Source organism: Trifolium pratense, linkage group LG4 (genome assembly GCF_020283565.1).
Source record: "Trifolium pratense cultivar HEN17-A07 linkage group LG4, ARS_RC_1.1, whole genome shotgun sequence".
Classification (NCBI taxonomy): Eukaryota; Viridiplantae; Streptophyta; class Magnoliopsida; order Fabales; family Fabaceae; genus Trifolium; species Trifolium pratense.
In genome coordinates this window covers 45,800,996-45,945,174 of record NC_060062.1, presented here as the reverse complement: position 1 = coordinate 45,945,174, position 144,179 = coordinate 45,800,996, and the positions used below count along the sequence as shown (strand labels likewise).

Below are 144,179 nucleotides of genomic sequence, written 5' to 3'. Positions count from 1 at the left end.
TTAAATCAAAGCTAAAACCATTTTGAGTAAAATCGGTAGTCAAAATGTGTTTGCACGATTTAACTCCCTATAAAATCAACAAAATCATAAACTCTCATGTTTTCACCTAACCATTCAAAAACTTAATTTTTTTCTTAATCAATTTAAAAGTTCAATTTTATCATATAACTAGTAAAAAATACAATATCATATTTAAAGAGACGCTGTACTTTTTACAATAGTATATGTTATTAATTATAGGAGTATCAATTATTTACACTTGTGATAATTATGTTTTATAAGCAAAAATAAATGGTTGAATAATTGATTATCTGGTCTATATTATAGACAAGTACATCAATTATTCAAAGACACTTATAAGAGAATTTATGCTTATAATGAGGCGGAGGAACGGAGGGAGTACATCAAAAGTTAGACATATAATAATTTTTGGTACCCGTATGTTCCCAACGATGTCTCCTATTTTTATACATGCGAGCGAAAAGAAAAAAAAACAATGAAAAACAATAGATGAAAACAAGTGAGATAAAAAAATAAGTAATTATATTTTGATAAAATATTATAATATTACAAAATTTTATATGATTATTTAAATATAATAAATTTTTTTGGTATATAGATGGAATGACGTCCGACCTAACAATTTCGACAATTCTGTCAGTTGAGCTAAGATTTGCGGACATTTAAATATAATAACTTATTTGATAAATAATAGATACATAAATGTTGTAAAAAAAGATACATAATATAAAAGGGGTTTCATAAAAATAAAATGAATCAATAGCGGTTTAAATATACAACCACTTTATATTTCAATCATATATAATATTCAATCTCACATGACATGCATGATTCAAAAAGTTGTATTTAATACGTGAAAAAATGATGTGCATATAGTTGTTGTGTTATTTGTCATTAAAATGCATGCTATAATTATATTTAATTAATGCAAATGAGAGAAAATCTATTAAGTGTGAATTATCTAATATCTAAAATTTATTTTTATCCGTATAAAAAGAATTATTTTTAATTTAAAATTAATAATATATTAATTTTATTATATTTTCTTTAATTAATATTCATAAAACTTAAATTTCTAAATTAAAAATATAATTATTAATTTTGGATTACGCTCGAAACTAAATAAATTAAATTATTAAAAAAAAAAAGAAGTTAAAATAAATATTATATATGTTTATTTTAATGAGGTAAACTCTACGAGTTTATGAGTTGAAACAACGTTTCGATTTCACTTAGCCAAAACGAGTTGATGTAAAAACTAGATTCCGACAATCTCGCCACACTAAAAAATAATTGATATTCTTGTATCATGTAATCAGTGGGGAAGCAAGTCAAAAAGCTTTGGTCATCAAGTTGGGCTTTAAAATTTAAATGTCTTGGATGAATCAAGATAATAGTTTCTGGATTTTTTTTTAAAAGCTTTTGATGTTTATATCAAATAATGATCCAAAAATCTAATTAAGGGTCTAAAGTCTCGGTGATGTTATTGTTTTATACTGCATTTTCTTTTCTTGTTTTGCAATTTTATATTTTTTTCTCACCATTTGTATGTCCTATATACTTATGGTTAAGTATTATAATGTATTTGTTTATTAAAGTAGAAATTTATTAATAAAGTTTAGTTAGTTACAAGCTAACGAACTGAAGTTAGTTTTTTCAGTTTTATCTAGTTAATGAATTACTTGATTAGCAAGTCATTAAACTAGAAATAGAATAAAATATATCAAGAGTGCAATTGTTAAGACAAATTAGTAGTATTAATTAGTGTTATATTTGAAAAAAAAAAATATACATCTAAAAAATTGAAGAGGGCTTGTATGGTGTTGAAATTTGTCTGTATTGGTTTTGCGGTAGTAGTTTGGTGTGGTTTATAGGTGTGTGGAGGCTTATGGGTCTGGTGGCCGGTAGGGAGGGCCGGACTAAGACAAAGTGAGGCATGAAGTGAATTCTAAAATAAAGTTAAAAGTAATTGTTTAAATTTTTGAAGAGTTGGATAGTTGTTGTTTCATTTTAAAAATTTGTTTTTTTTAGGCTTATATTTTTTTCTCCAAAACCTTCTTAATTAGTTTTTTTTTTTCCTTTTGAAAACCTAAAATGTTTACTTAAGTTGTCTTACCCTCAAACTGGACCTGATGAGCGACCTTTCGTGTTCCTCAGCTGCTAGTAGAGCTGTCAAAGGGGTCGGCCCGGTCCAGCCCGACCCGGCCCGAGGGGGCCCGTTCATATAAAGGGGCTGGCCCGGCCTGGCCCGTTAACTTCGTGGCCCAGCCCGCCTAGCCCGGCCCAATAAGTAAAAGCCTATATGGTCCGATGGACCGGCCCACTAATTTTCAGTTTTTTTTTTGAAAAAAAAAACAGATTCTACTACTAAATTTATTTTATATCTAAATATCCCTATATTTTCTCACATAATCTCCCAAACAATAATATCATCCTCTTTATCCTCATCAAACAAACAAACAAATCTCTAACAAATAATCTCATCATAATCCAAAAAGTTTTTTGTCATATTATTATTATTATTATTATTAGCGGCCAGTGTCAGTTTGTGTGATCCACATTTTCTATTTTGCCTTATGTTTTGGTGAGTTTGTTAATAAAAGATTTTTACAGCTAAAAAAAAAGACGCGTCTTATGTTATGGTGAGTTTGTTAATAAAAATTTTTTGCTGCCCAAAAAAAAAAGTAAGGGTATTGTTGTTATTATGAAAAGTTCACACCAAATTTTTTTGTATCCTCTTTATTAATAGGTATAGATTTCCACCTCGTATCTCAGTATTTTATATCTACTTCTAATATAATCAAATTAATTACTACCAAAGTTACTAATTTATCCTTAGTAGTTTTAACTATATTCCAAGTTTTATATCCTTCATTGTAATTTCACAACAAAAAAATATAGAAAGAATATAAGATAAATACAATAAAAACATGATATGCTTAGAAATATGAATAAAACAGATTATAGATAGGAACAAAACACAAATAATAACAATAAAACGATAATTTGTTTTAAAAAAAATAATAAAACGACAAAACTAATAAAAAAGATTATATATAATTTATGCGTAAAAATAGGATCAAAATATAACAATAAAAAAATTATAGAATTTTTTAAAATATTTTTTAAATTTTTTAAGGGGCCGGCCCAGAAGCCCGTGGGCCGGCCCATGACGGCCCATGAAAAAGCCTGGCCCGATAAGGTCTGGCCCGATAAGGCCCGGCCCGCTAAAGTCTGGCCCGATAAGGTCTGGCCCGATAGGCCTAATAGGCCGGCCCAATAGCCCGACCTATTTTGACAGCTCTAGCTGCTAGTGCAGCCTTTGTATAACTTTGTTCTCTTTCTAGTACTACTTGTGTTATGGAAGAGCTTTAATAAAATTTTGTAGTTAAAAAAAAAAAAATCACATTCAATGACAAAAAACACGTGATTTGAACACTATATTGAAATCATAGTGTGGTTTATTGCAAGATTTGCATTGTTTTTCACATCATCAAATTAACTTGTAACTGAGATTATAGTATTTGCTACTTTAACTTAACTTTTAATATATTTCAATATTTTATAACTATGCTCTCTAATTCATTACTAGCTTCTTTAGTGTATAAAACAATCAAATATATCATATCGTAACAATCAAATGGATGAATGTGGATTTCATCTCTTTTGATGACGGGTGGAAACATTTTTCTTCTTTTGGAGCTTTATTGAAAAATAAGAAATATGAAAAAGCTCGTCACGTTATTTGGTTGGCCACCACTTGGTGTATATGGCGTGCGCGTAACAATGTAGTTTTTAGAGGAGAAACTATTAATTGGAAAGCCTTAGAAGACAAAATTATTTATATTTCATGGTTTTGGTTTATAGGTAAAATACCTAGGAAGTCTTCTTGTGTTTTTTCAGATTGGTGTAAGGATCCTTTAAAATGCATTATTAACATGTAATGGTTGCTATAAGAATTGTAAGGGTTGGGTACCCCTTATACTCCTTATAATTCAATTTTCGCTTATCAAAATATATATATATATATATATATATATATATCGTAACAAAATTCAAGTTTTATCTAAAGAGATAAAAGAGAAGGTGTATAGAATTCGTTTGGTGGACTGATATCTAAAGAGATAAAAGAGAAGGTCTATAGAACTCGTTTGGTGGATCGATAAAAGAATTACTTCGAGCTGATGGTCGAAATTCTTGCATTGGAGGTGACCGACGATTGGAAAGGAGGGTAAAATTCAACTGTAGCATATCTATTTCCATCTTGAAATATAAGTAGAAGTTAGAATAGGGCGGCCATAAAATAGTGGATACCTTATGACTTGTGAGGTTGTGAAAAATTAGTTTTATAAGTCAATCAAGATGATATTGAGCTAATAGATTGGATTTGAAATTTGGCTTGAACTAGCCCAAAATATTTATTGTGGAATTAATGTATCTAGACAATAATATAGTCTAAATACATTCATTTTACAATGTATCTAAAAAGTGAAATATTTCTTATATATATATAGGTCTTGTTAACATGTGCCATTAGGGCACATGTTAAGATATACCAAAATAGAAATTCAACATTTAATGATACAAGAAATTTAATGCTTCAAAAGTCAAAATGCACAAATTAGCATTTAATAATTTCTATTTTTGTTTTCTTAACATGTGTATTAAGGACACAAGTTAACATTCTCCTATATATATCGGAGGGAGTAATAAGTAGGTTTAATTACACTTTTAGTCCCTTATCTTTATTTTATGTTTCAAGTTGGTCTCTTATCTTTTAAAAGTTTCAAGTTGATCCCTTATCTTTTCTGCAGGTTTCAAGTTGGTCTCTTCCGTCAAATTTTTTACTATTACCGTTAAATTTGGACACGTGTCATCTTTCCAAGTGTTGTTTCTGTTTACCACGTGTCCAAATTTAACGGTAATAGTAAAAATTTTGACGGAATGGACCATCATGAAACCTGAAAAAATCATAATGAACCAACTTAAAACTTTTAAAAAATAAATGACTAACTTAAAATATAAAATAAAGATAAGAGATTAAAAGTGCAGTTATTCATAATAAGGAATAACAATACAACACACAAACTAAAAAGAAATCTCCTCCCATCAGATCTAAAAAGATATCTTCACAGAACAAGTAGTACAAATATTAGCAGTGATTAGACAGGGTAGTGGTTTCACCACGCTGTGATATTTGTAGCACATGTTCACATGTATTACACCAGTCTCAACATAGATACGAAAACTCACACTTTGCGCTTTGATTTAACAGTTTCATAATTATCCTATAGTCATCCACCCGCAAATTATGCACGGTATGGTCATAGTAACGTTTGCAAGATGTACTCGCAGTTAACCGAAGGTGTAATTCCAGAGTCAGATCTTCTTTTTCCTTTTCTATTAATTAATATTATCATAGTTGATTTAGCGGTGATTGATGTTGGAGGACCACGATTCAATCCTCTGCCCCTGCAATGGGGAGTGAACTGAAACTACTCGATGCCAAAACTGACTTCCAAATCAGATTAAACTTGTGGTGAAACAAAAAAAATTAATACAGTTAACTGAACTAAATAACATATTTTGGTACTCCAGTAGTACTGTATAATTATAATAAAAAATATTTTTATAAATATTTATAAATAAAAATTTAAAATATTTTATACTCTCTCTAGTATATATCATACCACTAAAAATAGTTTGTTTTTTCAAAACAATGCAAAAACTCTCTATGCTATCAATTATCAACTAGTACTATATATGTAAGCCAAATCTACAATAAAAAAAAATAAAAAAAAAAAAAATTATAAAAAAATATATCTATCTACAATAAGAAAATACTATTCCTAAAGTTACAAGACTAAAAGAGTTACTGCAAAAGAGTCAAAATTCATTAAGAAATATTTTAAAAATAATTACAATACATATAATATAATATTTATTAGTTAAATTTCTGTTTTGAATTACTAACTTTTTTGTTTTGACTAATAGATGTTTGTGATTTTTTTCATTCATTACTTTTTGACTAATTGAAATTCAAAGTAGTGAAAATTTTCTTTTTTAATTTTTTTTGACTAATAAATGTTTGTAATTTTTTTTTATTCTTTACTTTTGACTATTTGATTTTAAAAAAATGATTTAAATAAGCACCGGTATAATACTTATGTGTATAATTTTTTTTATAGGTTTACAAATAATATTTAACTATTTATTAATTTTTTATATTAAATATTATTTGTGGACCTATTAAAATTATCCACATCAGCGGTGCATCAATACATATTCAAATAAGATATGTATTGAAATGTTCATCTTAAAAAATGTAGTTATTCATTTAAATATTTTATTAACAAACTCACCATAACATAAGACACATTTTTTTGAAAGGTTGGCACCAAGCTCACGTTCAGAATTTGCCTATGTAGTTAACGTTTCACCATAACATAAGACACATTTTGTTAATAAAATATTTAAATGAATAACTACATTTTCAAATGAATAACCTTTCACCATAACATAAGACACATTTTTTTTAGCAACAAAAATATTTTATTAACAAACTCACCATAACATAACTCTTTTTTTTTTTGATATAAATTAGACATAGGCAATATTTATTACATAGGCAATATTTTTATTCCACGTGCCTATGACATAAAATGTGTCAGCCAAAAATTCACCTCAAAGACCTTTTTAAAAGTTTCAGAATTTGCCTATGTAGTTAACGTTTGAAAATGTCTTATGTTGAGGGCGTGGGAAGAGGACATGTTGAGGGAGTGTCAGTTTTTACTTGCTAACATCTCTTTACAGGCACAACACTCAGATAGGTGGCAGTGGCAGCCAGATCCTGACACATGTTATACTGTTCGAGGAGTTTATCAGCTTTTGACCACTCGTGATTCGGTTCCTATGGATGAAGCAACTCATCTTATTTGGCATCCTCAGATTCCGTTAAAGGTATCCATCTTTGCGTGGCGTCTACTTCGGGACAGGCTACCTACAAAGACAAACCTGGTTATTCGAGGCATCATATCTTCTTCAGCACAGGTGTGCGTAGCTGGTTGTGGGGAGGCAGAGTCGGCTCATCATTTATTCATCTCTTGTAGTTTCTTTGGTTCTCTTTGGGCTTTGGTAGGCACGTGGATTGACATTTCTGTGACGGACTCCAGTACTATCCGGGAACACTTTGTTCATTTCACATCATCATTGGGTGGTTCTCGGGCTCGCCGGTCTTTTTTGCAACTTATTTGGCTTGTCAGTGTATGGGTCATATGGACGGAAAGAAATCATAGATTGTTCAGAGGCTCAACTAGCACTTCTATTCAGTTATTGGACAAGATCAAGTTATTTTCGTTTAGGTGGTTGAAGTCAAAGAATGTTTTTTTTGAACAAGCCAAAATGAAATATATATATATATACTAACGCAAATAGTCTACACAGCACAAGACGTGCCACGAGACTAAGAAATGCTACAATAGAGTCAAAACACAAGAACCAAAAGAAACTAAACAAGGCCCAAACAAGTCATAGGACTAGACCACCAACTATGGCAGTTCAAAGCTAGCGTACTACTCGTCGCTTTCAACTACCTATAAGAAAAAATCTTGATCTTGTCCAACATATGATGCACCGAACATGTTGAGCCTCTGAACAATCTGTGGTTTCTTTCGGTCCACACAACCCACACACAAGCTGTAACATCCCAAACTGCTTTCAGGTTGACCGACTGACCCCACAAACCAACACGAGTCTTTTCAGCGTGCTTTGTCCTCACTCGCACGCTTTCCGGGAAAACTTCCCAGAAGGTCACCCATCCAAAGACTACTCCAAGTCAAGCACGCTTAACTGTGGAGTTCTTATCGAATGAGCTACCGAAAAGAAGATGCATCTTGTTGGTATAGGTAGTACCCATCAATCCTTATAAACCTTCCTTCCACCATGCAGTCTCAAACCCGCACAGCCTAAGGATCCCTCTCATTCCGATGTGATTCGTTTTTTGCCTAGAAGCTGCCAGGAGCCGCTAATTGTCATGTCTCATGCACCGACAACCACTCCCCGCCCTCGTCAGACCCGGGCGTTACACAAGCAAGCCATATGAGCTGCATAAAAGAACGTCGTGCTCGAAGACCACCTGCTGAAGCTGTAAACTGAACAAAATGATCTGCAAGAGTCTGAGCAGTCACCAAAGAAGAGCCAATCCATGAGCTGATAAGAGACCATAGAGCACCAAAAGTACTGCACGAAAGGAATAAGTGCTGAACCGTCTCAGCCTCACCACAACCAGAAACACAATGATGGGCCGCTACAGGTAAAATCCCTCGAGTAACCAGGTTTGCTTTGGTAGGTAACCTGTCCCGCAAAAGTCGCCAGGCACAGATGGAAACCTTCAAAGGAACCTGACGATGCCAAATAAGACCCGACGCATCATCCAAAGTAACTGCATCCTGTGACGTCAAAAGCTGATATGCACCACGAACCGTGTAATCGTCGTCCATGTCAGACTGCCACAACCATCTATCTGAGACATGATCCTGCAAAGAAAGAGTAAGTAGTAAAGACTGACACTCCCCCAACATCTCCTCCTCCCACGCCCTCAACTGACGCCTCCACACCCACGCCTCCCCTCCAGCCCCCCAACCTTGCATAAACATCTCAGCCACTGAAGCCGATTTGTTTTGTGCCAGGTCAAACAGCCGGCCAAACCGCTCCTGCAACGAGGTCCCATCCACCCAGGGATCCGTCCAGAAAAAAGTGTCGGACCCATCCCCCACACGTCTCGAAACATGCTCCCTGAACCACCCTCCCCCTATCTCACCTCCACCATCCCTAATACGCGCCAACTCCCTCCACCACGTAGACACATGTGCTCCACCCTCACACAACCTGCCCCTCTCAACCCCATAACGTCCTGCCAAAACTCGAAACCACATACCCTCCCTATCCACTAACATCCTCCAACACCACTTCCCTAACAGGGCCAAGTTAAACTCCCTCAACTACCTAACCCCCAAACCCCCGTACTCCTTACGCAAACATACAGTTTTCCAGTTAATCCAAGATATTTTCCTAAAATCCTCACTACCACCCCAAAAAAAATTAATCAAAATAGATTCAATAGAAGAGATAGTACCTGAGGGAGCTTTAAAGAAGGAAAGAGCATAGACAGGCAGAGAGGTCAACACGGATTTAAGCAGAACTAGACGACCACCAAAAGAAAGAAAGCGACTCCTCCAACCCGATAAACGATTCTTTAAACGATTTAAAACCGGTTCCCAAAAACTTAAGCGCCTCGGATCACCCCCAATAGGAAGGCCCAAATAAAGGAAAGGGATCTTTCCCACTTTACAACACAAAGCCGACGCCGCCTCACCTAACCAAGAATCATGGATATTAACCCCAACCAGCATGCTCTTGTGAAAATTAACCCGCAGACCAGACATAGACTCAAACAACACAAAGACAGCACGCAGCGCACGGACATTCGCCCAACTCTTAGTCCCTAAAAGTAATGTATCATCGGCAAACTGAAGGTGCGACACTGATACCGGGGCAAGCTCACCAACTTTGTAACCCGTGAACAGGTTGTGCTCCACCATCGCTTCCATCAACACATGTAAACCCTCCGTAGCCAACAAGAAGAGAAAGGGAGATAACGGATCCCCCTGTCTTAGGCCCCTCTCAAGAGGGAACTCATCAGTCGGACTACCGTTGACTAATACAGATGTTGTAACCGTACACACACATTCTTTAATCCACTTCCTCCAAAGAGTTGGGAAACTCATTCGCCCCATAACAGCATCCAAATAACCCCAGTCAACAGAATCATAAGCCTTTTCTAAGTCAACTTTAAAGAGAAGCAACTCTTTCTTAGACTTGCGAGCCTCATCCACCACCTCGTTCGCAATAAGGATGCCGTCGAGAATCTGCCGACCCTTCACGAACGCCGTCTGGGATGCAGAGATTACGCTCCCCAAAACAAGACGCAAACGGTTCGCTAACACCTTAGCCAAAATTTTATAAAGGCTGCCCACAAGCGATATAGGTCGGAAGTCATTCAACCTTTGGGGACTTTCAACTTTTGGGATCAAAGCTATGAAAGTGGCATTCAAACCCTTAGTCAACCTACCATTACGGTGAAACTCCGAGATAAAGCGCATAATGTCAACATGCATCTCAGGCCAAAAGTCCTTAATGAAACCAAAATTGATACCGTCAGGACCCGGACTTTTAAAACTGTCACAGTCCCAAACAGCTGCCCTTACCTCTTCTAAAGAGAAAGGCTTGATCAAACTGCTCGCCTCCGTTGCCTGTAATCGTTTAAAAGAAAGATTCTCAACCCCAGGCCGTTCCACATTAACAGCCTTGAAGTGAGACGCAAAGTGTGATACGACTGCATGCCTAATAGAAGCCACACCCTCCACCGCGGTACCATCCACCTGCAAAGACGAGATAGCGTTGACCCTCCGTCTACTCGCGAGGATCGAGTGAAAATATTTAGTATTAGCATCCCCTTCATTGAGCCACCGAGATCGAGACTGTTGCCAACAGATACTGGCATTCAACCGAGAAAGAGAATGAAAATCCGACGAAACCCCATGAAACTCCGCTAACTCAGACTCAGATAAAGCCTCTTCACCCCCCTTCTCATCGAGCATAGCCAACCGGTCCTTTAGAGACTCAATCCGACTAGGCAAATTCTGGGTGTGAGTCGTATGCCAATCTTTCAAAGCCGTCTTAATCCATTTAAATTTTTCTTTAAGCACAAAACCTCCCCATCCATCAATCTGAAAAGAATTCCACTTTTCGCGCACAAATATATTATACCCAGGGACATCTTTCCAACATTTCAGCATCCTTAAGGGACGGGGTCCCCAGTCCTCCTCATCAGTAGCCAGAACCAAGGGACAATGATCAGATAGCCCTCTCATACGGGCTACCTGTGTACAATTAGGCCAAGTCAAACACCACTCGCTAGAAAGCAAGAATCTATCCAAACGACTCATAGAACGTCCACCCCCTTTAAACCAAGTGTACTTTCGTCCACACAGCGGTAAATCAATCAAAGTGTTATCATCAATAAAGCGATTAAAAGGAATATGGTCCGAGGAGCGATACCCGTCTCTAACCGAAAGACGTTCGTCTACACTCCTAACAACATTAAAGTCCCCGCAAACACACACCCTTGACCTCCGCAACGCCTGGATTTTCACTGAAAGTGAGTCCCACAAAGCCTTCTTCGCCCAAGAATCACAAGGCGCGTAAACATTAGCCAAATAAAACTCTTCCCCAGACCTAACGAAACGACCATGGCACCACAACACATATTCAGAACTCTCAGAAGACCACACCTCCACCTCAGCTGAATCCGATAAAGTTAACAATCCCCCAGACGCACCTACCGATGGACGATAGGAGAACGCGTAAGAAGAGTTTCCCCACAGCGTCGAACAAATGAAATCATCACAAGATTGCAGCTTAGTTTCCTGGAGGCACAACAAGAGAGGATTTTGATGCCCCACCATCTTACGAACTTCCTGCCTCTTCGCTAAACCCCCCAAGCCCCTAATATTCCAAGAAACGATCTTCATCGACCACTACTCACTCCCTGAGTCTTCCCCGACGTCGTTTGCTTTGTTTTACCCTTCCTAGAGAGCGCACTAAACATATTCACATCGTCGCTTTTGAGGTGCACACCCATTGCTTCCCCTACCGCTCTGACATCGTCCGCAGCCACCTGCTCACTACCCCGCATAACCAACCAGTGCTGCCAATCGTTAGTGCCAGAAGTCGTCGATGAAGACATGGTAGAAGAAACTTGACGAGTCACACCGGTCACCCTAGGTGCCATGGCCCCGACTCTACGGCTTCTCTCATTCTTTTTCATAACTTTTAACACCTCGGCACGATCCTTACTAGGCATTCTGGCTATTTTCTTAACGCTAGAAACCGTGTGCCGAAAAACACCTCCTTTTCTCCTATTAGGGTCCTCCTGACCACTCTTCTTCAGACATCTGCCATTACGATCTCCTCTAAGGGAACGTTTCCTAGCAGAGAAAATCACACCTGCATCCCCCTAATTAAGATCGTGCAACCATTCCAGACTCCAAGGCCCCGATAACATAGAACGATTCGCACCTGGTGGGCATGATTTTGCACGGTCACCCCTTTTTAGGGTCGGGGATGACCCTACACACCCTTCATCACCGGTACAGCGCCCCCGATCATTAGTTGGCGAGCAAATAGAAGCACTACCTTGTCCTCCCGTCGAAAGAGGAGAACCTCCTACCTCGGAACCGAAACCGGTGCTCCGAACAAAATGCTTCACCCCTGAAGCAGAAGCATGCGCACCAGCCTCTCCATCATCCTCATTCCCACCCTCCACGCCACCACGCGTATGAAAAGTCCACACCAAAAACTTATGTAATCTCTTTAGGACCAAACTTATCTACAGTTTCATATACACAGTTCTTACTGTGCTAGATACATGGGGGGAGTTATTTTTATTTAAAAACAATTTTCTTTTTCCTTTTTTAATTAAAAAAATATAAATAACTATATTTTTGTTAGAGGAACAAAAAAAACTGCATCTAAAGAAATGCATATAAGTTTTGTACATCTCTTTATATGGCTAATAGTATAGATATAGATAGTATAGATATTATTAAAATATAAGTGAAACTATTATTATTTTTTTGTAAAAATTGTTAATAATTAAACCAATAAATTTGTTTTAGTATGTTTCAATAAAAAAAATGTTTTAGTAAAACTATTGTCCAATGTATATTTTTAAATAAATTATAATTATGTTCTAATTATTCAATTTTTTTATAGAATAATTTATTTGATATTATCATATTGATAGAAAAGTAGATGTTAAAATCTTATATGTAGCAACAACAACAAAAAAGATGTAAAATCTTATAATTACATTTACTAATATATATATAGATTGTTATGTTTTGTTTCTATCTATAAATGTTTTTGAAACATATCTATAATCTATTTTATTCTTATTTTTAAACATTTTTTTTTGTCAAAAAAAAACATATCATTTTTTATTGTATTTATCTTATATTCTTTCTATATTTTTTGTATTTATCTTATATTCTCTCAATATTTTTTTAAATATTTTTTTATTGAAATTACAATGAAGGATACAAAACTTGAAATATGGTTAATCCTACTAAGGATAAATTAGTAAATTTGTTTTTAATTAATTTTATTATATTAGTAGTAGATTAAATAATATATTTTTTTAAATAATAAAATATTAATAAAAATGTTTATTTACTCGGTAAACACGAAATAAAGTCATGGTCAAACTGAAAATAAATTATTATTTTAAATTTTTTTAATTAATTTATCTCTCTTTAATATAGACTAAATACATAATTTTGTAAAATACTAGATTTTTGTGTATTTTATTTTAAAGAGTCTTGATAACGAGTGCTCTCAGAGCACTCTTTAAACCTTCTATTAAAAAGTAAAGTATATCAATTTTTAATTTTTTGACTTCACACATTTCAATAAAAAATTTACAAAATTTTACTCCTCTGGATTCATTTAGAATTTAATTTATCTTATCTATATTATGGACCACATACATTATATTCTCAACGAATGTAAAAAACAATTTTTTTTTTTTTATATTTACTACTAGAGGGAGTAAATACTCCATCCGACCATAAATGTAAGCAAAATTGCATTTTTCAGATTCATTGAACAACTGATGTATTTGATCTGTATTATAGTCCAGATACATCAGTTATCTAATTAATGAATATGAAAAGTGCAATTGTGCTTATAATTGTGGTAGGAGAGAGTACTTAAAAAGTGTCTTAAAAACATATTCCCTCCGGTCCTTATTATAATAAAAAATTTGTATTTTAGATTCATTGAATGTTTGATGTATCTAGATCATATTATGAACTAGATACATCAATTTCTATGAATCTAAAAGCACACTTTTTCTTAATATTCGGGTTACTGAGCTGTCTAATCATATTTGGAAGTCAGTTTTAATATCAGATGATTTCAACCTCATGTCAATCACGGTTATGAATATCAAACTTATGAATTTTTCCTACTTAGTCCAACGTCAATCACTGAACTAAATTTTTTTCTTAAAAAGACTTTTGCTTAAATAAGATGATAAATGAGGCGTTTGATTGATGTGATGATTATCCCATTCCCACATGAAAGTATGCGTGTGCATGCCATCGCACATGATTATAGTGGATGCACTATACACTAGTGACCATATTAGGCATAGACTAGTGTGTTAAAAGCTAATGATTATGATCAACTCATGGAAGATGGCAGGCCTTTACCAGTAATCATTAAATTAAATTGCATTAAACATCTTCACACAACCGCGCAGCCATATAGCCGCCATTTCCTCTTTCCTTTACTTTATTGTTTTTAATTTTCATAATTATTATTGCTCTTTCATGTTTTATATTTCCATCATCATCATTATTAGATCAACAAAAAAAATAAAAAACTTTAGAAGCGGTATAGTGAGGGAAAGCAAAAAAGTGAATGAACCAAATAAAGGAAAGGAGAACAGATAAAGACATATTCTATCAAACGATTTATAATTAAAATACGGGAATTTAAATTAAATACCGGAAGTGCTATGGATTCTTCTCATCTTCTGCATAAAGACTAGAGAGAGAAAGAGAAACTTTTTTTTTTTTTTTTTTTTATAAAAAAACAAAATTAAAAAACGGCAAAAGATGAAAAAGCTGAAAAGATCAGGGTATTTAAAGCTTCTTGTCACAAGAGGATTTTGATGTATACCTCACACAATCTATGAAATGCAATGATGAACTCACTCACTCAACTCTCTATAAAACTTTTCCATTATCTTTTCTTTTTTCTTTAAATTTTGTTTTTTAATTCATATTTTTTCCTTATAAATCGGTTGATACATTTGATCACATTCAAAACTCTCCTTTTAGTCGAAGCCTCTTTCTACTTTTCTAATTCCATTAAGTATAATTTATAAATCTAGGTTTCTTTCTCAATATTGCAAAATCTCGAAAAGCTGCGTTTTCTTTTTCCTCACTTTGATATTAATTTTTGGCTTTGCTCATTGGTCCCCTCTCTATATAAACCCAACCCCTCCCTCATTTCTCTCACTTCTTCCCTTTTCAGTTTCCCCTTCTTATAGAGAGAGAGTGAGTTTGTTAGAGAAAAAAACATGGCTGTAGAAGATTTGAGTAGTGCTATTGTTGTTAATGTGAGAGAGTTTGATCCAAATAAAGATAAAGAAAGTGTTGAAGCTGTTGAAAAAATATGTGAAGTTGGTCCCAGCGGAAAACTTTCTCTCTTCACCGACCTTCACGGTGACCCTATTTGCAGGGTCCGCAACTCACCAACTTTCCTCATGCTGGTATGTTACACTAAAAACATCTTACTCAGATCAACAAAAATTATTGTATCTGATTCAAATACTCGACGAGATACATTAACTTTCAAATACTCGACGAGATACATTAACTTTTGTCAATCATAATGTACAATTCTAATATTCATAGTTTGATCTTAGTCGGGTCAATAAAAGTTAATGTATCTGACTCAAATACCCGACCAGATACATCAACTTTTGTCGACCTCACTTGCCGGTACTAATAGTACTTGTCAATCATAATGTACAAATATTCATAGTTTGATCTTTATTTATTTTTCAGGTAGCAGAGATAGGCAATGAGATAGTTGGAATGATAAGAGGCTGCATCAAAACCGTTACATGCGGCAAAAAAGTATCAAGACCAACAAAAAACATAACCGAACCAAATTCCAATAATGTCCCTGTCTTCACAAAACTAGCCTACATACTAGGTCTACGAGTTTCACCAAATCACAGAAGAATGAGAATTGGCTTAAAACTTGTTCAAAAAATGGAACAATGGTTCAGAGAAAATGGTGCTGAGTATTCATACATGGCAACTGAAAACGACAACGTTGCATCCGTTAATCTTTTCACCGACAAATGCGGTTACTCAAAATTCCGTACACCGTCAATCCTAGTTAACCCTGTTTTCGCTCACTCTGTCAAAACGTCGTCGTCTAAAGTAACCATCATTAAACTAAACCCAAACGACGCCGAATTGATTTACCGTAACAAATTCTCCACCACTGAGTTTTTTCCTCGTGACATTGATTCCGTTTTGAAAAACAAACTCACTCTCGGAACTTTTCTCGCTGTTCCAAAAAATGGGCCTGGATTTCGGCCCAATAACTGGAAATGGACTGGCCCAGTATCTTTTTTATTGGACCCACCGAGTTCTTGGGCTTTAATTAGTGTTTGGAACTGTAAAGATTTGTTCACTCTTGAAGTTAAAGGCGCGTCGCGCGTGAGACGGTTATTGGCGAAAACAACGCGCGTGATAGATAAAACTTTTCCTTGGTTACGGTTACCGTCGATTCCGAATTTTTTTGAACCGTTTGGATTTCATTTAATGTATGGAATTGGAGGGGAAGGACCGGAGGTGTTGAAAATGGTGAAAGCTTTGTGTGGTTTTGCTCATAATCTTGCTATGGAAAATGGTTGTAGTGCTGTTGCTACTGAGGTTTCGAGCTGTGATCCTCTACGGTTCGCTATTCCTCATTGGAAAGCTTTGTCTTGTGAAGAGGATTTGTGGTGTATTAAGAGATTAGGTGAAGATTATAGTGATGGTTCTGTTGGTGATTGGACTAAATCTAAACCTGGATTCTCCATTTTTGTTGATCCTAGAGAGTTTTAAGTAACTCAGTTAAAAATTAGAAGGAAAAAATTAGAGTTTATTTTTATTAATTTTAGTTTTTATTTATATTATATAGTTGTAAGGAGGGAAATGTCATGTCATATCAGTTACAAGATATGAATTTTGATTGTAAAGGAACAATGAATAGAATATCCATCTTTTTTATTTTATTTTAGTTGCTTTTCTTTATTTTTGATTAATTGTTTAGATGGTGTCGTCACTGGTTCGCCTCCCCCACAACTGTCATGGGAAGGGGAGTAGAACATGTCCGAACTAACTTTTGAATTAGATTAGGCGTTCAGTAAACTGAATGTTGTTGAGAAACAAAAATGAACTAGTCCACTTAATGGTAAGAGTCTTGGTCGTTTTAAGTATGTGGTCGGAGTTTGATTTTTGGTTATATAGGGGAAAAATGTTTAAATGGTAAAATTGAATTTTGTTTTTGGATCCGGTTGTGACCAAAGAGAAGGTTGTTTTATGGGTGGTTAATATTCTGGTAAATCTGAATATTGAGAATGAGATATATATGTTTTGTGAGTAATGCGTGAATCGGAATATCCGTTTGGATTTGTTAGAAGAAGACTGAATGAATATTTGTTTATGTTGGATGGTGGGACCAAAGGGACAACTTTTTTGTTTTATACTACTTTAATTGGGTTCCTAGTATCTTACTTATTGAAGGTAGTGGGAATCAAATGGTGCCCATTAAGTTTTTGTGGAATTCTCCTGATATAGGTTAATTACAATGATCATTAGAGGGAGGAATTACATTATGTTAATGATATATGATTTGAATTGATTGAACTAACTGCATTCCTTAAACATGTTAAGGTAATAATACTTATATGAACTTAGTAGTCACATACAAATCTTGTACAGAAGAGGGAAAAAAGAGAATTTAGAACATCCTCTTATGCTATATTTGTAAGGGCTAATATTTGTAAGATATAAGTATGTTTCAATGAAATTTTCATCAAGTACATATACATAATAAAACAAATATCTTTTATTTCATACAATGCAGTTTTTCTCGGATATGAATTTTCTGCTATAAGTTTTTCACGCAATATTAGATTTTTGTCATTTATTTGCAATCAGACAATTGTAGTGTTACACAATTTCTGCATTAAAATGATTTCAATTATCGATTTTAGATCGGAAAGCTCACATCAGATACAACATCGCGTAATAACAAGAAATTTTACTCCATTCCTTTCACTATTAGATTAGCTTGAATTTCTATTATAGATGCAAAAGCATAAGCATATTAATGCGGGGATTATAGATTAAAATAAAAATGTTATTCTTAAAAATTATTAGAAATAAGTATGTGCATAACTCATCCTCATAAAACCAGCTTGTAAGGTAAGAATTGCCCTCACTGATAAACATTCAGATCATCTCACAACCGATGTGAGACTTCTTAACACCCTTCACGCCCAGCACTATTGAGTTTGGTGCGTGGATATAATCGGTGGGTGGTCCGATAACGGAAACCTGATAACAAGTGGTCAAACAAATCATGGAGAGGCTTTGATACCATCTTAAAAATAAGTATGGGCCTAACTCATCCTCACAAAACCAGTTTATAAGCTGAGAATTGCCCTCACTTATAAACATTCAAGCATCGATCTCACAACCGATGTGAGACTTCTTAACAATTATGTGAACAATTACACCCGACAACTACACCGTGTATAATGTTAGGTGAACTAAAAGCATAATGACATTAAAGGGAATAGAAGACGCGTCAAGGATGACACATCTCCTAAGCCATACAATCCTTTGTCAATTTTACAAGATACATAAGGTGTATTCTACACTTATGATAAAAAAATCTTTCCGTTATATCCGTTAATTTTTTTTGTTTACAATGAATCGATGATCGAACCTATGACCTCTAACATACTACTCAAACTCTTCACCGATAAATCAAATGATCTTTTCAATTTTTTCTTCGTTTTGATGGACCTACGTACCTTGTTTCTCAATAACGGGGTTAAAGATATTTTTAATATTTACTTTTCATTTTTTGATTCACTATTTCATTTTTGGTCCTAATGTTTTAGTTTTTTTTTTGTCCTAATGTAATTGTTCATTGTTAAGATAGGCCACTTCTAACATGAAAGAGTGAGACAAGTGGTGCACGGTGCACCACTTGTCAATATCTCGATAACGGAAATAAATTTTATAAAATCTACCGTTGGATTGAAACTTTATATCATATAGATCATTCATATAAATTTTTAGAAAAATTGAACATCATTTGATGTGTTATTGAGACCCACCAAAATTAACGGTATTCAGTAAAAATTCATAAACCGTTAATCTTGATGAGTCTCAATAACACATCAAATGATGTTCAATTTTTCTAAAAATTTATATGAATGATCTATATGATATAAACTTTCAATCCAACGGTGAATTTTATAAAATTTGCTTTCGTTATCGAGATATTGACAAGTGGTGCATGGTGCACCACTTGTCTCACTCTTTCATTTTAGAAAAAGCCGTTAAGATAATGTATTGATTTCTTTAAGTTGACCTTTATATGTTCTCTCCCTCTCAGTATGATTCCTGTTCCTGTGATTGTAGCTTGGGACTTTTTGCGAACGCACGTTTTGGGATAGAGACATAAAAAAACAAGCTAAGGATAAAATATACAACATATCTAAAACAAAATAAGTTAGGATCCGTTTTGTAACAAAAAAAGTTAGAATCCGTTCACACTAATGATGTGTTTGGTTTGAGAAGAGAGAGAATTACGGATAAATGGATTTGGACTAATAAGTGTTAAAGTTTTGTTAAACACGAACTTATCCAAATTGTTTATTTCTGTTGGGGAGTTTGGGAGAGCTCGGGGAAACAATGAGCCAATGCTCCAAAATCACAAGAGAGGGAGACATCACATCCCAACCCAAAACCTTAAGGTGTTAGGTTAATGAGTCACCTCTCTTATAAATTCAACATTCTTCCCACACATAGTCGATGTGGGACTTAAACACTCACACTTGAAACCCAACATTCTCCCCCAAGTGTGAGTTCCCCCATATACTATAGTTGATTCAAACCAAGATCCCCTCCTACTCCCCCACCAAGCCGAACCTAGGCTCGAATACCACTATTGGGGAGTCTAGGGGAGCTCGGGAGAAACAATGTGTCAATGCTCTGAAACCACCTTCAGGCCATTGTTAGGCTCCAACAATTCCAGTTTAGTTACATCACCTAGTAAACATTGTTTCAGTAATCCAACTAAACTCATGTCACTAACAAGTACCCACCCGAAGATCCACGACTTAACCAAAACATGAGAATCACCACTAGTAGCCGATGCATAACCAATAACAGTAGAACTATCTAATAAGTATCTACCTACTATCTATGCATCCACAGTTCAAGAAAATACCTCGAAATCCTATTGAAGACTATACTCACGAAATTTCACATCAACTTAAATATATCTACTTTCTAGTATAAATTGTAAAGCTTCTTGATTGTAATCAAAATTAAAGTTTTCCTTAAAGTAGGATACACAATGAAGTCGATATATTTTTTTTTTCTAAAGTTTTGCAATAGTTTTTTTTTTTTTTTTAAAAAACGTAAAAATATTATATATAAAGTGAAGGAGGAACATAAATTTAGTGTATAAGAGGTAATCTATCCATCCTCGTAGGTAGGAAAAGTACATGAAATACTCGACCCAAAGCCCAAACATGAGGCGCAACTCCAAACAAAACTAAAAACCAAGAGAAAACTATGGCAAGGAGAAGGAGATCCCTGTTAGAATATATTTTGTGGGCTGCAATCAATTGTGGCTTTTGATTTTAATAAAAACGGGTTGATGTTGTTGTGATCCATTTGATGATGCTTAAGCCCGATAATTGTGATCAATAATAATGAGCTTGAACACTAATTCCGATTTGTGTAGAAACAAAGTGTAGGCCCAACTCTAGAGTCCATGATGGGTGGTACTAGGGTTGTGATCTTATATAAGATTGGCTAAGTCCCCTTTGCCGTCACGTACAAACACAGTAAGCTCATTTGTGGTTTTACCATCAAAGACCTCAAAGACCGGAGCAAGTGATAGGCAAAGGAAGACCTTGTCTAATATATCGATGTTTTCGATATTGGCGCGCTTCCGGTAACGATGGTTTGTGATTATGATTATCAAGTAAGTGTGTTCTAATTTCATATAATATTATCGATCTAAATTGTTAATTATTACAATCCCAACAACTACCTAACTATACGATCAAAGGGATTAACATGTTACATGTCATTCATAATACATACAATGAGAACTAGCTTTCTTAACCAACAACCATTTTTAGGAAATGCATTTAATCCTATCGAAGAAATCATCTAACACAAGTTCTTAATTAGAAAATTTTTCTCATTTCTAGTACGCCAAAACACACAGACTACTTAGCTTATTTCTTACCACACTTGAGTGAAGATAAAAATCTATCCAAGAGAATTCCAATATTACCCCGAAAGAACTTCAATGACTCTAAACCACTTATACACCTCAACCCAAATCTCCCAAAGAAAAGGACAATCAAGGAATAAGTGATTCACCGGTTCAACACAACCCCGACACAAAACACAATTGGAAGATCCATCCGTGAGGGGATTCTTCTAGCTAACAAATTAGACTTTGTTGGAATATATATATATATATATATATATATATATATATATATATATATATATATATATATATACACGCATATTTTTTTTTAAATAAATACACACACACTTCTAAAGACTAAAATAATTATTTATTTGATTTTGGTTACAAAGAGAGCCTAAGCTTGAAAAGAAAAAACTACATATATAGTAACTAAACGAGTTGAATAATGTGCATATACTTTCTTAATTGTTGTGTTTTTTTTTATAAACTAACATTTTTCGTGCAAGGTAATTGAGATCTATTTAAATAATTGATGTGTTTTAGTAAAAAAAAAATCATACATATCGGCCAGACGTTAAATTTCAAACCAAATAATTGAGAGACTCAAATATCTACAACTTATGTTATATATCGTTGGTATTGAAATTTTCCTAAAAGAATTATTGGTATTGAATTTGAATCATACTAGCGATATGGTACACATTATTTTTTACAAATACTTAAAATTTATACTCCCTCACCGTCAGTATCTAAATATAAATATAAGTCACTTTTAAAAAAAATAACTGTATCAAATTATTATAATTTATTTTACATTATCAATAAAATATTTAAGGTTATTTTTCCTATTATACTATTAACTATGGTGAATAATCCGGTGTTTTTGGTAACCTTTGCTCGTGGGGCTCGGCTTCGTTGACAGATCATCCCTTGATCTGACTCTCAATTGGTTCTAGGTTGCTTTGGCAAGATTTGATTCGTCGACGGTTGGTACAACACTTGTTGCTTACTGCAGGGAGTAGTAGGTACGTGGGTCGATCTGTGTCTTCGTTTTTTTAGAGCACTAGGCAATCTTTTTACAATTATATTGGGCATGTCCTTTTGTGAGAAAGATAAGCACAAAGAAAAGTGATATTGTACTTGTTTTGCTTTACTTTAATTTTTTGTAATCATTATCAATTCACATGCTTCGTGAGATAGGTATATGAGGGTGGGATAGGTGGAGCAACAAATAAAATGTGAACCTAAAAAATGATAAATGAGGGATGGATAGTTGGAGCAACAAATAAGTTGGCCTCACCTTTCTTTTTCATTTTGTTATCATTTGAGATGATTAATTGCTCATTTCTTCTTTGTTTTCTTTCATTAAGAAGTCAGATTGTGAGATGGTCTAAATATGTATTTATAAGTAAGAGGTAAACTCCATCTTATAAACCGGTTTTTTAGGAATGAGTTAAGCCTAACACTCATTTCTAAGATAGTATCAAAATTTCTCCATGCTTCGTTGGACCACCTGTTATCTGATTTCCGCTATCGGGTCACCCACCGTAGGCCCCAATCCATTTAGCCAATATAAAACTTGGGATAGACCGGGCTAGTCCACCGGTTTTAGACCAACTCACTGTTAATATCTTTATATGATTTTTTGAAAAAAATTTATATTGGTAAAACTTTAAAAATATCATTTAATTTAAAATTTATTAATAAAAATATATTTAAATATGTAAAGTTAATATAGAGATATAATTGTATGCTAAATCAAATTTTTATCAAGAGACCTGAGCCAAAAAATTATCTTTTATAATATACTTTGTTATATATTTTGAATTGTTAGGCTAATTGTTATATTTAATTATGTAAAACTATACATTGGAGTGTGAAATCTACTCTGAATTTTTGCATGATGTTTATGTGGTCTATAGTTTTATGAATATTAATAATTGGATTTTTCTATCTTGTGCAACTTTGCACATGTTAAAAAATTCAAAATAGTAAGTTTATATTGGAAATTGTGCATTTCATATTAAATGTTTGATTTTTAAAAAATAATTGTTATTTTTCATTAAATAATTACTATTTTTTGTTACTTTAACATGTGTAATATTGCACATGTTAGACAAATCTTTAATACTCCCTTCGGTCCTATATATAAGAGAAATTTCATTTTTTAGATTCATTAAAAATCTAATGTATCTAGACCATATTGTGGATCAAATATATTAGATTTTTAATGAATCTAAAAAGTAAACTTTTTCTTATATATAAGACAGGAGGAATAATTTGATGATGTTTGAAATACAATTTTACTAAGTTTATTTGATGGATGCTAATTTAATTGGTAAGTATGGACATAATTAATGTTGGAGCATTTGTTAATCAAAATTTCACATGAAAGACATTTTTGTTAGTAAATAGTTTTGGAAAACAAAATTTGTGTCATTTACTCTTTTCGGTGTGAAAAAGGACAATAAATTTGTTCTACTATGCAAAATATGTATCATTTGTGCAGTGGCGTTTAAGATACACAAATGACAAAGTTTGTGTATCATACCCAAATCTATCTCTTAGCCATTGATTTAATATTTAAAATTCCAATGGCAATGATTTTAGATGGGTAGCATGGCGTTAGAACTTAGAAGGTTGGAATCTCGACCTCTAGATAAGCATGATGTCACTTTAGCTTTTCTTTTTTGCTGTAATTTTTTACTAACATTTACTTTTTGTGTCATGCTAACCGGTGCCCTCTGGGCACTAGTTAAGAAAACCAAAAAAGAAAATTTTAAAATTAAAAATAACACTGTTTACACTTTCTAGGCGTTGACTGCACAAACTTCAATGTGATATTACTATTCCTTACCTTTTTTTTTTCTTACAACACTTTTGTTTTTTAATGAAACACTCTAAGTTGTATATAATCCGACATTTAAAATTGGCCAAATGCATTATAGTTTTTTTTTTTTTTTTTTTGACATTTTGGTTGTTTTAAGTTTAATGTTTATAATAAATTCTTCTTTGAGTTTTTTAAGAATTCATTTGAATTAATTTATTTTTGAGCTTATACAACATAATTTATGCAATGTAAATAAATAAATTTTTATGTATTGTAGTAAACTTGTTAAGTAAAAACTTATGAATTAACATAAAAATTTATTTATTTGCATAAGTTAAAAAATAAGTCAATTCAAACGGGACCTAAGCTATTTTGCAAGGACTAATTTCAGTGTGCTACGTGATGTAGCCAAGAGCCAAAGTAATCAAAGTTAATGTGTTTTGAGAAAAACTAATAAAAATGATCAATATGACAAACATAATTAAAGTTAAGGAATCAATTTGCAGCGTTAATTAGTTAAGGTGCCAATTGTTTAATTTAGCTTATTTTTTGTTTTGAGTTTTTGTATATTGGCTACATTTTGCAAAAACATCATTTAGCCAAGTGTTGAGACATATGTGCATACATGTCCTTTTAGCCAAGTGTTGAGACAAATGTGCATAATGTGGAACAACACCTGTGTAGTCTGATTTCGCGCCAACTAGCGTTATATTTTTATATGCAATCTTTCAAAGATTTGATTGAAGAATACTATCAACCTAACTTGTGCGCCAAGTAGCACCTTGTACTTGAAGCTTCTGAAGGAAGACGACCTATAGTTCTATTTTCTAAAGGAATGAAATAACTTTAGAAAATATATTATTTGTTTCAAAAATATATCTGTTGCAGCCGCAATTCTTGAAGACCTGATTCTGACTTGAAGCCCAAGCTATTTCACAACTATAAATACGAAGACAAACATATTGTTCTGAGTATCTAAAACCGAGTTATTACAAAGTGTGTGTCTTAGGGTTTTAACGTGTTAATTGTGAGCCTTTCTTGTATCTCATTGATGCAATCTTAGGACTAAGTTTATTGAGTTCTAATTGTGAACTTCTCCTAAGCTTTGAAGTACGAAGTTAGTTCTTAGTTTGTGTTCGATTTGCTCATAAGCTTTTAAGCAAGAGTGAATCCTAGTTTCATAGGAGGGTGTCTCCATCATTGATTCTTATTGTATTGATAACAACGTTGTCTGTGTTGTTAGAGGGAATTGAGACGGAGTCTCATATATAGGAGTTCCTAGGTAGGATTAACACGGGTAGTGTCTAGGTGATAAGTCATAAACCGGGGTGTTTGCTGAGGGCTTTGAACTATATATAACTATTATAATGGATTCACTCCTGGATTGGTATCCCCAGAGTAGATGATGTTGGACTGAACTGGGTTAACAACTCTCTTGTGTTATTTATTTTCTTGTCATATTTATTTGTGTTCTGCGTGCAGACAAGTGTTGACATACTTTGCTCAACACATGTCCACTGTGTGCCAGAAACTTCATTTTGTTATAAAGAAAAATAAAATAACGATGCAATGGAGGGATTCAAATGCATGACTGTGGAGAATGGATCCTCTCAAATTATTTTTCCTCAATTTCCACATCTCAACCCTCAATTAACTTTTCTCAAATTTTTTTAAAATTTAAATATTATTCTTTATTTATAACTCAATGGTCTAGATATCATATTGTTTTCTCAAGTTTTTTTTCCACTTGAGAGGATCCATTGTCAATGACTGAGCACATGCAAAAGATCACACTCCACCACTAAATTCGTACAACATATGCGTAGATATTTCGTATTGACGATAGTTTTTATTCGTCAAGCTAATGGGTTTGTTAGTTTTTTTTTGTGATTCTTGTGCTTATGGTACTCGGTCCCGTTTATTGATCATTCCTCGATCTGTCTTTTGATTGATTCTGGGTCGCTTTCTCAACAAAACTTGATTTATTAGAGGTCGATAGAAATGTCTCCTGATGTCTAAATTTTTGTGCTTTATAAAAAAAATAAAATATAAGTTTAATTATTAATTAAAGTGTTTGACAAATTTATCTGTTGTAAATATAAAATGACATAAAAGTACATGGTTAGTGGGTAGTTATTATATTTTTTAAAAAAATAAAGAAATAATAAATAAAAATAAAAAGGGTAAAAATGGAATAAATTAAATATAAAAAGTTATAAGCTCATACCTTATCGGGCAAATATCATATCAAAAAACGCTATAAGCTAATTAGATAAACTCATTACCAAACACGTCTATTTTTATCAAACAAGCTTATAAGCTAGTCCAATAAGCTATAAACTAACTTAATGGACTTCAGGGCCGGTTTTGGGTCTGGGCTTCCAGGCCTCCAGCCCAGGGCCACAAAAAAAAGGGGCCACAAAAAAAATGGTAATAGGTAGTAATATTGGGGGGTTTAAATAGCAACAATAGTGGCCCAGCAACATTTATGGCCCAACAAAACATAATTAGACAAAAAAAAAATCATAATTAGATAAAAAAAAAAAACAAAAATATATTTCATAATTAGATAAAAAAAACAAAAATATATTTCATAATTAGATAAAAAAAAAACAAAAATATATTTCCAAAAAAAAAAAAACATAATTAGAAAAGTGGTATATTACGTCTAAACACTTTCTCTTTCACCCCTTCTTCACCCTTGATCAACTTCAGCGATTTCACTTTCTCATCCTCCGATTCCTCTCTTCACCGAATCACCAATTTCGTCACCGCACCGTGAAACTAAAAGGGAATTTTTCGTCCTCCCTTCTCCTCTCTTTCTCGAAGCAATTGAGAATGACTTGTTGGAGAATATACAATATGAAGATTTGGTTGATGAATTTGCTTCAAAAAATGCTAGAAGGAGGGCTTTTTTTAAGTAGCTAAAATGTATTTTGATAATATTAATTCCAATATGACTTTTTTTTTATTAGTCACAACAATGAATGATTATTTTTGATGTTATTGAAATTGTTTACAATTTAGATATATTATATTTTTATAAGGGGTCCATTTTTATTTTTTGCGCTGGACCTCTAAATACTCGGAGACGGCCCTGATGGACTTACTTTCATCGACTTACCAAACACTCACTATAAACTATTAACCATCAGTCATCAATTATAATCTATAAACTACCTTATCAGGCATCCGCTATTTTTACTAAACATACTCTTATTATAAAAAAAAAGAAAAAGAAATTAGCTATATTTTATTTTTTGAATGAGAGTTTGGTCACCGTTCTAATACAATACTCCATCCGTCCCAGAATATAAGTAAAAGTTGGTCAATAAAAGTGAATGTATTTAGTTCAAATCTTTAATCAAATATATCAAGTTTTGACTCATTTTTACTAATATTTTGGGACGGGGTAACACTAGGTGTTCCTAAAAAGGAGAGGCACATCGTCTAGAGTCATAGAGCAATGGCTAGTCCGTACTTCTTGTCATCATAAAAAAGTAATTTTATACTTCTCACACCATGTTATCCATTTTAAATCATTGCCATTAAAAATAATCAATGGGTAGATTTAAATTTGGGCATGTTACACAAATTTTATCGTTTGTGTATGTTAAACGCCACCCATTTGTGCATGTTAGAAGCCTTCAATGTTGAAATATGGGTGAGGCTACTCTATTAGGTTATATAGCCCATTAATGTTTGAGTTAAGCTCAATTCTGGTAACCCATGAAGTAAGTAGGTCACTTGAATCCAAGGCAGCTAATTTATACAGTATGTGTTAGTCTATCTAGTTGAACCGACCCAATTGACAACTCTAATTTGAAGAGGTTACATTTTCACACTGTAACAAATTAATGATTTAAATATAAATTACAATCCTCTCGAATGCAATTTTCATCTAAAGCAGTTCAGTAAAAATCTCCACCTTCAATTTTTTTTTTAATGATTTAAACATTAACTACAGAATAAGAAATGAATGAGAGATCACACTGAATGAAGATTGCATAATTTGCATTGGTGCGCATCTCCTTCCGAGCCAAACACTAAGTACTTTGACAGCAGAAATTTCTCCAAAAAATCCAATTAAATTGTTCCATTGTTAATTGGGTTCAAACTTCAAAGGTTCCTATCTGGAAATTTAGCAGCTTAATCTCACTTTCATTTGACATTTACTGATCTAGTTTAAAATAAAATGCACAAAAAACAACTATTGTTTCTCCACGTCTTGTTGCTAAAGAAATTAAAGTGAAGGGAATGCATTGGCCAACTTATCTTTGCATTTACATCATGTATTCTCATTTGGCAGATACAATTATCAAAAGTTTGATTATTACTACTAGTACTCCTAAAATTCTTTATATCAATTATTAAAGTAATCATCCACATTATTATTAATATTATATAATTAATTGGGATTAGAGGCAATTATACGTGGAAGTGTTAGGCAAGGTTCTTCACGCGCACGTGCTATCTTTGCATAGTGAAATTTATATAAATATTGTTTAAATGTGGAAACACTTAGGCCACATATAGCTTAGAGACAAGAAACAAAAAATAAAGCCATGAAGAGGAAAGTGACCGCCAATTTTATTAATTTATTAATTACCATAAAATTAATGGGGACACAAAAGATTTAAAAAGTGATTAATTATTGTCATTGATATTATTACATTCCAATAAAACAACTTAAGGTTTGTGTTGTGGAGTATATCCAACTAGTTCACTATTATTTTAAGATACTATACTAGTAGTTAGTTTACAAGTTGATATATTAGTTATACCTTTTCTTTTACTAAATATTTATTTATACCTTTTTTTTTGACACTCTGACATTCAAGTCAATATGAAAATGTGAAGTGAAGTTACATACATGTTGAATGTGAATAACTTATATAGAGTGAGGAATAATGAACCATTGGATAGTATTAAGGCGTGGCTGATGACATCCTTCAATATTATGCTCTAAGTATTCATTAAAGTCACAAAGGTGTTGCGATTTTCAGAGATATTACGTTAGTTGTTGTTGATATGAAGACATCTTAAAATGAAAACATGATAGGCCTTGTTTCTTCTAGCACCGGGCGAGTCAGGCGAGCATGAGCCTTAGCCCGGTACAAAACATTTCTTAATTCGATAATTTACTTTTTCTTATTTTTTTTCCATATATGTACAGATTTCCACTTGTTTTAATTTTAAGTACATCCACAAGTGGCTAATTAAAGTCAAATTTGGCTAGCAAAAAAAAATTAATTTTCTTTAGTTTTTGTTTTCAACTTAACAGTTAAAATAGCAAACAGTACACTTGTGGAGGACAAACATCTCTTTCCTAGCTTCTTCTATATTAGGGTCATGTGACCACACTTGCCGGGTTTTAATGTGACAACTATGTTATAATTAATATTATCCTTAAGAGGTCTATGGAAGTTTAAATCCAAATTCTTGTTAGACAATTGAAAGGGAAAGCTATATGAGGAAAAAACCTACTACACTACTGAGTGTATAGTTTAATTTGTTTGTCTTAATCATGCATTTACTGTGACTATTAAATTTCTCAGTGAATTACCTTGATATTTCAGTCCAGTCTACCATTAGCAATGGTCAGGATCAATTGACTTTGAAGTTTGAATCACAATGACAAAGGTGAATAGTGGGAAGGGAAGGCTTGAGCATTGAGCACATAAGTTGCTTACTTTTATTTATTTAATTATTACTACCTCCTGTCAATCCGTGTATTTTTCATGTTCGAATTCTAAAGTTTGAGTAATGAAAATATGCTTCAAATTCTAATGTTCTATAACTCGAGTGAGGTATTTATAAAAAATTGGAAGCGCAAGAGAGAAAGGGAGGGAAGAGATTCTCTTTTATTGTAAACGGTAACATATGTAATTGTTGGATTCTTTCTCTTAATATATAGGATTTAGCGTTTTATATTTTGTAAAACCGTTTTTGACATAAATAATTTGAAGATTATTCTTTAAAGAATTAAATTCATGGAACTAAACTCATGGAGATCATACCAAGTGTATATGTTTGGGTTGGAGGAGACAAAAATTGTATTATTTTTTAAGGTACATATTTGTATGACACAAAAATTGTATATTTTCAGAACATTTTAAGTGATTTTTGTGTGGAACAAATGTAATGAAACTAATACTGTATTTACTTAGCCACAAAATCATCATATATGGTGTCTGCAAGTTGTTGTATAGGAAATTCATTTCAATTATATTTTTTTTTAAAATGAAAGTTGTTGTATGGAATAATATGGGTCTGCAAATAGCAAAACCCTTTAATTTTTGTCATGGACCAGACAGAACATTTGCGGAGCCCATATTAATTGCAGGACCTGGGAGGCCATGATATTAGAAAATTTCTCATCCCACCTACCCACTTTCTCACACACTCCCTGGAAATTTTATTTTTGCCCTTGGTCAAAAAATTCGGAACGCGTTTTCCGAATTTTTTTAGTTCAAATTTGGAAAAAATTCGGAAAACACATTCCGAAGTTATTTTTAAAGGCAAAAAAAATTCGGAAAACGCGTTCCGAATTTTTTGACCAAGGGCAAAAATGGAAAAACAGGGAGTGTGTGAGAAAGTGGGTAGGTGGGATGAGAAATTTTCATGATATTACGGAGCCTAATACATACAATATTCTCATGAAAAATACTTCATACCTCCACACCTAGACACATACACCCCACGATTTCTCTAAATTCCAAAAAAATAAAAATTTAAAGGACTAAATTTCAATTTTGTATCTCACATTTTTTACAAAATAAAAAATCTCTCAAAATTTCAGGACATTTATCTCTGCCACTATAAATTTTCTGAAACAAAAGTGAGTATTAAAAATATTCTAAACAGAAAAATATATTTCATCAATTTTAAAATGCCATAACATTAACTCATTAAGACACACAATTCTTTTATTTTACTTTTTTATATGTGGAAAATTTGTGCTACAAAATGTGAAAAACACCGGAAATCCAAAATTTAAAATTATAGGAATGATTTTCTTTAAGTACTGGAATTCCTTTTATACTCAGTTTTTATTGAAATGTTTGAAGGATTCATTTTGAATTTTGCATGGTTTGTTGGGGTGTGAGAACAAGGTGTGGTGGTTGTATGGTGTAGATTTTTCTATTCACATATGATTTGCTCGTCTGGCTTATTCTGTTGACAATTTAACATTCTTCATAATTGTTGCAGGCATATTTAGGTACCGTTTGACCTAACTTTTTTCCTCTTCTTTTGAGCTTATGCAAACAGCTTATGCAATTTTTATGTATTATTATAAGTTTTTCAAGGTAGTTTATGATAAAATAGCTTATAAAAATACAATTTTGACTAGTATGAACTTATAAAATAACATAAAACCTAATTTATATTGCATAAGCTGTTTGCATAAGCTCAAAAGAAGAGGAAAAAAAGCTAGGCCAAACGGTACCTTAACACTTTATAAAATGTTCATTCATTAAAAAAATTTAAAATTACGTTCATTCATTGGAATTTTTTAACATTGGATAAATTAAATATGAATTTTTTAAAAACCAAAATTCAAGATAAAAGTTGGAACATGGTTGAACAAGTTAGCAACTTAGCTAGTTGTATGAGGAACTTGGCATAGATGTAAAGACAAGTGAAAGAACTAAAGTTGTGAATTTGAAAAAGTTCACATTTAAGTCCCACATTGGATGGGTCACTACCTTTAGTAGTGTTTATATACCACAAAGTGGCAACCAAGGGTGTGCCCTTGGGGTACCCACTTTTGTAAGAAAGGGAGACCGCACACAATGTCAAATATCACACGCGCGCGCCGCCGCCGTTCGGGCCGGGCTTGGTGATATCTTAATTTTTAATACTCAGAAGTGAAAAAATTAATTAATAATTAATTTTCACTAAGTGTGACCGGTTCAAAAACGCACATGTTTTTTGTGCTTAATGTCAAGTTAAACGGAATTATTACCGTTATTAATTTTTGAACTCAGTCATAACTGAGATTCCTGAAATCGTGGCCACGTTTTTGATGTGCTGGCCCTGATTCTCTCCCACTTCTTGCTCCACATCAGTTGCATTCTTTCCCTATAAATACACATCAGTTCTCACAATTATTTTTCACGTTAAAACTGCAACTCTCTTCTCTCTCTCTCTCTCTCAATATTCTTACTTCTAAATTTATTTTCTTGTTGGTTCAGAGAAAGTGGTTTACCACTTCGAATTGATATTCGTATATCAATCTAGACTGGTTCGTAGTAACCATCGGAGGTGTTTTTCTGACCGTTTTCTACAGTGCAGTAGTTAACGATATTTTCGCTTGAATTGGCTGTTTTATCCTGGGGACTTCACGGTTGATAGTCTACCTTGCACAATTTGGGTAGTGCCGTGAAACGTCTTAAAGAGAGCGTATCGAACCGCGACTCGGCCGATAAATTCACAGTTGCTATTATTTTCAAAACGATTTTTAAAACCGAAAAATAACAAGTAACATAAATATGAATTAGAAATCATATTTTGAGCTCAATTTTTTGTGATTAATTCAATTAATTAATTTGCTTGTGTGTAGATTTTTATTAATTCATAAATTTCCTCATAAATCACTGTCACCAGGAAAATTGGTTAATTTAGTTTAAAATATGAGATTTGTCTTAAATTTGTATTATTTTGCCTAACCTACTTTTTTTTAACAGCAAAAAATAAAGTATATATAAATAATTGAAATCAGTACAAAAGATATTTAACCCATAATCGAAGGATAAGTACAAGTAATACATCATCCATCACTACAATGAAAAATCAATACAACAATGAAGATACAAATACTTTCCCACCCCAATGTACCCTTCATATATTAGCTCACTATACAATTAAAAGGGTAAACACATCACTCATAACATTTGCGGATCTATAGTCCGACCAACTCGGACAAAAAATTGGTATTTTAAGGGTTAGTGTGGGGCAAAATTGAAATTTTTATGGATTAGTTTAGAGTAAAACTAAGATTTTTTTTTGTTAAAAACTGAAAGAAAAAAAAATTGTGCAAAACTGAGATTTTTGTTTAAAATTGAAATTTTGCTCAGACTTTATACATTTTCTGGCTCCGTCACTGGCTCATAAAATAAATATGGTGAATTAGCCTTTTTTGATAACAGTCATTTTCATGAGACTAGTTGTATCTTTTCAAAAATCTCCTTTGACTCTCTAACCTTTGACGCAATTTTTTATTTATTCCGTGACCGCCAAAGCAAACAAATGACTGAGATGCCTTTGAGACTATTATTGCATTCCCTATAAATGCAAAAAAAAGCTCTCAAACAAATAGGAAATAGACTCCGGCATTACCGTAGTCATACCAAACAACTTATGGACCATTGCCCACACCGCCCAAGCCGAAGAACACACCAAACAAGTGATTTTCCGATTAACTAACTTCCCTATAAGCCACTTACAACGCCGCCTCGAGACTTTAAATTATCCTTCTAATTAATAAATTAGTTTTTGCTGATAGTCATCCATGTAGTGCTTGCCAAGAGAAAATTATACAATTCTTGCTCCTAACTAAGAAGTTTTTTCTCCATGTAAGTCATCAATACCAATTATCACGTTCCTAAACACTGATTTCTTTAATTGTAAGTTCCGGTTGAAGAAATGCTTTAAACAATCGCGAAAAAATGTCACAAAGAGGAGCCGATCCAACCCATTTATGTTGCCAAATTTTGGTAGTCCCACCACTACCCAATTTTTCAGAAAAAATCTCTTGTGTCCAATCTCCCGCCACACCTCCACCCCCACTACCAATTCTTTCCACCATAGCGAGTATTTTTTTCCATTCCCCGATATTAATTTTAGATTTCCAATACTGCCATATTTTGCCTCCAACACCTTCCACCACTAACAACCTCTAATGCCATTTAGCTAGCAAATAATCATTGAACCATTTAAAATCATTCACCCCAAGGCCCCCTTCACAAAATTGACACATTAAATACCCCTTAATGCCCCTTCATATACAAATTAAGGGGTATTTTATAAAGGTCCATACACAAAATTGACACATTAAATACATTGCATCCTTTTCTTAATATATGTAAGAAAATATGCAAAAGGAACTTATAAATATAAAGAACAAATTTAGTATTTGTCGACAAAAATATGTGAATTAAATAAGATTTTTTTTTGAATAATCTAAATTAGTCCATCCAAATTGGTACCGAAAAGAATCAAACAAGAGACTTTAAGGAAGAGCACACTTCCATGTCTCAAGTCAATACCACCAAAACAACTAAAATGAGTTGTAACTTAAATAAAATTATGGTGCATGTATTTTAGCTCAGGGATTAAAACTTAGTTTTTTTACCTCGAGGTACTAAGTTCAAATTCTCCGAAGAATATTTGTATTGAAAGTTAATTACACAAGTTTTAAGATTATTTTATTATCTTTGATTTCTTAACTAGTACTTCAAAAATACTAGCTACTATTTTTCTTATTATAATGAGATGATTTCTAAGGATTATTTATGCTGTATGATTTTAAATATAAACAATTAACACACAGACAAAAATTCCATACAATTTTCATATTACATGGATTGCGAGATGACATGAATATTGAAAATAAGTAAAAATCTGCATTTAATTTCATGAAAATAAATAAAAATAAATATTGAAAATAATAAAAATTAATTTTTTTCTCTTATAATTTGGGACATTAAAAAATAATCTTTTTTAATTATAATATGGAACGGGAGGGAGTATATAGCTTATTATTACAAACCATCCATGTGGAATGTATACGTGAAAACATTTTTTATTTGATTGATCCCATGAAATTTGCAGCAGCAAATATACCTTTCCATAGGCACTTGTCTAGAGCGAAAAAGACGAAAGAGGCATGCAACCCCAGGCTTATCGTATATTGTCTAAAGCGTGATCACATGCTTCTCAAAGTTCTTAGAAAGATTAATAATGTTATTTTTTTTAATTATTTTTAAGATAGTTTAGTTGTTAAAATTTCACATGATTCGAATTTTAAATAATGCCTATAAAATATGATGACATGGTGTTTTTAAGTTCACAGAAATTTAACGATAATAAAATAAATTATAAGAATTTAATTAAATATGAATATTTCAGCTCATAACGTCGTAAAAACATTATTCTTTTTGGTCAGCCATAAAAATATTTTTTTTGGCAACTTGTTTCAATGCCTACTAGCTCTAGCTAATTCAGATTTAACTACGTAGTTTACAACCAAACAAAAATTAGTGGGACCAAATGAAAAATCAATTGAGAGCAAGAAGAATATTTTTCCCAAAATTCAGCAAAAAAAACAATGAAAATATAGACTAAATCCCAATGAACAAGTAGCTTAATATAGTAAGCAAAAATTAAAATATAATTTCACAAAGTAACAAAAGAGAAGAAAAGAGAATCAATCACAAGCTGGAATGTCAAGGTGAAGACACATTGTGATTGTCCAGTTAAGTAAAGCATCAAACTTTTGATCAAGACACATAAGCATATGAGTACATCGTTAAACCGTTACTTCCTTTTCATGCTTTTCTATCTTTTCTTTTGTTATGTTTCTCCCACATACTTTTGTCTCAAGGGTTGGCACGTTCTTGTAAGTTTTACATTATTGTGTCATGCTCAATTTAGTTCAGATATACAAATAATATTATATTATGGTAAGAGCTAAGAAATAGTTAATATGGTGGACCACTATATCAAAGTTGAGTGAGGAAAAGCGATGAACTTCTTTATATCAACTATATATATTACAGTTTACGAAATGTATTCAACAAATCAGAGTGGCGCAGCGGAAGCGTGGTGGGCCCATAACCCACAGGTCCCTGGATCGAAACCAGGCTCTGATAGAAAACATGTTTTTTTTTTCGATTTTTTACTGTTCACGCGCACAGTATTTTTTTTAAAATTGTTTGGACGAAAACGCGCACGGTATCTTATTGCCTCTGGACATTGCAAAAGAATATTCGTTCAACAGGACAAAATTTATAAACTAAGATGTATATTTAGTGAAAATTAACAATACTTTTATGGCATAAAAAAAAAAATTTATAAGCACAAAACCAAAAAGTGAAAATTAATCATTTTTTTTGTTACATGAGAAACAAAAAAGTAAAATTAAAAACTAGGTCTTAATAAAGGATATTCAGTGGCTCTTTGTTTTCTGGCTAGCGTGTCATTGCAGGTTGGCAACCAAAGCTAGGCTTCAGAAATTTGGTGTGATAGTCAATTTGAAGTGTTGTTTCTGTCACAATGATGAAACTATTAACCACCTTTTTTTTGGCTGTACTGAGTTGAAAAATATTTGGCATAAGGTTCTCATGTGGTTGAAAGTCGATCATATCCCCATGGAGTGGAATGAGGAATTAAGATGGATCACTAGATCTAGCAAAGGAAAAGGGTGGAAGGCCCAACTGCTCAAAAGTGCGGCTGCTGAAACAGTTTACACATTGTGGAAATATAGAAATGATGTTTGCTTTGGTAATCAAGTATATAATACAAACATAGATGAAGATATTATCAACACTATAGTTTATAGAGGTTGGAGAAGTCCTAAACTTAGGGAGCATATTGCTCACTTGCTTATTTAGTTTAGCTTTCTCTTTTGTTTTCCTTGTCCGTTTGATGGTTGGATCCTGACTGATCACCTTGTACAAAACTGTTTTTGTTTGAATCTATCATATATTTGCTTAAAAAAAAAAAAGGATATTCAGTGGCGGCTTGCACACATGTGCGAGAGTGCGACGACATCAGGCCTCAAAATTTTGAGGTCTTATAATATTACTTATATATTATTTATACCTATAAAATATCAATATTAATAGATTAATTTTTAGACCCTAAAATAATATATATATATATATATATATTGTTAATGTTCATAAAATATCATTTTAGTATCAATAGATTAGTTATATATACTTGTAAAATTTAACATTAGATTAGGAGGTTCCTCTTCTTTTTTTTTTTTTTTGAAAAAGTTGATGGTTTATAAGTACCACCAACTTATTTACAAAGAAAATACTACAATTGCTGCTGCCAAGGATCGAACCCCTGACCAACAGCCTACACCCGCTCAGTCAGCAAGTGCCAACTGAGCTACCCCACCCACCCAGGAGGTTCCTCTTTGACGTTATATACAAAGATAATTATTTTGTATTTCTTGTTCCATTTGATTTAATGCAATTGATTTAATATTGATAATTTATATGTTTACAAGAATAAAAATAGTTTTTTTTATATTATATGCAATTTAAATCGACAATATTTAAAAAAAAATATTTTTTTTATTAAGGAGCCACTTTTATATTTTGCACAGAGCCTCCTAAAACTCAGAGACGCCCCTGATATTCCTACAATATCAACTAGTAAAGGTTGAAGAGAGACGATGTAATGGTTCATGCACCATCACAAAAAGACTCTTAATGATTAGCACCTAGGTTAATTAATAAGCATATCCATGCAATAGTTTTCTTCCCAAATATGATGAATTGAAATATCTCAATCCTTAATCAAATAAGTCTAAATGAGCTCCAAGAGGTTGGCATAATGATGGAGCCTCGACACTTCCTTCGACACCAAATGCACTACATGAAGAGAGTCCAAAAAACAAACCAGTTTCTTATAACCAGCATCCCAACAAAACTTAATCCAAACTATAAGAGCATCATGAATTTCTCCATGCAAAATATTGGACAAACCCATAGTATCGATTGAACACATCAAACACTAATTTGTTACAAGTGCACCAGAGGTTTCACATTATGAGAGGAGAGACATTCACAATCTCATGGATTAACATTTTTAAAATATCTTTCATATTACTTAATAGAATATTATCGCACAACGAGGACACATTTGACAAAATATGAGACATTATTAATGGATAATAGATTCATCTTCTCCATTACAACACAAAATTATTAATGGATAAGATGGATAATAGATTCATTTTACCCTTGGTGGACATGTTAACATTACCCTAAAAACATTTACCCCCTCGATGTTGCAAGACATTTTTTTTTTATTTGGTCTTAAATGAAGTCGTAATCCACTAAAATTAAACCCACATATAATTGTGAGATTCCAGGTTTAAATCTGGGTCACGATGCATGTCTGGCCTAACGATTTCGGCATTTATTGCAAGACATATTTAGTTGGAAGAGAAATTATGACAAACTTGCAAAATAAAAAATGCACACTTGCTGAAAATGATCATTTTCAAATTGAAATTTGGAAATCCGCATATCTAGAGATAAATTGAAAAACATCTTTTATTAAGTGTTTGTTATCATCAAAACACTAAATGAATAAGATATTGTTTAGAATACATTTTGCACTAACAGTTACAAGCAGTAAAAAATCTCGACCGCAGAATTTTTATCGTATAGTTCTTGTACAAACAATTAGATTAGGATTCGAACATATAACCTTTTAGTTATATTTCTTTATAAACTTAGCACTAAGCCATATCAATTATGTTGAAATAATTTTCTAACCAACAAGTAATCAACATAATTTAAATGCACACTTTTAAAACTTAACACGTTTTATTTTTCTTTCTACAAACAAAAACCACTTTTTTCTTCCATCTACAAAATCAAATATGTTACTGCGTTTTTTTAACTTTTTTTATACAAAACCCGATTTTTTTCCCGTTTCGTACATATTCATTTTTTTATTAAATAAAAATCATTAATTAAAAACACATCAATATATAGTCTTATATCATCTACCTTTCATCTATATATAGATGAGTTTCACATGTTTTCTTTTTTCATTGACAAATATGGATCATCAAAATAGAGAAACTCAACTTGCGCTACGTTGTTTAAAAGGTTTTTATTGCTTTCATCTCTATTTTATACGTTCTAACTAATCATTCTCACCCCATTTTATATTTATTGATTTTTTTTGTTATTAAACACATAGCACTATTAGATCCAAAATCCAATAACTGACATAGAGAAGTACGTTAATTATTGTCGGATCAAGTATCGAACTTATTGTGTTGAATTTCATCTTGATGAAGCAAGTATTCCTATCATAGCATATGATTGTATGCGTTGTAATAAGTCATTTAACATTGATAAAAATTTAACAATTTTATTGTTTTTATTTTAGGGCGCCGCCATGTTGCCAAAAATGTTTTCATCGGATTTTGGTGACACCGTGAATCGTTATGCTACACTAATTGATCCAAAAGGAAACAATATTGGTGAGAAAGTTTTTATTCATAGATTATCATTGACTCCTTCAGATAAAAGAATACCGTTTAAGTTTAAACGTCGACATTTTCCAATGGTTGTTTCATTTGTTATGACTATCAATAAGAGTCATGTCAGTCACTTAAACATGTTGGTGTGTATCTTCCACAATCGATTTTCTCTCATGGCCAACTATATGTTGCAGTGTCAAGAGTAATTTTAAGGAAAGTTTTGAAAATATTGATAACCGATGAAAAAGGGAAGACACAGACGAAACTGGAAATATGATTTACAAAGAAATTTTCCATAATGTTTAGTAGTTAATTTGTAAACTATTTATCTATATCTATCGTTGTACTGAATATTATTATTTTTATCAATACTATATTTTGATTTGTTTTTATTTATTATTTTTGAAATTATTATATATATATATATATATATATATATATATATGGGGGCTGCTAATTTAGACCCAGTTGGGTCTAAATTAGCAAGGTGCACCTTTTGAGTTGGACAAAAATACCCTTTCTTTTTTTAAAAAAAAAAAAAACATATTGGCGCTGATCCAGTGTCGCGCGCCTACCGCAGGACCACCGTTACAGACCGTTGATTTCCATCAGACGGCCAAGAGATGATCTCATCATGGCTGTCGGATCAATCAGACAGTCTAGATCATCCATCTCCATGATAAGCCAGCGCGTGCACCACACTAGATCTGCGCCTGGAGAGAGAAAATTTCATTTTAAAAAAGCAGGACACGTGTCAACTGCTGGGTGGTTGGCGTGTTTTTTTTTTCATTTAATACTTTAAACTCAATTATTTCGTTGTAAATTAATTTTTTATTTTTTTATTTTTATACCAAAATTCATAATTTTTTTTTGTCTACAAATAGAGACTTGGTTCGTTTGATTTGGACACAAAAAAAAAAACTCAATTTTTCACTACCTTTAATTATCTTTATATAATACTGTGAAACCATTTAGCTGGTAGAATGGTTTCACAGTATAACTCTCTGAAACCATTTTACTGGTAGAATGGTTTCAGTGAGTAATTTCTTAATTGTTTGCTTCTGAAACCATTCTGAAACCATTTAGCTGGTACAATGGTTTCAGAGCGTTGTACTTTGAAACCATTTCACTGATAGAATGGTTTCAGGGGAGTTGATTTTTAATTGTTTGCTTCTGAAACCATTTTACTGCTAGAATGGTTTCACAGTATAACTCTCTGAAACCATTCTTCCAGCTAAATGGTTTCAGAAGCAAACAATAGTTTTTAATTACCGTTTTATCTCATTTAATTAACGAAAAATAGTTTCAGGTCTTAAAAAATTTCATAAAATATACCAAAAGTTCCAGAATATTATCTAATATTTTATTAGAAACAAATAAAAAAACAATTGGTTTCAGAGTACAAATCTATGAAATTATTATTATTATTTGTTAAATGGTTTTAAATAATCAGCGGAATTTGTGAAAATAATTTCATGACTTGAACTAGGAAGAGTGAGGTACACAAGAGGGTTCTAAATAATTCATAGTACTTTACATAAAATTTTGGAAATTTTTTATGGAATTATAATATTTTTAATTACCTTTTTACTCATTTAATTAACTAAAAATAGTTTCAGGTCTCCAAAAATTTCATACAATATACCAAAATTTCCAGAATATTATATACTATTTTATTATGAAAAAATAAAAAAAAATAGAGCCTCCCTGAGGCCGCACGCGCCCCCACGCGCCGCCGGTGAGAGTGGGCGTGGGCGACGCGCACTGTTCATCGTCCCTCCCACCCGTTTTATGCAGAAACGGGTCGTGCGACCCGGTTTTTGACCCGGTTCGATCTCCCTCAATACTCAACGAAACTCGACGTTCCTTATATGGATTTTGATCGTTTTTCAATTTTACAAAGGTTTCCGGTATTAGTTTTTGAAATCGGCGTTCGATTCGCACGTAAAATGAGGTCGAAATTTGGAAGAAATTTAAAAAATGTAATAGTTGTTCTATTGTTTCAAAAAAAAAAAAAGGGTATTTTTATGATGCAAATTACATACATGCCCCAGTTGCTCTATTGTTTCAAAAAAAAAAAAAAAGGGTATTTTTGTCCAACTCAAAAGGTGCACCTTGCTAACTTAGACCTAACTAGGGTCTAAGTTAGAAAACCCCCTATATATATATATATATATATATATATAGGTGGCTTCTAAGCTGAGGGAGCAACTAAGTCCCTCATCGGTGTACCACACCATTTCACCATTGGATTAAATGGTCCATCTTTTAATTACGACACCATATAAAACCTTCTTTTTATAGAAATAAATAATTAAATAAAATCATATATTTCCTCACTGTAAAACTACAAATCTTTTCTTTGATCCACCCAGGATTCCCATATCTCTCTCTTTCTTTGTCGCTGCACCAGAATCATACCATCACTAAATTTGTTTTAATTACTAATCTCTCTCTCTTTTAATTACTAATTTGTTTGAAAAAAAGGGAAGACCAAAATTAACCCTAAAGTAACGATTTCCATGGATTTGGATTGGAAATAGAAAACAAAAACACAATTGAGGAAAATAATTGGACTTTTTGGCAATGGAGATTAGACATTTATGATGAATTTTTAGATTTTAAACTTACTTTTGATGGTTGTATGTTGAAAAGGGTGAGAAGGTTCAACATTCTTTCTTTTTCATAAACTTGTTTTTTCCTTGTTTTAATTTTTCTCTAGTTAAAGTCACTGGTAGATGTTTTAAAGGGTGGGAGATGGTGGTGGAGAATCAAATTGAGTTTGATGTTTGGGGAGATGACTACAAACGATGAACAATGAGATTAAGTTAGAATGATTAGTGATTATGTGTGAGAGTGAGAAGTGTTATCATGTAACCTAATTTAATCTAATGGTAAATTTTAATGGTACACCGGTGAGGGACTTAGTTGCTCCCTCACCTTAGAAGTCACCATATATATATATATATGCTGGTGTACAAAACTCGTGCAATAGTGACTAGTTTAATCTAAATCATCTATTTTGATAAAACAATCACCAACCGTTACCATTGCATTCACGCAGTAATTGTATCAAATTCAAATGTGATAAACTAACTCTTTAACAACATGTTGATGTTGATTTTTTCCGAACCTTCTTGCAATTCACCACAATCACACCCTTTTACACTAAGTAGGTAAGGCGTTGTAATGGTGTGATTAAGGATCAACATCAATCATCACACCGTCCACTTGACTAAATCTCAGTAGTCAGTACAAAACATAAAACTCAATTCACAATTATTGGGCACACATTTTGCATATGCTTCTAACCAATTGCAATAATATCCCAAGTTTATTCTTTTTCCCTATTTATTATTATTTATTATTAATATTATTTTTATTATTTTACTTTTTTTTATTTCCCTGAAAGTGCAAACACAATATATTCAAACTTGGAGGTGGAAACAAGTACTGAGCTGAAGAAAAAGAAAAAAGTTGAAAAAATGGGCAGTGGACTTGAAGGCATCATAAAAGATAGAGTTTGTGCTTTGCCCTCGTTACCAGCCAAAGAGAATATTGTTTTTCTCTAATAAAAAACACACGATGAAAAGTCATTATCTAAAATGAAAATAACCAATTTTTTCTTCTTCTTCTTCTTTTGATAATGCGAATAATCAATTTTCACAGCATATAAAAGATGAGAAATGTATTACAAATTTGTAATTGTAATAATAATAATAATGTGATGAGAATTGACTAAAAAATTTGTTGTAAATAACAATAAGTTAACTTATATTCTATTATAAGGGCGTGAACTCAACTTCAGCTGCGATGACTTATGTCGATGTTCTTTGAATCGTGAATCAGTGAAAACTGTGACATGACAAAAAAATGTGATTTAGTTTAGTTGAGCCGGTTCATAAAACGCATATAGTTACTTACATATATCCATCAACAAAATTCTTAATAGCATAAGTTGAACTCAATAAATCAACTCTTTATCAATTAAACCAACTATGATATAGAATATACAATTTTGATTTTGGTTGTCAATTATAGATACATTTACACTACATTATTATAGTATGAGCTGAAAAATGATGCAGAAAAGGTGTGACTGACCCCATCCATCCATATGCTTATTATTACTATTGTGTGTCTCATTCATTTTTTACCCCATGCACATTAGTATCATATGATATACACATCTAAACAAATTAATTTGCCATGAAAGAAATGACGAATAAATAAATAAATAAGAAAGAAAAAAGATAAACCAATGGCTTACTTGTGCACAGAAAAGTTATCTCTAGGAAGTTTCCTCCATCTTTTTTGGACTCTCCTGCAACAAAACCAAGAAATGCACCATTGGCTAAAACAATTCAACTAAATTTCACCATGAAATCTCATCAACATTTTCATTATCATTTCTTTTTTATCATATTCATATCATTATTCTCTCTAACTTCACTCACTCCAATTCCCAACAGAAGAATCTTACACCAACCGTTACTAATTCCGGTCAATTCTGCTCCACCGCCGGAATTCTCTCCACCACAACCAGACATCACTCCTCCGTCACCTGACATTCCGTTTTTCAATGAATTCCCAACCGGACCACCGCCTCCGGTGGCGGCCAACAATAATCCGAATCTACCTTCACCGTCAGTTTTCAACTCCACAATTGCAAATCCAACGGCGACGAAACCTACTAAACCTGCTAAGAAAATTGCAATTGCGGTTACAGTGGCATTTTCGATATGTGTCATGTTTTGCATTGTAGCTTTCTTATTGTTTAAGCATAATAGAATGAAGAAGAAACACTCGTCGGAATCAGATAAACGGAAACTCGTCGGTGAGAATTTGAATTCATTTCTAGAAGATTCCACGCGGGTCCCACCACAAGCGCAATCATCATCATCAACAAGTTTTCTCTACATTGGAACTGTTGTAGAGCCTAACGGAACGCCGGTAGGTGTAACTAACCCTCACAAGGTTAACCGTTACCGTCAGAGTCCTGAGTTACATCCATTGCCGCCGCTTACGAAGTCTCTCGTCGTTGATTCTCACTCTCCACCGGCGGTTTCTTCGTCGTCGTCGTCAGATAACGATGATAGTCACGAGACGGTGTTTCATTCGCCGCGGGAGACTTCTTCACTAAATCTCAGCCGTGAAGATAGTTTTTACACGACGGTTTCTCGTCAAAGCTCTCTCGCAAACGGAAGTCCAACTGCGCCGGTTGCGGTAACTCCGGTGGTTCCTTTTTCAAAGAGAACTTCACCGAAATCTCGATTTTCTAGTTCTCCGCCGGTGATGATACCATCGATAGGTAGTGGTGGTTCTTCTAGAAGGCCGAAATTCTCATCGCCGCCACCGGCGCCGAATTTGACGCATCTTCATTCAAATGACTCCATAGGTTTACTTAACCTTCCTCCTCCTCCTCCTCCACCTCCGCCGCCGCCGAGAACTGGTTGGTCACCGTCACCGGTTATTGCACCATCTTCCTCTGTTTCAAGGAAGCATCATCAACGGTCTCAGTCTTCAATTCATGAAACAGATTCTGCATCTGGTAACAGTTTGAATGTGAAGAAAGCTTTGAAAGAAGATGATGAAATTGAATTTGATGAAGCAAATGGAAAACCTAAATTGAAAGCTCTGCATTGGGATAAAGTTCGTGCTACTTCAGATCGTGCTACTGTGTGGGACCAATTAAAATCAAGCTCATTTAAGTAAGTTAATTAATTAAGTACTAATCCTAATTAATACTATCAGGTTTGTGGATATTTAGTTAGGACTGTGAATTATTGAAGTAATTGATTATTATTTGTTTATGGTAATGAAGGTTAAATGAGGATATGATGGAGACACTGTTTGGTTGTAATTCATCAAATACTGCTCCTAAAGCTAAAGAGATGTCTGTAACCAGGAAACCAGTTTTTTCTACTGTTGAAAATGAGAATAGGGTGTTAGATCCTAAGAAATCACAGAATATAGCTATATTACTCAGGGCATTGAATGTCACAAGAGATGAGGTTTCTGAAGCTCTTTTAGATGGTATGTTTATTTGTTAATTCTTTCTTATTTCTGAATGTTAATTAGATTTTAGACTTTAATTGCAGCAAGAACATAGGAGAATTTTTTACTGCATATATGGGGGCAGTACTGCAGTAGATGTTGCTTTGATGCATTTCTCAAATTTCTATTGCCCTTGATCACATATGTTTGGGATTATTTTTCCATCTTATCTTTTGTTTTATTTTTCAATCTTTGTATTTCTGTTATATTGTTTGATGTCAACTTCGAATTCAAAACAAAATTTTGAAGTTAGACGGGCATATAACTTGTTTGTAGAAGTTTATTAGGCTGCAAATTTTGAAGTTAGACGGCCATATAATTTGTTTGTAGAAGTTTGAAGCTAACAGTTTAAACATGATGAATCATTTTGAAAATGAGTGCTTAGCTTACTTAAGATCAAAGTTATCATATTACATTTTTTAAAAAAAAAACTATTGGGGAAGGGAGAAATTTTTAAGTTACCATATTACATTGATATGACTAAGTGTATTAATCATGATCACGATGACAACGTAGTTTGTGTCAAAATTGCAGTGGCTCAACGATTCCACCAAAGAGCACCATGACGTGTCTATCATTAGATTGATACCGGGGTGTCACTTTTTATGAACTTTTTTCGGGCCTTATTTTTTAAAATTTGGTACTTGAGTTTTTTTTTCCAATAGTCTGGTAATTGGCATCGTCGAGAAGTATTGAACAATGACCAAACATCCACCATGGTATATATGTTCATTAATCATTATCACACTCTATTTTTCTTCTTTTAACTCTTAATTTTATTAAACTTGATACTTTCCTTGCCATCATAATGAATTACCCTATTACCTTAAAAGTTCTCATCAACAACATAGCTTTGCCTTTATAGCTGTAACGTTCAAGCTTGCCCTGATAGCAGTGCATCCTTTTTATGAATCATCACTGGCACGTGCTTAAGACAGATCATTTTACTATTTTTGCTACTACTTTTAACCGTTTAACCCTCATATATTCCTTCTTTTAGTATTCCTTAAGCATATGATTATTCCTTGTTATCTTTCTCTTTCTTCTGTGTCAGTGTTCCTTTATCCTTTCTTTCTCAGCAAATTGGCCATCCAACTTGTAAATTGGATAACAATATAATATAATATAATATAATATAGATGTACAATAATTTATGATCTTTTTATGCATGACACAGGGAATCCTGAAGGTTTAGGCACTGAGTTATTTGAAACTCTAGTGAAGATGGCTCCTACAAAGGAGGAGGAGATAAAACTAAAAAATTATGATGGTGACCTTTCAAAACTTGGGCCTGCAGAAAGATTTCTTAAGCAAGTGCTCGATATCCCTTTAGCTTTTAAAAGAGTTGAAGCCATGTTGTACAGAGCTAATTTTGAAACAGAAGTTAACTATCTTAAGAAATCTTTCCAATCCCTCGAGGTTTGTGCTTTCAAATTTTCAATTACATTTTCTTCCCCCTCTTGATAATTAAACTAATCAACTAGTTGTTAATATATCTCAGGCAGCAAGTGAGGAATTAAAGAATAGCCGCTTATTCCTCAAACTCCTTGAAGCTGTTCTCAGGACAGGAAACAGAATGAATGTTGGAACCAATCGCGGCGGTGCTAAATCTTTCAAACTGGACACACTCTTGAAACTTGCAGATATAAAGGGAACAGATGGAAAGACAACATTGCTCCATTTTGTTGTGCAAGAGATCATTAGATCTGAAGGTACAGGTGCTGAATCCACAAATGAGAATGTTCAAAACCAAACAAATCCCCAGTTCAATGAGGACGAGTTCAGAAAGAAAGGATTGCAGGTTGTGGCTGGATTGAGTAGAGACTTTGGTAATGTAAAAAAGGCGGCAGGAATGGACTCGGATGTCTTAAGCAGCTATGTCAGAAAGCTTGATATGGGGCTTGAGAAAGTGAGATTGGTTTTACAACATGTAAAACCAGATATGCAAGGAAACTTCTTTAACTCAACAGAGATATTTTTGAAAGATGCCGAAGAGAAAATACTAGAGATCAAAGCTGATGAGATAAGGGCCTTATACCTTGTGAAAGAAGTTACAGAATACTTTCATGGGGATACAACAAAGGAAGAAGCTCACCCTTTTAGAGTTTTTATGATTGTAAGAGACTTTCTAAATATTTTGGATCAAGTATGCAAAGAAGTGGGAAGAATGCAGGATAGAACTTCGATCGCTTCATCCAGATCGTTCAGGATAGCTGCAAATGCATCGTTACCTGTTCTCAACAGGTACCGTGCAAGACAAGATACAAGTTCAGATGACGACAGTTTATCACCCTAGTATATTGTGAATATGAAACAAAAATAGTCTATCAAAGTAAATCAGTGACAATAATGTTTTCCCAACTTTAATTTAGTTGCCCCTTTTCATCATTAGTCCCATAGCTTTTGTTGAGTTTGAACATTAAATACTTACAGTTACACAGATGGGGGGAAGAGAACAAGCTCTGACACATTTTTTATTTACATTAAAGGCATATGTTAAATATCACAGACTCTCATTAGATTAAAATCCCACACATTTTCATATCACAGAATGTTATTATTTTAATTTTTTTTTTCTCTCACTACTAAATTACAGTTTTTCTGCAATATTCCTTTACGTGTGTGTGTTGATTTTAGGAGTATAGATAATAAATAATAAGAAATTTGACAGTCAATTAATAAATATTTGGATTAATCGTGTAATAATATTGGATTAGTGGAATTAGTTAACCTCCCTCCACTTCCTACTCATGTAATTAGCGGTTATATATTATACAGTTTATGCAAAGCAAAGAACCCACTTCTTGCTCTTGGTTAGATTTTCTCCTCCACAAATTACAGAGAATCAATCAAAGAAAAGGGAAGAAAACCAATGGACACATCTTTCCTTTTATGTGATGATGAAGACCACGCATTCCTCTTCATGCAAAACAATGATTACAATGAAAATATTACCATCAACTCATTGAACCAAAATCTCAATTCCAAATATGAAAAGGAATACATTGAGTATTTGTTTACACTTGAAAACAGAAAGTTCCCATCCTTCAGTTATTGCTTCAAGTCCACCATAGGCCATGTTGATTTCAACAACATACTACGTATTAATGCCCTCGACCACATTTTTAAAGTAAGTATTTTCTTTTCTTTTGTGTACAGTTCTTTATTTTTAGTTTTTGATAATTGATGAAAAGTTTGTAACGTTTATATCAGATACAGGAAAAACTTGGATTCAAGCTCTGTACAGCTTATTTGTCAGTGACATACTTTGATCAGTTTCTTTTGAAGCAACACAAACACATCCATGTAACTAAGTCCTTTTAACTCAGTGGCACTGACACATATTTTCATCTTTTTCATTTTTCGTTTTTCGCTTTTTACGTTCATTCTAATTTTATTTCTTGGAATGGTGTATAGGAAGAGAGGTATGTTCAGCTATTATCTGTGGCATGCTCGTCTCTTGCTGCAAAGATGATGGAAGAGCGTGATCTACCGCTTCTATTTAAATACATAACGGAAACATACGAAGAGCAAGGTTTTGTTGACATGCCGTGTATTGTGGAGATGGAGGTAGAAGTTTTTAGTACATTGGAATGGGAATTGCCAACTGTCACGCCTTTTGATTTTCTGCGTTACTTTGTTTACTTGTTTTGCACTGAATATCCACAAGAACCATTGATCTCACAAGCTGTAGAACATGTTTTGGCTATCTTGAAAGGTGACGATGTTATGGATAAATTAATAAAGATTCCTATTATTCATTTTATTCAAAACTCTAACTCTCTCTTTACTTTATGTAGATGTTAATTTGATGGATCATAGACCATCGACTATCGCCTTGGCTGCCACATTGATGGTGGCTTTTGATGCTGCATTAACAAGAGAAATCATGGATCTGCACATAGGTGAAATCTTATTGCAGCTAAATTTAGACAGTGTGAGTTTTATTAGTTCTTTATCTGGTTTTTGTTTCTTGTGTAATCATAAATAAGCACAATTTAATTATGCTTGCCATTTTGTATTCAACAGGAAGGTGTGTTTTTCTGCTACCATCTAATGCAGGAAAAAAGTACTGAGAGAGTAAAGTTAAACAACCCTGCTTTAACTTTGACAGCCCAATGGAGCTACACATCTGTTCTTGACCATTCCTCTGTTACTTCGAATAGAAAATATTATAATATTATTTGTTGAGAAAATATCTCGATTTGGTTTATTTATTCTTAGCCCTATAATAAAGGGATTTAGTTTAGATTTAAATTTATTCACTTGGTTATAAATACCAAGGTAGTATCATACTATTTGATTAATGTAAATAATGTAAATATTGTAATTAGGGTTATTGACATCATTATCAATAATATTTTATTGTTCCTTATTATTTTCTCCTATTCTTTTGCCTGAATCCCCAAATTTCAACATGGTATCAGAGCCATGGTATCCACCTTAAAACATAATTCCGCTGCAATTTTCCCCGAGATTTAACTCTCGATTATTCTTCGTTTTACTTACCTTTTTGTTCATATATGCTTTACTTAACCTTTTTTTCATATAAACCCTAGCCGTCATTGAAATTTCTTTTTATTTTGTTACCCATTTGTGATTCTTTAATCCGCGGGTCCAGTTACCTTTAATCCCGTTACCCGTTTGTGATTCTTTAATCCGCGGGTCCCAGTTACCTTTAATCCTGTTACCCGTTTGTGATTCTTTAATCTGCGGGTCCCCGTTACCTTTAATCCTGTTACCCGTTTGTGATTCTTTAATCCGCGAGTCCCGTTACCTTTAACCACAGTTACCCGTTTGTGATTCTTTAATCCGCGGGCCCTCGTTTGTGATATTTCAATCCGCGGGTATTTTTACTTAATTTGATATGGATTCATCTCTTCAGCCGCTCCTCTACTGCTTCTTTGGTTGCTGCTCTTCGTTGGCTTGCTATCAATGGATTTAATTTATTTTCAGGGTTAATTTTGTAACAAGCTTAAAGCTTAGTAAGCTTTAGCTTGAGGGGGAGTGTTAGAATAGAAAATATTATAATATTATTTGTTGAGAAAATATCTCGATTTGGTTTGTTTATTCTTAGCCCTATAATAAAGGGATTTAGTTTAGATTTAAATTTATTCACTTGGTTATAAATACCAAGGTAGTATCATACTATTTGATTAATGTAAATAATATAAATATTGTAATTAGGGTTATTGACATCATTATCAATAATATTTTATTGTTCCTTATTATTTTCTCCTATTCTTTCGCCTGAATCCCCAAATTTCAACACTTCCTTTACAGTTAGGAGAAAACTTGGTTTTGAAAATAAAGAAAATTGTCCTAGGCAAAGATCACATTGTCCTTAGCTTGTAGAGTTTGTGATCTCTAAATGTAGGGAAATATTAATTGGTGTTTTCTAATGAATTCAACTGCGGGAAAATTCAAGTGAATATCTTCCACTACAAAATGTAAAGGAAATAGATTTACAAGATTAATAATGGTGAATACATGGCTTGTTTTGTATTGGACGAAAAAATTTTGTTTGTAGGAAATGAACTCGGTACTCCAGAGTTTACAACACTCACACACTCTGCGCACAAACTATTTACGCTAGACCCCGGTTGTTGAGTTTGTCAAATCAGCACTAAATAAATGGAGATTGACAACGAAGATTAAAAGGAATCCTTCTAAAAAAGTTAAAGATAAAAAAAAGTAAGAAAGTTTTGCAGATAGCCGGATACTAAAAGCAGGAGTATCTATTTTTCGGCTAAGAAAATCATATTTGAATCAGAAATAACATTTTATCACACAAATTTGATTTTCTATTTCATGACAAAAAAAATTGTTACATTTCTGCTTCTCAATGAAAAATGCTACAAATACAATACTTGGAATCATACTAGTACAAACTCATTGAATCTAACAATGACAAGAGACAACAATAACATTATCCACTACAAAAGTCCTGGTTTAAAAATTTTTTTTCTTACCTTTTTTCAAACTACTATTCTGCTGGTCTTTAAAAGTAAACAAATGTATTAAATATAAATTGGTTTATGTGGTGATTTGATAGTATAACTTATATATTTGGCTAACCATAATGTCTATGAGACTCCAGATTTCTATTTTCTGCTCAATTTCTGGTTCCAACCCAAGAAAGCTTCTGTCAGTGAATGTACAAAGAATAATATGGAACTTTAAAGCACTGTAACCACAGGTAACCTTAAACTTCTTTTTAAAAAAATAGATACATGGATGCTACCGCCTACCAGGGTTCATACTGGTATCTGCTTTAAGTGAACTGCAATTGGCAGGCCCATATATCCAACCCCTAAGCAAAAGATCCATTGTACCAGAGATAGAGGTGTTGTATTTGCAAAGGTTCCGAGGTACTCAACTATTATGATTTGGAAGACTACAGTTACACTGATGACAGTCACAAACACATGATTATCCCATATACCTTTAAAAACGTCTATTTCCTCCATCTCGCGAGAGTTTATCTCATTGAACACCTGCAGAAACAAAATGGTAAAGCAAATTTGTCTTGTAAGTAATGATATGATCATGGTTATCGTAAGATACATGATTAATAAATGAATTGAGATATGACTTGACTTATATGTATATTGAAATACTAATAACTACGGTTATAAGTTATAATACAATAGAATTTGATATTTACTCATTTGCATATTCATTTTTTTCATACATGGTAAATTGGTTATGTGGACCTTTGCTTGTTCAGAAAAAGAGAGTGAAGAGGAGTTTATTCAGAAGGTTTTTTGTTTACCTGACAGAAGACAAATGTGTTGAAAATGAGTGTGTTTAAGACTACATCAGCATTAGGTCCCCGGAGGAAAAAAACCCATTTTCCTACTGTTTGAAGAAACCATATTACCACAAACTGATACAATGCTTGTCCTAAGATATTCCTCCACATGACATTGCTGATGAAATCACCTTTCCTTCCCACCGGTTCACGCTTCATCAAATCATCTGTTGGAGGTTCCGTTGCAAGTGCAAGCGCTCCCAGAGTGTCCATTATCATGTTCACCCATAAAAGTTGAACAGCTGTGAGGGGTGCACTGCCTGAAAAGAGCAAATACACATGATAAAATCATTTACGTGAAGAAAAAACAACCATTTTTTAATCTATATAAACACATCTCTGCATCTTATGAAGGCTAATTTTCTAACCTGTCATGCAGGCTGATGAGAAGTTCACTAGTAATGCAACCACATTTACGGTCAGCTGGAACTGTACAAATTTCTGGATATTGATGTAAACTGAACGTCCCCATCTCGCCACTGTCACTATTGTGGAGAAATTATCATCCAGAATTATAACATCTGCACTTTCTTTAGCAACCTGCATATAAATTATAAAATTAGCAGATAATTCTGTGTTCCACGGTTCATACTTTTCAAGAGTTCTATATGGACAAAGCTAAGTGATTTGTATGAGTATATATTGCATTTATCTCACCTCAGTTCCAGCAATTCCCATTGCAAGTCCGATGTCGGCTTCATGAAGGGCTGGAGCATCATTTGTTCCATCACCAGTTACAGCTACAACTTCTCCGAATGTTGTACGCAGCTGTTTAACTAATGTATGTTTGTCTAAAGGCGATGATCTAGCCATAACCTAAACCAAAATAAACACCGCGTTCTAAAGTCTAAAAGCATCAACAGATCAACCATTTCCATCATTACCTATTGTATCGGTTACGACAGAAAACAAACAAACAAAATCATAGCAGCATGCAGACACAGAAAATATGAATCACCTGAATTTTGGGAATAAGTTCAAACATTTCCTCCTGAGTCTTCTCTCTGAAGTCAGGACCTTCAATAGCTATGCCATCATCTGTTAAAATTCCACATTCCCTAGCTATAGCCTTTGCAGTATTAATATTGTCTCCTGTAACCATTCTCACCACAATTCCAGCTGAACGACACACGGCAACCGACTCCTTAACACCAGGACGAACAGGATCTTTGATACCGACAATTCCAATACAAGTGTATCCAGAAGAAGGAATCGGATCATTGGCAGAAAATCCGTTTTCCATTTCCATATAGGCAAGGCAAAGAGTTCTAAGTGCTTCATTAGCAAACTGGTTAATAATACTGTTAAGGTAATTAATCGATTCTCCATCAAGAGCAACAATATCGCCGTTTGAGCCAATAACTTTGTCACAAGCAGCAAGAATAATTTCAGAAGCACCTTTGCAATGAGCTCTTAAACCTCCATCAGGTAGCTCCACAACTACTCCCATTCTTTTCTTCTCAGAGTTGAACGGCTCAACTTTAACAATTTTGCAAGCTTTTCTCTCAGCCTTAGAATCACCACCTAGTGACAAACCAAATTCCAATATTGCTGATTCAGTCGGCGTCCCTAATATCTCGCGTTTACCTTTTCTGTTATGCACAACCTCTCCTCCCGTGTTATTAAATATCGACTGTAGCAACAGTTTTGTAGCAGATTCTGGTATTTCGGACGACAAACTTGAATCATTATTGTTCACTTCTTTGCTATTCATACAAATGCATGTTTTCACAACCGTCATTCGGTTGGTTGTTAGTGTACCGGTCTTGTCACTACATATAGTGGTGGCTGATCCCATAGTTTCACAAGCTGCTAAATGTCTAACCAAGGCTTTATCATTCATCATCTTCTTCATTGCGAATGCAAGACTCAATGTCACAGCTAATGGTAACCCCTCCGGAACTGCAACGACAACAATAGTAACCGCAATAGCGAAGTATTCCAACATCTCCATTGCATCATCACCAGCCCATCTCCAGAATCTTCCTTCACGGATTTTGCGGCCCAAGTGTCCTTTAACCAAAACTGTAAAAGTAATAATTGCAAAGACTAGTCCTATTTTCCCAATAATCGTTGCAACTCCGTTTAGTTTCACCTGCAACGGAGTTTCATCATCTCCACCTTCACTAAGAGTTGCCATCAATTTACCCCATTGAGTCCTCATCCCAACAGTGGTAATCAACATGGTGCATGATCCATCTTGGACTTTTGTTCCTGAGAGAAGAAATGGATTTTGTGCAGTCACCATTATTGGCTCACTCTCACCTGTTAAACTCGACTCATCGATCAATACCGAAAATCCTGAAACAAATAATCCATCTGCAGGCACTTGGTCTCCAATGTTAAGATGGACAATATCACCAGGAAGTAAATTGTATATCGACATTTTCTGCCTATAACCGTTTCTCGTAACTTGAATGGAAATCTTTTTCTTTTCCTTATCTAAATCCTTAAACTGTAACGATTGTCGATAATCACTTGTTGCTGTCACAAAGACAACAAGTAAGATACTTGCAACTATTCCAAGACCATCATGAGCTCCTTTCGGCCATCCTTCGGTTAACACGCCTACTATCAGTGACACAATAGCACACACTCCAAGGATCATCAGTGTCATGTCTTGAAGAGCTTCAAAAACATAAATCCAGAAACTTCGAATTTCAGTTTCGGCAAATTTATTTATGCCAAAAAGCTCTTCTCTCCTATGCCGTGATTCAGAATCACCACTTAATCCATCTGTGGTTGATGTCGAAAGCTTTCCTGCAATGCCATCAACTCCACCATGAAATTTGAGCTTCTTTACATCATGACCTTCGACAATAGACCCTAATTCATCAGCACAGATTTGGAAACCTGCAGCTTTAACATCCTCAGGTACAACGTAGTCGCTTGGTTGAACACCTGCAGGGTGTAAAATCAATTAGAGTAAACAAATTGATTCTTATAGTAAACTTATCAGAACAATTCTGATGAAACTTGCCTTGTATAAATTGAAATGCGGCTTTGGAAACCAAAACAGCAACCCTTAGCTTCTCCTGCATTAAGGATAATAAGCCTTTGAGAATCCATATTCCATAAATGATAAGGTCACAACCTCAAATTCAATGAGGTATTGTTCTAAGGACACAATAGAGAAATTACATTTTTTTACAAGTATTGTCTAAAGAAAAATAGTCCTTTTCATACTTCGAAAGTAATACTCTAAGTGTTGCGCATGACCCCCTAAGTACACTTCAAAGATAATCTTATAAATTGGACCGTAGTATTTAAACACAAGCTATAATTTGTAACCTTAAGCTTGAATAATAGACGACACTGCAGTCACTTTGCAATCATAGAAGAAGGCAAAATTGGCCAAATTCAGTGATCAAATCATGTGTATTCTCTGCTTGCGATTTTTCTTTTGAACCAAGGTTGCTGTTCTAACACGAAACAGCCATTTGCTATGCTAAAAAATCTCTAGAGAACCATGATTTAAGCTATCTGGAAGTAGGCTTTGAAATTCACCAACAGATCATGAAATCAATGAAACAAGAGAGGTAATGCCACATGATCAAGTATCAGCATTTTGCATAATTAAATATTTTTTTTGAAAATATATTGTCCTAATGTCTTAATTATACTCCCTTTCATATCCAATTATTAGGAAGTAAATTAATTGTATATCAATCTGAGTTTAATACTGATCTGAGTCTAATACATCCGAGATAAAAATAATTACGAAACAAAGAAACCTGACTTAGTGCATGTTTGGATTAACGGTGAGTTTGACAGAATTAGAGGATAACATAATTTTGACAAAAGCTAATCTTTTGGAGCTTCCACAAAATCACGATATCACCATAATTTCATTAGATAGAATGTATATTTCGATGTGAGCGTTGAAATTGGCAAATTCACAATAATAACGTGATTTTGTTGAAGCTCCAAAATATAACATTTGCTAAAATTTTGTCATTCTATCATTTTCACCGCAAATCCAAACATGCATCGATCATGATTCAAAACATATATCGGTGACCTGATTGGTGCGACGCATAGCAGCAGCTTCGTAACGTTTGGAGATATTGGCAGTAAAACGAAACCGCCTTTTGGGATTCTTTACAACCCCACATAGTTTCCTCCATTTTCCAAGAGATTCTTCGGTTGAATTCTTGGACTTTACACCTCCAAAATTCTCATTTAAATAACTCTCCATCACACTTTTGATAAATGTCCCTTTCTCAAATCTCTTATTACTATTTTTGTTTTATCAATTCAACTCAGAGGCTCCTACGAACCGCGCGCAGGTTCATGTTAAAAAACGACAGTGTAACAGAAATCAGTAGTAACATTGTTAGAAATTTTGAAGGTTTGATGATTAGAAAGGGAAAAGAGTGAGTGAGGTGTTGAAAGAATTGATTAGTTAGTTAGAAAGAAAGAAAGGAAAAGATGAAGAAGCATAATAGGAGAGATGGGAAAATGAGTGTTTGAGAATAAATAACGGTCATTTATTCCGGGAGAAAGTGGGGATGAACGAATTGAGCGGGGTCAACTAACAACGCTTAAACCTTTTTTAATTTTAATTAATAAAAAAGTGTGAAATGCTTAGGGTGAGAAATAGAATGACTGATACACTTTGCAAGATCTTCTGGTTTGTTAAAAAAATCAAGATCAAAATATGAAATGTAATCTGATCTTTTGAAGTCTGTTTGGCTTAATTGTACTTTATAAAAAAATAAAAAATTGGCTTAATTGAACTTTTATTTTCCTATTTTAATCAAATATTTTGATCTTCAATAGACTTGTTTCACTTTTAGTCCCAACTCATATTTTTGGTCTAACAAGGCATGATGTTGCTTTTTTTTTTTTTAATTTAATTAGTTTTTTTAAAAAATAATTAATAAATTTAATTCTTCTGAATGAGTTTAATTATAAATATATCATTAATATAAAAAAAAAACACCGTTAAAAAATACTAACAATAATCGTAAATGAAACCTCTAATAGTAAATGAAACCTCTGATATGGTCCTCAATTCAAAGGAATCACCGGTAGTTCTCTTTAGTTTATCTCATGCATCCGGTTTAGTGTGGTATTTTTTCTTGTTGTGAATAACACCATTTTTTTGTTTATAACTCTCTGGTTCCTAGGGAAAAGGGGCCCTAGTAGTCCAAATTTCGGCTGCGAGGTAAGTAAAGTCTGGCCAAGAAATTGTTTCATCCAGAAATCGAATTCAGGTTCTCCCAAAATCCGTCATTTTTAGTGAAGCTCATTAACCACTTGAGCCCAATAATTTGATTAAATAACACCATATTTTAGTTGCATTGCATAACTTATCGTGACTAAAATTTTGTCAAAATTCTTTTATAAATTTTTTTTATTGTGACTAAAATTACCACTTGAACCGTCATCCTCTACACACATTTCATTCTTTTATTTTCTTTTTCTCCCTCATAAAAGAATAGTATTATTCCTTCTTATCATCACCTCCACCACCATCAACATGCTTAACAAAATCACCACCACCAATTTTTTACTCTATGTCATGAGATCCGTAAACAAAGCTATCATTTACGGACTTAATGAAGTCTTTCATATTTTTTTTTCTTTTCATATTAGATAAAACCTAAATTAAGGATCTTATTAAGAGCTTCTATCTATACTTGCTATAGCGCATACAAATTAATCCTAATTTAATTCTACGTACAGATGCAACTTTTTTCTTACAATAAACTTGGTACAATGCTGCTATCTCTAATTCTACTTTCTTTTCTATTATATACTTACTTATTAGTGTATATAAAATGCCCTTGACCAACATAGCGTGGCACAAGTGGTAGATACTTTTGTCCCTTAACCATTTGGTCCTGGGTTCGAACTCCGACCGGTGCGTATGGAGAAGCATTTGTTGGGAGAGGTCAACCCCTTAAATGGATCTCAGTTACCTCGATGGGATTAGTCTCCGCAGTTGCGCGCGGAGGATACATTTGGCTTAAAAAAAAAATACCCTTTGTAATATAATAGATTAGCATTAGTTAATCAATCTGTCTTAGTCCAACTAAACATTAGTTAGGACCTTCTTAGGCTAAGTACAGTATTGCCTATATAAACGTGTAATCACTCTTGTACACAATAGAATGAAAAATAGAAAGATTGAAAGAAAAAGTTTGTTACGATTCCGTTATTGTTTCTCAGAAAATTAACATGGTATCAGTTAGTCCTTGATCCATGGATGAAACTTCCACACCACCGCTTTCACCGGTGGTTGACACCACCGCAAACGTTGTCAATCCTCCACCGATAACAGCGTTTCGCGAAGATAATTCATCGAATCAGACAAATCTCACCTTCACTCTCAAGATCTCCGAGAAACTCAATGAGAAAAACATCCACACGTGGCGACAACAAGTCGAGCCGTTCATCAACGCACACAATCTTGATGATTTCCTCGTTTCGCCGGTGATTCCGCCGCGTTTTCTCACTGCCGACGATCACGTCACCGCCACGTTGAATCTTGAATATCGCAAATGGCGACAAAAAGATCAGATGCTGATGTCGTGGATTCAAACGACGCTCTCTAGCGAAATCCTTGCTCGCGTTCTTGGTAGCACACACACGTTCGAGCTATGGAACAAGATCCTATCCTACTTTCAGAAACAGATGCGAGCAAAAGCGCGTCAACTTCGTGTTGAGTTACGCTCCACAAAGCTTGAAGATCGTTCTGTCAAAGAGTAGTTACTTCGGATTCGTCTCCTCATTGATAATCTTGTTGTAATTGGCGATCCAGTACCTCTTAATCATCATCTCGATATTATCTTTGAAGGATTAACCTCGGATTTCAATTCTGTGATTTCTGTTATAGAAAGTAATTTTGACTCCATGGATATGGATGAGGCTGAAGCATTGCTTCTTGCTCATGAGACTCATTTAGAAAAGTCCAAGAAGAAGACTCTTGATGAAGTAGCTTCTCTCAATTTGGCTCAAGCTTCGACTTCGAAATCTATTCAAAACACTGATTTTGAATCCACTTAAGCCTCTATCAATTCCACCACTGGTCTAGATCCATCGAGTTTCAACTCCTATTGTGGTGGAGGAGGCATAAACAGTTGTGGCCGTAGCATATGAGGTGGAGGACGCTACTCAAATACTCAATGTCAGATCTGTTTCAAAACTGGTCACCCTGCTTCTGAGTGTTGGCACAAGAGTAACTTGCAGTATCAACCACAAATTCATCCAAATTATCATGCTGGCTATGGTCAAAATCCACCTAGTTATGGATTCATGCACTATCCTGCTTACAATGGATATGACAATGGATTTGGTGCTTCTTCATCTAGTTTCAATCCATATTTGCCTCGTCTTCCCTCTCCAATGCGTCCCTCCACATCTCAGGTAGCTCCACCTAATGCCCTTATTGCTAATGCACCTTTTGTAAGTGGTTCAGGTACTTGGTATCCAGACTCTAGGGCCTCCTATCATGTCACTGATGATGCAAGGAATATCCAAGAGCCTTCCTTCTTTGATGGTGCAGACCAAGTCTACATTGGAAGCAGCCAAGGTTTGCCCATACACTCTACTGGTTCTAGTGTGTTTCCCTCACCTTTATACCCTAACATTAGTTTAAGCCTTAATAATTTGCTTCATGTCCCCATAATAACCAAAAACCTAATAATTGTGAGTCAATTTGCTAAAGACAATAGTGTTTATTTTGAATTTCATGCTGATCAATGTGTTGTCAAATCTCACGCCGCTAATGAAGTCTTGCTTAAAGGCAATGTGGGCTCAGATGGCTTATACCAATTCCCAAGTCTCACTATTCAACCTGCTCCTCTCATCACTACTTTACCTTTATCCAATAAAGCATCTGTTTGTACTGTTAATAATACAACTAGTACTACTAATAGCATACATCCTTTATCTTTCAGTTCTCAATACCTATGGCACCTAAGGTTAGGCCACCCAAATGAGAATGTTTTGAAACTTGTTTTAAAGCATTGTAATCTTTCCTTTAGCAATAAAAATAAAGATTCTTCATAATTTTGTACTGCTTGTTGCATGGGCAAAGCTCATAGACTACACTCTCCCTCATCACATACCACTTATACTCAACCTCTTGAACTTGTTTTCAGTGATCTTTGGGGTCCTTCCCCTACTGTTTCCTCCTTAGGTCTACCACTATTACATTACCTTTGTTGATGCATATTTTAGGTTCACTTGGATTTACCTTCTTAAATCTAAGTCTGATGTCTTAACCATTTTCAAATAGTTTAAAACAATGGTTGAACTTCAATTGGGTCACTCTCTTAAATCTTCAAACTGTCTGGGGATGAATTTAGGCCTTTCACCTAATACCTTACTAATCTTGGTGTCACACATCGTCTCATTTGTCCTCACACTCATCATCAAAATGGTGTCATAGAAAGAAAACATAGGCATATTGTTGATTTAGGCCTCACACTATTAAGTCAAGCGTCTTTACCCCTCAAATATTGGGACCATGCCTTTTTAGCCTCTGTTTATCTCTTAAATAGATTACCATCATCAACACTTCAGTTTCAGTTTCCCTACACTGTGTTGTTTAATAAAGTTTCTGACTATCATTCCTTTAAAGTTTTCGGTTGTGCTTGTTTTCCACTTTTAAGACCCTATATGCACATAAATTTGATTTTAGGTCCTATGAGTGTATATTTTTGGGATATTCCTCAACTCACAAAGGTTATAAATGTCTTTCACCTTCTGGTCGTATATATGTGTCTAAAGATGTTTTCTTTAATGAGTCCAAGTTCCCATACACCTCTATGTTTTGTCAGCATTCATCTCCCTTAATATCAAGTATCAGAGATATACCTACCTCTCTATTACCCCTTGAACCTTCATCTCTCCCTAACCTCAATATTACTCCTATCAGTCCTGATAAGCCAATCCCTACCACATCTACCATACTATCCTCTTCTGACAGTTTACCCACCACTGTTGAAACCATTAATCATGCTACCAATCCACCACCTTCCCCAACCATTTCAAACAGCTTTAATAACCCTCCTTTACATCCTAACAAAACCATTGTCCCATTTGACTCTCACAACATGCAAACCAGATCTAAATTTGGTATTTTTCTCCCTAAACATCCTACCCTTCTCCTTACACACACTGAACCTAAGAGTGTCAAGCAAGCTTTGCTGGATCCTAAGTGGCTTACTGCAATGCAGAGTGAGTTTGATGCTTTACAACAGAACAAAACCTGGTCTCTAGTTCCTTTTCCAGTCAACAGAAGAGCCATTGGTTGCAAGTGGATTTTTAGAATAAAAGAAAATTCAGATGGCTCAATTAATAAGTACAAAGCTAGGCTTGTTGCAAAAGGATTCCATCAACTTCAAGGATTTGCCTTCACTGAGACTTTTTCTCTAGTGGTAAAACCCCTCACTATCAGATTGATACTCACTCTTGCTATCTCTTATAAGTGGTATTTGCAGCAACTGGATTTAAACAATGTGTTTCTCAATGGTGTGCTTGAGGAAGAGGTTTATATGGAGCAGCCTCAAGGATTTGAGAACCGTAACCCCTTCATGGTTTGCAAACTTCACAAGGCTTTATATGGGCTGAAGCAAGCCCCAAGATAGTGGTTTGATAAGTTAACAACTACTTTAGTTCGTTTTGGTTTTCAAATAAGTAAATGTGATCCTTCTCTATTCATTTTCAACAAAGACAATCACATTGTATATCTGCTAGTCTATGTTGATGATATAATCATCACTGGCAGCTCATCACAGTTGGTTACCTCTTTGGTTCACAAGCTTAACTCTACCTTCAGTCTAAAGTAGGCTTAACTATACATTTGGTCCCTTACGTTTATTTTAGGTTTCAATTTGGTCCCTTATGTTTAAAAAGTATCAATTTGGTCCCTTACGTTTATTTTAGGTTTCAAGTTAGTCCTTTCCGTCAATTTTGTCACATGTGGCAGTCAATTTGCATATGTGGACTGACACGTGGCACTTGGACACGCTGACACGTGTACTGTTCAAACGGTGTTAGTGACAAAACTAACGGAAAGGACTAACTTGAAACATAAAATAAACGTAAGGGACCAAATTGATACTTTTTAAACGTAAGGGACCAAATTGAAACCTAAAATAAACGTAAGGGACCAAATGTGTAGTTAAGCCTCTAAAGTAATTAGGCCTTTTGGATTATTTTTTGGGTATAGAAGTCAAGCATTTGCCCAACTCTACTCTGGTGCTTACTCAAAGCAAATATCTCAGAGACCTCCTAACTAAGACAAATATGCTTGAAAGTTATCTCATCTCTACTCCTATGATGTCCACTTGTAAACTTTCAAAAGTTGGTTCTGATAAATTTCATGATCCCTCATTATATAGATCTGTAGTTGGTTCTCTTCAATATACAACAATCACAAGACCAGAAATAGCTTATGCAGTCAATAAAGTTTGCTAATTTATGTCTAATCCTCTTGACTCTCACTGGACTGCTGTAAAGAGAATACTTCGATATCTCAAAGAAACCCTACATATGGGTCTAGTACTGTATCCCTTTGATGTTCACAAACCTATTTCTCTCAAAGTATTTTGTGATGCTGATTGGGCATCAGACCCTGATGACAGAAGATCTACTTCTGGTGCTGCCATCTTCTTTGGTACTTCCTTAGTCTCTTGGTGGTCTCGAAAGCAGCAAGTTGTTGCAAGATCCAGCACTGAAGCTGAATACAGGAGCCGAGCTCAGGCCACTGCATATGTTCTATGGATTCAAACATTACTCAAGGAGCTCACTATTCCATTCTCTCAACCCATCATTTACTGCGATAATCAGTCTGCTGTACTTTTGGCTCATAATCCCATTCTTCACACTAGGACCAAGCATATGGAAATCGATTTGTTCTTTGTCAGAGAAAAAGTTGTAGCCAAACAGCTTACCATTGTGCACATTCCTGGGATTGAACAATGTGCAGATATCCTCACCAAACCAGTGTCTACAACAAAGTTTCTGCTTATGATGGACAAACTCAATGTGCAACCTTGTCAATCACATTGAGCTTGAGGCGTGAATATTAGTGTATATAAAATACCCTTTGTAATATAATACTCCCTCCGGTCCTTATTATAAGGAACAATTTGGAAAAAACACACATACCAAGAAACCTTATCTTTCTTAATAAAAATTCTAAAATTTTACAATCTATTCCAAAACTAACCTTGGTGTATTAATTTATCCTTAGGGAATATATCACTCTAATTAATGCATAACTTTGGAATGAATACAATTTAATAAGGGTGAAAATGGAATTGTAAGAATAAATTTAATGATTGTTTCTTATAAAAAGGACCAATTTTTTTTTCCAAATTGTTCCTTATAAAAAGGACCGGAGGGAGTAGATTAGCATTAGTTAATCTGTCTTAGTCCAACTAAACATTAGTTAGGACTTTCTTAGGCTAAGTACAGTATTGCCTATATAAACGTGTAATCACTCTTGTACACAATAGAATGAAAAATAGAAAGATTGAAAGGAAAAGTTTGTTACGATTCCGTTATTGTTTCTCTGAAAATTAACATTGCTATATAGTGTATAAAAAAAAATTGGTACAATGCTAATTTTAGTAGTTATACTCACACACATGTTAAAAAGTGAAGAAGCAAGAATTCAAACTTCAATCTATCTAATAATTTTTATTTCTATTTTTTTTTACGGTAAAATTTTTATTATTATTTTTTAAATTAAAGATATCCTCCGCGCACAACTGTAGAGATTAATTTTCTCGCAATAATCGAGATTCATTTAAGGGGTTGACATCCCGACAAATACCTCTAATAATATTCTTAATAGGCTACCAATTGAACTTATTTTTATAGGATTAATAATGCTAACTTTTTATTTTACAATATAAAAGTATTTGTTAAAAAAAAAACTTTGAAAAATATTTAGAGCATTACTCAAATTATGTTTTCCTCGTGTGGGATAATCAGAATCACAAGACGGAAAACACCGTCGTACATTTCTCTCGTGTTATTAATCCGTCACTACTTCTATAACATCCACCAATGACAATTCAAATTCCCAAAAAAAAAACTTACTATAAATATTTAATTTCCACGAAAATGTTATTAGCCATAACCGAAAACGGTTACAGAATAACCCTCTCTGTATAGTCAATCAAATCTTCCTCTCTATTTCCTTCCAACATTTTTTTTGCCGCCTTATTTTTCTTCCTCCGCCGTCAATGACCACCGTCAAATCATTTCCACCGTCATGTAGCACCACCATGTTCAAATGCCGACAATCGCCAACGTCTCCGGAGAACCTAGGGTTTTCTATGCTATGTGGAATCAATGCCGCTAGATCGTGCCGTAGTCGCAAAAGCTTGGCACTCGTCTATGATGGTGCGAAATCGAAGCAATACACCGGTGCTTCTTTGATCGACGATTCCGTCCGCAATTGCTCGAGGAAATCGTTGAAGCCGATTAAGGCTAAGAACGATTCTGAATCGTCTTGCACGGATAACACTGCTGCGTTTTCTGGTACTATTCAAGATCTGGAATCTGAAATATTGAATCTCGAATGCTTTTTTTTTTTTGCTATGTATTTGTATGCATTGTTATTACTTATTTGAATTTTGTAGTCATTAGGAAATTCAATTTCAACGAGTTTTCATTATGATTATGATTTATACGTGTTAGGTGGAATGGAATTATTCGGAAAGAATCTAGAACATTTTGATTATTTTATTTTAATTAAATAAATTCCATTTGTATATATCTATTTATAAATTGGTAACATGTTGCTCAAGTTCAAAGATATAATAATTAGTATTAGGAAAGAAAGATTGAGAAGTAAGAGATTCCTATTGAACCAAAATATGTACAGCTCAGCCACGTGGTAGCAAGTAGCTACAGAGATTTATGTCATTTATACTGTGCCAAATTGGCTAAAAAGTCAACTTAAAATCGATGCATCTGTTTTCAGATTGAAAGAACAGATTCTCTATTAGGTCTCAGGAGTTAATAAGGATTAAGGGCTACCCAAGTGATTTTTCAGGTAAGAGAAGTGAATCATGATCACAAATAATAGGATGAGTGATTGGTGTTGTATACTTGTTTCTATTTTGTTGCTTATCTTGTTTTCTCTTTCCTATGTTTTCGTCCTCATCTATTAAGATAAGGTTTGAGTGTTCTGAGTCCTCTGATGTAAATTAAAAAGGATTTCTTTATGAAATTCAGTGTTTTAGTGAAACTGGATATCTCGTCAACATGGTTGAATTGTAGAGAAAACATTGAAATTTCATACACGAACGTACAGATAGTTGACTTTTTTATGTCATTTGATGTCTAGCTTAGAAGCTATTGAGCATACAATTGTGATTGCCAGAATGCAAATTGTTAACTGATTTATCATCTAACTAGGTAAAAATCTCCGCCAGATGTCAAACATTGGGAACTCGACAAACATTTTGTGGCATGACTGTCCTATTCAAAAACGCGATAGACAGCAGCTGCTTCAGCAAAGAGGTTGTGTTATATGGCTGACTGGTCTCAGTGGTTCAGGTTTGTGATATTTTACATAGTTACTGTCCATGAATGTCTGCTTTAGTTCATGAAATCAAGCTAAAATACAGCACAATTGTGTGTAAGAATAGGATTCTGATGGTGATTTTGTTTTGAGCTCTTTATGGCTTTTTAGGATGTCTTTTTAAGCAGTCTTACATTCTCGGCATGGGCAGATACAATGAGCATTCATTTTTAACTGAACTTGACATATATGCATGTGAAACTGTGTAAAACAGTAGATGGTCAAGAGTAAGTACTAATATAGACCTATAATAGGCACTTTCATCACAGAAAACACACTTCTCGTTTTCCATCAAATGAATAATTATATCCACTATATAGAGTATGTATCGGCACTTAAAACGTCCCTTGGCAAGTTATGCTGTTGAAATCACTATAATTCAAATTACTGATTTTTGGTTGTATTCCTTGGTAATATTCCTTTGCAAATTGTTGTATCTGCTCAGGCTCTTGCATTTATCATGACCAAGTGGTCAAGTGAAAACTCATCTAAACATTTCAGATTACAACTATTCACTATACTGTACTCTCAATTCTCTCAACTTTATCTGTGCAACTTAACTCTATTGCATCGGAATTCATTCTCAATTATGAGTTCCCTGCCTCAGTATTGGGTTTTATAAGAACCCTCCCTAAAATCCAAATTCTCATCTTGATTGGTATTTGACCATCAAGCTGGTGCTTACCCATGGATAAGGCTACACACAATCAGTTGAACCTGCTAGAATGATGGGAGCAGTTTATATAAAATAGAGTGACGAGTCCAAACTAATGAAGCAATTGTGTTTTGATTAACTCATGGAAAGCTTATTCGCAATCAACGCAATGCACAGAACTCGCTTAGGACCACTTTTAGGAATTTTCAGCGTCCACTGCACTGTACTCAGAGGATCTCGATCTCAACCTAGAACCGCTATTCATCAAGGTGTTCAAAAAATGACTTCTCCAGATTTGATAGATCAAACCTGCTTCATCTGGAAGGAACAAGCAAATTGGGAAACCCACAGGCCAAATATTGAAACGTGGGTCTGAGAATTACTGGAAATGCAGGGGGGAACTATAATTCGACCAAAAGCCTTAATTATATGAGGACTAGGTTTAATATCATCCCAAACTGGCTAAAGTATGCCTCTGATGTTATGTTGCGTTTTGGAGACACAGGTAGTGTGTGCAACTTCCCTAATAGCAGCAACACACCCAATTGTCTTGTACTCGGGTCCAGCAAATCTATGATGAATAGCAATGTTAATGTGCAAGTGTTCATAAATGCCTTGATTAGAGTCTCAAATTATCAAACATAGATGGCAAGTTCCCTTATAGCAAAGATTTGCTACCATTCGTAGATAACAGTGGCATTACAAATACTCTCTTAGACCTTCATCTATTTAAGTCATTAAGTTGTAAATTAGAGGCCATATTGACAGTCCCTGTGATTGATGAAATGTTGGCAGATGGCCCATATAGCTGTAGAAAGTTTTCTTGGCAGCTTCAACAACCTAAATTTACCTGAGGGGATGGTGTTTCCTTGAGGCCTAGTTAGTTGGTTTTTGGAGCACAATGGTTGCCCAATCATATGGAATATTTCAAAGCCCCAATTGAACTTTTTTTGGGAAGGAACTAAATCCGTTTTGAAGATTTCCAAACCTTGCAGCAGCAATTTGAATATTTGATCAATAACACAAGCCTTAGTCAAGCCGTTAGCTGTGCAACATTGGGTTCAATTGCCTTCCATTAATGGACAATAATTTCCACTTCATATGATGCAGCTTATGATAATTTTGATACACTGGAATTTCAATAAACTATTGTGAGAGGCACACATGCTTATGGTATTCTTCTTTTTTGCAAGGGTTTGGATGTGATGAGGCACCAACGTTATGTTTAGAAATTTTGCAGCAAGCTCAAAACAATTGAATAACTGGTGAAAGGTTGTTCTTACTAATCATCTATTCTACTTCAGATGTCGCAGAGTTAGTGGCAACTCAAATCGCATGGTTGTAGACCAAATTGTTTTGGATCACAACAAAATGCAACGGTTGCCTAGTACAGATACTAGTGATATGGATCAAGACTTTAGATTTAAATATATTTTAGTCCCTATAAAGTTATCAACTTTAGTTTTTAGCCCATTAAAAAAAATGTCTACTTTTAATCTTCAAAATATTTCCCGTCAACACTTTTGGCCCATAAATTCCACATTCATGTGTTCAGGCTTTTTTTTATCTTAGCTCTAAGGGGGCCTCATTGATCAATTCCGCTACATCGCCTCCTAATTCAGATGTTCTCAGCTTGTTCCTAGTGCCCCAGCTGAAGCTATTTCAAAAGCCACACTCTGATGTTGTCTGCCTGTCACAGTTCTGAACTCCCTGCCTCAGAGTATTGTGTTTTACCGGAATACTCCCTAAAATTCAAATTTCTGTCTCATACTTAGCCCTGACATGTTAAAGTAAATAAAACAATTGTAAAATGGATTGCCTGTTTCTAAATTTTGCTCTTGGTGACTGACATTGTATGAAAGTTAAAATCCATGCAAGCTAAAAATAAGTGATACCATGAATATTGTAATTTTATCTTGGTGTTGGCTGGAACCTGGGGCAAATCTAGCCCATTTGAGGGGGTTCAATTGAACCCCGTGAACTTAAAATAAAAAGCAAATATAGCCCTATATATTTTGCATTTTGAACCCCCCTGATTTTTTTTGGGACCACTAGCCCAAGAAATCCAAGAATTCAAAAATTTGAACCCCTGAGCCAAGGTCCTAGTTATAGCTGATGGAGCTTGTGATTTTTAATTTATTGAGATATCAGGCTATATCTGCTATATTATTACTCTTAATTCTTCTAGATACCATATGTGCACGCTTCAATTCTGGACTCACTAGTCATTATTGATTTTTAGGGAAAAGTACTCTTGCGTGTGCTTTGAGTCAAAGCTTGCACTCCAGAGGAAAACTGACTTACATCCTTGATGGTGACAATCTTCGGCATGGTCTAAACCGTGATCTTAGTTTTAGAGCAGAAGATCGATCAGAAAACATAAGAAGAATAGGTGAGGTTCTACTCTCTACAATAAATATACGCCCACTAGATTTTTTTGGCTTCATAAATGTTTTCCTCTACATGTTCCATTTATACTGTATTAATATTATTCAATAGTCGGGCATCATGATTTTGAAAATTTCAGGTGAGGTGGCAAAACTGTTTGCCGATGCTGGTGTTATTTGCATCACTAGTTTAATATCACCCTATCAAAAGGATAGAGATGCTTGTAGAGCACTACTGCCAGAAGGGGATTTCATTGAGGTATATTATTGTTATTGCGCTGATCAAAATAGTGCAGTTAGTTTGGCATGTACTGTACAATTATAAAACATGAGGTTCTTCATAACTAATACAATGCTCACATATTGCAGGTTTTCATAGATGTGCCGCTACATGTGTGCGAAGCTAGAGACCCAAAGGGCCTTTACAAGCTTGCTCGTGCAGGGAAGATCAAAGGTATCTTGGTAAAACTTTACATATCGCTGCTTGCAAAATAATTTGGTATCATCAGTTCAGCTATTTATGCCATGCTTGATTTTTTTTTTCCTTCTAATCAACAATGTGGAGTATCAGTTCTTGTATTGGGGTTGAATTGTGTATTTGTATGCTGCAGGTTTCACCGGTATAGATGATCCATATGAACCACCCTGTGGCTGTGAGGTTTGTATTTATATTTTTTGTCTTAGGAATGTTAAAGAGGATGATAATAGCAATAGAAAATAAATCTTACTCTAATTTTTTTCATACCATATTTACAAGTGTAACTTTTTTCCATTTACTATCCTCCATTGTTTGTCCATTTATGAGAGGGATAGACAAACACAAAAGATAGATTAATGATATTCATTTAATAAATGGGTCCCACTAATGGGTTCCATAAGTCTTTTATTCGTGTCTATCTCTCTCATAAATGGACAACAAATAGAGGATAGAAAATGGAGCAAAGTCAAACTCCATATTTACACGGTGCCTCAATTGTTGGCCGGCAAGGTATAGGTTAAACAAAGAGGAATCTGTTAACTAGTAAGCTAGTAACACTGTAATAGGTTATTAGTCTGTTAACTAATCTATACAACTTTTTAACCAATAATTGAGGTATTATTAACTGGTATAAAAATGGTTATCGAAACTTTGGTTTGTAAATAATATTATTAACTGGTTTATAAATTGAAATATTTTAGTTCTCTTTTCTTTGATCCAAATTTGAAGGGGAAACTATTGTCTTATGGCCAGAGACTATTGTCTTTTCTTGATTTCACTTTTCGTTTTCATTTCTAAAGACTTCCTTATCTTGCAGATAGTATTACAGCTGAAAGGAAGTGAGTGTAAGTCTCCTAAAGATATGGCAGAGATAGTGATATCCTATTTGGAGAAGAGTGGACACCTGAAGGCCTGACTTTGCTTTAGAGGGTCATTTCTTTTTTTGTTTGCTTTAATGGGGTTTTAAAGGTCCTTTCTTGTAGCCTGTAGTTAAATCGAGTGTTGTATATTTTAGCACATAAAAAGTTGTTCCTTCCAGTTGCTGCAAGGAAATCATCGTTTCCTGCATATCTGCTTCAGGACTAAATCAATAAGGTGAAGCCATAAGGAAGGGCTTAGAAGTTGGTGCTGATTGTTATATGACATAGTGAGAAAGGATTTAGTGTATGTGATTTTGTATTTTTTAGTCAATATTGGTCTATTTTGAATGTATAGCACCATGTAGGTGTAATATGCAACTAGGGAGTTCTTACTCTTAAGATTTCTGTGTGGTACCGATTGCTGGTAGTACTGCAAGGGGATTCAGAATTCAGTTTATATTGAGATACATGAAATGACCCAGTAAATTATTCTTCAAAGTTAATTGCCTTTGGTTGTCTTTTGCACCTTTTATATCGAGATACATGAAATGACCAAGTAAATCATATACATACTTTGGAAACTTGTCTAGCTATTAATTCAAAATGCATATGTTGTTTAGATGGGAAGTTACTTTTAACAAAAAAAAAATATATTGTTGGAGATACGACATCGTCATACGAAGTTTTAATTGTCGTTTAGTAGTGACTAATTCTGTCGAAAAATATATGACACACAAGTTGCTTCCTCTCTTCCAACTAAATATCCTGTTTTAAAGTTTGTCTATCTTGAGCACCGAACTTGTTACACAACTTAACAAATTTTCGCGGTGTTTGACTGTTTGATTTGGGAAAAAGATGGACTCGTAGGTTGAACTGGTTTATGGATTAACAAGAGAAGCACTTCCATGATAATTCATGTCATACAATACCACCTTACTTTATTTAATTGTAATCACGAATATGAAATATCTACAACGTGATGGGAAAAACATTGTAAATGAACCTTATAAATAAAAAATTGATAAGATTTGCTAAATGATTAAGAAAAGAAACATACAGTTACTAGAATAATTACATTATAAAGTAGCAAATACCATATCTCTACCTCGTCTTTGTATACGATTATGAATGGACAAGAAGCAGAACACAAATGTGACAGTTACAGACACCGCAGCAGAGGTTACAACATCAAAAGTATAAGACCATCGTCTTTCTTGAAGACCCCAAATTGTTTTGACAAAGTGACTAACACCATCCACCACCATTGCTAGCACATGTGTCATCATCATTCAACACCAAATGTGTATTGTTTGTGATGATAATGAATGTGGAAAGTAAGGTATAATAAGGGAAATAGTTTCTGTGTTATGCATTTGGAACTGCCAGTAGATAAATATAGAGACCGTTGTTTCCGGGATATTTCCTGATTTTATCTTGTTTTTAATGGTCAACAGACATATACACACCTTATTTGAATATCTATCGTATAGTGCTGATGTCGATGATTATGATAGTTCCACAAATAATGTTTAATATAATAAAATTAATAAACACCTGTCAAAATTGTCCATCTCAATAAATATATCGATACATATCTAAATAAGATGTGCGCCAATAATTTATTTACTTATTTTAAAGACTATGTGAAACTGAAATCACTGGCTAGTATTTCTCTAAAAATTAAAACTTCTTTGTAGTATTAGTTGTAACTTGTAAGTCCGAGAAGACTGGTAAGTGGCGACAACGACAAGGAGTAGTTATTTCCAGTAATTTAACGTACGTGACTACATATGCTTGCACTTTGAGTACATATTGTTTGAAAGTTTTTGGAAAATTTGATTAAAGTTAATTTTTATTTTATTTTTTTACTAAAAAACTATGTATTCATTCCTTCAATTTTTTGTAAACAATTCATTCAAATTGGAAATACATGGATCGTGCCTACAAATATGACAAAATAAAAGTAACCGAAATATTTATACTCCCGGATCTGCAATGTTGACGTCCAAGTCTTCATCAGATCTATAATGAATTGAGGTATATATGTCAATTTGAATCAACGAAACACCGTACTAAAATGAAAAACTAACAAACGCCGCACAAGACGACGACAAACTTAAAAAACAAAAAACGAAGCAAATTTATGTGGATAATCACTTATTTGAATGAAAAGGAAAGGAAAAACAATTTAGAGGGGTGATTTTGGGTCAAAAATTGACCCTAAAACCACCCCTCCTTGGTGGATGAACAAAAATAATAAATTATGGTTTAGGGGGGAGGGGGTGGCAGCTGTGTGAGAAGAAGAAAGGATTAAAGTTAATGTGTGTTGAAAATTATATGTTTAATTATAGTTTTGATCTCATATTTTTACTCACTCGTGAAATTTGTTCTATTTTCAAATCACTCGATTTTGGTCTCTCTATTAAATTTTTGTATTTAAAAATGGTGATTTAACATATTTTAAATGATGTGACATACAATTCGATGATATTAAATGATCAAAAGTAATGAAATTATAAGAAAACTCATTAAAAATTTCAATTTTAGAAATTATTCATGTTTGTAATTTAATTGATAAAATATAAATAACTAAAGGGGAAATAGTCATTTTAGTCCCTCAATGTGCAATTCGCTGTCATTTTGGTCCCTCACTGAGGAAAAATTATAGAATAGTCCCTGAATCTGCATTCTGTTAGTCAGTTTGGTCCCTGCTGTTAAGTTTGACTGTTAACTCAATAAAAAAGCTGACGTGGCATTTTTTTGGAAACACGTCAGCTTGCTGAGTTGGCACGAGGGACGGGGAAAGTGAAACAACCATTTTGGTCCCTGAATGTGCAACTCGTTGTCATTATTGTCCCTGACTCAAAAAAAAAAAAAATACAAAATAGTCCTTGACTCTGCAATCTGTTAGTCACTTTGGTCCCTTGCGTTAAAAATTGTTGTTAACTTTATAAAAAATTGAACAATATCTTTTTTTTTCGAGACAAATTGAACGATATCTTATTTGCTAACATTTGGTTTTTATATATTAATAAAAATTTATGATCAAAGTAGATTATATGAATAGTGTACAGTAATCTAAAACGACAAATAAAAAGGAACAGGTGGGGTAGTATCTAATTTCCCCCGTAGAATTTGCATAACAACATAATTTGAAACAAGGAATCAATCGTTAGTTGGTTCAGTGGTGATTGTTGCTGAACTTGGTAGGAAGGACCACGTTTCGATCCCTCACAACTGCGATCGGGAGGGGCCGGAACCACTTGATGCCAGAACTAACCCCCGAACCAGATTAAACTGGTGGTGAAAGCCAACAAAAAAAATTGAAAGAAGAAGAAGCAAAATGGGTTGTTAGGTAATTTCATGTATGAAGAAGATGCATAAATGAAGAGAAAAAAAGTATGCATAACAACATAATTTAAAAGAAGAAGTGAAATAAGTTGTTGTTAGATTATTGAATGTATGAAGAAGATGAAGAAGAATGCGAGGAAGAAGATAAAGAAATTGAGAGAAAATAAAAAAGTAATGTCATTTTAGTCCCTAACCACATGTACCGGGCCATGGACCAGGGTGTGATTTGTTAAGGCCCAATACGAAAAAGCCCAATGGGAGCATCTAAAGGAGAAGCATGAAAACAACCATGAAAAACACATGATAAGCATGATCCACCATGACTTGGAGAAGAAGGAAGAAACTTGGAGAAGAAGGAAGAAGCTTGGAGAAGAAGGAAAAGTAACCGCCCACTACCCATGAATTCCTCTCCAAGCAAGGCGGTTATCAAGCAACAAGAGGGAGATGTTTTGCCTATAAATAGGATCTTCTTCAAGAGAACAAGAAAACTTTTCACTGATTCTACATAGACTCACTCTCATCATGAGAAACCACCATATTTTCATTCTGGTAAAGAGATTCAATTTCTTCTCCGACATACTTGTATCAGTTATCAATCTTGAATAATACAAACCCCTATGTTCTGATCGAATTCTGACTTATTAAACTCCCAGGGTTGTTGGGATTGAACTGAGTGTAATCACACCATTTGATCAATAATACAAACCCCCTCGTTTTTTACCAGAACATTTTGGCGCCCACCGTGGGGCTGCGGTAAAATCATTTGATCCCAGCCTACCACAGCAAACTAGATAAAAATCAAACATCTCCACATGGCTGGAGAACACGGAAATACACGACAGAGAAGAAAAAACCAAAGAAAACGGTGTTACTGACGCAGAGAGAAACAATCAGTTGACAAGAGATCCTTTAATTCATATTTGATTTACTAGCCCAATTGTTTCTATGCGGAATAATTTGGCTTAATGTTCTACCTTGCATCACGGCGAGGCGCATGAGTCCAAGCATATTCATCACCTGCTGTCCAACGTCGCTGGGGATCGTGGCTGCTGCAGCCTTGTCCGGCACCGCCGTCAAAACTTTGTTGCGGTAGTGGTCGAGTCAGACGTTGAAGCACTGACAGAGAAGGTCACAATACAAGAAGATGTGAAAGCCAATCCCGCCGTCAATTTGAGTGTACTCAGTAACGACAGAGCTTTGATCAAAGCCCCGACACACACAGTCTGGAAGGTCTTGCGTCTATTAGTCAGCAGGCAATATTCCGAATTGGTTTACTAGGGAAGTGAAGCGGAGGAAGAGGTTAAGGAAGCTAAAATTACGAAATGCTTGCCTGACAACTCAGAATAGTGAAGCAGAAGTAGGATGCTCATTAGGTCCTCTTGCTAAGAGAGGTGGTCATAAAACTCAAGCAACTAAACATTGGTACCACTCGGCGAGATACAAACCGCCGATTAACATTCCAATTGAAGCATGTTCCGCAATGGAACTCAGTCTCGCCGCGCCAAAACATAATTGTTTTTCTTGCTAGGCGACTACCGATCCAGGTGTTAACATTCTTTTCCTTTAACCTACCATTTAATCATATAGTTTTCACTTGTTCTATTTCAATAAACATGCTATTTGTGCACGCATATATGTTGTCGGTATTAACGTGATGGATTTATAGTTTAAGAATCATGCTTTACGGTCATTGAGTAAAAGAGAAGAGAATCAGTACATTTTTTCAAGATTGCTTACTAAAAGCATCACCTTTGTTTGTTATCGCTCTCAAAATCATTTTGAATTACTCAAGTAGAATGTGGTAGACACATAAGAACACCTTTGCTTGCTTTCATTAATTTTAAAATAAAATTCATATTACAAACTTATGATTAACAGTTAATAAAATCGATGATAAGTTGGTAATGAATTAGATAGCAAGTTGAAATTTGGCAAAGATAATTAGTCATCTTTGAACAGACAAAATACTCCATGACCAATCTCAAAGCTTGGAATAAAGATGTGCACATTTTAAAAAGAAACGTGTCATACCGCTTCAGTGTTTTAGTTGATCTAATCCATTTTTATTCTCTCTTACACATTCCGGAGATGTTCTTCACATTTTTCATAAACTTGGTTAATATGCTTGAAGTGTTTTATAACCTGTTTTTTCTTTGAATACAAGTGAATCATTGCTCGTGGATTCATAAAAAATATTTATATGGAGGATGCATGTCAGGTGTTATTTACTTCAAGGTCATCTCATCATAAGTTTTTATATTCACAATTATGTTTATGATCATGATGTTCCCAAGCAGTATATTATGCATGGTTATGCATGGTTGAAGAGGACACTTTTGTTTTAAATTGATTGTTAATCTATACGGCTCATGCCATTTTGATAAAATGCTCAAGAACACGAACGAAAACATCATCAGACCATTTGCCAACTTGATTGTCCATAAACCAGGTGACATCGTTCCAATTCTCTTGGGGAAAATTTCACATGACTGGATTATGTTTATGTCTCCACTAATCGTGATAGATTATTTTAAGCACCTCGCCCTTCAGGCCTCGGGGCTGTGGATTGGGTAAGACCCAAAAACACTTGAAAGTTTTATTTATTATATTTTGAGGAATGTAACTAACAAAGTTATCAAGTTGATCATAGCGCAGGACTACAAGTGGATATATACAACCAAGAATAAATGAAACCAGCCGGCTCTAAACCAATAAAGGTTATCCGGTGATGGAATAAAGGTCAACCTGATTAAGTTACGGGCTCTGAACCAACAAAAATGGTTATCTCAAACTTGAGCTCTGAATCTTTAAAGATCAACTCAGATGTGAGCGCTGAACCATAAAACAAGGTTGCAAGGCCTTGGCGTTACCTGTAAGTCTTACGAGTTGGGTACGTCAGAAAAAAATTTTATTAAACAAGGGTTACAGTGCCTTGGCGTCACCTACGAGTTGGGTACGTCAGAAAAAAAAATAAATATTATTAAACAAGGGTTACAGTGCCTTGGCGTCACCTACGAGTTGGGTACGTCAGAAAAAAAAAATATTATTAAACAAGGGTTACAGTGCCTTGGCGTCACCTACGAGTTGGGTACGTCAGAAAAAAAAATTATTAAACAAGGGTTACAGTGCCTTGGCGTCACCTACGAGTTGGGTACGTCAGAAAAAAAAAAATTTTAAACAAGGGTTACAGTGCCTTGGCGTCACCTACGAGTTGGGTACGTCAGAAAAAAAAATTATTAAATAAGGGTTACAGTGCCTTGGCGTCACCTACGAGTTGGGTACGTCAGAAAAAAAAATTATTAAACAGGGGTTACAGTGCCTTGGCGTCACCTACGAGTTGGGTACGTCAGAAAAAATAAATAAATATTATTAAACAAGGGTTACAGTGCCTTGGCGTCACCTACGAGTTGGGTACGTCAGAAAAAAAATATTATTAAACAAGGGTTACAGTGCCTTGGCGTCACCTACGAGTTGGGTACGTCAGAAAAAAAATATTATTAAACAAGGGTTACAGTGCCTTGGCGTCACCTACGAGTTGGGTACGTCAGAAAAAAAAAATTATTAAACAAGGGTTACAGTACCTGTAAGTCTTACGAGTTGGGTACGTCAGAAAAAGAAAAATTAAACAAGGTTGCGAGGCCTTGGCGTTACCTGTAAGTCTTACGAGTTGGGTGCGTCAGAAAAAGATACAGCAAAGAAAGGCGAGATTATCAACACCGCCAGAAGAAGCTTACACACAGTCAAAACAAGGCGATTCACCATAACGTCAAGTCATAAGATTCTAAAAGCAAGAAGGACACAACCAAATCGTTCGTCACGCTAGCAAAAACAGTCGTCATGCAGCGAAACAAGGCGACATATCGCCATACTAGTTACAATCGCCAAAAAGGCATCAGGTATAAAGTTATTCATAAATGATATATAATTATATTTAAAGTGCTAAAGACATTGCAGGTGCAAAGTTAAAAATTTCAAAGGCGAGATTATTTTCAACACCAAACGCAAAGTACAGTGGAAGGGCGACTCCAAGCAGCGCCAATTCTTTCTAAATCGCCAAGGAACAGGAGTTACAAAATAAGGCGTGCAAGTCTGGCAGTACGAAAATCAACTACAACAAAGAAGTGGCAAGACGGATTACGCCAGACTACTTACAATCTCCAAATATAGAATGTCAAAAAAAAAAAAAAAACAAAAAAAAAAACTTATGTTGAGTAGAAGAAGCAGAAGTATAGACTAACAAAGTTACTAGCCACAAAGTTTCAATTCGTTTCCAAGAAGGAAAGGCGATCCGCGAAAGACGAAGAGGCGAGATTGGTGACAACCCTGGCTCGAAAATGCAAATACGATGGAAAAGAAGGAAGGGCGACTTGCCAACTTGCTCAAAGTCGCCAAGAAACAATGACAACAATATTCAAAGCCACAAATGGCGTGCATCAAGATATTCAAAAGTCATAGAAGGGCGTACAAATTATCTAAGAAATATCAACAACAAAAGGAAGGACAAGGCGACAAGCAAACAAAGAGTATGAGTCGGCAACAAATAGGCGACATAGAACCACGCCGAGACATAATAATCGCCAAGTTACTTCATTGAAAAGCACTTCGCCTTCTTGAAGCCTCGTGCTTGGGGGGCTGTGTACCGGGCCATGGACCAGGGTGTGATTTGTTAAGGCCCAATACGAAAAAGCCCAATGGGAGCATCTAAAGGAGAAGCATGAAAACAACCATGAAAAACACATGATAAGCATGATCCACCATGACTTGGAGAAGAAGGAAGAAACTTGGAGAAGAAGGAAGAAGCTTGGAGAAGAAGGAAAAGTAACCGCCCACTACCCATGAATTCCTCTCCAAGCAAGGCGGTTATCAAGCAACAAGAGGGAGATGTTTTGCCTATAAATAGGATCTTCTTCAAGAGAACAAGAAAACTTTTCACTGATTCTACATAGACTCACTCTCATCATGAGAAACCACCATATTTTCATTCTGGTAAAGAGATTCAATTTCTTCTCCGACATACTTGTATCAGTTATCAATCTTGAATAATACAAACCCCTATGTTCTGATCGAATTCTGACTTATTAAACTCCCAGGGTTGTTGGGATTGAACTGAGTGTAATCACACCATTTGATCAATAATACAAACCCCCTCGTTTTTTACCAGAACACCACATCATTCATCCAACTGTCACACAAATCTGTTAAGTATGCGTGTCACGTGTCCCTAAAAAATGTCACTTCAGTTCTTTTATAAAGTTAGCGACAATTTTTAACATTAGGGACCAAAGTGACTAACGAATTGCAAGGTCAAGGACTATTTTGTATTTTTTCTTGAGTCAGGGACCATAATGACAGCGAGTTGCACATTCAGGGACCAAAATGGTTGTTTCCCCGTCCCTCGTGCCAACTCAGCAAGCTGACGTGTGTCCAAAAAAATGCCACGTCAGCTTTTTTGTTGAGTTAACGGTCAAACTTAACAGCAGGGACCAAATTGACTAATGAAATGCAGATTCAGAGACTATTCTATAGTTTTTCCTCAGTGAGAGACTAAAATGACAGCGAATTGCAGATTGAGGGACTAGAATGACTATTTCCCCATAACTAAACCACCAAGATGAATCTACTCATCATGTCGTATCATTTAAAATATATTAAATTAAGTATAAAAATCTGGTATATGGACCAAAACTGACTGATTTTCAAATAGGGAAGCCAATTTTGTGAATGGTTAGTTAATGTGTCCACTTCCAACTAAGGTTAAAATAAAAACTGCATCAACAATTCTATTTGAAGATGCACACATTGATGTTTCTGAAAAAACTACAAGGGACTTGAGGGGGTGGGTGGGGTGTGGAAGAAGTTATATGGATTCAAATGGTGTTTTCCCCTAGTTCAAGTTCTAGACCTATAAATACGCATATTTGAGTTTTTTGGGGGTGCTTGCGGGGGTGTGGGGGGATGTAGTAGTGGGTTGGCCATTTATTATTATGTCCTCATAAACAATTACAATTACAAAAGTGCAGTTACCATTATGTCCTCATAAACAATTTTTAACTTATTTGTGATACCATCCCTCCGTGTATGGTAAGCTGGTTCCTCTTGTCGTCGAATTTCGTTGAAAACCTATTCGTCCCATATAGCAAAGCTCTTTTTCAATTAATAGGGTAACCGAAACAAATGAAAGGAAAAATCTAAAATGTTATTTTGTTATTTCTCCATAGTTTAGAAAACTCTAGTTCCCTGTGAGCTTAACTCAGTTGGTAGGGACATCGCACTATATGTGCAGGAGCTCGGGTTCGAACCCGAGACACTCCACTTCTTCACCTTTAAGGTGGATTTTCTAGCGACTAGGCTACTTGACCAAAAAAAAAAAACCTAGTTACCACAATCATCTAACAACTCTTTCTTGGTAGGAAGGTGGGTAACCTATAGAGAAAACATCCATTTGACACACTTCCATCAACATTTCCTCTGTGACCATCACAGTCACAATTTGAATCAGAGTAAATGCATGTTTGCGTTCACGTCTACATAACCAATGACATGCCACATGCATTTCGGATGAAGCTACAACTGGAGTTTTGGTTTCAAAAGGCGTTTTACAACTATTCATCGTGTAAACACAGACATACAATAAACAAAGGTTGTCTATTGACTAACTGCCAGGCTAAGTGGATTACCATTAAAAGGAGCATAAAATGTGACATGCTAACATCAGACAGAGCATAAAAATGCAACTGTATGCCTTTGAATGTTTGTTCTCTTTTGGGCGATGTAACAAAGGCTACAGACGAAAAGCTTCTAATTATTCACTTGTGCGGGAGAGAATGCAGATTGCACACAACTACAAAAATGATGCAAAAAGACTATGGACAGTAGGGATGACGGCCAAAATCTGCAAGCGGATCTGTTTGTCATCGACCTAATTCCGTATGAAGGAGTTGCGAGTCTTTTCTTGTTAAAGGAAGGAGCGAGGAAACTGTTTTAAGTGAAAAAAAAGGCTAATCTTATACTTTCCTAATTAGATGGAAAAAATTATCTTCGTCCCCAAATAGCAACATATTTACATGTTCAGAAATTTGAATTTGCAAAAACTGTCGTAGCAAAACACTAATAAAAATGAAAGAATGTTTTTTCATCTAAATTTATCGCTACATTGTTTACGGTACAACTAGCTCCATTAACAAATCAACAATTATGATCATCAAGATACACATTAACGCATTGAAGGAGTATAGTAATCCAAAGACAATGTCAGTGGTGATATTTAACCTGCACCTCCGAAGACAATGTCAGTGTTGATTACTTGCTTTTAACCTGCATCTCCTTGGCCATCGACGGTAGCCACCTCTCTCCCCTAATCTTTTTCAATTTCTCAACTCTTTCCTCCTCTCTCTTGGCTTTAGCTTTCGCTGCTGCATCTTTAGCCTCTAGTCTAGCCAACGACTTATTGTATGCATCATTTGCTGCAGCAATTAAATCTTTTCCATCTACAGCGATAGATCGAATCTGTCTTCTAAACTGTTGAGGCAGCAAATAGTCATTAAGAAAATAGCAGACGAAGTATACGATAATGAAGCAACATGCAGAGACATCTATGGATGTTAACTACTAGACCTTTTTAGATTTCTCATCAATATCTTCTCCCGGAACTATTTTAGGTCGTTTCCTTGGCGGCAGGGGTTCATCTGCAGCATGTGATTCGGTAATATAGTGACAAAGTTGATAATTTTTCAAACCCTTACACAATATATCATCTAACTTTTAAAAGAAAATAAATCATCTTGAATTTCCATAGAACCCATAATGTAACAAGTTTGTGTGAATGGAAATATAAAAACCAGTCCGGCAATCCAGGTTGGATGTCATATTATGGCAACATGTTCCATTGAATTTAAGATGTTTGGGTATGGTTCCTCAAACCATTAATATCTGGAAACATATCACCACCAGTAAACCAGTTGTTTACAACTTAACTCCAATTTCAAATCATTCAAACCCTCGTTTACTCCACCGAAATGGGATTTGTAGAGAATTTTGATATATATATATTTATGCAAAACCTAAATCAATTTTGTCTCTATAAAATGATGTATTTGCTGTTTTGCATTTGAGCTGAAAATCTTAAACTAAATTTTACATCAAACTTACTTTTAAGACGAAAGTTTCCCAACATAGAACGTTACTCATAACTCATTTTTAATCAAAATCAATTTTATAAAATCAAGATCAAGCCAAATCAATTTTACAAACACTCATCCAAGTAATAAACTGGACCATTATTCAGGTTCAGTTGACCAATTAGCAGTGTTGTGCCAGAAGAAGAAAAAAAGAGCAATAAGTTATAGCAGAGGTCCCCATGACATGCTTTTTTGTAGTGACTTTTGCATAATCATAAGACATAAACCTCTCAGTAGTTGACTAAACTAGCAAATAGATTATTGAAATGCAGTACCACATTGCAATATAGCATGTACAGTATAAAACAATGTAAAATAAATAAGTACTCCATCATCTTCTGATTTCTGGTAACAGCAATCAAACAAAAGATTCTAGAGTACATAAAGAGATGCATGCCATGCTGATCTGGGCTCCACTTCTTAACAATAGACACAGACTATCCTGAAAGAAGAAAAAGCATTGCTGCTTTTGCTTACAGCACAATCACCGGCTTTTACCAAATGCAGCTTTTTTCTTATTTCAGAGAAATTTTCATATAATCATATGTATGTAAGAACAATATTGACCAGTTACCCACTAACACTACAAAAAGCCAACTTTAAAAAGAAAAATAGGCACCATTGAAGTTCAAAATTATTCAAAATCTAAAAATCAACCGTTTTAAGGTATATCATATAGAAATGAAACTGGCTTTAGATTCTTAATAAGCCAATTATATACAAAACTCACTTACCTACATGATCAGAAACTATTCCTGGTTTAGAATGCTTAAACAAGCGAATGCCGCGATCATCGGTATTGGGCTCCTCATCTGGAACAAGGATAGGTTCTTTCACTATCTCAATTGTATTTTCCAACATGTCATTCAGCATTTTTTGTGCCTACCAAGAAACATCCATAACATAAATCATCAAATTGAAAGACCACAAAAAAATGATGAACAATAATTTGGAACAAATAAAAACAACCCATAAGCCTAATTATAATTAAACTAACAAAAAAATGTGAACTTGGTAATCAAAACTGTATTTTGCATTGTGGGCATGGTTAATCACAGTAAAAGCCAAATCCAAAATCCTTTTTTTTTTTGTTGTAAAATTAAAGCAAAAAATGGATTTTGATTAGGAAATTGAACTTAATTAGCATAAAAAAAATTAGAAAATTAGAATTGGACCTTTATTTGGTAGTGCTTAATCTTGGGGGTTTTAGGGTTGTTATCATCATGCTTCTTGGGGTCATTGTTGTTGGTGGCGGAAAAACCATTCATGAAGGAAGTAACGTAGGAGGAGGTTCCAGCAACGGAATCAATGGCAGCTCTCCATGCTGCATCACCGTCTTCTTCGCCACTGCTGCTGCAGTAGCCATTGACGGGTTCTTCTTCTGCCATTGTTTCAGGTTTCGTTTCAAGGCGCCATTGCTTCGATGAGCAAAGATAGTTCAAGAAATTTGGGCTTTTCTTGGGCTACGGTTCATTTTAGGCCCAGTTTGTAAACAAATGCCTATATTTTCCTCTTTTTTATGGTTCAGTTTAATTACAGTTTTAGTCTCTCGGGTGTGTTTGATTCGTAAAATAGTAAGGACGAGGCAGAACAGTACATGACAAAATAATATAATACAGGACGGGACAAAACTGTACGAGATAGACATAGGGCGAAAATATTTTTATATTCGAAAATAAAATGGATATATTTTTAATAGTTGTACCGTGGACAAAAAGTTGTCTTATGGTTCGGCGAGGACAAAAAATCTTGTTTTTGTCGTGTTTCTTGCTACCTAATTTGTCCAGTCTCATAACCAGTTTCAAATCAGGGTACAACAAAAGTTGTCTAGTCTAGTCTCCTATTTAGTGCGGGACAACAAATCTTGTTTTTGTCATGTTTCTTGCTACCTAATTTGTTCAGTCTCATAACCAGTTTCAAATCAAATAGGGTATAACAAAAGTTGTTCAGTCTAGTCTCATATTTTTAGCATATCCAACGCAATCTTTATTTTCAAATTTATCCTCCATAGGATATTTGGTTTGAAATATGGTGATATAACATATTTTAAATGAAAGCTTTTTTAAAAAAAAAAACAAATCTTACAATTTCATTGATGTTGGTCTTTCTATCTTATATAAGTTATTTAAAATATATTACATCACCAAAAAAAAAGAATATTGTCTCGCCAACTTTTTAATTCAAAATATGATGAAGGGATAAAAAAATGTTATATTTAAAATAAGTGGACAAAAACTACAATTAAATCTTTTTATTATGGTAAAGAGATTAAGGGATCGACATAAGGTCACTATTTAATATAAATAAAAAAGGAACCTGAGACCAAAGAAAAATTTACACAAACACTAAATAAGGGGTTCTGACGCCAACAATATCAGCTAAAAAAAATGATTAATTTGAGTCGGAGATGACTCAAAAAATCAAAATAGAACCCAAAATATGTCTTAGGTTGGTAAGATTATCCTCACAACCATTGACTTCACAATAAATATGTTGAACCTTGACTTCTCAAACTTTTTGAAGAAGCCTTCAAGAATTTCTTGAATAATGTTCAACCTAACGGGAAAACCTTTCCTTTATCAAAACATTTAGAATATCCTCCAAACCACTCCTTAGTCCTTACCTTACTACTCCCACAAATGAGGTCACCAATGCAACCGCCTCATCTAAATTAAGGCGCATCCAATAACACTAAAAGGCTTACGTGCAACCTTAATTAAAATCTCATAACATATGCAACAACATTATTTGTTCTCTCGCCAACACGTATACCTTCTAAACTATTTTTCAGTTGCTATCATAGGTTGCAAAGGACGCTGAAAATTTTCATCATGAGATTCTTTCTTTATTCCTCCAAGTCCTCAAACCATAACAAGTCGAGGCCCCAAAAAGCTTTGCAATCAACACAATTATTTTACACTAACTTTTGCAAATTCGAACTTCTAGTTCAATCAAACAATAAAAGAGTGAAGCAAAAATTCAATATCTCAAGCAACAATAATTCTAACATCGTAAGTGTAATCAAATCCATTTCGGCAAAAAAAAGAAAGAAAAAAAGACGAGAATTTTCATCCAATTCGGCCAATATTGACCTACATCTGATAGAGAGAGCGCTCTCTAATCTATTATCCATAAATGTTTACAAGGGATACAAATGAATTATAAAAAATTAGCTTCAAAATTTCACAAAGAACAAACTATAATTTCTACATACTTCTCACGATCTCTCAAGAACAACAAAAAACAATCAATCTCACTCTAAAGATGTTTTTTATGTATTTCTCAACTTTAGGTCTAACTAAGAAAGCTCTCAAATCATTATGCTTGATCACCTAGCAATCCCTTATTTCTTGTCTCTCTAACTATTCACTTCAAAATTATGGTTCAAATATGTACCCAAAAAAAAATCTTGGTTTAAATAAGAGGATATTCAATTCTATATAGAGAAAACCCTTGCACCAAATTCATGATTTTTAATGTTATAATTCAAATTAATTAAAGAGTTTATTTACATTGTCGTCTAATAGAAATTTTATATTTCTCCGTGTCATATTATTAAAGTGGATATAGTGAAATAATTAACAGAATGCACAATTATTATTAAATAAACATGTAAAATAATTTGACATTATCTTTTTTTTTAATGGCAAATTGTTAGTTATTAGTATATTATTACTACAATATAATCAGAACTTGAACTCTGAACCTCCAACTTCATAACCCTTAACTCAACTAGCTTTATCCCAACTTCATAACTCTTGAACTCTCACCCCATTTTACATTATTGATACACTTTTTCTCTTAAATAAAATCCTTCTTACACATTTTTTAGGCTTTAGCCCCTTTGTTTGTAAAACAAAAAATCTTCTTACACGTAAAAATGGGTATCATAATCTATGAAATTGCGTCAACAAAAAAATAAAAAAAAATAGCATTACTTCACGATAGCATTAGAAATTTTGATGGCAGAGATTTCAATTTACTAGAATTATGCTCCTCGCTTTCTGGATCGTTAACATCCAATCAATTTAAGCTATTTGGATTTTTTAGATACATCAAGATATGGCCGCCCTAGCTAGTGTGTGAGCAATCATATTCGCTTGTCGTTTAAAGAACTTTACCACAAAGTTAGAATTACAAGACAATATATTTATATTTTTAGATACATTAACATGTACCCTTGGTGCACATATTAACCTGACTTTTTTTATATTTAGAATTGAAAGGAGTCTTTCATTCTGATGAGAAGTCCATGACTCGAGTAAAAAGAGTACTACATGATAGACAAGTTAACGGTATTGCTATATAGTACGGGAAGCAAACCGTGAAATTTGACGAAAGTAAAACTCACATACCATAGGCTAATATTTGTATGTATATATTAGTAGAAAAATAAGGTCAAATTATGTTAGGGATGACAACGGGTAGGGTACTATAGTACTCATCCCTATACCCGCAGTTTGAAAAAATACTCGTACCCATCCCCATATCTGCGTGGGTAACAACCTTTGTACTCATCCCCATACTCTATGGGTACCTAATGTTAGTGGAAGAGAGTGAGAGAGAGGGAATAGTTTCATCAATGAGCATTGATTATTATTGATCATATAAATACAATTTTCAGAGATACAAATTGTAGTGTATTATTTGGTTAACAAGCTAACTAGAGTAACTAACTCAAGTTAGTTCCTAACTAACCAACAAACCAAAAGTAGTTACAACAGCCTGTTATAACTAACAACTATATTGCAAAGCAAGTAACTAACTAAACAGAGCGACAAATGTTACGGCATCTGGTACACCATCTTGTGCAACTGATTGAATTGTTATTCAACACTTAAGTACTCATACCTGTACCTGTTACCCGCATTTTTGCTAAAATAAATCGATCAATTATGAAATATCATATCATTTTAATATAATTAATTTTTTTTAAAAAATTTAATATTGACTCATGAAAATTATAAACAAAAATTTTACTAACATCATGTTAAAGTTCATTTCTTTATTGACATATTCACATTATATTTGTGTTATATTATAAATAAATATTTTTATTAAAAATGTGTAATAGTTTAATAATGTTGTATTTTTTAAAATTCATATAGATATGTTATTATATAATAATATATATAAAATAAACAAATATATATTACACGGGTATGGGACGGGGTGGGTACTAAGGTACCCGTACCCGCACCCACACCCGTTAATTTTTGCGGGTAATTATCCATACTCATGCCCGTACCCGAAATGCGGATTTTTACCCTATCCGTTATGAGTATTTTTTGCGGGTACCCGCTGGGTATGAATCAAATTATCATCCATAAATTATGTCATACGAATAGTACACTCAGTCAAAAATAAGTCATTTATTTTGGACGGTGGGAGTGTAGTATATACTACTGCTGCTGTGATAATGAATTTCTTATTTCTACATCGATTTATGGGGGGCAAATTTACAATAAGATATCAATCTTAAAAAGGAAAAAGTTCTTAAGAAATTCTAAATTGATGATTATATATGGGATTTTGTTTAATATGTATAAGTGAAATAAATCTTTTATTATACACAAACTTGTTTTATTATTGAATCAATAAATTTTATTAGTAGATTAAAATATCACATCGTCTTATTTAATTTAATATTTTTTTTTTATAAGTAATGATAAAATTTATTGATTTTACAATAATAAAACTAATATATACTTTGCCATAAAATAAAAACTTATATATAATAAAAAAAATTATCTCACTTGTACATGTAATCCACATATAAAAAGAAACTTATATATATAGAGAAAATAGACAAAGAAAACGGGCAGTGAAAAGGTAGGGAAAAACAACAAAGTGGCGAAAACTTGTTTTTTCTTTAACCAATGAGTCAATTGTTTATGAGATTAGGTTGATTTTTTTAAGATGCCACATCACATTGAGGGGTATATATATGTCATCGATGAGGTAAATGTGTTTGTATATGGTGCTACCTTACAAATGAAAATGATCCAGGGGTACTATTGTAAGGATCATTTGCAAGTGAGTGACCATTGGCATTTCAACTATATAGAATGTGAGGATTGTTACACACACACACAAAAAAAAAAAACTATATAGAATATGAGGGATCACCTCCAGAAGGAAAAAGAAAGTATTAATGGGTTAAGGGGACCGGAGAAAGTCTTTTACGGTGTACAAGTGAATGATTACATTATAATGAATATGAATTTTACAAAATTTATCGTTGGATTGAAAGTTTATGATGACATTCAGTCATTTGAGTATTTTTAATTATTATTTTATAGTATTTTAGTTAATTTTAGGAGTATTACATGGTCACAAAGAAGAATTTATGAAGAAATTGACATTTAAAAGAGTTTGAAGACTAAAGACTAAAAGGAGAAAAAATTCATGATTTGGAAGTAATCCTTGCGCCAGTTCTCTGTTTTTCTCGCATCGCGACAAGAATTCAATAGTGGCGCGATTTCATGTTCCCACAAGCATATGACGTCAGCGACGCGTCACCTAGGGAGACAACTTGCAACAGCATGACACGAATTGACCACTTATGAATGACGTGTTAGCAACTCTACAATTTGGGGATATGATCTCAATTTATAATATATAGATGACAATTTTAACACGTGCTGCAGCCTATATATATATGCCTTTTGATCATAGAAAAAAAGGAGGAGAAACAACTTCCTGAGAGAGAGAAATACGTGCCGGCAGCAAAAGAGAAGAAGATTATTCTAGGGTTTCGCCGTCGCGGTCTTCATCGGTTATACATGTATAATTTTCTTAACTCTTTTGTTATGTCAATTATTATTATGAGTAACTAATCTCATTAGATTAGGAATTATAGATGATTCTCTTTGAAACTATCTGAGCCATGTAACTACGTGTTCTAGTTTATTCAATGAAAACTTATAATTATTCAGTTAATCTTGTGTTTATTGCTTTTCGTTAATTGATCACTTTCGAATTGATTTTAAGTTATAAATCACTATTGACCCTAGGGTTTATACTGGAACTAGATTAATTGTTTGTCAATAGTAATTGCTATAGGAATATAGAATTAATTGGCATGATTGTTAATATAACGTTCGTTAAAGCTTTTGATAATATTAGTTTCGCCTAAGGAATTAGGGTACTTTATTAGATAAACGGGATTGATGAGCCAAGGAATTGGACTCGGTCTATTTTGTTATATTGTCGTAATTATAAGAATTTCATTGTTGAGGACTAGAACCTAGAGTACCAGTTAGGGACAAAGAGAGGATTCAAATTAATTCCTAATCGTCTTTCTCTATTAAAAAGTTCACGTTTCAATTTTCTTGCGATTTTAATTATTGTCATTGTTACTACAAATCAATCTGAAAACCCCCCTTTGCAATTTATTTATTAATCCTAATTTAATTTAATTGTCTAGTTGAAAATAAGAACAATCCCTGTGGATACGAATCTTATAAATTTTATTACTTAACGACGAATTTAGTTCACTTGCTAAAATTGTCATCAAGTTTTTGGCGCCGTTGCCGGGGATTGTTGATTAATTTCAACAAGGCAATTTCGTTTTATTTAGGATTTACTTATTTTTAGTTTTTTTTTAAAAAAAAAATAAAAAATTTAAAAAATCATACTTTATTTATTCATATTGAACAGTGCTATTGAGGTATTTTCTTGTTGTTTATGCGAGGTAAAAAAGTTGCAACAGAGCTTCTTTTTGATTCTGAAATCGAGAAGACTGCAAAGGCGAACAGGAAAGCAGTACGGTTAGCACGGTTAGCTGAGCAAGAGCTGGCTGAAGTATCAAAAGGAATTCCATCAGACACAGGTTCTCAGTTTGAAGAAGAAGGCACGATGGCCGATGACCCACCACCGCCGCCTAGGCGTACCATGGGAGACTATTGTCGCAGAACAGATGCAGGACAAATTTCTATGGGGTTCCAACCGGCGAATCCTGTGACATTTGACATCAAGAATATAGTTCTCACCGGGCTAAGGGATAAACAATTTGATGGAAGTGCAACCAGAGATCCATGGGAGCATCTGGAACGCTTTTATGAGACATGTACTATGTGTCGTCCTGAAGGTTACACTGATAGTCAAATTAAACTCAGGTTGTTTGGGTTTACTTTGATGGGAAGAGCAAAAGACTGGTTGCAGTGTATTCCGAGTGGTACCATAAACACTTGGAAAGAGCTCGAAGATAAATTTTTGGAGCGTTATTTTACCAATGATATGTTTCTGGCAAGAAGGGCTGATATTACTGATTTTGAACAGGGCGAGTCAGAGTCTCTATATGAAGCCTACGAGCATTTCAAATTGTTATTGAGGAAATGTCCGAATCACTCTTTGGACAACATGGAACAAATGCAGATATTTATCAGAGGTCTGAGAATGCAATCCAGAATGCTTATAGATGCCTCAGCTGGAGGTACAATTAGAAATAAAAATGAGGATGAAGTCAGACAATTGGTGGAGAACATGTGCATGAATGAGTATCGTTCCAAAAGTGACAGGAAGAGAGGTGTGATCGCAGTTGACACAAACACAGCTCTACTAGCCCAGATCGAGATATTAAACAAAAAGTTAGCTGCAAAGTCTTTAGCAGAGGTGAATGCTAGTCAGGTTCAAGAAGTCAAATGTGATTTTTGCCACGGGCCACACACTAATGGAATGTGTTCACCTGAAGTTGGAGAAGTTAATTATGCCGGAGGATATCAGAAAAATAACCCTTATTCCAACACATATAACCCAGGTTGGAAAGATCACCCTGATCTGCAGTGGGGTAATCAAGGTAATTCTTCTCAAGGGAACTCTCAAAATCCACCATCTAGAAAATCATCTCCCTTGGAAGAAACAATTAATAAGTTCATGCAGATGACTCAGAGTAACTTCGAAGCCATGAGAGCCAGTCAAGAAACATGCAACAGAAATCATGAAGCTTCCATCCGAAATCTTGAAATACAAATTGGGCAAATATCAAAACAGGTGGCTGCTCAGTCTAATGGGGGTTTTGCTGGAAACACGTTGGATAATCCAAGGAATGAGAGTTGTAATGCCATTGGGTTGAGAAGTAGAGTTGTACCATCGGTAGTAAGTAAAAAGAGTGAGAAAATAAAAGAGTCTGAAGTAGAGAAAAAGAGTGAAACTGAGGGAGAAGTAGAAAATGAGTGGTTGATTGTAAATGATGGAGAAGTAGAAAAAGAGGGTGGAGTCGAAAAAAATGAGAGACTAGAGGAAGAAAAAAGTGAGAATGAGAATAAGGGAAACACTGAGGGAGAAGTCGAAAAGATAGAAAAATTAATTGATGCAGATTCGATGCTCAGAAAAACCAAAGCCCAACTTCTCAAGGAACATGGGAAAGAGCAGGTAATTCCTTATTATGTGAAGCTTCCATATCCTCACCTTAAGAAAAAGAAAGAAAAGGAAGAAGGGCAATTCAAAAGGTTCGTAGAGGTGTTCAAAAATTTGCAAATTAATGTTCCCTTTAGTGAAGCTTTGGAGCAAATGCCGATATATGCCAAGTTTATGAAAGATCTCTTGTCAGGTAAGAGGAAACTTAGGGATGACGAGAATGTTGCCTTGTCTGAGGAGTGTAGTGCAATTTTGCAAAGGAAGCTTCCCCCAAAGTTGAAAGACCCTGGGAGTTTCACTATTCCGTGTTCAATTGGTAAGGTAAAAGTTGAAAGAGCTCTTTGTGATTTAGGAGCTAGTATTAATTTGATGCCGCTATCCATGGTCAGGAAGCTTGATTGTGGAGAACCTAAGCCAACAAAAATGACTCTGACATTGGCCGATCGCTCCATCACGTATCCCTACGGAGTTCTTGAAGACGTGTTGGTAAAAGTTAATGATTTATTTTTTCCAGCCGATTTTGTTATACTTGATATGAATGAAGACTCAGAAGTCCCCTTATTGTTGGGAAGACCATTCTTGGCTACCGGTAGAGCGTTGATAGATGTGGAGTTAGGTGAGCTAATGTTGAGGTTTCAAAATGAACAAGTGACTTTTAATGTATTTGAGTCTATGCGTCATCATAATGAAAACCCTCAATGTTACCGGGTTGGTGTAGTTGAAGAGTTAGAGGAGGAAATTGCTCAAGATGAGCCACCAATTAGATCAATCGAGCAAGTTAATGTTCTTGTTGAAGAAAACAAAAAGAAGGGAGGAAGCATGAAACAGGTGAAAGCTCCTATGGAAATTCCAAAAACACCTCTGAAAAAGAAAAGAAAAAAATGGAGGAACAAGTGGGAGAGGTTTAGGAAGCTGACACTTGAAAATTTGGTCTTTGTTTCTAAAAAGGATGATACATGCCCCAAGAAGGGAGAAACCAAGGTTGAAATAACTATTAAGTATCCACCCTAACATTGGTGGGTAGATCGTCAAGCTCGGGACGTTAAACACGCGCTTGATGGGAGGCAACCCATCTGGTATGTTTTATTTCAGTATTTATTTTTAGTAAAAAAAAAAAAACCGAAAAAAAAGGGAAAAAGAAAAAAGAACAAAAAAGAGAGACTATCAATGATGTCATCTGCTGACGATCTCTTGTGTTTCATCTTTCTGTTGTCTTGTTTATTATCAAGATTAATGTTTTTATGTCTTTTCAGAATTGTCAGTGTGTTAATACCTGAATTTGCATGATGAAAATCTCTTAGGCTCGCACATAAAAGAATAACTAACGTGTGACTGCTCATGAAAGCGCGATGGTTCAAGAGACAAAGAGACGAATAGGAAAGATGGAGTTTTGCACGATGTACTAGTTCAACTTTCAGATACCTCAACTAGTGAGTATATTGAGCCAAATAAATTCCACGGTATACTATTTCTTTCACATCTTATGAGTGTATCCATGCTTTGTATATTTTCTAGAACTTGCAACTATTCTCTACTGTTGATTGGTTTTGCATTTACACACATAGAGGCATATTTGTTTGGTACTCTGAGCCTTTTCAAGCTACCCTGTTTATTATTTATCCGTTGCTAAACCAATTTGAGCCAAAAAAAAATATTCCCCTTTTCTTTCGGTGACATACCAAATTATAAGCCTTTTAGACCTGAAATTTTTTATCTGTTTGCCCTCCTTGGAGTTAGGTAGAAGCTTTAAATTTTCTTGTCATGGCAACATTTTAAGTTTGGGGTTGCTTTTGGAATTAGCAACATTTTAAGTTTGGGGTAGGGGTACTAGAGAACTTAAAAAAAAAAAAAAAATGATAATAATAACAAGAGACTCACACAAATAATTGAGTTTTCTTCAAAAAATAAAGAGCCATTAATCATGAAAATAGTGGCATCTTCAAAAAAAAAAAGAAAAAAAAAAAAAATTGAAAGATAAGTTCTCTAGGTACCTTATTAACAATGAATTGAGCCCTGGTAATGGTAATGCTTCAACAAGGAATAGTAGTGGATGCCTAACTCCAATTTAGCCTACTTTTCCTAAAATTATCCCACCATTTACCCAAGCCAAGTTATAACCCTCAAGACCTCAAAAATGTGTGTGATGTATTTACTTTGATTGACGTTTAGAATTTTTTTCAAGCTTATGGTAAAATAGCATTTGCATGTTGATGGAGTGAATACCCTGTCAAAAAAAATTGAGTGAATTAGTGAGTGAGAGATAAGGTTGAACTTTGTACATTGTGTGGAACGGTCATTGGACCAAATTTGATTCAAGTCTTGGAAGCCAAAGTGTTGATTGTGCAGGATCACTAAAGTTAACACCGGTGGTTCTATTGCCGGATGAAGAGAAAAGGTTTATGAGATTTTTATCATTCAAATTAATTTGTTAATTCCTTGATAGTTTTGTTTTGACAGGCATGTAACTTGAGGACAAGTAACGGTTCAAGTTTGGGGTTGTGATGACATTCAGTCATTTGAGTATTTTTAATTATTATTTTATAGTATTTTAGTTAATTTTAGGAGTATTACATGGTCACAAAGAAGAATTTATGAAGAAATTGACATTTAAAAGAGTTTGAAGACTAAAGACTAAAAGGAGAAAAAATTCATGATTTGGAAGTAATCCTTGCGCCAGTTCTCTGTTTTTCTCGCATCGCGACAAGAATTCAATAGTGGCGCGATTTCATGTTCCCACAAGCATATGACGTCAGCGACGCGTCACCTAGGGAGACAACTTGCAACAGCATGACACGAATTGACCACTTATGAATGACGTGTTAGCAACTCTACAATTTGGGGATATGATCTCAATTTATAATATATAGATGACAATTTTAACACGTGCTGCAGCCTATATATATATGCCTTTTGATCATAGAAAAAAAGGAGGAGAAACAACTTCCTGAGAGAGAGAAATACGTGCCGGCAGCAAAAGAGAAGAAGATTATTCTAGGGTTTCGCCGTCGCGGTCTTCATCGGTTATACATGTATAATTTTCTTAACTCTTTTGTTATGTCAATTATTATTATGAGTAACTAATCTCATTAGATTAGGAATTATAGATGATTCTCTTTGAAACTATCTGAGCCATGTAACTACGTGTTCTAGTTTATTCAATGAAAACTTATAATTATTCAGTTAATCTTGTGTTTATTGCTTTTCGTTAATTGATCACTTTCGAATTGATTTTAAGTTATAAATCACTATTGACCCTAGGGTTTATACTGGAACTAGATTAATTGTTTGTCAATAGTAATTGCTATAGGAATATAGAATTAATTGGCATGATTGTTAATATAACGTTCGTTAAAGCTTTTGATAATATTAGTTTCGCCTAAGGAATTAGGGTACTTTATTAGATAAACGGGATTGATGAGCCAAGGAATTGGACTCGGTCTATTTTGTTATATTGTCGTAATTATAAGAATTTCATTGTTGAGGACTAGAACCTAGAGTACCAGTTAGGGACAAAGAGAGGATTCAAATTAATTCCTAATCGTCTTTCTCTATTAAAAAGTTCACGTTTCAATTTTCTTGCGATTTTAATTATTGTCATTGTTACTACAAATCAATCTGAAAACCCCCCTTTGCAATTTATTTATTAATCCTAATTTAATTTAATTGTCTAGTTGAAAATAAGAACAATCCCTGTGGATACGAATCTTATAAATTTTATTACTTAACGACGAATTTAGTTCACTTGCTAAAATTGTCATCAGTTTATATCTATAAATTATCTATAAAAATTTTGAAAAAAATTGAAAAATTATTTTATATGTTATTTAGATCTATCAAGGTTAACATTTTATGGTTTTTTTATTAACCATCGTTAATTTTGATGGGTCTTAATGACATATCAAATGATTTTCAATTTTTTTCAAATTTTTTATGGATGATCTATATAATATAAACTTTCAATCCAACGGCAAATTCTGTAAAATTCGTATTAGTTATAGTATAATTGCTAACTTGTGCATCATGCATCACTTAATCAAGTGCATGTTATACAAATACATGGGTTAAGTATGTTTCTATTTTAATAATGGATTTTTTTTAACACTGCTGAATAATTTTATCTCTTTTCTTTGTCAAATATATTGAAGTGACCCTTAAGATGGATAAGAGTAATTGACAATGGGCATAATTGACAAATCATACCCTTAAAATACCAAAAGAATAGTTAAATAGGAACGTTAAATCCAACGTAGAAAAACACTTAAAGAAGAACGGAGAGAGTATATATTAATCAGCCAACTAATCCCCTCAACACAAGATATGAAAAAAAAAACTACAAGAGTTTACTTTACATATACAACACACCGGAACACAACATGAAAATAGTGGTATTACCTCATTTAAATTTAAATATTAATGGATCTAGTCTAGATACTCAAATCTAAATGGTATTACCCAAGCAAATTAAAAAAAAAAATTGGTGTTAACCCTATGATTCTAAGGAGAATGAGCGATAGAAATCCAGAATTCAATCACGAAATTAATAAATTGAAAAATGGTGGTTAGCAACAATATGGCAGGGTTTGGAAAGCGGTTAGGAGGCAAGGAACGTGAGTGGGATATATGCTATTGCTGCTGCTGCTATGAAAATGATGATAGAATAGTCAATAGTGAGTGAGTGAGTGGGTTGGTTTGTTTGTTTGTTTGATGATATGATGACTCACGCCGGCAGCTTTTTTTCATCAAACCTCACTCAATTGCCAGTTGGGCACGCCTGCCTGCTCCCACTCACTCACTCATTCATTCTTCCTTCCTTCTTTTACTACTACTATGTAGTAATTTTTATATTTAGCTCTAAAATAATAATAAAAAGCTAATCCACTAAGATCTCTTCCTTTGCTATCTTTTCCTCATGCTTCTTTTTATTTTTCATCTTTTTGTCAGAGATTTCTATTTATCTATCTATTTAAAATAAAAAGCATCGACTATAGCTAGGTCATGCATCCTATTCTATTTTTCAAGTTTTTTTTTTACAACTTCAAGTTTTTATTAACCCTAATTAGTATTATTCGGTCTCTTGGACTGTCTAGTCTAGTTTGGGAGTCGGTTCTGACATAAAGTGGTTCTAACTTGTTCCGAATATAGTTGCGGACGATCGAATTATGGTCATCTCTACTAAGTTCAGTGTCTATCATCACTGAATCTACTAATGATTGGTATTGAAATTATTATACTACTATATCAATGATTTAGATTGTTTAGATTGTCCGATGTTAAATTAACGGCCTAATATTATTGCATGAAACTACATGTATATTACTCCTTCCAGTCATTAATATAAGAAAATTTTTACTTTTTAAATTCATTGAATGATTGATGTATTTGGTCTAAAAAATGGGTCAAATACATCAATTATTTCATGAATATAAAAAGTAAAAGTTTTCTTATATAAAGGACCCTAGAGAATAAATAGTAGATAATCCTAATGTATACTTATCTTAAAAAAATTTACCAAAAGAAGTCCGGCCTCTCCCAATAAAAGAATATACTAACCTAGAAAAGAAAACCCCACTTGCATATTCCCACATCATCGATTACACAAAAAGGAATGTAAATAAAATTATTGAATGAGGTTGTGAAGAATATATTAATATACATGAATACACTATGTAAAAAAAAAGTATATTATCTATTATTGGAAGGGGACTGAAACTACTTAATGTCAGAACTATCTTCGGATCAGATTAAACTGATGGTGAAAACCAAATAAAATAAAAGAGATATTATTTTAAATTTTAAATAATTAATTAATTTTCTCGTAAAAAATTAAATAATTTTAAATTAATTGTAAATTTATCCTTCAAATTGAAAAGATCAGTAAATATAATTTCTGATTTTTGCAAATTGACAAATATCCACAAAATTTTAAAGTATCACTAAAGCTAGAGGATTGATGTGACACATTAGCTAAATATATTTGTGGCCCCCTCATGTTAATCTCCTATCTATATAATTTCCGTTGTTTTTCTCCTTATCTTTATATGCTCTTTTTGTTTTCATTTTTCAGAGCACTTTTTTTAGTACTTTTTTGTATTTATTTTGATATAATATATTTGCTATTAAAAAAATAGAGGCTTCTTATCTTATAAAAAAAATAAAAATAGAGGTTAATTAGTAGCGCAAAATTAAACACAATTATAATTAGTGACAAATGTGTAGATGACTTCAATTTTATAGATAAGTTAGTTTCTAGTAAACTAACATTGATGTGAGATCAAAATTCAATATGATATATGATTAAGAAGAAAAAAAGTTCAATTAATATGCACGTCACAAGTTAACATAAGCACTGTTTTTTTATACAAAAGGGGCCGAAGCCCAAACATAAGCACTATTTTAAATTAATAATTTCAAGAATGTATTTGCTAATTCAAAAAAAATGATAAATGTTTTTTGATAATTAAGTGATTGAACTTAAATTGTTAATAAGTTTCAGTTAAAAATGAATCATATTACTTAGAATAACCCAAGTATAAATTTTGAATGAAACATACAATTAATATGATTATATCCGTCTTGAATTTTGAATTATCAGACCTATTTTCCTAAAAATTGAATAGTTAAAAAAAATATATCGAATTTTGTTCGAAATTATCTAATATAATTGATCTAATGAAATACACCCAAAAGAAATTGTTGTCAAGTAAAAAAATATAATTGAGATATAAATAAATATACACACATTATCGAAAACATTGTCATTTTTTTTTATGTTAAAATGATATAGTTGTTAAATATGTTTGGATCTCAACCCCAAAAGCTAGCTCAAAGGGTGAGGTTGCCCTCATATATTTATACACTTCACATCTCGGGAACCTAAGCAATGTGGGACTTCAAACAAACTCCAACAACACAACAACATATTCAACACCCACCCTCACGCCTAGCGTGGTCCTGGGTCAAATGCCCACATCAACACCCACCCTCACGCCTAGCGTGGTCCTGGGTCAAATGCTCACATTGCAGTCCTTAACCCGGCTATGATACCATGTTAAATATGCTTGGATCTCATCCCTAAAAGCTAGCTCAAAGGGTGAGGTTGCTCTCACATATTTATACACTTCACATCCCGGGAACCTAAGCAATGTGGGACTTCAAACAAACTCCAACAACACAACAATATATTCAACAATAGTACCTTCTTGCGTAAGGATACTCCTCTTGGATGTACTAAATTCAAACTTTATTGTTGCCAAAAGAAATTAAAACTTTATTGCTTCCACTATTAAAAAAACTCATTACACGGTGTTAAAATTATGAGAGAGAGTTTGTCACTCATTTGGGTTTCACATAATTTGAGGGATTATCATTTACAGTTGCGTATAAAGATATCCGATTTATACAAAAAAAAATAAAAATTCTTAAACCTACAAAATGTTTTTGAATATTTAGAAAAATGAAGGTATTCTTAATAAGGTAAATAGAATCTATCCAAAGTTGAATATCCCACAATCTCAAACCGTACAGTCCCCTCCCCCAACTCCCACAGTTAAAAACACATTACTAGGGCCATACTATTGCTTATGCTTAGAAGCAACTATATTGGATTTGGTGTATGTATCTATTTGATTAAATGGATACATTGTTTAGGCTAGTCAATTTCCACCAACAACCACAATATCAACCTGATCCTTCCCTCAACTCCACCACCACCTTAACAACATCAAGCAGTTCTAGATCCTCAAGACAAACAACACCAACAACAACATATTATTACAATCATCAACTACAACAACAAGAAGACGAAGAATGCTTCAACAACTTTTATTACATGGATCATAATAATAATAACAATGAAGAAGACTTATCTTCATCTTCTTCTAAACAAAATTACTATAATAATTATTCTTATGATCAAACTCATCATCACCATGTTTCTCCTACTACTATTACTACTACTACAAACACATATACCACCTTTAATACTATTAACACCCCTACAAATACCGAAATTAATTACTCTTACTCACCCTCCCAAGACTACTTCAATAACTTTGATTTCTCCGGTAACAATTCATGGTCACAAAACATCCTCCTTGAAACCGCGCGTGCCATTTCCGACAACAACACTAACCGAATTCAACAACTTATGTGGATGCTAAACGAGCTAAGTTCGCCTTATAGCGACACCGAGCAAAAACTTTCATCTTATTTTCTTCAAGCTTTGTTTAGTCGAATGAACGATGCAGGTGATAGAACTTACAAAACCTTAACATTTGCATCGGAGAAAACATGTTCGTTTGATTCAACTAGGAAGATGTTGTTGAAGTTTCAAGAAGTTAGTCCATGGACAACTTTTGGACATGTAGCATCAAATGGAGCTATTTTAGAAGCATTAGAAGGTAACCCTAAACTTCATATAATTGATATAAGCAACACTTATTGCACTCAGTGGCCAACGCTTCTCGAAGCATTGGCCACTCGCTCTGACGATACACCTCATCTACGTTTAACCACTGTTGTCACCGCAGTCAGCGGTGGCTCAGTTCAAAAAGTCATGAAGGAAATTGGTATAAGGATGGAGAAATTCGCGAGGCTAATGGGTGTGCCATTTAAATTCAAAATCATTTTCAGCGATTTAAGGGAGTTGAATTTAAGTGATTTCGATATCCAAGAAGATGAAGCTTTGGCTATAAATTGTGTTAACTCTTTGCACTCAATATCCGGGGTGGGTAACCACCGCGACAACTTAATATCTTTGCTTCGAGGATTAGAGCCTAGGGTTATGACGGTGGTTGAAGAGGAAGCCGATTTCGAAGTTTGTTTTAGTTCCGATTTCGTGGAAGGTTTCGGAGAGTGTTTAAGGTGGTTTAGGGTTTATTTTGAAGCACTTGAAGAGAGTTTTTCGAGAACAAGTTGCGAAAAGTTAATGCTCGAAAGAGAAGCTGGAAGAAGCATTGTTGATTTGGTTGCTTGTGATGCTTTTGAATCAGTGGAGAGACGTGAAACGGCATCACGGTGGAGGAGGAGGTTGCATGGTGGAGGGTTTAATACGGTGTCGTTTAGTGATGAAGTTTGTGATGATGTTAGGGCTTTGTTGAGAAGGTATAGAGAAGGGTGGTCAATGACACAGTGTTCTTCTTCTTCCGATGACGGAATATTCTTGTCGTGGAAGGAAAAGCCGGTGGTGTGGGCCAGTGTGTGGAGGCCATGAGTGACCTATGGAAGGTTCAATGATGGTGGATGATTTGCACGTGTGCTGCGTTTTTTTGGCACGTGCGGTTGGGATTAATTTTCATTGTTATAATTAATGGGGGTTCTTTTTCTTTGATCAAATTATATAAGTTTGATATTAGTATAAGTAGGCAAGCATAAGATTCGATTAATTAAAGGAGTTTGCTTGGAGGAAGTAAATTTTTTGGTAATTTTATGATTGATTTTTATTTTTATTTACAAAAGAATAGGGTTTGTGGTCTTTGATATTTATAAATTTGTATGAACTTATATATATAAAAGTCATTTTTCATCTCAATTGTTTCTTGTCATGAATATTTATTTGATTATTTAAGCTTAATTTTCATACGTCAATATAAAAAGTTTTTTTTATACCCTCAACATGTTACATTTAATCATTTGTGTAGTGGTTATCATAAAAATTAAATTCAAAATTAAATATGTATAATGATTTAGCAATTATAACTGAGATATAGTGTAAAACTCTTTACAATGTACATGATTTTTTTTTTTCTTCTAATAAGACAAAGTTTAAGTGTGGATTTGATACTCACTAAGGTTAAAACTTATTTTTGTGTTGTGAATATTATTTGCTAACAAGGTTATTACAGTTAGAAATAATATAAAACGATTGATGTGACTCTATTCTAACAGCTTAAGCTTTTGGGATAATCGGTTATTTGACATGGTATCAGAGTCTTTATGACTAAGTGGTCTAGAGTTCGATCTCCGCTCCCCTCACTTTCTAATTAAAAAGTGGAATTTAAGCATATGGTAGGTGGGTCTATGCATTATCCACGCTTTAAGCCCAAGTGAGCTCTTGCGTGGAGGACGTGTTAGAAATAATATAAAATCATTTATGTGACCCTATCCTAACAGCTTAAACTTTTGGGATAATCGATTATTTGACACTTACATTAACACTCAAATTCAGACTCAAATTTGAACTCGCATTATTGTCAACTAGCTTCCAGACGAGCACGTCAAGCACCAACCTTTTCATTTGTCTCGCATGAAGATTATAGCAAATATCTATAGTGATAAAAAATTCAAGTTTAATATTTTAAATGAAATTCTATTAAACTTAATTGAAAGAGAAGTATTATTATTAATATATGAAAAAGAACTCTATCAAAAAAAATTAATATGAAAAAGAAACTATAAAGGGTGGAGGCATAAACCAAACCACCAAAACAAGATAAACAAAATTGATAATTAGGCAAAATTATCTCTATCTCTAAAACAAAATCCAGCATTGGCTATTATATTTGCACAAGTTTACCTCTCTTTATAAATATGGGAAAATCTATTAAAACCACATTTTCTTATAATAAGACAATTTTTTCATTTGATCTTAAGCTTACAAAGAACCAACTTTTATATATCCAATTTCTAATGATATAGAGACAATTTTCTACATTTGAGTTTTCTAAATTGTCATACATTTAATGTTAATATGAGTTTAATAAATAATAAGGTTTTGATGGTGAAAATAATGAAAATAAGGTTTTGAGATATTTGGGTTTCAAGAATCTTAGTACGGCCATTGAGTGGGTTTATGATTGTGGGGAATCCATAAAAAAGGCATTAGTGGCCAGCACGTTATATGTTATAGTGCCCAAAGCTAAACCAAGAAAAAGCTATAATCTTCTTTTTTTTTTTCTTTTCTTTTCCATTCTTCCCATCCTCTCCAAGTCTAAAAGTCTATCATCTTTTATATATTATGACCATAGTTTTAGGTTACTCTCTTCATGTCCCCCAACGTTTCATTGAAGCAAGAATTTTATATATATATTAGAGGTCCCTTTTGCCCATGAAAGCCAAACAATTATAACTTATAAGCATATAAAAAATTGAAAAGAAATTATTAATAGTGGGTACATCTTTTAATGGGTTGCATATCTAAAATATGTGATGGTATTTGCCTCCTCTAACATAACACATTAACTCTTTACTTTTGCACCTTTTCCCACCATTGGTTATAAAACAATATAATTGCTTTTCTTTATGTATTTTTAAAGTGTGTTTGATGCATGCTGGCCCATACCTTCTTCATGTGTAAGCTTTAGTCTTCTTTTCAATAAAATTGACAATGACCAGCTTATGCCTTTATGTTTCTATGGGACCATATATTATTCATGTAGAAAAAAGCTTACTAGATGTGTTTAATTTCCAACTCATAGGTACTTCAGGGTTTTGTCTTTCTGTCTATTTTTTCCATTTTGAAACAAAATCCATAGTTCATCCTCCCACAATAATAGCATGATTTCATTTTGTTAATTTTTTATTTTCGTTTATAACCCTCTCGATTTTAGGAGAATGGTGTCTTAGTAATACAGAGTTCAGTCGCGAGATAAATAAAGTTTAACCAAAAAGTTGTTTTATCTAGGAATTGAATTCGAATTCTCCCGAACGATTCATCCTTTGATGAAATTCATTAATCACTTTAATCCAATAACTTTTCATTTTGTTGATTTAATTAATGATAGAAATTTAAGAAATATTTTATTGAAATTATTTTATTAAAACTAAGTTGATATGACATCTCTACTCATTTTGAATCACACATGTTGTGGCTCTGTATCATTGAAGAGAGCATACACCAGACCTAGGGCCATTACCATTGGCTACCAAAATAAGGCCCACTATATACCAAGTCTTGCTAGAATAAGGAAGATTTCTCTCCCCACCCCCTATTTCTTTTCTATCCCCGTTTTCCCATTTTTTGCATTTGAATAAATATTTCAGAATGCGTTTTTCAATTATTTTTTCTTGAAAAAAAAACTTTGAAATGTATTTTCTGATCTTTTTCCGAATTTAAACTAGAAAAACTTCAAAAAACGCATTCCGAAATTTTTATATACAAGAGCAAAAATAGAAAAATGAAAGGTAAAAAAGAAACACGGGTGTGGGAAGATAAAAATTCAAGCAAATATCAGCTTAATAAATTTTGGCCCAAATTTCATTTTTAACCGATTAACCAAACAAAGAGATAAACAATGTTAATTGAACTAAAAAAATAAATCACACTACCATTGTAAAAATATCATACTAAAATAAAAATATAAACTAACATTATACAGAGTTGAGATCCTCTCCATTTTCTATCATTTTCATTTCTTCCATTAGGGTGTATAAAAAGTATTTGGACCCACTTAATATCACATTTTTGCATTTATATTCCCAAAACTATATAATAATGGAGGAAATGGAAAGAATAAGAAATGGGAGGTCATCAAATCGTGCAAAAAATTGTTTCACTTAAGAATTGAACTTAGAATTTGTCAAAGAATTCATCTTTTGATGAAGCTCATTAACCATTTGATTCTAATCACCAGATTTCTCATCCTTTCTTACTCTTCTAATTTTTCATCACATCATATTTTCTACTCACTGATTTAAACATATATGCACAAGTATGTTGAGAATCTTTCCCTCTAGTCTTTCCTCAACACCATTAAGTGAAGCCACTTGATTCTAATGATTTTTATGATTCTAATGATTTTTAATATTAAGTGAAACATATATGCACTTGATTAGATAATTGTGTTTGAATAACATTTTTGTAATAATTAAAATTGACAAAGAACATCTATGAACATCTACATTATTATCCATAAAGTCTCTGATACACTGTTACATGGATACACAAAAAACTACATCATTTCAATGTGTTCCAACCCAAAGGAAGTTTCCATTTTCTATGCCAATAGATAGAAACTCTTGGCCACAATGTGTAGCCAAAACCATATTCAAGTGTTTGATCATCATTTCCATCAACAATCAAAGGCAACCAAACATATCTAGAATCTCTTAACTCACCTGGATTCCATCTATCTGCCATGAAGATAAACAAACCAGGAAACTTATTTAATGGAACCACAAAAGTACTTTGTGCCAGAAAAGTCGAAACTCGAAACATTTTGTTTCCACCAACACATGGATTTCCAATTGTTTCCCATGTCCCCAAAATTGAGTCAGATGCATGAACAAGTGCTTCATTTGGAGCCCATCCAGTACACCCTGATGTTATCATGTAATATATTCCTTTGTGTTTGAACATAGCCGGCGCTTCTCTTCGCTGTCCAACGAAAATCCTTCTCATAACAGATGTCACATTGAGATAATCATCAGTCAAGGGTCCAATGTGCATTACATTGTTTTCTTCAGAAGAGTAGATTAGATATGCGACACTGTCTTCGTCTTTGTAAACTGTCATGTCCCGGCTTTGATATCCATTTGGTCTTTGGCTACCGAGATATTTGAATGGACCGATAGGAGTATCACTGACTGCTACGCCGATGGAAGCTTTTGCGTAATTGGCGTCATCGATATGCATCAACATGACATACTTTCTTGTTTTCTCATTGTAAATTACTTTTGGTCTCTCAAGTACATTGGACTTGTGTAGATCATGTGCTTTATTTGTTTTCTCTGCTGTTAATACAATTCCCTCTTTTTTCCATGTCCATAGATCCTTAGAAGAATAGCAACCAACTCCTATAATGTCCACCTGATGGAGAGAGTGAGTGAGATATAGATGTTAGAGTTTTGTCACAATAATTCCTTGGAGGCTAATAGAATGAACTCATCATCTAAATCTGATTCCTTTATGTGAAGCAGAGTTGACTCTAAAGTCTAAAGTGATTTGCAGTTACAAGTTGTTACCTTCTAAAAGTTCAGCTTAAGTGTCTTAATACACTATTCAAGCTTATTTGTTTTAAGATAAGTAAAGCATAAGTTCAAAATCGATCATAAACGCATTCAGCTTAAATCATATCAGCTAAACTACTTTTGTAAGGCATGTCATCTCAAAAAATCGTTGACTCTTACGTTTCCTAATTTAGATCTCTTTTCAAAGTAATGAACTATATGTCAAAGTTAACATTTCAAGAACCAAATTAGTCATATGAAACAAATACATTTTCTTTTCCACGGCCAAAGACTTCAATTGATACTAATGATGCTAAGAAAGTTCAGAACCTAAGATATAGGAGTTGCTTAATTCGATGGATTTGAAGCATCTCATAAGTCCCCTCAACGGGAATAGTAAAAATGACGAGTTAACTAGCTAGCCTAGGTTTAAAGAAGGATCAATGCGACTTGTGAGTATAACTCTGTTGGTAGGAACATTGCTTGTAATATGCAGGGACCGAGGTTCGAACTCTGGTATCCCACTTATTCATCTTAAAAGGTGAAATTTTAGCTACTCAACTACTTGACAAAAAAAAAATCAATGCAGAATTGCAGATAAGAGAGAAAATTGTGCATCTCTAACTAGTAGATTTTTTCTTATAAAAAAAGAAATCATCATCTTATTATTGCTTAAAGTCTAAATAAACTCCTGCAACCAACTTACCAACCAGTAGCATATTTAACCCCCGTTTGGATAAACAACTTAATTAAACGCTTATACTATAAGTGCTTATGTATAAATTATTTCTATGATAAAAGATAAAATAGTACTTAATTTATTTTCATAAGCTATCCTTGAGATCAAGAGCTTATGAAAATAAGTTGGCAAACAACTTATAAACATGTCATATTGTTTCCATAAACTCTTTTAATTAAATAGTCTCACAAACAAGTACTTATAACAGTAAATAAATTCAAATAAGTCAATCTAAATATTATTCAATGAAAGTAACTTACACGAGCAGGTCCTTTGTTACCATGAGCAAGGTAAGTTGGTCCATCTTTATATTCACCATACCAATAATAAGTACTTGAAATTTCATCATAAAGAATGCAACCTCCATGAGCTTGAATAGGATTTCCATCAGTATCCAACCAAACTCTCCCAGGGTAGTAGTAACTATAACTATCATTAATCTCTTTCCCTATAGTTTTCATTGGATCAATAGCATTTGTTTTATGAGGGAAAAAAACATGTCTAAGTGTTGAATCTTTATCCAAAAACTCATCAACTAATGGTGTTATTGACTTGCTTTGAGGTAATCTTTTTTTGTTTGGTGGTGGAATTTGGAACTTCTCATTTTCAACTTGTTGGAGTTGATTGAAATAAGAAGAAGAATGAAGAGGATGAATCATATTCAAGGAGGTGTTATTGGAATATAGATGAAGCAAAAATATGCATCCTAGGATTAATAAGCTCCATATTATTACAACTGACATAGAACAATATCTACTCCAAATATTGTAATGTAAAGTAGTAGTAATTGGTTTCTTGTGTAGATTCTTCATCCTCATTTTTCTCTTGATTTATAAATATCTTCTAAATATTATATGATGCTGAAAATTGAAATTAATGAAATGTAAATAAAGCTAAGTGTAGTAGAATTGATTAGAAAAATGAAATAACACACTGACCTGGAACTACATAGGAGAAAATGAATAAGGTTATGATGCTGTTGTTGGTAATTCAAAACTTTTTGATCTGGCCTCTGGGTTGATGACATTGACTTTGTAATGAAACAAAAAAATGTGCTGAGGGAGGGGCTGTTTCGTCTTTTATGCTAAAATGTGTAGTGTTTAATTTTCAAGGGAGAGACTAAATCATTTCAGATATGACCAAAAATCAATAATAATTCGAGATCTACGGTTTTTATGTCATCTAATTCTGAAGAAAAAATATTTGCATGGATAGTACAAAAAATTGACTACATATGATCTTTGGGATGACCAATTCTACTACATATTGATAAGATATTTGCGAGGTTGAGAGAAAATTGACTTTGAGTGATAGCTGTCATAAGTCTCAATTACTTGAGCTTATGCCTTCGAATTTGTATATATCATTTTAAACTTATAATGAGTCGAAATTGACCCGTCACTTTATATGAAACAAATACCGCACTAAAACGGAAAAAACCAACAAAACATCACAAAATTCGACTAATAAAACAACGCCGCACTTACAAAATCAAATAAATAGTTACTCAAATATTTTGAGAGTTAATCGGAACTTGAAAGTAGAAAAGCATAAGCTGTTCTTGCCAAAAAAAAGAAAAAGAAAAAAAAGCATAAGCTGTTTGAAAGAACCAAAATCCTATGAACAGAAAACAAACTAAAAACCCAATTACAGTACCTTGAATTGTCTGTCATCTTTGAAATTTGATGATCACTATTGTTTTAGTCTATGATGAGATGGGGAATATATTTGTGAAGAAACCTAAAGTAACTGATGTGGATCGTGCAATTCTAGCACTCAAGACCCAGAGACGCAAACTTGCTCAATATCAACAAAAGGTTACCTTTTTCAACACCCTCTTACCTCAATTTCATTTCTCTTCTACAATTTTGATTTTCAACATGAAATTTACTCATTATTAGACATTAGGGCTGAAAGAGAATTCAAGAATTTAACCTAAATTTAGATAGCAAATAATTGAACTAAAGTTTCATAGAGCGAGCATGCTCTTGATCAAAATGGTGTTTTATACTTCCATGTTGATTGCATTTACTTTTTAAGCATATAGCTTTTGTGGTGAAGTTTAGAGGGACATTGCTTTAATTTTTCTACTATTTCCCTTTGGATTCCTTATTGGCATGCCACCTATGAAGCACGTCCATGAACACGACAATTACACGCACACGCGGTAATAATTTTTAAAAAATGAAAGTGATTGAAGTGAGTGTCTGGTGTCGGATACTGACACGCGTCGGACACCTGACACACATTCAATTCAAGGTGTCAGCGCTACATAGTATGTCACCTCCTAACTCAGCAAGTATTTTGACTTGCCTTGGTACATCAAATTGATTTGCAAGTAAAGTGATATAAAATACTAAGAAGTTTGTAGTGAGTATTAGTTAGTTAGTTAAATTAGACTTTTGTCTTTGATTTTCTGTATGAAAAATGAATTGGCTTAATGTCGATGATTGCTTGCATTTTTTTTTTTTGTTAACTAGAAGAGGTTGAACTTTTGGCTCTTAAATATCTGGTTTTAGATGATATAGAATTTTAGATAGAACATAAGTATCGAAGTACATAAGAGGATACATTGCCTTACTTGTGTTATTTCCTTTTTGTGTTCTTTATTTTCCAGCTTGATGCTGTTATTGAAGCAGAAAAGCAAGCTGCACGAGACTTGATTCGTGAAAAGAAGAAAGATAGGGCCTTGTTGGCATTGAAGAAAAAAAAGACGCAAGAAGAATTGTTGAAGCAAGTTGACGCCTGGCTTATAAATGTTGAGCAACAAGTAATATTTTATTGTTCTCTTTCATCTTTTTAAAAAGTTTGGTTCTTTGTTTTATTTTATGGCCATTAATTAAGGACTGAATCTCTACCTGTTAGCATATTTCTATAGATCCAATTCAGTCATTTTCCTTTTCTGGTGTCGTGATACGTGTTCAGAAGAGATAATTGAGGGACTACACTGCCCTCTTTCAACATGATTATAGACCTAAAAGCGGTACTTACATTTGTTTCTTGGTTCAGTTAGCAGATATTGAACTGGCAAGCAAGCAGAAAGCCGTGTTTGAAAGTTTAAAGGCTGGTAATCATGCAATGAAAGCCATACAAAGTGAGATAAACATTGAGGATGTTCAGAAACTTATGGATGAAACTGCTGAAGCTAAAGCTTATCAAGATGTGAGTTTGCGTTCATTCTTATTCTTATCCTTACTCTTCTGCTTTTGAAAACAGATTTCCACATCTAGATTCATTGTACTTAAGTTGTACTGTTGTTATTGAGCTTTTTTGTGCTGTTGGGCGGTTGATATTTGGTTGCTACTTTTTCTTTGTCAATTCCCATCTCCTGCTTTTTCCGTTTACATTTGATACTTCTTGACACACATGATCTTGTTGAATTTGAAGGAAATTAATGCAATACTTGGGGAGCAACTATCAGCAGAAGATGAAGAAGAGGTTTTGGCAGAGTTTGAGAACTTGGAAACACTGGTACATGGATTTTATTTTTGTGATTTTGTATCGACTTATAGTTTACTCCAATATAATCCATTCATATTATAACATCTAGCATAGAAAAGCATGTACTGCAATTAGCTGCATAATGTGTCTTCCGGATAGTTATGTTGCCGGTGGAAACATAGGATTCAATTATTTATCCATCTCTTAGCAAAGTTATAAGCTAGTGATTATTTGCAGAGGTTATAAATTCAAAATTAGGGATATGATATAGAGGAAATACTCACATAAATCATGCCAAACAATAAAAATGTTGATCTGTCATATTCGCAGAGGCATGAATATGCAATAGATACATCCTTCCTTCATAAATTCGTATTGCATAGCAATTGACTGAATTCATATTATTTCTAACAGCTTGCAGTCGAAGATCTTCCCGAAGTTCCTACCACAGTTCCTGAAGAGATTAATGAAAAGTTGGACCTTCCTGATGTTCCAACCAAGGCACCAGTTACCAACGATGCTGAAGTAACTATAAAAAGAACAGGTATTACTTCATCCCTCTGAACTCGCCCCACCCTCTCTCCCAAAGAAAACAAAAAAGTATAGAAGAAATTAACTAACTAATATGGTTGATGTTGCAATAGTTACGGAAGAACCATTGGAAGCTTGAAGAACATTGTGAATTTGTGACAGAAACACTTCAACTGCTTTGAAAATCAAAGTGGAGCTACTGGAGTTTTGAATGGTTTTAGTATTTGTTGTGAAATTTAATTTGTACAGATGTGCATATATGATACTTTTTCCATTTCTATTTGGTAAGGTTTTTTCACAAAAAAAATAAATATAAATGACCAAAGGAGTGAAATAATTTTACCGATCATCCTTAAACAAGTGGTAAATGCTTGTTTGCGTGTGCATGCATACACATGTTTGTAAAACTTAAGTTAGCATGGCAAATATGTTAGGCCTTGGTCAAGGAACAATAAGGGGTAGAGCTTCATTAGCACGGATTTCCATTTATAAAGTATGTTAGTTTGATGGATGTGATGATATGGACATATTCACCGCATTTGACGATGCCATTGCGGATGGGGTTGACATAATATCAATTTCAATTGGAGGAAAACCAAATGAAATTATATATTCTAAAGATGGAATATCCATTGGAGCATTCCATGCAATACAAAAAGGTTTATTATTAAGATACTTAAAATAGAAGCCTACTAAAAAATCAACGATGAAATCTTCATAACAATACTATAACAATCAAACTACTCACATAGTTACCGAGTGAAATACTCGTCATGCAAAGCGTGCTTCCAAAGCTCTTTAATTCGTCTGGTGTTTGAGCATTGAAGAATTCTAATTGTCCTACATACATGAAAACTTCTGAAGCTCCTATAAGTGCATATTGAGGTATTTGCCAGAAGATACTTAGAGAGCTTGTTCCACCTTGTTTTGCTTGAGTATATGCATATTTGTGTTTGTTTGTGTACGTGACGCGTGTTTGTAAAACATTATCGACAATGCATGTACTCAAGCAAAACGAATGTGTTTTTAGAAGATTTGTTGCAGGGACGAAGCTATCTAAATTTAGGTTATAAGAGGATGAAGCTAATATAACCGTTGGAGGGGAAAAAAACTATTTTTTTCCTATTGTAAAATAACCTATATTTGTATATTTTTTTAATTAAGAAAATTGGTATTGTAGTAGGCCATGATGAAGTGGTGTCTGTCTTTCCCAATGAAAAGAAGAAGAAAAAAAACTCCTTAGTACAAGATCTTGGGACTTTTTTGGTTTGCCACAATATATGGAAAGAGCAAATTCTGAAAGTGACATTATCATTTTGTGTAATTGATTATGAAATTTGGCCAGAATCTTACAGCTTCAATGATGAAAGGTTGAGCTCACTATCATCAATAAAATAATTGTGACGATTAGCAAAACGGCCCTATCGAAAGTTAGATTCCGGTGGGTGGAGGATTTTCAGCAATGCGGGGAATGAGCCGCCTCCAAATGTGTATCTACTCTTATTATAGAGTAAAATGAGAAAATAACTTAGTAATTTTAACAATACCTAAACTTAACTTTGTTAATCAATTGTTATTATTACTCATTTTATTCTATAATAATTCGTGTATGAAATCATCATCATAACGGGATTGATAAAGATATCTTGGTACCAAGAATCACCACTACCTCGTTATGTAGAAGCGTAAGAGTTGATACTTGAAGAGACATTCATCTAACTTGGTATTATGAGTTTAACTCAAATGTCAATTAAACTTGATGGTTAGCAAGTGATTGATAACATCTATAATAAACCTAGTGGTAATTTTAATTTTGAAGACAAGGGTGTCATTATTGTGGGAATTGGGAAAGGATCATTCGCGATGACATTTTGTCTGCAGTGCAATCTCGGCCGTCCATTATATGTTATTACAGACAATCATTTATGTAGATCTACACCAAATGATATCTGGTGAAACTTCACTGAAGAGAATCCTCTCCCAATCATTGTAGGCCAATCATCGTAGGCTAGTTCTCAAATTCTTTATCACCTTTTTTACCCACCACCGGTATCCGGTCCACTGGACCGTCTAATTTGGTTATAGCCTAATTTGGTTAGGGGACGGTCCTGACATCAAGTGGTTTCAGCCCCTTTCAATACGAAATAGAATCGTACTCCTTCCTACCAAGTTCAACACGAATGATCCGATTTTATATTATTCTATAGGGGAAATAGTCATTTTGATCCCTCAATGTGTAACTCGATGTCATTCTGGTTCCTTACTGAGGAAAAACTACTAAATAGTCCTTGAATCTGCATTTCGTTAGTCAGTTTAGTCCCTGCTGTTAACTTTGGCCATTAACTCAACAAAAAAGCCGACATGACATTTTTTGGACACACATCAGCTTGCTGAGTTGGCACTAGGGACGAGAAAACAACATTTTTGGTCCCTGAATGTGCAACTCTCTGTCATTATGGTCCCTGACTCAAGAAAAAAAAATACAAAATAGTCCTTGACTCTGCAATCCATTAGTCAGTTTGGTCCCTAATGTTAAAAATGGTCTTTAATTTTATAAAAAAACTTATGTGACATTTTTTAGTGATACGTGGCACGCAGAGTTGACACATTTGTGTGATAGCTAGATGAATGACATAGTCAGGGACTAAAATAACATTCTTCCTCTCATTTTTCTTCATACATTTAATATCCTAACAACAACTCATTTTGCTTCTTCTTCTTTCAAATTTTGTTTTTTGTTCATTTATTTATCTTCTTCATCTCATTATTCTTTAACTTCTTCATACATTAAATAACCTAACAACAACCCATTTTGCTTGTTCTTCTTTCTTCTTCTTTTTTTGTCGGCTTTCAGCACCAGTTTAATCTAGTTCGAGGGTTAGTTCTGACATCAAGTGATTCTGGCCCTCTCTCGATCGCAGTTGTGATGGAGAGAATGAAGAATAATGGGAGGAAGAAGATAAAGAAATGAAGAGAAAATAAAAAGTAATATCATTTTAGTCTTTGGTCACATCATCCATCTAGTTGTCACACAAATGTGTTAAATCTGCGTGTCACGTGTTCCTAAAAAATGTCACTTCAGCTTTTTTATAAAGTTAGCAATAATTTTTAACGCAAGGGACCAAAGTGATTAACGGATTGCAAAGTCAATGACTATTTTGTATTTTTTTCTTGAGTAAGGGACCATAATGACAACGAGTTGCACATTCAGGAACCAAAATGGTTGTTTTCCCGCCCCTCGTGCCAATTCAGCAAGCTGACATGTGTCAAAAAAATGTCACGTCAACTTTTTTGTTCAGTTAACAGTCAAACTTAACAGCAATGACCAAACTGACTAACGGAATGCAGATTCAAGAATTCTTCAATAGTTTTTCTCCGATGAAAGATCAAAATGACAACGAATTTCACATTACTATTTCCCCTGTTCTATATTATGATGACCACAATTACGAATGAAACGAGTTAAAGAGTAAAAATAAGCTCACAAACATATCTTTTGGTTGCCGCCAGGCAAGGAAGGTATTATTATCTATTTATCTTGGAGTTGAAACCAACTAATCCATGGCGTAACTGAATTCTGAAATCACTCTCTTTTAGCCATGGAAGCTCTAAACACACACTCACTTCGTCCCATAGCACGATTCCAACCAGACACCGACAACATTCGACGCAACCTTATTAAAAAAGGTGTCACTCCCACGCCAAAAATTATCCACACTCTCCGCAAAAAACAAATCCAAAAACACAATCGAAAACTCAACCGTCAAGCCCAAATATCGCCACCACTTTCCAAGACACAAAAACAAACGTTAGAGGAAGAACAACACTTTCATGAACTCAAACATGAGTACAAACAATTCACAAAAGCTTTGGAAGAGAATAAAGGTTTGTCTTTGGTTGGGAAGCCATGGGAAGGGGTTGAAAAAGTTGAGTTTTTGGAGAGAGTGAAAGTGAATAAGGATAATGGAGGTGGAAAACTTAAGAGGGAGAGTTTAATGGAGTTGAAGGAAATGTTTCTTGAGAGAAAAATGGATGAATTGAAATGGGTTTTTGATGATGACCTTGAAATTGATGAGGCTTGGTTTGATGAAAATAGTTATGAGAAAAAGACGAGTAAGCGTAGTGAGGTTAAGGTTGTTAGGTTTCTTGTTGATAGGTTTGTGTTCTGTTTTTTCATTTGTTGTGAATTGCTTTGATTGAATATATGATGTTTGGTCCCATCGTTGTAGCTCAGTTGGTAGCTAACAGGGACATTATTGGAGGGGTTAGAGTTCGAACCCTGGATTCCCCACTTCTCCACATTTGAAGTGTCTGAGTCTAGCCACTAGGCTACTAGACCAAAAAAGAAGAATATATGATGTTTGCAAGTTATGAATTGGAGGGTTTTTTTTGGTTTTGTTTTTGTAGGTTGTGTGATAGGGAAATTGGGGCTAAGGATTGGAAATTTTCGAGGTGTATGAAGCTGTCGGGATTGCCTTTCACAGAGGGTCAGTTGTTGATGATTCTTGAAATGCTTAGTGTTAGGGGTTGTTGGAAGCAAGCTCTATCTGTAGTTCAATGGGTGTATAGTGATAAGAATCAGAAAAAGTTACAAAGCATGTGAGTTGTTTCTGAAACATAGCATTACTTTTAGAAATTTGACCTGGTCTACTGCTATTGTGTATGGTGCTTGTGTATCTTGATCAGTATTTCGATATGGCATAGCGGAATTTGAACAAATTACTATTGTTCCGCGATACGTTCTTTAGTATAAATTGTTGTCAGATAGTGGTCTGTAGCAGCGTAGCGTGGCATAATTCGAATTAACTGCTATTTTCTGTGATCAGTGATTGACAGCAGTGTTTGGTGATAATTTGGGATATCTTTTAAAGCCACCAAATAATATGCATGATTATGTCTTAACGATTCTCGTTTTTGTTGTTGTTTTACATGCTTAGTGCTTTGCACATATTCGGTTCTCTCTGATGATGAAAGTAATAATGAGTGTGTATGTAGGTTTGTATACACAAAACTTCTAGCAGTTCTCGGGAAGGCAAGAAGGCCAACGGAAGCCCTTCAAATTTTTAATTTGATGCGTGTAAGAATCAAGTGATTAGTTTGTTTTTCCATGTGATGACTCGTCTTTAGTTGTTGTGCTCACTGGATTGATTTATTCTCAACTTGTTCAGGGAAATATTCATGTATATCCTGATATGGCTGCATATCACAGTATTGCTGTTACACTTGGTCAAGCTGGTCTTCTGAAAGAGTTGATGAATATTGTTGAATACATGAGGCAGAAACCCGAAACATTTAATTATATGTATTGCGAGAACTGGGATCCACGTCTTGAACCTGATGTGGTTATCTACAATGCTGTAAGAAAACAACTAAATATATATTGTATAACTTTCTAATGAATGCCATTTTGCAGATTGATTTAACCATCAGATTTCTTCAATTACTATTAGGTACTTAATGCTTGTGTTCCGACAAAACAATGGAAAGGTGTGTCATGGGTTTTTCAGCAACTGCAGGAAAGTGGTCTGAAACCTAATGGAGCAACTTATGGGCTTGCGATGGAGGTAATTTCAGGATTACAACATCTGACACCAAGTAATTTATCTTGGTTAGATACTGTATAACTTTGCTCTTTTTACTTTTTACTACAAGCATAATCAAATTGATAACCGCTATTCTTAGTTGGTAGTTATTATGCTATCATCTCTGTATGTGTTGCTAATAAAAAATAAAAGGTATTACAAATTAAAATATCAGTTGTTTTGGAGAAAACTGTCTTGAAAGATCTATTTGGCTGATTTGTTATGGTGATACTTTTCTGAAAATTTGATCAATGTTATATGCTCTCTGTGATTGCATTATATACAGAATCAGGTAGTCATGCATGAATGGTGGCTATGATTTTCATTTTATTCACAAATTTATTTATTTTTTGACAAAATTTTATTCACAGGCTATTTTTATGTTATATTCAATTTGAGAGTTATGTATGAATAAAGAAATTGGGGAGTTATTACCTTTGAAAGCATGTTTGTATTCAAGTCTTACAGGTGATGCTTGTTATAAGGTAATGCTGCAATCGGGAAACTATGACCTTGTCCATGAGTTATTTGGAAAGATGAGGACAAGTGGCGAAGCTCCAGAAGCCCTTACATATAAAGGTAGTGTTTTACTTCTTTCATATCATTTGCAATTGATATTTGACAGATGATGGCCTGATATATATAACTTCCTTTCTTCCTTAGTGTTGGTGAGAACGTTTTGGAAGGAAGGTAAAGTTGATGAAGCTGTGAAATCTGTCAGGGACATGGAAAGAAGAGGCATTATGGGATTAGCCAGTGTATATTATGAGCTAGCATGTTGCCTTTGCAACTGCGGGAGATGGCAAGATGCTATTACGGAGGTACTTTTCTTACTTTTGCCAATTAAACTCCCAAATTTGTCCTGATAAATTGGATGGTGGGCTCATTAGTTCCCGAGAACTTAAAAATCACCTATTCTGAGGTGGAATATTTTTAGACCTTGCTGACGATGTGTCGTGATCAAGGTTTGGATCTTTGTATCTGAGTAATGAATAACTCAGCTTCTCTCTTCGTCCCTTCCTCCTTTTATGCTAGGAAACTGTTTTGGGGTGATAACTTCTAGTGGTTTTTGGCCGCTATCCTCGGTTACATGTTCTTCCCCGGCCTCTAGCGAGTATAACTCGGCTTAACCCCCCACCCCGCGCAGCATGGGCCTGTAACGGCGAGATGCTTCTTAAGAAGTTTTGTGACGGTCAACCACCCAAGTTCCCGAAGGAACTATAAATATTGGCTATGTTAGGCAATATACAAATGACACATTAAAAACCATGAGGATGAATTAAGCGACCAGCATTTGTAGTTTTGTAGTTTCTTGGGGACAATAGGCTGCAGTCTGATGTTCTCAGGTCAGGAACAAATATATCCATTGCCAAATATTTTAGGGGTGTATTTGGTAGTTTTCGCTTTATTTTTGTATGGATGTGGTTAGATGAACATGTTGATGTAGGTAGGTGTAAATCCTAATTAAAAATAAAAGTCCTTGAAATATGGCTGCAGGTTGAGAAGATAAGAAGACTTCCTCATGCTAGACCTTTGGAGGTTACATTCACCGGCATGATTAGGTCATCCATGGATGGTGGGCACATTGATGATTGCATAAGTATATTTGAATATATGCAAGACCACTGCGCTCCTAATGTAGGGACCGTAAATACCATGCTGAAAGTGTACAGCCAGAATGACATGTTTTCTAAAGCTAAAGTTTTATTTGAGGAAGTTAAGGTTACAAAGTCAAATTTACGACCAGATGCATACACATATAACATAATGTTGGAAGTGTCTGCCTGCGCGCACCAGTGGGAATACTTTGAGCATGTGTACAAAGAGATGATTCTCTCGGGTTATCATTTGGATCAAAATAAACACTTGCCATTACTTGTTAAAGCTTCAAGAGCTGGCAAGGTAGACAATATACTTGTCCTTTATATAAGCTCTCTTGAGTTTATTTTATATTCCTGCTCATAGTATTATATCCTGGTTTCTAAATATTGAATTTGACGGCATATTATGGTTTCAATGCAGTTGCATTTACTGGAGCATGCATTTGACATGATTCTGGAAGCTGGAGAAATTCCTCAGCATCTTTTCTTTTTTGAATTGATGATTCAAGCTATAACTCAGCATAACTATGAGCGAGCAGTCATCTTACTCAGCACCATGGCTTATGCACCATACCGAGTGACTGAAAAGCAATGGACGGAGCTGTTTAAAGAAAATGAAGACAGAATCAATCATGAAAATCTGGAGCGGTTGTTGGATGCTCTTAGTAATTGTAATGTTGTATCAGAAGCAACAGTATCAAATTTATCAAGGGCATTGCATGTTCTTTGTGGATTAGGTTCATCGAGAAACAACTCTGGTATCATTCCTTTTGGAACCGAAAATGTCAATGGTCTGAATGAGACAATTGATGGTGGTGGAAATGGAAAAGTACCAAATATTTCAGGAAGAATGATGATTGGAGGTACTGAATCTGGGAATGACATTTTTCTTGGTGATCAAGCTGAATCAGATATATTTACCTTTAACCATGATCAAGTTGACAGAGTAAACAATAATGATGTGGTGGTTTGCTGGCCACAAAACTATAATATTGAAGATAAAGTAAGTTCATGCGCTAGACCGAAATTTCTTAATCATCTTGCACTTGACAAGTCTTCAGATGATGAGCTCTCGGATAATGAAAGTGATGAAGAAGATGATGTTTCCAAGGCAATGGTTGACAAGCCTTCGGCATATCAAATATTGGAAGCGTGGGAGGAAATGAGAGAGGTGGATAGGACTTAGGAGTTTGTTAGACTCTGAAATTGTTTGTGGCTAGTCATTGCAAATTGTTTTAGACTATGTTTGCGAGTTTAGGAGGGTCGGGAGGTGGTTAGTTGGAAAAAAGGAATGAGAAAAGGGAAAGTGAAGGAAAAAAATTTATGAGATAAAAAAAAAAAAGTGTAAAAGGTTTCTTCCTCTCTTTTCTCCTTCCCTGCTCACCAAATTCTTAAACGAAATGTTAGCTTTCAATATGAAATTGTAACAAGAAACTTATTTTAATCAAACATTGTGATATCTACAAAAATGTTGTAACTAAAATGTGTAAAGTTCAAAATGTTAAAAAACATAATTTATTGCTCTCATGTTTAGAGTCCAATAAATATTCTTAATTATTGGACTAGATACATTAGTTATTCAATGTATTTAAAAAGTGACATTTGCTTATAATTAAGGTCGGGGGAAGTATTGTATAGAAAGAAATACAAATAATTTCATAAAAAATAACAAAATTTAACATGCTTTTTACACCCTTTGTTCCTTTTTAAATATTGTTTTAGCATAAAGCTTTCTAACTAAAATAGTGGATTGTAGGGAGTTTTTTACTATTTTACCCTCATTTTGAAAAAAGGAATGTAGTTATTGAGAAAGAATTAATTTTATGGAAAATGTGAAGTAGGTGTTATTGAGAGGATAAGGGTAGAATTGATAAATTATAACTTTAAACTATCAAAACGACAATTAAATAGGAACAAAATAATTCTTCTGAAACTACACTTAAAAAGGAATGGAGGGAGTAATGTTTAGCATGTTCACATGCGCATATCCGATTATTTGTAAAAAGTCATCACCGTAGCATTTTAGGTATATTTACAACACATATATGCAAAAACCAAACCAAGTAACATTTACAGAAAATAGTCATAAATTTCCTTATCTAAACCAGATATGAGCAATGATTCCTCTACTGTACTGATACGCAACTGATAACAAAGAACAAAATACTATTTGTCCAAAGGTTTTCATAAATAGCATCAATATCTAACCTGTTCATGAAGTAGTGACCATTTTATAACATTCCACAAAGCAAATACCTCTAAACTTTATCTATACACATACACCTCAGCAAAAACCAAAATTCAAATGAGGTATGTTATGTGTATAGACATCAATTTTGACAAAAATCTCAAATGTCAAAAGGAAGTCAATATATTGCATAGCCCAAGTAATGTAAACGATGTTTAGAACAAGCAATGTAAATGTAGCGGCATATCAATGACAATACATGTCGCTTTTGGAGCACTACTAAAAAGTGTCGTCTTTCATCTAGTCCAAATGGAATAAGTCTATGGCAATCATTCCATCACGACACTCTTCTTTAGTACTTTGGAGCGTTCCCTCGCTGTCTTCCTTAAATAATAAAACGGATAAAGTAAAATAAAGCTGTAACTAACTCCTGACAAAAAGTTTCATGAATGATCCCGCATATTTCAGATTTACAAGCTGAAAGTTATGTACAGCTACAAAAAAACTGACAGTAAATGCAGCAGTTAAACTGTTATCTCAAGCCAACTCGGACGATGATGAACAAGCAAAAGTCCACAGCATCTGCATAATTCAGCAATATGAAACAGATTTAAGAAAAGTTAGGTATAAGTATAACCACTATTACTACTACCACCACTACATAGCATCAGAGAAAAACAGCACTAACTTTCTTTTTAATTAGCAAAATTTATTAAAACAACACACTCCAGCGCACAAGAAATGCTCTGGAGCGGAACAAAGATACAAACGCTGCACTAGCAGTTAAGAAACTAAACAGAAGCATATGCACAAAAGAGCCTCACACTAAAAACCACACTACACAACCAAAAGCTAAAAACAAAGACACAAACAAAACACAAAGCTGCCACCAAAAACAGCAGCCAGCTCAAAAAAATATGGAGCAACTAGCACAGACCACCAAGGAAGCCTCCAACAACCACGGGCAACCCCAAAGGCAACAACAGACTACCTAAAAGAAAAGGAATTCTGCTATACCAGAAAAAAGTAGCAAGGAATCACACCAGAAAAAACACAGCCCAAAAAACTCACCCAAAAACCAATACCGAACACTAACCTCCCACCAAGAGAACGACACTCACCCTCTTGTTAGAGCTGCCTGGGTCCAAGCATCACTCATAAAAGAGACAATGAAACTTTAGGGTCTGTTTGGATTGATGGAATACAACGAGACGGAGAGGAGCGGAATAGAATAAATCTTTCATTCCATTGTTTGGATATTTTATGATAAAGAACAAATTTTGCATTCCATTCATTACCTCTCAAATTGGAGGGGAACAAAATTGAAGCTAAGTGGCGGTATGGGATGGAATCCATTCCATTATTATTTTTGAAATCCAAACAATGGAACATTGGGTGCGCGTTTGTTTTGTTCAAACTTTAAAAAAAATCATTTTGTTTTGAAAAATCTAGAGATGTTTTTTTAGGGATTTTTAAAAAAAAATCTGAAGCTGCTTTCTGTTTGTTTACTATCTAAAATATCTTTTTTCAAAATGTGAAGCTCCTGCACCTAAGTTTCTTGTTCTTCAAAAAAAAAAAAGATTTTAGAAAAACTATTAGGATCAGCTTTTCATTTCAAGACTAAAAATGATTTTTTTTAACAAAACAATTTTCTAAAAAATCTAAAACAAACACTTTTAAAAAGATAAAAGTGATATTTTTAAGAAAAAAATCTGTAACAAACGCAACATTATCCTATTTCATCCCTTTCCATTCCAGTCAATCTCATTCCATTAATCCAAACATATAATTCTTCCCAGACCCCCTCTCCAAGTGATTACTTTAATTTCATCCACCACCTCTCTAGACACTAACTAATTAAACTAAACTAAGTACCAACAGAAATTCCTTCTGTACGGACATCAGAATAATGCAGCAATGGTTAAAGCTTTAAAAGAACAAAATATATAAGTGTGTGAAGATTCTAAAGGAGTAATTGACTGAGAAAGGTACCAACTACGAAGTTTGCATTTGAGCGCCTTCATTGTTGCTTTTGCGAAGACTCGAGCAGCCTCAGCTTCAGCTTCTGCAGCCTCTGCCTCCCTAGCTGCTTCCTCAGCCTGCGCAATGGCAAGTTCTGCCTCCGCAACTGCTTTTGCAGCTGCAGCGGCCGCCTCTTCAGCTGACATCCTCTTCATTTTTGTTAGCTCTTCATCAATTTGGGATTTTGAAAGCACCTTGACCACACCACTCTTATCCACTTCTGGAGAATCTTTGGGCCTCGCTTCAACGAGCATCAAGGAAGAGCTTCTACTTTTCTCAGATACTGTTGAACTGGCCATAATTTTGTACTTCTGCTTTTCCTGTTTATGGATTCAAATACCATTTTAAAACTAGGGTTTATCAATGGAAATAAAAGTTATCTCTCTTTGCTAGGGGTGTACATGGGCCAGATTGGGTTGGGCCAAATCCCGAACCACATAGGTACACCGGATTGGGTTTAGTAAAATAACCACCCATTTCAGCATTGAGCCGGGTTGAGTGCTTAGTGGGTTACCTAAAAAAAAAAATTTTAATATCATGTTGCTACTTCCAAAAGATAACACGTCTATTTAGTAAATATTTGGTTCCACGGTGGGAGAACCAAACTCATAATGGTTGAACATGATAGGAATTTTTTTCCTAACTTAAAGAAACTTCAGTGCACGAACAACAAAGGCGGAAATTCAAGAGGTGAGATTAAAATTCTTTGCTTCATTTACAAGTTGTGCATTGGATTAAAAACATTGAAAATACCTATTTCACATAAGTGTATTAAGTGGAGAACCCTTATTTTGGGTATTTAAGTGGGCCCCACATGTACACATCACTCATTTATAATTTTTTAATTATAGTACTTAATAAGCACTCTATCACTCCAACCCAACACCTCAATTTTTTACAAAATAGGTTACACCAATAATTTTATATTATCTATCGATAACTCTATATCATTACATTTCAATATTTTAACATTAAAGTGATGTGCAGCCCATGGAGAGAAAAGGAGCTTAAAGTAGCACTACTCTTTAAGCCCTCTTCTATTTTTCTCCCCAATGAGGTACCAATGCTTATGAGGCTAAGCTTCCCCATTGGGGATGGTCTATAATAAGACCTTCCAATATTATCCAGATCATTGACTGTGTCTATTACAGAGGTTTACACATGGAGCTTGATGTGCATAGCTACAGCAGTAACTGATCATAAAATTACCTGGATTATTTTGCCACTTGTCACCATCTGCTGCAATTTTGTTGACAATAACTTTCTAAGATTTGGTGGACACTGATATTTTTCCTAAAGATATGAAAAGTTTCGGAATGAACATCAATGAGACAATGGAGTTAAGTATGTAAGCAAGCATTACATTGCTAATATTGGCATAATTAACTATTCACCAATATTCCAAGCCAAGATTTGCAGCATATGCATGGTATGATTGATTGCATTATGCTTTTTTGGGTGTACCACATTGTAGTGGCAGGAAATAACAGGTTGTTACTTGCGAAGTGAGACTGCACATAGAAGCTTAAATACACACACACAAAGTGAAGTAGAAATACCTCTATGTAAGTAGCAATGGCAGCCTTGTCAGAACCCTTTGACTCTTTCATATTGACAATAGCCTCTAGTACATGATTATCCCCCAACCTGCCATCATTGAAAAACATATTGCTTTTGTAATTCAAAAGTATTGCTGCATGATTTCAACATTTCAGCTCAAGATGGATGCCTTTATCAGAAGACAAGTGAAAAGAAAACTATTATCATTCATAACTGCAGGTGTAATCTATGTATATATCAATTACTATGAATTTAAATTTAATGCAAAGTCGTATATGATAAGATTTTTTTTCTCATATATCTATAACATGCTTGTAGAAAAAATGCCACGAGGTACTATAAAAATGAAGGGTTACTGGACAAATAACATAGAAAATAACAAAACTTCAGATACAAATTAGGCTATTTATCTATTCATTTATGAAAAATTGGTAAACTAGCACACAGCTTTATGCCATCCTATAACTAATTACTTGTAAGAACAAAATTACGCAAACCAAGCACCACAGGCATGGACAGAATTTTTTTCTATTCATAATAAAATGGCGGATATATTTAACTGAAAGTTATTGAACCTTGATACTTGTTCTTTTGAATTTGAAGATTGCAATGTTCCGCTAGAGGCTGCTAGGGGCTTAACATCGAGAATGTCTTCACGTTGAACTACTTTACTCACGGCCAATTGGTTATTGTTAGTTTTGGGGGCTGGAAGTGCAAGGTTCTTTTTAAGGGCAAGCTTCGCCTTCTGCCGGGAACCCCATATTGCTGTGACATTTATATTCCTCCATTTATCCTGTTCACAGTTCAAAGCATACAGACTAGTACACCAAAGGTATGCAATAGATTTATCAATTTGATCAAAGAAAAATGCTCTATCTTTCATATTTCTCCTATAATACAATACACAGATGATATTTTGGGGAGTGAGATTTCAACATTCCCATCCTGAAAGAACAATAAGACTTTCTACATTTAACATTTCCCGTCCCAGAACATGCTACGCTGTGTTAAAAAGACTCACCTTGAGATCTACATTGGACCGCGTACGCAAAATGGAACTGAACTCGGGATCAGAAAGTATAGTGCGCCATTTTCCTGACCCGTGTTTGACAACTCCAGCTTTCAGCGCCGCTTCTTCTTCTGCAGTCCATTTCTGCTTAGGAGCACCCATGGAAGGAAAGCCAGAACCTTTTTTTGTGACAATTTAATGTCTGCTTCTACGCTAGAGGAAATCTTGGAATTTCAGTGCTTCCCTTTTCTACATGTGCATCTATGCATGAGAAAACTTTACTATTAATTGTTGACCAACAAACAACATCAAAATGAAAGAAAAAAATGTCAAAATATGATTATTTTGTGTTTATAATAACCGGTAAAATATAATTAAAGAAATACAACTCATCCTAAATATTGACCTTAGTTCCACGCTCACTTCAATCTCATCCACTAACAACCCAATAATATTAAACTAAATAGCATTAGCACCAACCCAAGGTGTGCCTGGTGTCCAACATGTGCCAACACCGATACAACACTCACACATGAAGTTACTTTCAATTACTTCCACTTTTTCAAATTGTTATCACGTGTCTGTGTCAATGTCGTGCCAGGTGTTCGTGTTATCATGTATGTGTCAGTGCTTCATACAAGTTGAAACAAGAGAAGAGAACAACTCCACAAATTCCAGAACCCAATGGCTCATTTTATTTGGCTGGCAAAGAGTATACTAAATTATATAACATTGTAATAAATATACATGTAGAACATTTTTACAATCATTGTTGAAAAATGCCTAGTATGCAATTAGCCCTTTGTGAAAAAAAGGTAGAAATTTGAACACACCCTTAAAAGAACTATTGCATCAAAATGAAAAATCTAGCAATGCCGATATTGCTCAGACACCTTCACTCGGGTTTGAACTCGAGACCTTACAGGTGTGTGAGAGTTTTAGGTGGTATTTACTATTTACGACTTCGCCTACAGACCAAAAAGAAAATGCAAAATCTAAAGATGTTAATTTCTCTCTCATTTGTTAAATTTCATTAAACCAGTCAAAGGAAATTCACAATGAGTCCACAAATCCTAGCTTAACTGACAGAAATGCTGAAATTGCTAGTGTTGGACGTCGGGACCGGGGTTCGAACCCCGGTCACTCCACTTTGTATGTGTGAGTTTTCAATGGCTTTGTCATTTCATCTATGAACCAAAAAAAAAAAGGAAATTCACAATGAACAAAAAAAAATACAACAAAAAGGAAAAGTTTTTCACTTTAACCTCACCCATTATTAGAAAGAAAAACAACAACATCGTATAAGAGAATCACAGACACAAACACAATCACAACAAACAAAGAAACAATGTAAGAATATAAATAGAACCACTCACATGCATTCAAGTGGGAAGACAAATAATAGATTATAGTTGTAAAAAATGACAAAAATTTGAACTTTGTTTGACAGAAAAAGAAAGGGTCAAAATATAAAGAAGAATCGGTATACCTAATCAGTTGGAGATTATGAGAATTGGGAAAAGTTGAACCATTTTTTTACAGAAATAGAAGTATTTTGCTAAGCGCCAGAGAAAGAATGAGACGCATGTGTTCTAATTCGACCGAGGAAAAGGAAACCAAATTGTGTCTCTTCGTTTTGTTTCTTTTATTTAAAAATAAAATAAAAATATCTACGAAAATATTCTACCCTTGTCATTTTATTATTTTTATAAATAATACTTTGAAAAAATTACACATGGAAATATATTGTAAATGATTATTTTCATTTAATATACTCTGAAATTTTTAAATTTATTTTATATATACCTTTATTTAATTACTCTTAATTCAACTAACTTACTTATTTTTAATTTCTCTCTTATAATAAATAAGGACATAAATGAAATTAAACATTTATAATATTTGAAAATTGGTCAAAGTTTCTTATAAAAATGACCAAATTTTTTTCTAAAAGTGTTCCTTATAAAAAAATCGGAGAGAGTATTATTATAAATCTCCATAATTTTCATTCATTTTACTATTTTTTATTTTTATTTTTTTTTTGTTTACAATTTAATATCGAACCTAAAACTTCATGCATACTATCTAAATATTTCACCACTAAATTACACCTAATTGCTTCTTTCTATTTTTTAACATGAATCAAAATAGTTAAAAATAAATATGAACATTTCTTTTTTTCTACGTAAAGGACTAGAAATTAAAAATAGAGGGAGTATTATTTTGTAGGAATGAAGAGGAAAAAATGTCGGAAGAATAACTTAAATATCAGAGTTCAAAGCTTCAAATAGTTAAAACTTTCACTCGAGTCAAACAACTTTTTTTCCTTTTTTTGATATCAAGTTTTGAAAACAAATTTTTCCTAATCACATAAAACTTCAAAATATGTTGCTGTAGTTGTAAAAAAATTAATTATTTACATGAGTAATATGGTTTCCATTACAAAAAATTCTCCAATAACATAATTCACAACAACAAATAGTATTGGCAACAAATAAGTTTGTGGTAAAAAAAAAAACTTATAAGACATATTATATTCGGATCTTATTTTGATAAAAATATTAATTTATTTTTTAAGTTTATGGAATAAGGATCGAAAAGAGTATTCAACAATATAAATAACAAATTCAACTGGTAGCGAATATAGAAAATAAAACTTGGGTGGATTACTAAAAAAATGCCTCTTATATACTAAAAAAAAAATTAACCTAGTATCAAGGTCGGGTCGACTACCAAAAAAAAAATTACTCCTATATAGATATATAATTTAACTTTTGATAAGCACACAGTTAATTGTAAAAAAAATAAATAAACTGCATAACTTTCGACTAGAGTGCAAATAATATCAAGGTCAAGTTTATGATGCACAGGTGAGATATGGTTTTTGTTGGCGCAGCTGAAGCTAGGCTTCGATCACTTTGGCCTGCACAGGCCTAGCAAGTAAGCAGGCAATCAAGGAAACACGCGCGCGCTGCACTGTCACTTTGGCCAAGCCAATGAGCACAGTTTCTGCAGGATCTACAATCCTTGTTGCTGCAACAATGGTGAATGAATGGAAAGAATGAAAAGCTCTTGTTTAACAGAGGAAGAAGAAGAAGATTAAGGAAAAATAGAATCAGTTTTATTCATCCACAATGGGGAAAAGTAGTTGGATACAATCACTAATCATGAGCCAATTATTTATACTAGATCATCACAATGGTTGATGATTCTCTTAGGCCCTAACCAACTAACAACTTCCTAACTGACTCTAACACACTCTAACAACCTAGGTAAATCAAATCTAACTGACTCTAACAAACTCTATTAACAAACTTCACTAACAAACTAACTAACTTGCTTAAGGAGCAATTAGCTACACTTTCTTTTGCTAGCTTGCACACCAAGCCAGCTCATCAACAATATGAATTAACCATCTAGAGTCTTCTTAGATTCAACACACCCCCTTAATTCATGTTGTCCACTGTCTCAATTCCCATTTCACTTCTTAATTTTTCAAACACCCGTGTTGTTACAGCCTTGGTTAACAAGTCTGCAACTTGCTCATCACTTCTGCAGTGCATTAGGGCCAAGTTACCATTGCTTACCTGCTCTCTTAAGTAATGGAACCTTAGCTCTATATGCTTGCTTCTTCCATGAGCAATAGGGTTCTTTGCAAGATTGATAGCAGACACATTATCAATCTTCAAAGTGACAGTTTCACACCTGTCTTGACTGATTTCCTCAATTAGGTTTTTCAACCAAATGGCTTGACAGGTGCTGAGTGATGCTGCTATATACTCTGCTTCACAGGAGGATAGGGCCACTACAGGTTCCTTCTTTGAACACCATGATATTGGTGATCCACCATAGAAAAACATATAACCAGCTGTTGATTTTCTATCTTCATGATCACCACACCAATTTGAATCTGTGTAGCCAATCAGCTTGCATTCTTTGTCTCTATCACTTGCAGGGAACATAATACCATAGTTTATGGTCCCTTTCACATATCTAAGTATTCTTTTCACTGCAATCAAGTGTGAACTTTTAGGCCTTTCCATGAACCTGCTAGCAATCCCTACACTGTAAGCCAAGTCAGGCCTTGTATTGCACAAATACCTCAGAGAACCAATCATCTTTCTATAGAATGTAGGGTCTACATCTTCTTCTTCTGCACACTTTGTTAGTTGTGACCTTGGCTCAGCAGGTGACAATGCAACATTGCATTTGTCCATCTCAAACTTCTTCAAAATCTTTGATGCATATCTAGTCTGGTGCATTAAGATTCCTTGCTCATTCCTCAGAAACTCAATGCCTAGAAAATATGTCATGAGGCCTAAATCTGTCATTTCAAACTCTTCCTTCAAGTCACCCTTGAACTCACTAATATAAGATTCATTGCTTCTTGTGATAAGCAAATCATCTACATATAGACAGATTATAATAACTCCCTTTGCAGCATCTTTCTTGACATACACTCCATGTTCTGTGACACATTTCTTAAACCCTATTTCATTTAAGAACTTGTCAATCCTTTTGTTCCAAGCTCTTGGAGCTTGTTTCAGACCATAGAGTGCCTTCTTAAGCTTATACACCTTAAGCTCTTGACCTTTCACTTCATAACCAGGTGGCTGGGCAACATACACTTCCTCTTCTATAGGACCATTCAGAAAAGCTGACTTCACATCCATTTGATACATTGGCCAATCATTTAGGTTAGCAATAGCAGTCACTAACCTAATTGTTTCCATTCTAGTAACAGGTGCAAACACTTCATCATAGTCAATACCTTCTTTCTGAAGAAATCCCTTTGCCACTAGTCTTGCTTTGTATCTGGTTATTTCACCCTTTGAGTTCACTTTCAGCTTGTAAACCCACTTCACATCTATTGCTTTCTTTCTCTGTGGAAGATCCACCAGCTCCCATGTTTGATTGCTTTCAATCGAATCCAATTCTTCTTTCATAGCACCTCTCCACTTTTCACTTTGTAGAGCACTATGCACATCAATTGGTTCAGATTCAGCCATGAATGCTAAATGGATCAACTCACCATCATTATTCACTTGACCATCTGAGTTCATTTCACATTCTTGTAATCTTGCTGGTAGAACTCTAGGCCTATTTGATCTTCTCACCTCAGGCACTGGCTGATTTACTTGTTCTTCACTAACTTCTTCAATCATCACACTAGTTGACTTCTTTCTGTCATTAGTGTTCCAGTCCCATTCCTTGAGTTCATCAATTATTACATCTCTACTGATCACCACATTGTTGTTGATTGGATCATAGAGTTTGTAACCTCCAGTTGAGTGATAACCAACCAATATCATCATTGTTGACTTATCATCCAACTTTTTCCTCAATTGATCTGGTGTGTGTTTGAAAACTAGTGAACCAAACACTCTTATATGATTCACATTTGGCTTGTGTCCTGACCAACATTCTTCTGGTGTGATACCCTTCAATCTCTTTGTAGGGCACCTGTTCAATGTATAAGTAGCAGTAGAAACTGCTTCACCCCATAACTCCTTAGGTAAATGCTTTCCCTTCAACATACACCTCACCATATCCATTATTGTTCTATTTTTTCTTTCAGCAGTCCCATTTTGCTGTGGAGTATATGGTGGGACTATGTCATGCACAATTCCTTCATTGTCACAGAATTTTGCAAATTCATGTGATACATACTCTCCACCCCCATCTGTTCTTAGGGTTTTGAGTCTCTTACCACTTTGTCTTTCAACTGTAGCTTTAAATTTCTTAAAAATTTCAAACACATCACTTTTCTTACTTATCAAGTACGTCCATAGTTTTCTGCTAAAGTCATCTATGAAGCTTACAAAGTACCTGTTACCTCCAATTGAGCTCACTTGCATTGGACCACATACATCTGAATACACCACTTCAAGTACACTATTGGTTTTACTTGCTGCATGCTTGCTGAAGCTCCCTCTGTGCTGTTTTGACTGCACACACTCTTCACAAATCTCTTCAGGCACTTGCAGGCTTGGCAAGCCTGTCACCATCTTTGATTTTTGCAGCAAGCTGAGGTCCTTGAAATTCAAGTGCCCCATTCTATAGTGCCATCTCCATTCTTCTCTGCTTGATGCAGTCATCAAGCACTTGTGATCCAGAACATTGAGCCCAATCTTGAATGTTCTATTCTTTGACATTTCAGTTTTTAACATCAAGTTACCTTTAGTGTTGTACACTTTCAGCAACCTATTCTCCATTATAATTCTGTAATCTTTCTCTAGCAATTGGCCTATACTGAGTAGATTACATTTCATACCTGGTATGTACAATACACCAGAAATCACTGAACACTTGCCATCCTTTCTTTTGATTGTTACATCACCAATGGCTTGTACTGCAAGACTGCTATTGTCTGCAAACTTGACATTGTGATTCTGAGTAGCCTTTAGGCTTGTGAACCAATCTTTCCTCTCTGTCATGTGTGTTGTACATCCAGTATCAAGATACCACTTCTCTTGAAGGTCACTTTCATCTTTTGTAGTTACAAGAAGCATAACTGAGCCTTCATCATCATCATCATTTCTAGCCATTTTGGCTTCAGCATCACTTGATTCCTCTTTGAATCTACATTCATCTGCAAAATGACCATAATTTTGGCAATTATAGCATTGAATGTGTTTCTTATCAAACTTGCCTCTTCCACCTCTTCCACCTCTTCCACCTCCATTGTAACCACCTCTACCACCATTGAACTGTTTCTTCTGATTTCCACCTCCTTTGGTATCTTGATTCTCTTTTCCATTTCCATTCTGATAACTATCTTTTCTCTTATTGCCTTGCCATTTTCCCTTTCCTTTCTTATTCTTGTTACCCTGCTGAACTTGTAATGCTACCTCACCATTGGATTTATCAGAATTTCTCTGATTCATCCTTTGCTCATGTGCTTCTAAAGACCCTTGCAGTTCCTCAACCTTGATAGTGTCAAGATCCTTAGACTCTTCTATTGCAGCTACCACATAGTCAAACTTAGGAGTTAAAGATCTCAGTATCTTTTCAACTCTCATTGTACCAGACACAATTTCACCACATGCTTTCATTTCATTAACTAATTTTGCAATCTTTGTAAAGAATTCACTTACTGTTTCTTTCTCTTCCATTTGTAGCTGTGCAAACTTGCTTCTTAGGGTTTGTAGCTTCACTTTCTTCACCTTCTGATCTCCAGCATAAGCTGTAGCCAAGATATCCCAAGCTTGCTTAGCTGATTCACAATCTCCAACCTTTTCAAAGATATCAGGGCTTACACTTTGATGGATTATGAACAATGCCTTGTAGTCTTTCTTCTTCAATTCTTTGTGTTGAGTTCTTTGAACCTCTGTTGCACCTTCAGAGAGTGATTCCACACCATTAATCACTTGATCCATCACATCTTGATAATTGAACAAGACTTTCATCTGTTTGCTCCAATTATCATAATTCTTTCCATCCAAGACTGGAAGATTCGTAGGGAATTGACCATTGTTAAAGGTTGCCATGGTTAAAGCACGAACCAGGCTCTTGATGCCAGATGTTGGCGCAGCTGAAGCTAGGCTTCGATCACTTTGGCCTGCACAGGCCTAGCAAGTAAGCAGGCAATCAAGGAAACACGCGCGCGCTGCACTGTCACTTTGGCCAAGCCAATGAGCACAGTTTCTGCAGGATCTACAATCCTTGTTGCTGCAACAATGGTGAATGAATGGAAAGAATGAAAAGCTCTTGTTTAACAGAGGAAGAAGAAGAAGATTAGGGAAAAATAGAATCAGTTTTATTCATCCACAATGGGGAAAAGTAGTTGGATACAATCACTAATCATGAGCCAATTATTTATACTAGATCATCACAATGGTTGATGATTCTCTTAGGCCCTAACCAACTAACAACTTCCTAACTGACTCTAACACACTCTAACAACCTAGGTAAATCAAATCTAACTGACTCTAACAAACTCTATTAACAAACTTCACTAACAAACTAACTAACTTGCTTAAGGAGCAATTAGCTACACTTTCTTTTGCTAGCTTGCACACCAAGCCAGCTCATCAACAATATGAATTAACCATATAGAGTCTTCTTAGATTCAACAGTTTTTACCATATATAAGCTTGTTTTCACCATTGTGAGATAAGTTTCACCATCTTATTAAATGAGATGTTATGCAACATATTAATCTAATGGTGTGACTTATTGATCTTATTCATCTAATACCGAAAACAAAATTTGTCTATGGTAAAAGATTTATCCCACTCGTACATATTAGACAAAGTCTAATATAAATTTTAAAAACATTATAACTATCCTTAGGAGCTAACTCACAATTTAGAGCTAACAAAATAACTCTTATAATTGTTTGCCAATAATAGTAAAAAAAAAAAATTAACTCGAAAATAATGCTTTATTGTAACTTGATTATCTTGATCTTTACTTTTCAACTCTTCGGGTTTTCAATAGTTTATAAGTCAATAACACAATATAGAAAATAATGAATCAAAAAATCAACAACCAAACAAAGAAATCAACAATTTATAAGTTCACTTTTTCATTCACAAAATGCAAATCATCCCGAAAACGAAAACAATAATGAATCAACACCAGGTGCAAAAATGAGCGAAAGACAAATCAATAGTAAACCCATAATGAATTAGCACCATTTTTACATGACATTTGTACCAATACAAAATACACTCACGAAGAAGAAGAATAAGAAAAACAAATCAACGATAGATTAATAGTGAATCAACAACATATGCTAAAATTATAATGAATCAACACAACTAGTTGTTAAACGATAATAGATCAACATAACCTGATTCACAAAATAAATCCAAATCGACCATAAAATAAGATCGCGATAGCAATATTTGTGCCACTAAATCTCCAAGATCTCTTAATTCCATAAAAAAAATTCCAAAAAATAAAATCAATTTAATTGAAAAAAGAATTCATCTTCAATTGTATCAATAAATATTATTATCATTGAACTAAACAAAGATTAACACTCAATCTCAAAAGTAACTGCATTTGACAATAGAAAAAAATACCTAACACATAGAAAAAAAAATACCTAACAAGAGAGATGAGAGGCCGAGAGATGGTTGAAATTCGTGAATCGCCCTCGCTCCGACAGAAGCGCAACAAGGAAGAGGATGAAGTGGGATCGAGAGAGAACCAAAGGATTGAGGGCGAGAATATAGGAGAGTGAGGAGAGTGTCACACAAATAGATCATTTATTGGTTGGCAAAAGGTGTGGTAGAAGTGTAAATTTTTACTATAACCAAGGGTAGTTAGTAATTTTATCTATTTTTTTCCTAGTCAGGCTGTAGCTAGCCCACGTTACTTTTCCACATGACATAAAATGATTGAGCCACATGGTAGTCTATTGTTTTTTATTTTTTAATTGTCTAACCACCTAAGGGATTTAAAACAATTTGATACTAAAATTGTAGACACCGGAAAAAAAAATTACAATTAGAGATGACAATAAAAGGGGTACTATTGTACCCGTCCTCATATTCGTTGTTGAAAAAATTATCTATACCCATACTCATACCCGTGTGCATAACAATTTTAATGTGTGTATCTCATGCCTACCTAAGTGTCTATACTTGTTACCCAAACTTTAACTATAGAAAAAAAAATCGTTTGTGGCACAACATTTTCCTTTTTTTTTGTTGTTGAAAACACATCGATGTATCAATTACAAACCAAAATATTCATACGGACTCGCATATTCTATTTTATATGTGTGTTTATCTTTGTTGGCAACATAGACTTAGTTGGTATGTTTTAATAAATTTCCTTGTGTTGCACCCTAAATTTTCACCATAAAAATACGGTGTAGAAGTCCATATTGTATAAAGAATCGACAAATAGAGGAAAAACAAAACTCATTGCAACAGATGAAAACAATAAAAATTAGAGAATTATATTTTTTTTCTACATTTTTATTTTTAGACACACGTATCAAAAGATAAAATGTTTTTTTTGGCTCAATAGCCTAGTTGCTAGACTCATACTACAGATGTAGAGAAGTGGAAAATTTGAAGTTCGATCCTCGACTCCTCCAATAATAGGCACTGACTGAGCTACCCTTACGGGACATCAATTTTATTTTATTTTGAAATACCCAATGTTAATTGTTAGTAATTGAGTGAGAGTGACCTCCAAATTCATCTTCATCATATCTTGAATATTTGCAACAACAGTTGCGTAACAATGAAACATGTTATAATCATTTAAAATGAGGTCGATAACAATTTAACAATTTGAATAGCATAAATTTCTTGCATAGTCCATGTCTCTAGCAAGCCTCAACCCATGATAAATCACCATAAGCTCGACAAAGTATAATCCATAAAACCCAAATACCCTGTGTGTGTGTCAGTGATCTAGTTATTGTCTCATCGTCGGAACATGCCGCCAAATCAAGATTTGATACACTCAAACAACTATCATCCACATTCAAAATATAATCATCCTCAAGCGTAGGATGTCAAGTTATCCATCTATAGTAGGGTTATAATCAAGGATTGAATCAGGAAAACAAGAGGTAATAATTGAAATAAGCTTCTACATTTTCAGCACGATCTTGAACAAGCTGGTAGATTATTTTCCAACACACATTATGATTCTGGCCTCCAATTCCACCAAAGTCCCGCAACAAACACATAAGCACCTGAACCTTTCAAATGATTAGTCATCCAATGCTCAAAAATCATCTGACTAAAGAAAGTCACGTTCTGATAGCCAAAAATCTATCATATCGGAACAACTTCAACACATTCAGGAAGGCAATGCAAAATAGCTTCTTCACTAGTTGAACATCTAGAACAAGTATTAGATTGAGAGATATGTTCGTGATGGATCATAGAAAAATTCGACATATAAAATTATGGCACGCACACCAAATACAAAAAGTTAATGATTTTTGCTGCCTTAAGATTCCAAATGCACTCCCAAGATTTAGGCAAAATTACATTGTAGATCATTTATCATATTTATTTGTAACACGTTGGTCCTTTATTTTTTTTATCCCCGTTTAAGTCATTTATCTTTTATAATATGCACAAAAACATCTTTTAGTTGAAAGGAATTGTCTTGAATAGCCATAAACTCCACTTTTTTGCACAACCTTTACCAGTGAAAAAACCCAAAAGAAATTTCATCTCCAAATTTGTAGGTAACCTTTGTGAAAAGCCGATTTAGCCTTTGAAAAAGAGTTTCAAATGGGAGAGCCAAAACTTCTAGCACTATCGAGAGAAAATACCTATTATTATCTAAGATTTTTTTTCTTACAATAGATCTGAAAGATAGAGAGAGAAAACTCACGGGACAGAGAAAGAAGAAGGAATGAAAAGACTCCTTACAATTTAAAAAATGAAAGATCACCATAAAGATTAATCTAATGGCTGAGATTTAATACTCTCACCCTCTCATTTAAAAATTCCTCTCATTTGAAAGTTCCCCTATATATATATATATATATAACATGTGAAATCTTTTCTCCAACTAAATTTTTTCAACCTGCATGAGTAAAACAAATTGCAATATTCAAGATATCTATACTAGGCTAATGCTATGGTGGACCACCTTTACAAGTGGTCCACCGTGAACAAATGATATACCGAATATGAATTTTACAAAATTTACTATTAGATTGAAAGTTTATATCGTATAGATCATCCTTAAATTTTTTTGAAAATCATTTGATGTGTTATTGAGACTCATCAAGATTTACGTTATTTAATAAACCATTAATTTTGATGTGTCTCAATAACATATCAAATGATTTTCAATTTTTCTAAATTTTTCTATTGATGATCTATATGATCTAAACTTTCAATCCAACGGTGAATTTTGTAAAATTCATATTCGTTATAATGGTATTCGTGACTGGTCCACTATGGACCACTTGATGAATTTTCCATCTATACTAATACATACAGGGAAAAGTTGAATTTTAGTGTAGCTTTTTCTAAAATCCCAAAATACCCTTAAACAGTTTTTTTTTGTTTTGTTTTTTAACTCTTCTTTAACTTCTATAGTTTTTTTCTAACATCATTCTCAACTTCTATACTCTCAACTTTGTTTTTTTTTTTCCATTTTTTCATACATTGATCTTAAGTAATATTATTTGTTATTTTTCAAAATTCAACTATTCATAAAAATAATATATAATAAATTGACAATAATCGTATACATAGTTAACAAAATATAAAAAGTGGATCGTGTCCGTCTGGCCACTAGTATTTAAGAAAGGGAAACATTTGAAAAATTTAATTTAAAAAGGACTAGTAAACTATCAAATATCCCCCTAATATTTTAAAATTCATCAAATACCTCCTAAAATTTGGAAATAGGTACTCCACTAAAATTTTAAAAAGTCAATCAAATTTGACTGGTAGTGTCAGGGGTCAATTTGATTGACTTTTAAAAATTTCAGAGAGTATTTATCTATTTCCAAAATTCAAGAAATATTTAACGAATTTTAAAATTTCAGGGGTATTTAACAATTTACTAGTAAAAAGACCGAAAAAAAAATTAGCTGAACAATAAATGAATGAGAAAGTTTTGAGAGCTTCATTTTGGCTTTGGTAGCATCCTCCGCAGAATCAAAATTGTCATTGGAAAGATGTCGAACACCCTGCTACGCGCGGCGACTCGTGGTGGTTCCCTACGCGCCACCTTCACCCGACGGTTCTCCACCGACGCATTGGTCGAAGCAAAACCAGGCGAGATCGGATTGGTTTCTGGAATCCCACAGGAACACCTCCGCAGAAGGGTATTATGCCATATCAATTTTTATTCTCAATTCACATTTTCTCAATCATCTATAGCTTTTGTTCATTTCTGAAACAAATTCGCCAATTTTCTTATATATAGTATAATTGTTCTAGCTTAGATAGATTCAATTGAAGCTTTGTTTAGTTCGTTTTAATGTAGGGTAATATTCATGTAACAATTTGAAATTTTGCAAATTAATTGATGCATCATTAGATCCTAGTTTATTTTCTTGCTAAGAATTGAAACTCAATTAGGCATTTGTTTTGTATTTCCAATGTTATGGCAGGTTTTGATTTACTCTCCTGCTAGAACTGCTGGTCAACAAGGATCTGGAAATGTTGGAAGATGGAGGATCAACTTCTTATCTACCCAAAAGTAATTTATCTCATGTTATCGTGTTTCTTTCGCTGCTTGTTTAGATATAGCATTATGAGTTTTAGAACCTATGAAGCATAGACACGGCCACCGGACACAACATGGACATTTACATGTCGACACCAATAATAATTTGAGAAAATGATATAATCCAATGTATTCATAAGTGTAGGTACCAATGCGTGTCCGGCACTGAGACACGCCTAATCCAAGGAATGTCCGTGCTTCATAGTTTAGAGCTCAAATTCTTCGTTATTTTTCCCTAACGAGTTTGATGTGTCTGCACTGGATATCTGTTGTCCATATACTGGGAGCTTTGACAAATTTCTTATTGAAATGTATTCGTGAAAGCGAAACTTATGCTATCATTGATATTACATTTCCTGCACCTGTGGAAATTTTCATGGGTTTTAATCGCTATGTTATTTCACATATGTTATTGATTCTTTCTGGGCATCTCTAAATAGTTTATGGAGTTACTAGCAACTAGGGTTTGTTGTTGAAATGTATACTTCTTACTTACTGTGGATCAACTAATAGTTACTGTCATCTAATGTTTCTATAGGTGGGAAAATCCACTGATGGGGTGGACATCCACTGGGGACCCATATGCCCATGTTGGTGATTCTGCCTTGGATTTTGACAGTGAAGAAGCTGCAAAGGAATTTGCAGAGAGGCATGGTTGGGAATATGTGGTATGTTTTTACTATTCAAATATAGGTCACATAGAAACGTTTTGTGTCTTCTAAGCCTTCAAAGTGCTCTAGTAATAAATCATACCTGTTCTTATTAAAGTAAACCGTTATCAGGTGGATTGGTTCACCTTTTTTTGCTGATGACTCAACTAGGATATTAACTTAAAATAACAATCTATAGAACAAGGGTTTCAATATTGTCTTCTCAGCAATCTAACTAGAATCAGCATATGTTGTTTCTCAGATGATTGGGAATTTATTGTTGAACTGTGCTTGTCAGTCATTTAATTTTGTTTCAACTTTCAAGCAATAGGATGCTAAACAGAAAAATTTACTTGAGAAGTCTATAGATATGATTTTGTGCATGAGATGAAGCTAAAACTGTATCTGGAACAGATATGACCAGATTGCATCTGGTAGAAAACGGGTGAGGGATAGAGATAGCCTGAGATGGGCAAATAGACTGCATCCAGGACTAGGACTGGTAAGTTGAAGTTGCATCCATCTAGAACATAAGTTGGGGGTTGGTTTACATTAGATTAGAATAAAGACCAGGTTGGACATTGACTCAAACCATCCAGCATCTTGGACTAGGATGAGACTATAGTGCATATGAAACAAAAGCTGAGGCTAGAGTGTCTGGGACCAAAATTTTGGCTTGAGACCTTATATCGTCCTCCTGTCAATACTATGCTAGCAATAAAAAAGAGAGTTGCACTTTAAGTCATTTTTGGATAAATCTGAGGCTTCGTAAATTGTAAGACCAAATAACTCCAAGGGTTGTGACTTCAAGCAACCAAATGGCAATTGCCTACAGCAAGAATGAGATTGCAAACCTCCAAAATGGAATGAGGAGGTGCCAGTGAAGATGGGCTGAAGGAATGACAAACAACAGCAAGAAGGTGGTGGGTGGAGAATGCAGACGTGACAACAAATTTGAGGTGGCAACAACAACCTGTTACCTAGAAAGTGCTGGTTGAGTTTCCTGCCCCATCCCCTGGGCACCCAAAGAAAAGATCACCAGTTTCCAGCTAACAAAATAACACTAGCAGCCGCCACCAAGGCAAACTGATGTCCAGTAGATGTCTCATGAACTACATGTGTCAATTGTGAAGAAAAGCCACATATGGTGATGCTTTCAGTGAATGGTCTGATGAGAGATTCTTGGACACTTTGCACCTTCACTCTGATGAGGGAAGTTTTTGGATAAGAGATATAACCTTTGATTGTGTTCTGAAGAGAGAGAGAGAGAGAGAGAGAGAGAGAGAGAGAGAGAGAGAGAGCATGTTTGAAATATACACAACAGGTGGGACAATTCTGTCTAGGGATCATAGAGAAGATGGTGGTAGTAGCGGTCAGCATTGGCGCAAATGAACTGAAGAGAGAAAGGATAACTATTTGTTACAGCCAACAAAAATGCGAACGACAGCCTTTGAAAATTAAGATATGATGAAACATAATGTACTTAACAACTACAGCAAGGACAGCTGTTAGGTTAGTCTGTTAGTTAGTTTAGTTGTTTAGTTAGTTTGAAGGGATTATATTTATACGGAATTGTTAGATGAATAAGTGAAATCAGATTAAGAGAGGGCATTCAGTACGCTTGACAATCCGTAAAAGAAAAGAGAGATTCTTTGTGTAGGGGAAACCCCTGGGAGAATTTGATTCCCTTTCTTTTGTTCAATTGATTTAGGAGGTTTGGGGAGTGTATATGAGCAACTTACAAGTTACAACTCTCCAACAACCATCCACATAGGAGTACATGTTGAGTTTTGAAATCTGGTGGCTCAAGCCACTGGAATTTCAGAAGATCTGCTTCTTGATTGTTTTTTGGTTGTCTGAAACTAGAGTTCAAATCCAAAGGATTTTAACAGAGCTATTAACTTGACTAAAGATATTGAAGTAGAGTTGTGAATAGTGTTGGTGGGGTAGGAATCATTGCTGCACCCTGCAGGGAGAATTGATGGGAAAAAGGAGTTTTTAAATGCAGTTGCTAACCTCTAGGGACAGCAACTCATTTTCAGGGTGGAGGGAGGATTGTGTCACCGGTGGCCACCTATCTCGAGGGCCCACATAGGTCAATTTGTCAACAGTCAGGCCCAACCTATTGGAGCACTTTGGCTCCATTCTTCAACTCAGATACGATACAAGTACAAAAGGAAAAGGTAGCCACCATGCCATCAACCTCAATGCAGCATTACTAAAGTCATCCCACTAAAGAACAGAGGAGCTTGACAACTTCCTTATGAGGAGTATGCCACGGGACGAGAAAGGGGAGATGTTTTCACCGGGGACGCCAACCATTTGATCCCGTGCAGAAATGTCTTGGAAAAAGTTTGTAGTGGCTATCTTGGCAGAAGATGAACACAGATTAATGTTGGATGTCCCGTTAATTGTTTCACGACTGTCATGAAGGTTGTTATACTTATGGGAACATGCAGCTATATCATTCACTATACCCTCCGTGTTTTCTGACAAACACTAATTATTTGGTTAATTCACTACTCGTAAGTCTTTTGTGATTAAATCACTTGTACTAAATAGCATGCCTAAGGGTAGAAGTAAGTATGGTGCCTTGATGATGATTGGTGTGAATATCCACCTTTAGGGCAAGGTGGATTTTTTTTGGGGGTGGGTGGGGGTATTGTTATCTATCATTAGGATACAGTAAGGCCAACTATTCGGTTAGTCCTAAAAGATTGTCTAAGATGCTCTGCTATTCAAAACTACAATCATATGATATCATGAATTCATGAGATATTATCTCTAGATATGATAACAGTGGTTAATGTTATTCTGTTATACTCTTTATTAACAAACGCGTTGATCTTCTTGCAGGTCAAGAAGCACCACACACCATTGCTGAAGGTTTGATCATCATTTGTGATTTTAGTAATTTGAATGATAATGACATTAGTTTCTCTCACCACTTTATTTGTGCATCCTTTGTGCCCTAATGATAATCGTTTAACTCGTGATTGTAGGTTAAGCTATATGCAGACAACTTTAAATGGAAGGGTCCACCCAAGACTGCTGAACAGTGATTTACTGTTTGTATTGTTCGTGTGTTTTATCTTCAGGAGTTTCTTAGTGAAGCAGTTTTCTCTGCATATTTTTGTGTGAAAGAGAAAGTTAAAATGTGAATTTCTGATTAAAAATAAATGACTGACCTGCCATTGCCTTTGCTTTCCTTTGTGATGTCATCTGCATCTATTGATGATTAATCTGGAGTTTCTGGACCCTATGTAATTCTGCGATTCGGCGATTATATGCAGTCCCCGCGAAACGAGTAATAATTTTTATAGGCTTTACTAATACAGTCAATGACCTTAACTTTATGAATATAACCGGCAAGAGATTTGTGCGTTCTTTCACGAGTTACTTTTATTTTATGTGTGTGTGCAAATATGTTGTTTATAAACAATTTATTCTGTCATACTGTATGTTAAGAAGCTTGTCTATAATAAGCCATTACAGTTTTCTGTTATCAAGTGAAGGAGTTTGTATCGTAAGAGATGAGACTGTTAAATCGTAACCATTAGATCAATATCAATGTTCACACGAAAATATGGGCACATACGAGAAATTAAAGATTTGACATTTTAACCATTGGTTAAATTTTTAATTTTATGTGTCCATTTTTCTTTCTCAGCATCTCCCCAAATAGTTTTTCCCTCGGTCACGAGCTGTGAAGTCCCGATACTCCAAAAATAACAAAGTATCGTGTTCAATACGTACTCGATACCGATACTCGTTCGATACTTTTCGATACACGTATCGGAGAAATATCGTATCAGAGAAGTATCGGCAATTAATATTATTTTTTAAAATAAAATATAACCAATACTTGTCGGATACTTCACCGATACGCGTATCGATCGAAAAAGTATCAGACAATTAATACTCTTTGATGATGGAAACGTATGAGAGGAGACTGATTCAATTCATATTTTATCTTAAGTATTGAATGTTAGAGTATGATGTTATCAACTATGTCTTTATTAGTTTTTCTCCTTATCATGACTTGAACTCTGGACATCCAACTCCTTAACGCTTAGCTCAATTAGCTTAACTAGTTGAGCTACCCATCACACCCCCTTTTGTGTAGTACTTAACTTAACATATGTAATTGTCATTTGTTTTCTTATTTTGAGTAATTTGAATGTTAATTTTTATCATTATCGATTTTAGTTATGTTTTATATATTATGCATTTATATATTTAATTTTTAAATAACGTATCCCGGACGTATCGTATCGGAAATTTTGCATGGTGCATAAGTGGCGACTTATATTATAACGAATACGAATTTTACAAAATTCACCGTTCGATTGATAATTTATATCATATATAGATCATCTATAAAAATTTTGAATTTTTTTGAAAATCATTTGATATGTTATTGAGACCCATCAAAATTAATGGTATTCAATAAAAACTCATAAACCGTTAATTTTGACGAGTCTCAATAACATATCAAATGATTTTAAAAAAAAAATCAAATTTTTTATAGATGATATATATGATATAAACTTTCAATCCAACGGTGGATTTTGTAAAATTCGTATTCGTTATAATATAAATCGTCCACTTGTGCACCATGCACAACTTGGAGGACTAGTTCATGTTAGACAAAGCCTAGTTTTTATACGATAAAGTTATCTTTTTTCAAGAATAAGCAATTAAACTAGAGTGGTTAATAGTTTTATACGAGAATGGTTTTGGTGTTTGGATTTGATGCCGTCGGGTTGGTGTGTACGGTGGTGATGGGTGGCATTTGGTGCTGGCGTCGCCGATATTTGGTTGATGCCGTGTGTAGTGGTTTTCTAGAATACTTGATTCTCTGACCGCTTTCCAAATATGTTGAGATTTGCAGGATTCTTTTTGAGTCTCTGTTGGTGTCCAAATCAGTTGAGATTTGCAGGTTTCTTGTGTTTTTGGTTGACCTCTTCTTTGTCGGTGTTCACTGTTTTTAGGTGGTCTGCGAGCTGAGACTTTTCTGCCGGTTGTTGCCGTGTGTGTTGGCTTTGTCGTCGTCTGGAATGTAGGGTGTCTTCGAGCTGAGACTTGTCTGTCTAGGTTCTCATTCTACCGTTGTGTCGTCACTTTTTGCCTGAAGAAGCTGTTTTTTGGATTCTGATGGGACGATCATTTTTTATTTGAGATCGGGAGTTAGAGTCGATCTAGTGACAACTTGTGGGGCGGGATTGGTGTCTTCTGGTAGCCTAAAATCTGAGGGGTGCCTTTCTGATTTTGGGATTAGGAGGTGGACCTCTATTAGGTGGTGTTTGTTTTGATGTTTAATTTTGGCATTTTGCATATATACGGCGCCTTGTTATGTAGTTACTTTTATACCGGTCTCTGTTCGTCTTGTGCAGAGACCTGATTAATAATATATTTGTTGTTCAAAGAAATAAATTCTTCTATAATTACAATATTCATTTTACTCTTTAAAATGAATTGTTCATTTTAGAGGAGCTGAAACTGTAACTAACTGAGGTTAAAATTTAAGGGAAAACATTTTTATTAAGAAAATTTAAAGAGAAGAATTGCAAGAATAAATCTCCACCCTTATTTGCATCTACTATTCCCAATAATTTCCACAAAAAAATAGCTTAAAGTGACATCATCTTTTGTTGTAAAAGAAAAGTAACATCATCTTTTAAGATATTACTATGTGTTCATTCTTGCATTTTTTCTTTTAAATCATTTGTAACAAATAACAGAGAAACTCTTACTTGGGCACAAGTCCAACACTTGTCATTTGGGCACACATACATGATTTTTAAAATTTTAAATATAAAAGAATTGATTAATAATTGTTGATGTGACTTAATAATTTGTGTTTAAATTTTACTTTTTGATGTGTGTGTGCCTAAATGACAAGTGTTGCGGTTGTGCCCAAGTAAGAGTTTCTCCAAATAACATCTCTCAAAATTTAATGAAGATTTTCATAAGACTTCTTTTTACTTCTTTTTTTCATGAAATAAATATCTATCAAGTGATCAATTCTTCCATAAATGATTTTTTATTATCCGGAAGATGATAATAAACGTCCTTAGGGTATTGTTGAATTGCAGAATCAAGATGGATCATTTTTTTGTATACAAAATATGTATTTATTACGTTGACTTGTACTTTCAAGTTTTTTTTTTTTTTTTAAAAAAAAAATCCTTAAATAATGTCTTTTTTTTACGGGACCTTAAGTAATGTCTTAAATGTACTTATTAGTATGACTCTTTTTATTTTTATGTCAGAACTAGCATGGTTTCCGTGTTCAAAGTGTTTCAATTGATATTTTTGTATTTTTGGGAAAGAAGATACAATTAATTTAGGACTAGCTATCCTTTTGCAAGTAGTATCGTAGATTATTTTAGTCCATAATTCAAGTTATTACACGGGCAAATACTGATGGGAATCTTATCCAAGAAGGAGTTTGGGGTAGTATGGATTCGAGACTATGAAGGTATTGTTGTAGCTACGACCACTTGGGTGGTATTGTTGTAGCTCGATCCAATCTCTACTAGGCGATGGCCATGCTCAAGGCAACACAATTTGCAAAATATTGATGTTTCACCTCTATTGGATTTGAATCAGATTGTATGAAATTGATTAGGGTTCTAAAAATTAAATCTCAATTCATAAGATATGCTAGGAACATAATAGTCAAACACTTTAGTTCAGTGGGTGGAAGTGGTAATAGAGCAGGAGTTTTTCTTTTCACCACCATTGCTTCTCGCGCACAGTGCTTCTAAGGTTCAAAATGGTCCTATATACACACAAACCCCACCCCTTTCCCTTCATTCTTTTGGTTTCTT

The 144,179-nt window shown here is 34.2% G+C and overlaps 12 protein-coding genes and 1 non-coding gene across 19 annotated transcripts; 9 read left to right on the top strand and 4 right to left on the bottom strand.

Moving 5' to 3' along the window:
* The first annotated feature begins 14,843 nt into the window (after positions 1-14,843).
* On the top strand, positions 14,844-16,945 carry LOC123919754 (probable N-acetyltransferase HLS1). Its single transcript, XM_045971747.1, has 2 exons — positions 14,844-15,421; positions 15,720-16,945. Exons 1-2 carry the CDS (start codon positions 15,230-15,232, stop codon positions 16,773-16,775), a joined length of 1,248 nt encoding a protein of 415 aa, XP_045827703.1. The 5' UTR covers positions 14,844-15,229; the 3' UTR covers positions 16,776-16,945.
* Positions 16,946-35,823: 18,878 nt separating this feature from the next.
* On the top strand, positions 35,824-35,895 carry TRNAM-CAU. Its single transcript has one exon. It is a non-coding gene; the product is annotated as a tRNA-Met (tRNA).
* A 7,335-nt stretch (positions 35,896-43,230) lies between these two features.
* LOC123919753 (formin-like protein 6) lies at positions 43,231-47,826 on the top strand. Its single transcript, XM_045971745.1, has 4 exons — positions 43,231-44,974; positions 45,088-45,299; positions 46,498-46,739; positions 46,822-47,826. Exons 1-4 carry the CDS (start codon positions 43,644-43,646, stop codon positions 47,614-47,616), a joined length of 2,580 nt encoding a protein of 859 aa, XP_045827701.1. The 5' UTR covers positions 43,231-43,643; the 3' UTR covers positions 47,617-47,826.
* A 366-nt stretch (positions 47,827-48,192) lies between these two features.
* On the top strand, positions 48,193-49,311 carry LOC123922760 (cyclin-D5-3-like). The gene is made up of 4 exons (XM_045975451.1): positions 48,193-48,450; positions 48,534-48,626; positions 48,738-49,038; positions 49,121-49,311. The coding sequence occupies exons 1-4, from the start codon at positions 48,193-48,195 to the stop codon at positions 49,309-49,311; spliced, it is 843 nt and encodes a 280-aa protein (XP_045831407.1).
* A 2,266-nt stretch (positions 49,312-51,577) lies between these two features.
* Positions 51,578-56,332, bottom strand: LOC123919752 (calcium-transporting ATPase 2, plasma membrane-type-like). 2 transcript variants are annotated; one of them, XM_045971743.1, is made up of 7 exons: positions 56,156-56,332; positions 55,115-55,169; positions 53,093-55,035; positions 52,792-52,950; positions 52,503-52,674; positions 52,096-52,394; positions 51,578-51,817 (listed from the first exon to the last, which is right to left on the bottom strand). In XM_045971743.1, exons 1-7 carry the CDS (start codon positions 56,330-56,332, stop codon positions 51,578-51,580), a joined length of 3,045 nt encoding a protein of 1,014 aa, XP_045827699.1. The 2 variants fall into 2 exon arrangements, with proteins under 2 accessions (XP_045827699.1, XP_045827700.1); XM_045971744.1 differs by lacking the exon at positions 56,156-56,332 and having other exon boundaries at positions 53,093-55,039; positions 55,116-55,175.
* Positions 56,333-64,077: 7,745 nt separating this feature from the next.
* LOC123919750 (adenylyl-sulfate kinase, chloroplastic-like) lies at positions 64,078-70,575 on the top strand. Of its 4 annotated transcripts, XM_045971742.1 has the most exons (8): positions 64,552-64,644; positions 65,090-65,161; positions 65,527-65,667; positions 68,590-68,739; positions 68,875-68,993; positions 69,104-69,188; positions 69,346-69,392; positions 70,030-70,575. In XM_045971742.1, the coding sequence occupies exons 3-8, from the start codon at positions 65,544-65,546 to the stop codon at positions 70,126-70,128; spliced, it is 624 nt and encodes a 207-aa protein (XP_045827698.1). In that variant the 5' UTR covers positions 64,552-64,644; positions 65,090-65,161; positions 65,527-65,543; the 3' UTR covers positions 70,129-70,575. The 4 variants fall into 4 exon arrangements, with proteins under 4 accessions (XP_045827695.1, XP_045827698.1, XP_045827697.1 ...); XM_045971739.1 differs by lacking the exon at positions 65,090-65,161 and having other exon boundaries at positions 64,078-64,644; XM_045971741.1 differs by lacking the exon at positions 64,552-64,644 and having other exon boundaries at positions 64,956-65,161; positions 65,544-65,667.
* Positions 70,576-80,531: 9,956 nt separating this feature from the next.
* Positions 80,532-83,081, bottom strand: LOC123919749. Its single transcript, XM_045971738.1, has 4 exons — positions 82,776-83,081; positions 82,335-82,482; positions 81,038-81,108; positions 80,532-80,941 (listed from the first exon to the last, which is right to left on the bottom strand). Exons 1-4 carry the CDS (start codon positions 82,986-82,988, stop codon positions 80,723-80,725), a joined length of 651 nt encoding a protein of 216 aa, XP_045827694.1. The 5' UTR covers positions 82,989-83,081; the 3' UTR covers positions 80,532-80,722.
* Positions 83,082-98,461: 15,380 nt separating this feature from the next.
* LOC123919748 (protein SHORT-ROOT-like) lies at positions 98,462-100,563 on the top strand. The gene has a single exon (XM_045971737.1). It carries the CDS (start codon positions 98,591-98,593, stop codon positions 100,169-100,171), a length of 1,581 nt encoding a protein of 526 aa, XP_045827693.1. The 5' UTR covers positions 98,462-98,590; the 3' UTR covers positions 100,172-100,563.
* A 3,219-nt stretch (positions 100,564-103,782) lies between these two features.
* Positions 103,783-106,844, bottom strand: LOC123919746. The gene is made up of 3 exons (XM_045971735.1): positions 106,522-106,844; positions 105,844-106,443; positions 103,783-104,704 (listed from the first exon to the last, which is right to left on the bottom strand). The coding sequence occupies exons 2-3, from the start codon at positions 106,399-106,401 to the stop codon at positions 103,853-103,855; spliced, it is 1,410 nt and encodes a 469-aa protein (XP_045827691.1). The 5' UTR covers positions 106,402-106,443; positions 106,522-106,844; the 3' UTR covers positions 103,783-103,852.
* Positions 106,845-107,268: 424 nt separating this feature from the next.
* On the top strand, positions 107,269-110,010 carry LOC123919747 (vacuolar protein sorting-associated protein 20 homolog 2-like). Its single transcript, XM_045971736.1, has 6 exons — positions 107,269-107,400; positions 108,201-108,353; positions 108,593-108,745; positions 108,971-109,054; positions 109,439-109,568; positions 109,669-110,010. Exons 1-6 carry the CDS (start codon positions 107,269-107,271, stop codon positions 109,692-109,694), a joined length of 678 nt encoding a protein of 225 aa, XP_045827692.1. The 3' UTR covers positions 109,695-110,010.
* A 2,964-nt stretch (positions 110,011-112,974) lies between these two features.
* LOC123919745 (pentatricopeptide repeat-containing protein At5g67570, chloroplastic) lies at positions 112,975-118,280 on the top strand. Of its 2 annotated transcripts, none has more exons than XM_045971734.1 (9): positions 112,975-113,711; positions 113,963-114,154; positions 114,551-114,632; positions 114,724-114,912; positions 115,006-115,119; positions 115,623-115,716; positions 115,801-115,958; positions 116,635-117,039; positions 117,160-118,280. In XM_045971734.1, the coding sequence occupies exons 1-9, from the start codon at positions 113,155-113,157 to the stop codon at positions 117,922-117,924; spliced, it is 2,556 nt and encodes an 851-aa protein (XP_045827690.1). In that variant the 5' UTR covers positions 112,975-113,154; the 3' UTR covers positions 117,925-118,280. The 2 variants fall into 2 exon arrangements, with proteins under 2 accessions (XP_045827690.1, XP_045827688.1); XM_045971732.1 differs by having other exon boundaries at positions 113,047-113,711; positions 115,006-115,163; positions 115,598-115,716.
* Positions 118,281-119,091: 811 nt separating this feature from the next.
* LOC123919744 (telomere repeat-binding factor 2-like) lies at positions 119,092-125,157 on the bottom strand. Of its 2 annotated transcripts, none has more exons than XM_045971731.1 (7): positions 125,007-125,157; positions 123,530-123,778; positions 123,084-123,301; positions 122,508-122,595; positions 122,158-122,241; positions 120,919-121,268; positions 119,092-119,508 (listed from the first exon to the last, which is right to left on the bottom strand). In XM_045971731.1, coding segments are annotated over exons 2-7 (891 nt in total). In that variant the 5' UTR covers positions 123,680-123,778; positions 125,007-125,157; the 3' UTR covers positions 119,092-119,507. The 2 variants fall into 2 exon arrangements, with proteins under 2 accessions (XP_045827687.1, XP_045827686.1); XM_045971730.1 differs by having other exon boundaries at positions 120,923-121,268.
* A 10,892-nt stretch (positions 125,158-136,049) lies between these two features.
* LOC123919742 (NADH dehydrogenase [ubiquinone] iron-sulfur protein 4, mitochondrial) lies at positions 136,050-140,729 on the top strand. The gene is made up of 5 exons (XM_045971729.1): positions 136,050-136,289; positions 136,578-136,666; positions 137,232-137,361; positions 140,200-140,229; positions 140,346-140,729. Exons 1-5 carry the CDS (start codon positions 136,140-136,142, stop codon positions 140,403-140,405), a joined length of 459 nt encoding a protein of 152 aa, XP_045827685.1. The 5' UTR covers positions 136,050-136,139; the 3' UTR covers positions 140,406-140,729.
* Positions 140,730-144,179: the final 3,450 nt, after the last annotated feature.

What these genes read in the sequence shown, in the direction of transcription:
- LOC123919754 (XM_045971747.1), top strand. Translation starts at nt 15,230, where the DNA reads ATGGCTGTAGAAGATTTGAGTAGTGCTATTGTTGTTAATGTGAGAGAG. An exon ending in CACCAACTTTCCTCATGCTG is followed by an intron (nt 15,422 to 15,719) that starts GTATGTTACACT and finishes TTTATTTTTCAG; the next exon opens with GTAGCAGAGATAGGCAATGA.
- LOC123919753 (XM_045971745.1), top strand. Translation starts at nt 43,644, where the DNA reads ATGAAATCTCATCAACATTTTCATTATCATTTCTTTTTTATCATATTC. An exon ending in TTAAAATCAAGCTCATTTAA is followed by an intron (nt 44,975 to 45,087) that starts GTAAGTTAATTA and finishes ATGGTAATGAAG; the next exon opens with GTTAAATGAGGATATGATGG. An exon ending in AATCTTTCCAATCCCTCGAG is followed by an intron (nt 46,740 to 46,821) that starts GTTTGTGCTTTC and finishes AATATATCTCAG; the next exon opens with GCAGCAAGTGAGGAATTAAA.
- LOC123922760 (XM_045975451.1), top strand. Translation starts at nt 48,193, where the DNA reads ATGGACACATCTTTCCTTTTATGTGATGATGAAGACCACGCATTCCTC. An exon ending in CCCTCGACCACATTTTTAAA is followed by an intron (nt 48,451 to 48,533) that starts GTAAGTATTTTC and finishes CGTTTATATCAG; the next exon opens with ATACAGGAAAAACTTGGATT. An exon ending in TGTTTTGGCTATCTTGAAAG is followed by an intron (nt 49,039 to 49,120) that starts GTGACGATGTTA and finishes TACTTTATGTAG; the next exon opens with ATGTTAATTTGATGGATCAT.
- LOC123919752 (XM_045971743.1), bottom strand. Translation starts at nt 56,332, where the DNA reads ATGGAGAGTTATTTAAATGAGAATTTTGGAGGTGTAAAGTCCAAGAAT. An exon ending in CGCATTTCAATTTATACAAG is followed by an intron (nt 55,036 to 55,114) that starts GCAAGTTTCATC and finishes TACACCCTGCAG; the next exon opens with GTGTTCAACCAAGCGACTAC. An exon ending in TGGGAATTGCTGGAACTGAG is followed by an intron (nt 52,675 to 52,791) that starts GTGAGATAAATG and finishes ATTTATATGCAG; the next exon opens with GTTGCTAAAGAAAGTGCAGA.
- LOC123919750 (XM_045971739.1), top strand. Translation starts at nt 64,347, where the DNA reads ATGACCACCGTCAAATCATTTCCACCGTCATGTAGCACCACCATGTTC. An exon ending in TAACACTGCTGCGTTTTCTG is followed by an intron (nt 64,645 to 65,526) that starts GTACTATTCAAG and finishes TCATCTAACTAG; the next exon opens with GTAAAAATCTCCGCCAGATG. An exon ending in AACCACCCTGTGGCTGTGAG is followed by an intron (nt 69,393 to 70,029) that starts GTTTGTATTTAT and finishes CTTATCTTGCAG; the next exon opens with ATAGTATTACAGCTGAAAGG.
- LOC123919749 (XM_045971738.1), bottom strand. Translation starts at nt 82,988, where the DNA reads ATGGCAGAAGAAGAACCCGTCAATGGCTACTGCAGCAGCAGTGGCGAA. An exon ending in AATAGTTTCTGATCATGTAG is followed by an intron (nt 81,109 to 82,334) that starts GTAAGTGAGTTT and finishes CACATGCTGCAG; the next exon opens with ATGAACCCCTGCCGCCAAGG. An exon ending in TTGATGAGAAATCTAAAAAG is followed by an intron (nt 80,942 to 81,037) that starts GTCTAGTAGTTA and finishes CTGCCTCAACAG; the next exon opens with TTTAGAAGACAGATTCGATC.
- LOC123919748 (XM_045971737.1), top strand. Translation starts at nt 98,591, where the DNA reads ATGGATACATTGTTTAGGCTAGTCAATTTCCACCAACAACCACAATAT.
- LOC123919746 (XM_045971735.1), bottom strand. Translation starts at nt 106,401, where the DNA reads ATGAGGATGAAGAATCTACACAAGAAACCAATTACTACTACTTTACAT. An exon ending in GTAACAAAGGACCTGCTCGT is followed by an intron (nt 104,705 to 105,843) that starts GTAAGTTACTTT and finishes TCTCTCCATCAG; the next exon opens with GTGGACATTATAGGAGTTGG.
- LOC123919747 (XM_045971736.1), top strand. Translation starts at nt 107,269, where the DNA reads ATGATCACTATTGTTTTAGTCTATGATGAGATGGGGAATATATTTGTG. An exon ending in TTGCTCAATATCAACAAAAG is followed by an intron (nt 107,401 to 108,200) that starts GTTACCTTTTTC and finishes TTTATTTTCCAG; the next exon opens with CTTGATGCTGTTATTGAAGC. An exon ending in TTGAGAACTTGGAAACACTG is followed by an intron (nt 109,055 to 109,438) that starts GTACATGGATTT and finishes TATTTCTAACAG; the next exon opens with CTTGCAGTCGAAGATCTTCC.
- LOC123919745 (XM_045971732.1), top strand. Translation starts at nt 113,155, where the DNA reads ATGGAAGCTCTAAACACACACTCACTTCGTCCCATAGCACGATTCCAA. An exon ending in GGCAAGATGCTATTACGGAG is followed by an intron (nt 115,959 to 116,634) that starts GTACTTTTCTTA and finishes ATATGGCTGCAG; the next exon opens with GTTGAGAAGATAAGAAGACT. An exon ending in AAGCTTCAAGAGCTGGCAAG is followed by an intron (nt 117,040 to 117,159) that starts GTAGACAATATA and finishes GTTTCAATGCAG; the next exon opens with TTGCATTTACTGGAGCATGC.
- LOC123919744 (XM_045971730.1), bottom strand. Translation starts at nt 123,679, where the DNA reads ATGGGTGCTCCTAAGCAGAAATGGACTGCAGAAGAAGAAGCGGCGCTG. An exon ending in GGTCCAATGTAGATCTCAAG is followed by an intron (nt 123,302 to 123,529) that starts GTGAGTCTTTTT and finishes AACTGTGAACAG; the next exon opens with GATAAATGGAGGAATATAAA. An exon ending in TCAAAAGAACAAGTATCAAG is followed by an intron (nt 122,596 to 123,083) that starts GTTCAATAACTT and finishes CAATGATGGCAG; the next exon opens with GTTGGGGGATAATCATGTAC.
- LOC123919742 (XM_045971729.1), top strand. Translation starts at nt 136,140, where the DNA reads ATGTCGAACACCCTGCTACGCGCGGCGACTCGTGGTGGTTCCCTACGC. An exon ending in AACTTCTTATCTACCCAAAA is followed by an intron (nt 136,667 to 137,231) that starts GTAATTTATCTC and finishes ATGTTTCTATAG; the next exon opens with GTGGGAAAATCCACTGATGG. An exon ending in GGCATGGTTGGGAATATGTG is followed by an intron (nt 137,362 to 140,199) that starts GTATGTTTTTAC and finishes ATCTTCTTGCAG; the next exon opens with GTCAAGAAGCACCACACACC.